Source organism: Vipera berus (assembly GCF_964194415.1).
Source record: "Vipera berus genome assembly, chromosome: 2".
Lineage (NCBI taxonomy): Eukaryota > Metazoa > Chordata > Lepidosauria > Squamata > Viperidae > Vipera > Vipera berus.
Window position 1 is genome coordinate 26,096,543 of NC_138203.1, and position 144,179 is coordinate 26,240,721.

The 144,179-nt window shown below is 39.4% G+C and overlaps 3 protein-coding genes across 6 annotated transcripts in view; 2 read left to right on the forward strand and 1 right to left on the reverse strand.

The window, feature by feature from the left end:
- The first annotated feature begins 2,447 nt into the window (after positions 1-2,447).
- MAP3K1 (mitogen-activated protein kinase kinase kinase 1) lies at positions 2,448-83,099 on the forward strand. The gene is made up of 20 exons (XM_081320815.1): positions 2,448-3,097; positions 43,198-43,354; positions 44,140-44,346; positions 44,807-45,007; positions 45,418-45,534; positions 46,366-46,514; positions 50,386-50,507; positions 51,101-51,182; positions 51,581-51,758; positions 53,015-53,305; positions 60,111-60,232; positions 60,955-61,046; positions 62,910-63,099; positions 63,276-64,527; positions 67,358-67,510; positions 69,394-69,556; positions 75,914-76,045; positions 77,003-77,145; positions 78,425-78,556; positions 79,918-83,099. Exons 1-20 carry the CDS (start codon positions 2,526-2,528, stop codon positions 80,065-80,067), a joined length of 4,605 nt encoding a protein of 1,534 aa, XP_081176941.1. The 5' UTR covers positions 2,448-2,525; the 3' UTR covers positions 80,068-83,099.
- Positions 83,100-86,581: 3,482 nt separating this feature from the next.
- SETD9 (SET domain containing 9) lies at positions 86,582-96,851 on the forward strand. Its single transcript, XM_081317801.1, has 6 exons — positions 86,582-86,710; positions 89,465-89,832; positions 92,744-92,867; positions 94,488-94,603; positions 95,333-95,438; positions 95,611-96,851. The coding sequence occupies exons 1-6, from the start codon at positions 86,625-86,627 to the stop codon at positions 95,696-95,698; spliced, it is 888 nt and encodes a 295-aa protein (XP_081173927.1). The 5' UTR covers positions 86,582-86,624; the 3' UTR covers positions 95,699-96,851.
- A 5,498-nt stretch (positions 96,852-102,349) lies between these two features.
- The window catches only part of MIER3 (MIER family member 3), a 52,020-nt gene continuing 10,190 nt past the window's right edge, over positions 102,350-144,179 (reverse strand). Inside the window, exons 1-14 of one of the 4 annotated variants that reach the window (XM_081318215.1) lie at positions 124,371-124,385; positions 123,455-123,529; positions 121,676-121,742; positions 119,677-119,822; positions 118,972-119,106; positions 117,321-117,441; positions 114,168-114,253; positions 113,772-113,844; positions 111,911-112,062; positions 111,042-111,123; positions 108,893-108,984; positions 106,231-106,358; positions 105,941-106,098; positions 102,350-105,861 (exon numbers count right to left, since the gene is read on the reverse strand). In XM_081318215.1, the coding sequence (XP_081174341.1) occupies positions 105,407-105,861; positions 105,941-106,098; positions 106,231-106,358; positions 108,893-108,984; positions 111,042-111,123; positions 111,911-112,062; positions 113,772-113,844; positions 114,168-114,253; positions 117,321-117,441; positions 118,972-119,106; positions 119,677-119,775 (1,581 nt within the window). In that variant the 5' untranslated portion in view covers positions 119,776-119,822; positions 121,676-121,742; positions 123,455-123,529; positions 124,371-124,385 and the 3' untranslated portion in view covers positions 102,350-105,406. Of the gene's footprint in view, positions 105,862-105,940; positions 106,099-106,230; positions 106,359-108,892; positions 108,985-111,041; positions 111,124-111,910; positions 112,063-113,771; positions 113,845-114,167; positions 114,254-117,320; positions 117,442-118,971; positions 119,107-119,676; positions 119,823-121,675; positions 121,743-123,454; positions 123,640-124,370; positions 124,386-144,179 lie in introns of those variants that run through there. The other 3 variants (XM_081318216.1, XM_081318214.1, XM_081318213.1) reach the window with 3 other exon arrangements.

A 144,179-nucleotide genomic window follows, 5' to 3' on the forward strand; every position in this document is an offset into this window, starting at 1 on the left:
CTTGTCATCTCTCCTCAGACAACTACTCCCTTCTGAACACTGTGATGCATGATTAGGGATGACCTGGTCTGTCATGTGTTAGCCATTTTTTTTCAGTCTTGTGAGGTACCACAAAGGAACTTACTCCTTCGTATTTTTAAAATAAAAATTGCAATAATAAGGAGGAGGATGAAAGAGTCATAGTGGAATGATTGATGTGGTTGGAGTTCAACGAGGAGGGGCTTCATAAAATATAACACAAATATAAGAATTATAACAGAAATAAGATGGATATCCTTCATCTTGCAAAAGTTTAATCCATGCATTTTTCCCCATCCATCCCCTCATAGCCTCTAGACACCAGTTGAAGGCCTTTGCTGCATATCCAGTCTGTTTTCGAGTAGCAATACATATTTCATATCATCAGCACCCAAACATGATTCTATACCCAATGTTATTTAATTATTAAGCTTCATTTAATAATTAAATAACATTGGGTATAGGATCATGTTGTGCAATACTCCTTGCCGCAGCAACCAAAACATGATTGCAGGACTACTGTGTAGAACCATTCACCTAAGTAGGAGCACGATCACCATAGAACACTTCTCCTAATTCTCTAACTCTTGTAGGGAGTCTAAAGGGGCACTTTATTTGGACGGTACAAAACTATGTTGTACCATCCAGATCCCAACAAAGATCACCCAGCAGAGCAAACTGTCTTTCTGTCCTGAAAGACAGTCTAGGCCTGAATCCTGACTAAAAGGCTTCTAGTTAATCTGTTTTGTCCAAGATCCTGTGCAGTTGATTCTCCATGCCCCCAGGTCTACAACCCGCGGCTCCGGAGCCGCATGCGGCTCTTTCAGCCGTCTCCTGTGGCTCCCAGTCCTCTGCCATGTGCAGTCCCCCCCCAAAAAAAAAGTGGGACTAAAAAAGTTCAACCAATCAATTCAAATATGCAGGGTAGGTGCATATCTCGCCTTGTCTCCACTCTTCAGTCAAACCCTGTTCTGCACATGCGCACATGTACGCGCATGCACACACATTTTTTGCGGCTCCTAGTTTTTCGTTTTGTGAAGGAACCAGTTCCGAGTGGCTCTTTTACTGTTTCAGGTTGCTGACCCCTGTCCATGCCCCTTCTGACAAACAAAGGGAAATTTAGCAACTGGATAGAAGTTGTCTAATATAGCTGGATCAAGTCTTTAATTTCTCTGAACCATAAGGCTCATGAAAAATTAATGTACCTCCTCACTGTTTTCTAATTGGATGTGAAAAGGGGCAGAGGAGAGTATCAAATGACATTCCAGGGTAACTAAGAATGGAAATGGCACGCACAGCACTCTAATGTTGCATTACACCACTACTGAGTTGCAGTGTCAGTCTATTCAAGGGTTTATCCAGGAGCTGTCAATGACACTGGTTTACAAGTTCAAGATGCTAATCTGATAATCAAAAAGTATAAACCTGTGAAGTTTGCTAAGAAATTACTGAATTGTAGTAAATACTCAAGACTTCTTTTTTGTTTAAAGTGCCTTTTATGTTACAGAATAAATTGACCAGAGAAAAATGTAAAGCAACTGTGCAATAAAACTAAAACAAACAACCCCCCCCCTCTTATTTACAGCCTATATTTTACACAGCACACACAGCTGGAAGCATTTGAACCTACCACGATGCAAGTTAGTTTGTGGCTGTGTGTTATGAAAAATTAAAAAAAGAACAATTGGTAAAACACTGTTAACTGTAGAATAAGGGGAGGCACGCCAACACCATCATAGGGGGATTTATTAGCTACTCATGTTTAATTTCCCTGGCAGAGTGATCAAACTGATCCCATTTCAAAATTCTTGGGTTTGAATTTTCCATCCCCCAAAACAAACCTGTCTTAAAGCAGACCTTCAGCACTTAAGGCTTCCAGTTTCCGACTTACGGGGAAACGCCACCGTTATTATAAGGGGAGTCCTGAAAAAAATCTCCCCCGTTGCCGCTCAAGATGCTTCTATCCTCGCTAAATGCCTCAGAAGTCCACTAATTGCCTTATTTCTGCAGACCGGACAGATACAACGGCTTTTTCACAGAGCAAATCGGTACGCAATCCTCCCGAAGCGAAGGCAAACGGAAGAATCCGTAGTGAGGAAGGAGTAGGCACTTTCCCCAAGACACTGTTTCTCTGGTGGGAAGCAGGGCAGCTGAGAGAAGACATTTGACTGGGGGAGGGAGGCGAGGAGGAGCGGCCGAGGCGAGCGCAGAGCCAAACGCCAAATGCACCTGGCCGGCCAGAGGAGGCGCTGAGAGAGCCCGGCTGCGCAAAACGAGCCGCGGCGCCCCTCAGGTTACCTATCGCCTCCGCCCTCTTCCTTTCTTTCTCCTTCCCTCCCGCAACCTGGGCCCGCCCATCGGCCCAGTTCCTCTCCGGCTACGCAACCGGCGCAAGCCACGCCGCGGGCGTAGTGGCGGTCCGGGGAATTCGCTCCCTGCCCGCTCAGAGCCGGTGCGCTTGACTGACGGAGGGCGAGTGTGGGTTGGGATGTGACCCGCCAGAGAAAATGGCGGCGGCAGGAGGACCGGAGGCGGCGGCGGCGGCGGCTGGGAATCACATCGCCTCTTCGGGAGGATTATCTTCGGGGAACGAAGCCGCCGCCGCCGAGGTTGCCGCCTCTGTAGCAGCGCCAGCCGCAGGGGCTCGGAGCCCGAAGCCTACGCGGTACAGCAGCGGCGCTGCAGCTGGGCTCGTCGCGGGGCTCCCCACCGGAGACAGCGGCGGCGGCGGCGGCGGCCAGAGGGAGTCGCGCTCAGACTGGAAGCGGAAGCAGCTGCGCAAAGTGCGGAGCGTGGAGCTGGACCAGCTGCCGGAGCCCGCCGAGTGCCCGGAGCTGCCCCTTTCCCTCACCAGGACCGCCGGGGGCGCCACGTCCTCCTCCGCCCCCCAGCCCGTGCTGCCGGCGCCGCACTCCACCCCCGGCAGCCCCGCGTCCTCCCCCAGCCGCGGAGGCTTCCTCAGCGCCGGCTCCCACGACTCGCCGCAGCCGGACGTCGGGAGCCAAGCGGCGGGAGCTGGCGTCGGCCAAAAAATCCCGGCGTTCCTGCCGCCGCCACCCCCCACTTCAGCCGGAGCTGGGTGAGTGGGGCTGTGGGGTAGGCGGGCGGGCGGCTGCGGGTGACACTTGAGAGCGGCGGGATCCTTTCGGCCTGCCGAAGGAAAGGGTGGCTGGACGCGGGGTCGGGGCTGGATGTGGCCGCCGTCTTTCCTCCCCTGCACGGGCAGGTAACGCGGCACTTGGGGAGCCGTGCGGAGAGAGGGCGCGTGTTTGCAAACACTCGGGCGAGCCGCGAGTTGCCTGCCTGCCTGCCTGCCTGCCTGCCAGGGCGCTGGGATTTGTCAGAGAAGCCGGCCAGGGATCGCTTTCGGGGGCAGGTCAGCGTGCGGCGCTGCTTCCCAAGCATTGTTTTGGCAGCAAACTCCCCCTGCCCAGCGCACGCATCCTTTGCTATTTTACCCTCCAAGAAGGGTTTGTTTCTGGCGCTAACAACCCCATTTTGATTTTTTGCTCCACTATGGGAGATGGGTTGCAGAAGGAATGTGCGCGTTCCAAGGGCGCACGGGGCCGAAAGCCATTTCAATACCTGCCCAGCGGCGGTTGCTTGAGAGGCTTTGAAGTTTAAATTGGCCGGAGTGGTGAAAAAAAAGACCGGATGTCCCAGCCTTTCAGTTTATGTGCGGATCAGCCCCGCTAATTCTTCAGGCGAGTCTTTTCTCTGTAGTAGGAGGATCCAGAGTTGGGGAGGGGAGCGGGAATGGGGATGCGGGTAAACATCTCTGTAAAATGCGTCGGAGTGTTTTAGATTGGCTTGCAGTTTAATTGGTGTTCTCGACACTTCAGGGACCGAGAGCGCGTCTGCAGTTCGTTTCTCCCCGAGCTGAAAATAGGGAAATGTGTTTACGGAATGGGAGAAAGCACTTTATCGATGTTCCTCTCTACCCGGTTGTCGCTGAAACAGATATAAAATGAGATTTCAGATGACAGATTTGAAAACAGTGTGCATGGGCTTTCTTAAACTTAACTGACGATGCAGAATTTGCCCTGTTTTCCAGACAGGAAACACACGTTTCAATTGAGGATATTAAATTAAAACGCACTGGTTTAAATTTGTAGGGTTTTTTTTAATATATATATTTGTTAAAGAGCTCCGGGGTCTGTTTTTAGTAAACTTTTGTTCAGATAGAAGGCATATTTTTTCTCTCAAAGCATTTTAATAAGGGTTCATGGAAAAATACCCTTATGGTCAGTAAGAGGGTGCTCTGAGACCTACATTCTACATGAAGGAACCCTGATCCTAAATAGGGATCTCTCTCACCTTGACCTGCGTATGACTCACTTTTAATAAGCATGTTTTTAGGCTTACAGTCTTTGTATACAACTAGTTTTTAAACTACTTGTGCAACCAGATCTAGTCTTAGGCAGCCAATAATCAGTGTTTTTTCTGTATGCTTATAACTTGTGGATTAGCTACTTTTTTAGCAGTTATGTTAACGTGATTATTAAAATATGTAACAGATAAGCTGCTAACTGAAACTGAATTCCAAGCTGGCAAGTGAACTGTGTACCCTGATTATGGAAATGCATTTTTTAGAAGAGCTAGCTTTGAAGTAGATTAATAGTGTTGTATCACTGTGATGTGTCTCTGTTCAGTGTGTGCTCATTATATGCCATAGTGACGTTGGTAATTTTATCTCAGTAAACCTTTGCTGTGACCAAAGAAGAATAAGAGAGAGAGAGAGTGCACTTGTAAATCACATTTGAAAGATGTATTGTAATGTGTTGACTGCAGAAATACAAGCATTTCATGACTATTGTATGTGTTAGAATGCTTGTACATGAGAAATTTCTTTTTTACAAACATGTTATAGACATTTTGCACATTTGGGTGTTGGGGTATTCATTGAAATAAATTAAAATTAATCTCTGAGAAAATATTTAAACATACTGGACAAATCATTTGACTTAAATAGCACGCACAGTACAGATTTAATTGAAATAAATCCAACAAAAATAAAGCTAGTGCAAATTATACTTTCAATATGTTTAAACATTAAATAGTCACTACTCTTGTTAATATTTCAGCTAAATTCTTGAATGTGTGCATATGCATTCAAGTCACTCTTGATTCTTGGTGACTGCATGGACAAGCCCATACAGTTTTCTTGGTGAGATTTTTGGAAGTTATTTGCCATTACCTTTTTTTTCTAGTGCTGAGGGACAGTGGTCCAAAGTCATCAGCTGGCTTTGTGTCTCAGACAGAACTAGAAGTTAGTCATCTGGTATCTAGCATGGTGCCTTAAATTGCTGCACCATACTGGCTCTAAATGGTAAATACTTCAACTAAATTCTTAAAATGTAAATCACATTATTACATTTAATACAGCGAGTGCAGTAACTGACATTAATTCCTTTGATGTGGTCTTCTTGAAATAAGTAGATAGTGCAGCTGCTTTAAGGGCCTCATATGTTTCTCTCTTATCTATGATCCATCAGCCACGAGTTTAAATAGTTCCTACTTTATCACATTTCTGAATTATGAATACTATTTGCAGTATGTCCAATCCTAATTCAAAAATGCTTATTTTGAAGTATGATCATGATGCTAATGAAATAAAGTAAAATAAAATAAAAAAACTAATTCTGGCCTAAACAACTAGCTATGTATAATAATAATATGTTATAGTTTGGAAAAGGAATAAAAATATTCATCCATCCATTCAGGGATTGGATGATTACTAATGCAATGTAACATTTCCATTTGGAGAAGGTTGCAGCTGCATAGAGTTACTTTCCTTACTGAATATGAGCATTGTGTTAGCCATGACAGTTAATACAAAATTAAATAATCTTAAATTATTCAGTTCCCCATATATTTAACTATAATAATACCCTGGCTTTCATGAAGTAAAAAAGTAATATAGCTTTCTTGACAGTGTCTTAATTTTACCATGCTATTGTAGCCATCCATTTATTTTGCCTAGCAAAAACAAAACTAGAGATCCAGATTAGTTTTTTGTGTACTTTAATGTTACTTATTAAGGTGTACTTTTGTTCAGTAAATGTTGCTACAGTTACATAGTATTAATTGTTCACTGTTCTTAAAGAGTATGGAAAAACAGCTTTTATAAAAATAAAGCTGTGGTCTTGAGTGTTTCGAAATACTCATTATGCCCAACGGTAATAATGGAATCTTTTAAAAAATGGAGTTTTAATGATAAAATATTTTTTTTTGAAATTTAGGCTGCAATGCTATATACTGGGATCAAGCTGCATTAAGTTAGGCTTATGTCTGAGTATAAGGATAAAACTGCACTTATATAATTAAGGAGCCTTTTTTGGGTAACTATGGTTTTTCCTATCTACCTATGAGGAAACAGTCTTAATGCTACTATAATAAGCTTTTATAGGTAAAGATTATAACTTGAATTCCAATTTGTCTTTCAAAAGTAGTAAACTTTATATTTTCATTACCAAAGATTTCTGGTTTTTCCTATATATTAATGTGCTTGTTTACATTGAGGCGGTGGAGGAAGAATACAAATAGAAATTGTGCCAGAATGGTCATTGAAAATACATAGCTAGACAATCTTGTTTTATTGGACCTAACTAAAACTTAGATTTTGTATATGTAGAGAGGGTTTGGGGGAAAAAATACCATGGAGTAACAGAATTTCATTCTAGTAGTAGTATGTTATATATACTGTGTGTGTGCATGCGTGTATATGTGTGTGTCTCATTAATACAATCATTATTATAGTTTAACTTATAGACCAGGGCTTTTCAACCAGTGGTATGAGTACCACCTGTGGTACATTGGCATCTGGCAGGAGGTACTCAACCATCCTAGAAAAGTGGTAGCGGGGGAGGGGAATGAGCTGAACCGGTGGCAGCACCGCACAAGCCTGTGCGAGAGATGGCTGGAGCTGCAGGGCTGTCAGGGCTCAATGGAAGCGCTAGGATCATCGCTTCTTCGGGGCTGTCAGGGCTCAGCAGAAGCACCAGGATCAGTGCCAGGCTCCAGCTGGAGCTTGATGCTGATTCGGGCGCTTCTGAGCCCAGAAGAAGCACCGATCAGCTGGAATGTTGCAGCATCTCCAGGGTCTTGTGATTTACATTCAGATGCTTGGCAACTGATTCATATTTATAATGGTCACAGTGTCCCAGGGCCATGTGAAGGGATCAAAACCTGCTTCAACCACCCAGCAGACGGTGGGAATAAAAACCAAACACATCCCCCACCCCACCACTGTTGCCAATCCTCAACAGAAATGCTCACAACAATGAAAACCTCGGACAGGATGAAGAGCGCCGCCGGGTGGGCAGGCAGGTGTCTTGCTCGGCTGTGGCTTGGGGGGCACTTTTTTCAGTGGCACTGTAACTTGGAACAGTCACTAACCGAACTGTTGTAAGTCGAGGACTACCTGTACTTCATCACTTTTTTCCTTTTTTTTTTTTTTGGACATCAGGTTTTTGACACCTTGCTAGGCGACTGGTGGTACTTGGATGTTGCCATATCCTAAAAGTGGTACAATGGGTGAAAAGGTTGAAAAGCCCTGTTATAGACTACTGGACTCAGTCCCAACTGAGTAGCAAAAGCCACACTAATTAAACTTTGAAGCATCAGTGGAGATGGAAGAACATAGAATAGAAGAGGCAAATAGGAAAGGAGAATATTCTATGAAAGACATGTTAAACTTGCAACGTCACTTGACGTTGTGCAACGTATCAGGACGGTTTTGCCATTGCTGGCAATGGGGTGGGTGCTGCTTCCGGATGACACGTCCGGCCCATGGGCCGGCAGTTTGACACCCCTGCTCTATGATCTGTTAGGTCTCGGGCATTTCACAATTGATTTTGAGAACATGTTTAAAAAATCTGATATTTATTTTAAATAACTTTATGCTGCCTGACTTTATAACATCAGAGTGCAATATTCAAATTGCAATATAAAAATTGCATTATAAGTAACAAATCAAATAATTGGTCAGTGACCATATATTTAAACAACAAATATAGATTTTCAGATGCCAATGTGAATGAAAAAGCGGTGTGCACGCACCTAAGGCACTCCAGTGTCATTTTATATCTTATTTCTGGTAAGGGCAGAGAGGCTGAACAGTACAAAATGGAGAGCACTTACCTGAGAATTTGTGTTCAGCAACAAAACAATATACTTTAGCATCTAATAAACTGTGGGTCAGAAAAGCTACTGTGTGAACCTAGAAAGATCCGGGAAGAGGATTAGATTTGTTTGGAAACCTTTGTACTGCACTATTCCCAATGTGACAGAAGGAGAGGTTGGTTATCTGGGGTTATGGAATGAGTTCTTCATTTCAATAACCTTTGGCATCAAAGATGGCTGGGTTAGATAAGTATCTGATCAATATTTGCCTGGTGATTGATTTTATACTGCAGATTGGTATAGCTGCAGATAAACTGAAAGCAGCTCTTCTAATTGGTTATATACTGAAAAGGCCTTTGATAGGGTGCAGACTGAACATTGAAATGCATTTTAAGAAGGTGTGGTTTTTATTATATTTTTGTTCATGGCATTGCGATTTAGTATTTTCATTCTGTAGCTTGAATGATCACCAAGCAGTTTGTTTGTCAGGCCTTTACATTATATTGTGACTCTTTAAATTATAAACAATGTACCTTGCCTCTTTTGATTTTCACTTTGGTTTTTGAACCATTGGTAGATTCCATACAGTCTCAAGATATTAAAGGCAAGGCACTTAACACTGAATATATATTGTTTATATATCAATAATATTATGGCTATTCTTGAAAATTATATAAATTATCAATGTTTGTTGACAAAGCAATATGTTCATAGCATGGCTATACTATTAACTGGAATAAATCTAATTTGCTGCCTTTAGGGTCTATTACCGTATTTTCCGGCGTATAAGACTACTGGGCGTATAAGACGACCCCCTACATTTCCTGTTAAATTATAGGGTTTGGGCTATACTTGCCGTATAAGACTACCCCTCTTCCAACGCACACCAAATAAAAATTAAAAAACATCAGATTTGATTTTAATATGGTAATTTTAATTCAAATGCTTATGACATGCAGGTGCTTAGTAGGAAAACTGTCACTTATAAACATAAGGCTGTTTGTCATCAAACATGTAAACATAAAACAGTGCAAGTGGATTAAACTATAATAATAAGAATAAGAAAAAGAAAAAGAAAAAGAAGAAGTAGTTGGAGGGGACCTTGGAGGTCATCTAGTCCAACCCCCTGCTCAGGCAGGAAACCCTATACCATTTCAGACAAATGGCTGTCCAGTCTCTTCTTAAAAACTTCCAGTGTTGGAGCATTCACCACTTCTGGAGGCAGGTTGTTCCACTGGTTAATTGTTCTAACTGTCAGGAAGTTTCTCCTTAGTTCTAGGCTGCTTCTCTCCTTGATTAGTTTCCATCCATTACTTCTTGTCCTGCTTTCAGGTGCTTTGGAGAATAGCTTGACTCCCTCTTCTTTGTGGCAGCCCCTGATTCCAGCAACCATTCCCTATTTTCCTAATTCACTTTTTCACTTTTCCTAATTCACTCTAAAGCTTTCCCTGCGCAGAGCCTTAAGTAACACAAGCTGCCTGCAATTAGTGCAGGTTCGCATCCCACCAGGCTCAAGGTTGACTCAGCTTTTCATCCTTCCAAGGTAGGTAAAATGAGGACCCAGATTGTTGGGGGCAATAAGCTGACTTTGTAATAATGCTGCTTGGGGAGGGGGTGAAAGCCCTAATAAACAGGCATATACACAGAATGAAGGCTATTGCTAAGCACATTGATTTGTGCTTTAAATTGTAAGCCACCCTGAGTCTTCGGAGAAGGGCAGGATATAAATGGGATTTTTTTTAAAAAAAGACCAAATGGGAGATCCGCTCCAGGTTTTCCAGCCAGCCCGCCCAGTTCCTGAGTCAAATGTGTCCTTAGAGCTAAGCCGCTGCTCTGGCTGCTGCCTTCCCCACCTGCCTTTCAAGTTGGGATATACTACAGCTGGTCTTCAACTTTAGAAGAAACGACGCCCAGAGCCCAGCCTGTAAAAAATCACAGACTGCAGCTTCTTCTCCAATTGGTCCCGCTTTCCCTGCGCAGACTAAATGGGAGATCCGCTCCAGGTTTTCCAGCCAGCCCTGTCCCTAAATTTTCAGCACCCGGCGTATAAGACGACCCCTGACTTTTGAGAAGATTTTCATGGGTTAAAAAGTAGTCTTATACGCCGGAAACTACGGTACATGTGTAGATTGTTTTAGATTAGACTTTACAATTTTAACAGATTTTATACAATACGACTTCACATTTCTTCCAAAAATTATCATGTTGAATTAAATGTATGAATGTATACTTAAACTTCAGTGAATGTAACTTGATAGTCAAATTTCTTAAAAAATCTTTTGAGATAAGATTATATTAAAAATGAATATTACATTGATATACATATTTTAAGAACTATTCCAATGTTAATTTTTAATAATTCATACACTGACAGAAAGACATGTTTATGTTATTTGGCTTCCACTTCCTTCCAGTAAACACTTGCATTATATTTTATTTGTTTAGCTTGTTTTATTTTTCCCCCCTTTAAAATCCTACCTTTATTATTTTTATTAAATAACTCAACATACCTAATACACTTTCCTTCTCCTATTTTGCCTACAACAACAATCCTCTGAGGTGGATGAGGCTGAGAGTGATTGGCGCAAAGTCACCCAGCCAACTTTTATGCCTAAAGTCGGACTAGAACTTACGTCTCCTAGCCTGATGCCTTAACCATTGACCCAAACTGGACCTCCCTGAAATATGTACCAAAAACACGGAATGGATGCTTTAGCATATCTGCATATTTAGCTTCCGTAAGAAATCCTACACTCGAACAGAAACCCACAATTCCATTTTAAGAGACATTAAAATGCAATGAAATCATTAATTATGTATTAGATTTGTAGAAAGAAGGTGTTATAAACTTTAAGCCCATCGTGGCATGAGCAGGATATTTGAGAGACCACCTTTCTTCAGTCATTTCTACCCATCCCATCAAGTTTGCCATAAAATGTAAGGTGCAATGGGGTTTCAAGTAAGAACATTCAATAAACTCTTATTGGTTCAGGCCAACAATCTATATATGGCATCATTTGGTGTTGCATAACAGGCAGCTAGATGCATTCAGAAAGCTCATAAGGGTAATAATTCTCTTTTATTGTTGTTCTCTAGTATCTGTTATTATAGGTAATGTTGCTTATGGTTCAAGAGGTATTAAACAGTCACCCAAAATTAACAATGTTTATTACTTCGTCTTCTGTTAATGTATACATTTTCTTTTAATATGGTGTATATTAGTGGCACCTACCACATCTGACAGCATGATTTTGGATTAGGATAGTGTGTGAATCCAATACTGAGTTAAATATATCTTTTCCTAATATTTGAGAAAAGGGGGGGGCGGGTGAGTCTATTAATGTGTGCATTTTGTTGTTGTTAGTTGCGAAGTCGTGTCCGACCCATCGCGACCCTATGGACAACGTTCCTCCAGGCCTTCCTGTCCTCTACCATCTTCTGGAGTCCATTTAAGCTCACGCCTACTGCTTCAGTGACTCCATCCAGCCACCTCATTCTCTGTCGTCCCCTTTTTCTATTGCCCTCAATCTTTCCCAGCATTAGGCTCTTCTCCAGTGAGTCCTTCCTTCTCATTAGGTGGCCAAAGTATTTGAGTTTCAACTTCAGGATCTGGCCTTCTAAAGAGCAGTCAGGGTTGATCTCCTCTAGGACTGACCGGTTTGATCGCCTTGCAGTCCAAGGGACTCGCAGGAGTCTTCTCCAGCACCATAGTTCAAAGGCTTCAATTCTTTGGCGCTCAGCCTTTCTTATGGTCCAACTTTCACTACCATACATTGCAACTGGGAAGACCATAGCCTTGACTATACGCACTTTTGTTGACAGGGTGATGTCTCTGCTTTTTAGTGTGCTGTCTAGATTTGCCATTGCTTTCCTCCCGAGGAGCAAGCGTCTTTTAATTTCTTGGCTACAGTCCCCATCTGCAGTGATCTTGGAGCCCAGGAAAATAAAATCTGTCACTACCTCCATTTCTTCCCCATCTATTTGCCAGGAATTGAGAGGGCCAGATGCCATGATCTTGGTTTTCTTAATGTTTAGTTTCAACCCAAGTTTTGCACTCTCCTTCTTCACTCGCAACAAGAGGCTCTTTAGTTCCTCTTCACTTTCTGCCATTAGAGTGGTATCATCTGCATATCTTGGGTTGTTGATGTTTCTTCCGGCAATCTTAATTCCAACTTTTGATTCATCTAGCCCTGCCTTTCTCATGATGTGCTCTGCATATAAGTTAAATAGGCAAGGCAGCAGTATACAGCCTTGCCGGACTCCTTTCCCAATTTTGAACCAATCAGTGGTTCCGTGTCCAGTTCTCACTGTTGCTTCTTGGTCCGCATATAGGTTTCTCAAGAGACAAATAAGATGGTCTGGTACGCCCATCTCTTTAAGAACTTGCCACAGTTTGTTGTGATCCACACAATCAAAGGCTTTAGCATAGTCAATGAAGCAGAAGTAGATGTTTTTCTGGAACTCCCTAGCTTTCTCCATGATCCAGCGTATGTTGGCAATTTGATCTCTAGTTCCTCTGCCTCTTCGAAATCCTGCCTGCACTTCTGGTAGTTCTCGATCCACATACTGCTGAAGTCTAGCTTGTAGGATTTTAAGCATGACTTTACTAGCATGAGAAATGAGTGCAATGGTGCGATAGTTTGAACATTCTTTGGCACTGCCTTTCTTTGGAATTGGAATGTAAACTAATCTTTTCCAATCCTGTGGCCACTGTTGAGTTTTCCAAATTTGCTGGCAAATTGAGTGTAGCACTTTTACTGCATCGTCTTTTAAGATTTTGAATAGCTCAGCTGGAATACTGTCACCCCCACTAGCTTTGTTGTTGCTCAGCTTTTCTAAGGCCCACTTCACTTCACATTCTAGGATGTCTGGCTCGAGGTCAGTGACCACCTCATTGTGATTATCAGGGACGTTAAGCTCATTCTTGTATAGTTCTTCTGTGTAATTTTGCCACCTCTTCTTAATCTCTTCTGCTTCTGTTAGGTCCCTGCCATTTTGGTCCTTTATCATGCCCATTTTTGCATGAAACGTTCCTTTCATCTCTCCAATTTTCTTGAAAAGATCTCTGGTCCTCCCTATTCTATTGTTTTATTCTATTTCTTTGCATTGTTCATTTAAGAAGGCATTCTTATCTCTTCTAGCTATTGTTTGGAATTCTGCATTTAATTGGGCATATCTTTCTTTTTCTCCCTTGCCTTTCGCTTCCCTCCTTTTCTCAGCTATTTGCAAAGCTTCCTCAGACAGCCATTTTGCTTTCTTGCATTTCTTTTTCTTTGGGATGATTTTGGTTGCTACCTGTTGTACAATGTTGCAAACCTCTGTCCATAGTTCTTCAGGCACTCTGTCTATCAGATCTAATTCCTTAAATTTATTTGTCACCTCTACTGTATATTGAACAGGGATATGATTTAATTCATACCTAACTGGCCTAGTGCTTTTCCCTAATTTAAGCCTAAACTTTGCAACAAGAAGCTCATGCTCTGAGTCACAGTCAGATCCTGGTCTTGTTTTTACTGACTGTATAGAGCTTCTCCATCTTTGGCTGCAGAGCACATAGTCAATCTGATTTCTGTGTTGACCGTCTGGTGATGTCCATGTGTAGAGCCGTCTCTTGGGTTGTTGGAAAAGAGTGTTTGCTATGACCATCGTATTCTCTTGACAAAATTCTATCAGCCTGTGCCCTGCTTCATTTTGTACTCCAAGGCCAAACTTGCCTGTTATTCCGGTTATCTTTTGGCTTCCTACTTTAGCATTCCAATCCCCCATGATGATAAGGACATCATTTTTTGGTGTTAGTTCTATAAGGTGCTGTAGAGCTTCATAGAACCGGTCAATTTCATCCTCTTCAGCACCGGTGGTTGGGGCATAGACTTGGACTACTGTGATATTGAAAAGTTTGCTTTGGATTCAAACTGAGATCATTCTGTCATTTTGAGGATTGTATCCCAGTATTGCTTTTCCTACTCTTTTATTGACTATGAAGGCTACTCCATTTCTTCTGAGGGATTCTTGCCTGCAGTAGTATACCTGATGGTCATCTGAATTAAATTCACCCATTCCTGTCCATTTTAGTTCGCTGATACCTAAGATGTCGATGTTTAGTCTTGTCATCTCTTGTTTGACCACGTCCAGCTTTCCTTGATTCATGGATCTTACATTCCAGGTTCCTATGGAGAAAAAATCTTTACAGCATCGGACTTTCCTTTCACCACCAGACACATCCACAGCTGAGCGTCCTTTTGGCTTTGGCCCAGTCGCTTCATTCTTTCTGGCGCTACTAGTACTAGCCCTCTGCTCTTCCCCAGTAGCATATTGGACGCCTTCCGACCTGACGCCTTCCAGCGTCATATCGTTTTGCCTTTTGGTACTGTCCATAAGGTTTTCATGGCAAAGATACTGGAGTGGTTTGCCATTTCCTTCTCCAGTGGATCACATTTTGTCAGAACTCTCTGCTATGACCTTTCTGTCTTGGGTGGCCCTGCATGGCATAGCTCATAGCTTCATTGAATTACACAAGCCCCTTCGCCACGACAAGGCAGTAATCCATGAAGGGGGTGTGCATTTTATTGGGCCCCAAATGCTAGCTTATTATTAGAAACATAAAGATCCAAGTAATGCCAAATAGCAATAGCACTTTGACTTTTATACTGCTTCACAGTGCTTTAGAGCAGAGGCCCTTAACCTTTTGGGCACCAGGGACCGGTTCCATGGAGAGAGGTTTTTCTGCGGACCGGAGTGGGTGTGGTTTCATGTGCTGCCTGCATCCCACGGATGGGACTTCGCTTGTTTGCGCAGACCAGTTTCTGGCATGCCATGGACCGGGACCGGTCCACGGACTGGGGGTTGGGGACCCTGCTTTAGAGCTCTCTTTAAGCTTTTTACAAGGTCAGCATATTGCCCCCAAAAATCTGGTTCCTCATTTTACCAACCTCAGAAGATGGAAGGCTGAGTCAACCTTGAGCTGGTGAGATTCGAACTGCCGGCAATCGGCAGTCAGCAGAATTAGCCTGTAATACTGCATTCTAACGACTGCATGACCAGGGCTCTTGTATATCATCTTGTATGTCATTGAACTGTATAGCTTCATCAGCTCTTCTGCCTTTGTATTAATAAGAATATTGATGACTCTGTTCACTTGTAAACAATATTTTATCCTCATTAAATATATTATCCATTAATTACAATTTTGAGCATTTTTACACCCCAGTCTTTGTATATTTGATTAGAAATACAGTTTGTGCCATGGGGCATGCCTGTAGTTTTGCGGTATTAGGTTTCCAGTGTTAATAGAATGTCATGTATTCTTGCCTAATATTCTGTTAATATTAAGATACGTTACATCCATTGCATTACCGCAATCTCAATCCATAGAATAAAGAAATAAAATAATTCTGGCTGTATTTATTCATGATCTCTCATGTTGCCTTCTTTAAAACAATGTTTTGTTATCAGCAGATAAGAGTCCTTTATAAGTTTCTAAACTCTAATATCAAAATCAATTTAAAAATCAAAATCAATTCCAAGATTCTCCTTTTTTCCTTTTTAAAAATTTAAATGATGTTTGTATCTCTTGTGATAGTTTTTCAGTATTCCAAGATTTCTCACACAGACTAACCCTTAAGAGTGCAATGATTTTATTATCAATCCATTCTAAGACTCATCAGGCTTTTCATCAGGAATGACTTAAATGTACATATCACTGAATCAGACATAGTTTTAATGTTGGTCTTGCTCAGTGGTGGGATTTAAATATGTGAACAACTGGTTCTCTGTGCTTCCGGAAGTCCATTCTGTGCCTGGGCAACAAAAAATTAGCTACCAGTTCTACCGAAGTGGTGCGAGCCGGCTGAATCCCACCACTGGTCTTGCTTTATGTGCTTCAGCATTTTAAAAAACCATGAGCTGTTCGAGGTAACTTTCTGTCACCTTAGGAGTTAAAGGAATACATTTAAAAGAGATATTACTGGTTAGGGAGTAGCTAGGAGGCATTATCAGAGAGTGGTAAATTGGACACTAACAGTTTTTGCTATTAGTATGTACAGTTTTGTTTTAAATCACCACACTGGAGATATATTTGGGACGAATGCATTAAGGGGACTACTGAGTAGTTTATTGCTTTAAAAAGAAGTATATTTGTTATTTTGATATTACTTCTTTTCCCCATAACAAAAGTTTCCCCATAATGAAGAGAAGTAGGCATATTTTTACTACATGTCTTAAGCAGTAATGGAGCTTTTAGACTGTGTGGTTGCAGCCTGGTTTTCTGATGTCTTGACATTTTGTCAGCAGCTGTAGCTGCCATCTTTAGACACATGGATATGACAACTGAAGATGGAGTGACTGGACTTTTGTATTTGTACCTGCTTGATTGACCTTAGCCATAAAAGCTCGCACCAGTATACTATATGCCTTAGTTTTTCTTGAGTAATAAGGATGTATGTTTTGGCCTTCGGAAGACACATGTGGGATAAAACAATGTGCATCCATACACAGACAAATCCACACCCGTGTTGTGCATAATTGAGACTTTAGTTGGACAGCAACAATTGTGGTCTTATTGGAGATACTTTTCCCCCCGCAGTTCTGCTGTAATTCTAAAGCCGGGAAGAAAGAATTGCTGCATTCATTTATGAGACCTTGGCAATGATCAGTAACATTTACTTGAAAGTAACTGGATATGACTCCTGTATGTAATAGTGAGCTATAAAGATCACCCTGCTGACTAATATCAGCCTTTCAGGTGCTTCTGGTCTTTATTTTGAGACTGATACTCAAATCCTTGAAAGCTTTAGGATCAGAGGACCATGAGTCTTCATATTCTGGGAGAGGAATCTGGGTAGACTTACATGACTTCTATGTTGGGCAATGAGCTTGTCCCAGGTAATCTTAACTTAGATTCACAAACATGGGTATCCCCTAAACCAGTGATGGCGAACCTTTTAGAGACCGAGTGCCCAAACTGCAACCCAAAACTCATTTATGTATCATCATGTGCCGGATGGGCAGGGCATATTGCGTGGGTGTGGGCAATTGGGTGAATGTCACCCATTGGGTGGGTGTGGCCCATTGGGTGGGTGTGCTGCAGTGGTAATGGCAGGTTGGGTGGGACTAAAAAGTTCAATCAATTCCAACTTTGCGAGATCTTTTTTCCCCAGTGAGAAGTTGAAATTGATTGATTAAACCTTTTTTTTATTTTGCACACCGTGGCAGAGGCCTAAAGGGAAAAGGTTTTATAAAACACACCTGAAGGCTTAGGACTGGGGTGACAGTGCGCATTCCCACAGAGAGGGCTCTGCGTGCCACCTGTGGCACACATGCCACAGCCCTAAACCAAAATATTTAATTGGAGATGATAAGATATGTTCTGAATATGGAAGAAATTCACACTTATTTTTTGCTATGACAGAAAACTTTATGGTCATACTGTAGATTATTGTGCAAGATAAAAGACCCATTAAAATAATCAAAGTTGCTTGTGTGAGGACATTTCCAACTGGCAATGGTTGTTTGTTTCTTAGGAAAGTTATAAGAATTGAAACAAGCAAAAAAGATGCTCAGGGCAATAATAATGTAAGACCAAAGTGAATCTTTCATGATCACAAACAAGAAAGCTATATTCTTACAGACCCTCATTAGTCAGATTTACTGGAGGAAAGGGGATTAGGTTGCAGAATCTTGGAAACTGGACATTTGTACTTTAGCACCTCATTTATCAGTATGTTAAAGTAAGGGCTTTGGTTGCTCTGATCCTCTTTCTGCCTCTTGACAAAGAGGAGAGGTTGTCATTTGTTTTATTGATAAAGGAACGTACAAATTTTAGGTTTGTAAAGCACCATTCCTGTATCTGATCAAACACTGGTATGTACCTGGTGGTGATGAGAGCAGTGAAGCAAATATCCTTTTTTGTTCTTATTGAATCTACAGTTAACAGTTCTGTTTAGTGTGATCTGAAGACCTTCCCTCTATATTAAGCCTTCCTTTTGTCAGAAAGGCACATGGGAAATCAACTTTCAGTCAGAGTTCAAACATAGTGCAGTGGTAATCAAATCAAATCTTTATTATAGACATAGATCAGCATAGATGCATTGTATGTTCAGAGCCTGAGAGAAATTTTTACTTTGGACGTCTGGACATTCCCCTTTTACCAGTCAAGTGAACACCCTTTTTACCAGTTCACTCAGAGGCTGTGGTCAAGAGGCTAAGTTCTCATTTTAACAGGCTGAGACATAAAATGGCTTCTGAAAGTGAAAACAATTTAGTTCTTGAAATTTCTATAATCTCTTTCCTTTTCAACAAATCTTATTAAAGAGGCATGCATGAGAATTTTGCTATTGGATGTTACCTTGATATCTTGTCACAGATAGAAACATGAATGCAATTGTTTTACTGGTGGATGCTCTTTGTTGGGGTCTAAATGGAAAGGGTATGCCCATCATCATGGAAGTCTTCAGTTCCATGGACTATAGTATCTGTCTGGACTGCTTGGATGGGTTGGGATTTGGGAATACTGTCCTGGGTGGTTCTATTGCAACCTTAGCAGTAGTTATAGGATAAGAGCAATCAAATATTTACGGTAGTTTATTTCTCTGTAGCATGCTATCTATTCAAGCTGCTCTGGGCATGTGGAAGGCCACAGGAATCAGTCCTTTTCCCTCTGTCATTTAACTAAAACAGTCATCTACCTAATAATAGTAGTTACACATTGCCACTGGAGGCTAGATTAAAGATGCTGTGGAAGTCTTGAATGAGTATCTGGAATATAAGATTGTGAATGAGGAGAAACAAGCTGGAAGTTTTTTATATCCATAAACATCTTGGCTAATTAAAATTTCAGTTTTATAATAAGGATCACACATTCCATAAAGGAAGAAGCCTGCAGAGTTGTTTGGCAGTAATTTCTAGTTTCACTTTAAGTAGCCTCCAAACAAAAGAAGACCCAATATCATAGCTGTCCCTCCCTCCATTGACAATAATGGGTTACTAACATACTTCTTAAAGCCTTCTTTTTTTCTGCTGTGAGGTTCTTAATCAGTTGTAAAAAGACTATTTTCCATACTACCCTTACATTGCTTCAAAAGCTTATCGTATTAATGAGATGTCTAATTATTTTTGGGATCTTGGTGGTTTCAACAGTTGTGGTTAACAGTTATTGTATAGGTTCATGCAGTATTTTCCCAAACAATTATGGGTATGTACATATCTGAAAATAATCATTTGCAGAAGGCTCAGTGATATAAATGACCATGTTATAAATAAGCCTTTGGCTTTGCTCATTTTTCTGGCTGATTTGAATTTACAAGTCATTTTCATTCGTTTAAAATTTAATTGATCGCTTGATAATTCTAATAATTCCAAATGTTTAAATGATCAACATCAGGTTGTTTGATATACTGTGTTGAGCCCAGAGAAGCTTTGCAGTGTTAGAGATACCTTGACTAGGTACAAGAAGGACCAGTTTGACTAGATTTCCTTTAGATACTTGTGGTTACGGTGATCCGTTGACATCAGAAATGTGAGATTAAATTTCTGAATACTGTTCACAATAAGAAAAGTTATCTGTTTGTTTGTATTCCAACTTTATTACGGTATCTTCCTCCTATTTTTCCCACAACAACCCTCTGAGGTCGGTTGGGCTGAGATAGTGCAACTGGCCCAAAGTCATCCAGCTGGCTTTCATGGTTAAGGCGAGATTTTATGTAATGTGTACACAAATGTGAAGGATTAACACTTCACAAATGGTGTTTAATCTTTTACTCAACTTTTTTTAAAAAAATATTTTTATCATTGTATGAAGCTGCCAATAATATAAGAGGAGACTAAAATTTGTAACCAAATAAGCCCCATGTTTTCTATTGATTGTTATAGCTTTACCTCACAAATCCCTTTTGTGCTTAGGAACATGGATGCTAAGACATGTTGTCACTCACTAAAAATGGTCAGGTAATTCAGTTTTGATAGAGTGGCTATATGGTAGAGGTTAAATGTGCAGCTATCTCCAACGCTTCTGTATCTAGTTGTATAAGAAGGCATGCAAGTGACATTTCATGCCTGCATAACTCCCAATGGCAAAAAGAAGTCATGAGCAGTAGTCATTGCACAATGTAACTCTCTAGCTGTAAGGACTTGTCTTCTAGAAACAGTCGGTACTTGCCTTAAGCCATGTTATAGGGATTGGTGGAATTTTTTTGCCAGAAGCTACTTCCATTCAGACTCTTGCTGCCTCTGCTGCTTGTTCTCTTTTATGGGTACAGATAGGAAAAGTATGTTCTTGGAAGAGGGGCTAACTTTATAAAATGTTTCTCCTCCTTACTCACTTATTGTTCAGTAAACAAGATTAACAAGATTGCAAGGAGGGAATGAATGCACATAAGGGTTTTGTTTTGTTTTGTTTTTGAGAAATAGCTACACTAATTTTGCTTTAACATTTTTGTTCAACACACAAATGTATTTTGCAGTACTGGGTCCTGGATTAAATAAGAACCAGATGTCATATATTTTATGTGTGAACTATCTTTGTGAATTTTGTATTTGCACATATTAGGAAAAAGTTTTGATACAGTATTAGCAAATATAGTGAACTCTAAAATCCTAAAGCTGAACTGTAATAGAAGGAGGTATGCTGGTTTATGAAATACCAATTCTTCAAAACAAAATTTTCAAATTTCTGTGATAATATCAGTTGGATGTACAGAAGCAAAAAAACCCCTTCTAAATTCTATTTAAATAGCATTTTGAAAATGGAATTTGATTTTAATTTATATGCTACTAACTTTAGGGTGATTTCTCATCTTTTAAAAATATCATGGATCTATTAGTGTATAACCATACAGAGGATTTCTTCTCTGTTTCTGTTGTGAATATGCTTAATGATTTAAGATCCATGATTTGAAGCATGCAATATTGAGATATTATGCCTTTTTGTTTCCTTAGTATTACCAGAATGCTGCTTGAAAGACATTCTTTGGGTTGCTTGAAATAGTAATGAATTTAGTACTGATGCAAGTGTACATACTAGTAATTTGATGGTAATTTAACGGTATCATCACTGCATCTCCACTGTTTCCTTCTGTATGTGACTAATGTGTCATCAAAACATCTGGAAATTATTATTATTTATTTAGCATATGAGGAGAATATAACAGAAGAGAAATAAATGTATACACACAAGCCACATAATTATATACAAAACGTCTGCGGAGGAATGGCAGTGGCCTCATAACTGTATGTCAAATTCAGCTATCCAGGCTATCACCTCTGACATTGCTTCTTGTAGATCTTCTAGTGAACTAGAGAACATATGTTCTCTATATTGCATAGAACATATGTTGGCAATCTTGCACATTATTTAATTATTTACATATCAGCACCACAGCTGCAACAAGGGGAATCTTTCCAGTCCCACTGATACAGGGCAGAAGCATTCCTTCCAGTATTACACCTAATTCTGTTCAATTTTGTCCGGATAGAGTGAGTCAAGTCAAAATCAGGTGGATCATTCATCTTTCCAGGCATTTCTGGTGTTAAACTGTGTAGAAGTTAAGTGAATAACTGTTTTCCATGCTGGCCTATGGGATTTCAATCTTGTGATGGATTGTGCATTGTCCTGGTGAATAGGGAGGGCCTTGTTACTCAGCATCCTTGACCATAGCTGAACGAGAGCTTGTTGTCTTTTAATGTGGGGCAATACTGTATGATATTGTTAAGTGCTAGTAACCAGTGCACAGGACTAAGATGCAATATGCCTGAGATGATACACATTATCTGGCAGAGTTGGATGTTGACCATGTGGGTGTGGGCGCTGTTAATATTCAGCTGGCACAATATTCAGCTGTGGAATAAACCAAAGCCAAGGCTGTTATTCATTGGATGTTAACATCAGCACCACAGGATGTTCCAACTAGTCTGCTCAGTAAATTGTTGCAGCTTTTCAATTTTTGAAATTGTTTTTTCCAGGTGTTATAAGGTTAGTGATTTGTCCAGTGTTACCCCCAGGTACTTTGGAGAGTTTTTATATTGTAAAACACAGTTCCTTCACTGAAGGCTGGTAATTGCTGAGGTGAAATGTGGCTACTTCTGTTTTTGGTAGGCTTGGTTGGAGGCACCATTTCTGAAGTAATCATCCAGCTTCTGGATATCTTGAGAAAGGATTTCCTCTTCATCACTGAAGTTGGTTCTCTGGACTCCATATGTCTATGGAGATTCTCAGTCATCCAGGTTATGGTTGTCCCAAAGATGCTTTTTCAAAAGGCAATTGGACTTTGTTTTTCCTTGAAGACATTTCACTACTCATCCAAGAAGCTTCTTCAATCTCATTTGGGTGAGATTCTTATTATTAGTAAAAATATATTTCCAAGAAACAGTTTCAGGCAGTTCATGGATGTACAAGTTTAAAAGAACAAACAATAGCATTGGTCCTTGGGGTAGTCCATTATTCAACTTATGATATGTATTTCTACTGAATTCGGTGAAAACTTGAAATTACCTGTTACTCAGTATGTTACCAATCAAGGCAATGATATTATGACAAGGTATAATCTTAATTAGTTTGAAAAGTTCTTCCCTCCAGACAGTATTATAGGCTGCTGAGATATTTTTCATTTTCCTTTTGTATCTGTTCTCCAGGTAGGAAGTTAGTGCAAGGACTTGGTCACTACAATCACATTTGGGGTGAAATCCAGCTTGTTCTACTTGGATTACAGATTCTACTGATAGGACTGTTCTGCTTAATACAAGTCTTTCTAAAAGTTTGTAGGTGAGACAGAAGAGCAGTTGGCCTGTAAAATTGGGGCAGGTTTGGATACTTTCCTGGTTTCAAAACTGCAATAATTTTGGTCTTCTTGAATATAGGAGGCAGTCATCCTGAGTATAGTATGGAATATAAAAGGAGGCAAGCCAACATTTAGCTACTGGACAACAGTTCTTCAGTAGTTCTGGGTACATGCAATCAAATCCTCCAGCTTCACCATTTTGCAGAGAAACCAGCCCCCTCTGTACTTCTAGTGTAAATGGGCGTGAGTATAAAGCAGGCATGTCAAACTCGCGATGTCTCGGAACTTTTTCCCATTGCCGAAAATGGGATGGGCGCGGTTTCTCCGTGACGCTCCGGCCCGTGGGCTGGCAGTTTGACACCCCTGGTATAAAGCATGTGGTCTAAGTTCAGATCTAATCTGTCTGGCAAATTTCTTGTATCTTATGGTCCTTGAAGTAGAGATGAGATGGTTAGCTATATATTCCACACTGGTGGTAGAATGTTTTATCAATGGTAAAGATAATGAGTCCAATTTTTGGATAAGGGTCCAGGCTTTCCTGCTTGAGTGGGTAAATTTTAAATTTTGTACAGTTCTTGACCATTTCTCTTTTCAGGCTCTGTCTAGTGACTTTAGCAATTCGACTGCTTTCTCCAGATTACCATCCTGTTCAAACCCAGAGCACAAATGACTTGCCTCCTCACTCCATCCAGGGATATAATCTTTATGATAATCTCTGGGGATGATCTTTTTAGCTGCAGATTTAATTAAGCCAACAAACTTGTAGCAGTTCTTAGAGACTGCTTTGTTCCATCTGATATTAGCATCAGTGCACTTGGCATAATAATTCCAATCAGCTTTCTGGAAGTTTCAACAAGGTTTAGGAGTCGACCTAATTACTGGGATCTAGTATTCTGTTGATTATAAGCTTGTATTGACTGTATGGAAAATTGTTCAAAACCTGTCTTTGGATTGGAGATGATGATTTTACTATTCCAGAGGAAACAAAACAAAGGTCTGAGGTATAATCCTGTTGCCAATGAGCAGAATGAATGTGCCTTTATCTTTAGCATCATATATAAAATATGTTTGTTTACTTCCATCCAGTTGAATAATCTATTCCCATTCTCATCACATTGGCTATAGCCCCAAGAGGTTTGATGGCTATTGGAATCACCAAGAGTTATCTCCCACAGGCACTGATAAGACAGAATCTGGCCAACTGTCCATTGGAGGCTTGTAAACATTCATGATAGTAATATTCTATAATTCTATGGACATAGAGAAGATATTCTGATTGGTAGTTGAATTAATAATTGGAGGAATGGCATTATAACTGTCTATATCATCCTTGACGTAAATTGCACTTCTCTATTTAAGGTGGCGCAATGGTGTTATAATTTTATATTTAAATTTTTTAGCCCTAATTGTCAGTTGGAGATCGTCCTCAGTGTGTGTTTCCTGAAATACCAAAACATCAACAGTATAACCCTTAAGGATCTTAGCCAAGTATATACTTTTGGCTCGATTGATACCTACAATGTTAAGCTGGCAGATAATTAAATTGGGCCAGAGTCTGTGTGTGTAATGCTAAGTCCCGAAAAGGGCTATAGGTAATCCTCGACTGTTCAAAGTTACAACAACACTGAATAAAGTGTCTTACAACTGCTTTTCACACTTACAACCATTGAGGCATTCCCATGATCATGCGATCAAAACTCAGATACTTAGCAATTGGTTCATATATAGGACAGTTGCACTGTTCTGGGGAACAGCTTTTTTGATCTTGTGACAAGCAAAGTAAACGAAGCCAGAATCACATAACAACCATGTTACTAACTGAACAGCTGCAATGATTCACTTAACAACTGTGGCAAGAAAGTTGTAAAATGGGGCAAAACTCCCTTAACAATTGTCTCACATAAATTTTGGGCTCAACTGTGGTTATAACCTGTATTTGATTTTATGCACTTCTGTTTGTCATGGCCGTGAGGCCCAAGAGGGCAGTAGGGCTGCATCTGGTCATTTCATCCATTTAGCACCGCCGAGGGAACATGTGTAGCTTAAGGAATGCTACGGACACTGGCGACTATTGCTTCCCTGTTGCTCCCCATATTGTTACCTTCAGTATGTGGCTAATGTGTCATCAAAACATTGGGTAATTATGGTTGTGTGAGTAAGGTTGTGAAAAGCTTGCAGGTTCCATGAAAAAATGGTCTGCAAATTTCTGGACTGCTATGTGCCTTCTCTATACCATGTCAAAACTCCTCCAGACATGCTGTTCTAGACAAAGCATCTTGAACGATTTCTAATGGTACAGGTACAATTTACATTACAGGACTTCCATTGCTAAACAGTGCAGTCGTTAAATGAATTGCACCTGATTTTATAATCTTTTTTGCCATGGTCATTAAGTGAATCCAGCTTCCGCCATTGATTTTGCTTGATGGAAGCTGTCTGATAGGTTGCAAATAGCAATCACGTCATCCTGGGACACTGCAACCATTATAAATACATTCTGGTTTACAAACACCCGAATCATGATCCTGTGATCATGAGAAAAGGACCAGTTGTAAGTCACTTTTTTCAGCAAATAAATGATACATATTGCGCCTATTTCTGAAATATTATTGTGCTTCTCTGCTGCCAGTTGCAAGACAAACCTGAAAATACATTATTCAAGTATCAGTCTATGACAAGTGACCATCTTGCTTGATTGGATTTCATTTATTTAAAACACATCATATTCAATAAGAAAAACTATTAAAAAGCTATTGAATATAAAGCTAGTATAATCCCAAATATTAAGGAGATTTTTTCCCCTCTAATCTGAATTAGAAGGAAGGTTATGCGTCTTTGGTGATTACAATTCATACATTGTTAAAGCATATTTCCATCTATAATAAATGAATCAGTCTGGCATCCTAATTCCAACCCTATTTAAAGCCATTATGTTATGCATTGCAGTTATTCAAAGAGCTGAATATAATTTGAAAATCTTAAAGCAGTAAATGAATAACTTTCAGATGTTTGAGCTATTAACTTTGTGAAGCACACTGATTTAGTTGTGCTTCTACATAAAAATGGGCTACGTTGGATCCTTGTTTATGTGTTCTTAATGAAGAATATTAATATATATTATATTACATTAGTATAATATATTAAACATATGAATTTCTTGGTTTTTTCCCCCTTTAATTGTCTAGTTCAGGGGTAGGCAACCTTGGCTCTTTTATGACTCGTGGATGTCAACTCCCAGAATTCCTGAGCGAGCATGGCTGGCTCAGGAATTCTGTGAGTTGAAGTCCACAAGTCATAAAAGAGCCAAGGTTGCCTACCCCTGGTCTAGTTTGTAAAAAGTCAGTAAGAAAAAAAACCCCTCCAAATGATCATTGCATAAAATTGGAGGCCACTTTTTATAGACTTATTTCTCATTAAAAACTAGGTGATGACAAAATCACAGTTTTGGAGCCAGGTTTGATTTCCAGGTTTATTAAAGTGATTACCCCCATCCAAAAATAAGCTTAATTTAATGCAAGTTGATACAATAGGGTCTTCAAGTAATATATAAGTAAAAAGGTTATTCTCCTGTAAAGGTCTTCAGTTGGAGCAGAGAACCTATTAGGATTGAGGACTGCATTTAGTCTTTGAATATGGGATGCCATACTCAAATAGTTCAGGCCTAAAACAAAACTATGCTTGATTTAATCCAATTTACATTTCCTTTATTCTTTCCAGCATCTTCCTAGTGTAGGAAGCCATAGAAAGCTAGTGAACCTTTTTCTAGCCTTCCGAACAATCATGAAAGCTGGTGCCATTCTTGCCATCATTCAGAAGGTTCTTTTTCATTCTGTAGGTGGGCAGCAATGTTTCCTTTGGAGCATAATGGCTTTCTCCTTGCAATCCTGATATGCATACCATTATTGTTCAGTGCTTTCATGATGGTGGGCTTATGAACATGGCCATTCACCATTGCAAGAGAGGCCTTTAGTTTCTTAGGCATTACCCTGGGATTCCGATTTCCTGGAATATTAATATGTCTTGCTCTTAGTTGTGGGATGTTGTTGGTTAGTTGACCACTCCGTGAAAGAGTAACAGTGGTATTGAATTGTTTCCCTTAGAGTATCAACCTCTGTTTTTCAAAGTTTTTCAGAAATGTCCTTTGTTCATGCCGTAGCACACTTCTGCATACTTGTGTTTGGAAGATCAGACTTCGATAGTGAATACCCAAAATTCTATTCTTTAAGTAAGGCAGGACCTCCCACACTCACCCCTAATTATCATCCTATTAACTGAAACATGAGTCTAATTTCTCTTTAAAATGAACTGATAATCCTAGAAGTTCACGTGACTCTGTTCATGTGACTCTCTCTGTGTGTGTGACATTTTACAATAGCCAGAAATGTTTTTGTTGTTAGTTGCGAAGTCGTGTCCGACCCATCATGACTCCATGGACAACATTCCTCCAGACCTTCCTGTCCTCTACCATCTTCTGGAGTCCATTTAGGCTTACACCTACTGCTTCAGTGACTCCATCCAGCCACCTCATTCTCTGTCGTCCCCTTCTTCTCTTGCCCTCAACCTTTCCCAGCATTAGGCTCTTCTCCAGTGAGTCCTTCCTTCTCATTAGGTGGCCAAAGTATTTGAGTTTCAACTTCAGGATCTGGCCTTCTAAAGAGCAGTCAGGATTGATCTCCTCCAGAAAGGTGTACAGGCCATAAATCACCCTTTCTGAGAACCTTGTCACTTCATTGTTAAATGAGCAGTTGTAAACTGATGACTACTTATAAAAATTTTAAATGGCATTGGCAGTGTGTCTTGAATGCAGTCTTCTCCAGTGTAGCTTTAAGTAGTGCCAAACTGAAAATTAGGATGAGTACTTTCTATATTGTTTTCTCTCTGTGTGTATTTATTTAGGTTTGCAAGATCCAGCTATTTGTGAGTTTCTGTTTTTATTAGGAAGGCAGTTTGCAGGGAACAGAAAATATTGTGCCCAACTCTATTACATTTGCAACGTATCTTTAAAATAATACTGGGAAAAATCAGTGAGTTCAGGTATTGGCAGTTTGTTTTTAAATTGCTACATCAAATATTTAATGAACTCTTTAAAAAGAACTCATGCTTTATTCATGTGAGCACATTCCTAAAGGAAAGCTCTCTTTTGCAAACTTTGCTCTAGATTGTTAAACATTTCTAGGAAGTAATCATATTGTTGATAGCAAAATCAGCCAGGAATCTTGTGGTATCTTAAAAACCTTCATCCTTTCAGGATTGGTCTAGAACGTTATGAAAAAATGAACTCTAGTTTGAAGTGAAGACTTAGTATGGCTACATTCCTAATTGATGGTTGATTAGTTAACTAAGTTAGTGCTTCATAGCAAGGCTGAAAGGGTAAGAGTCAGTGAAGTGAGGTGAAAAGAGGGTGACAAGCTAGAAGAGGTTATTGCCAACCAACCAGAACATTTTTTTAACCTTTTTGTTTTAAGGAAATCATAAGCCAGGGCTTTTCAATCAGTGGTACGGGTACCACCTGTGGAACATTGGCACCTGGCAGGTGGTACACGACCATCCTAGAAAAGTGGTAGTGGAGGAAGGGAATGAGCTGAACTGGTGGCAGCACCGCACAAGCCTGAGTGAGAGACGGCTGGAGCTGCAGGACTGTCAGGGTTCAGTGGAAGCGCCAGGATCAGCGCTGGAGCTCGGTGCTGATCCCGGTGCTTCTGCTGAGCCCAGAAGAAGTGCCGATCAGCTGGAATGTTGCAGCATCTCCAGGGTTTTGTGATTTACATTCAGATGCTTGGCAACTGATTCATATTTATGATGGTCACAGTGTCCCAGGGTCATGTGAAGTGACCAAAACCTGCTGCAACCACCCAGCAGAGGGGTGGAAATAAAAACCAAACACCCCCACCCTACCCCACCCCTCGCTGTCAATTCTCAACAGAAATGCTCACAACAATGAAAACCTCGGACAGGAGGAAGAGTGCCGCTGGGTGGGCAGGCAGGTGTCTTGCTTGGCTGTGGGTTGGGGGGGCATTTTTTTCAGTGGCATTGTAACTTCAAACAGTCACCAAGCGAATTGTTGTAAGTCGAGGACTACCTGTACTTCATCACTTTTTTCCTTTTTGCGGGGGGGTGTCACCAAGTTTTTGACACCTTGCTAGGCGACTGGTGGTACTTGGATGTTGCCATATCCTAAAAGTGGTACAATGAGTGAAAAGGTTGAAAAGCCCTGCCATAAGCCATGAACATTGCCTCAGGAAATTGAGAACTGCTACTATAAAAATAGTGAAAATAACCATTTTGCCCTCCTTTGGAGAGAGGAAGAAAATCTCATGACTTGTAGTTCACTTCAAGCAAAGTTACTTAAAACTGCTTCACTTTGGCTATCAATGGCATGAAAATGAAGTAAATTTGGCCAATATAAGAAACGTGTTGTGTTGCATTTTATATTAAGTATTATGGAAGAGCGATTTTGCATGCATTTCATCCTGTATATATGGTCACCTATGTGTTGAAAACGTGCAGTGCATCTCACGTATCCTTGGACTTCAGAATGTTACTTACTTATAGATTACATTCACTTTACTTGATAATATAAATATAACATAAGTCCTTATGTCTGAATAAATTGGTTTATCTTTAAGATGTTGGAAAACTTATTGTTTTAAATGTATTTGTTTTATATTCCTTGGGAAAAAATTTTCTAATATTAAATTATAATTAAAACTATTAGAAAAGTTTGTTATAAAATGTCTATATTTTCATATCTGTCGTTTTCCTTTGTTTTTTTTTTAAATCTTTTTGTAGTGTACTATTATAGTCTATCTTTGGAAAGATACATAGAATGGTTATTTCATACCTTTTACTAGCACCTATTACAGAAAGTTTCTGTTTCCCAGAAAACTCATAGATGTTATATGCACATTTTGTTACAATGTAGAAAAATTCACTTTTTTTCTTTTTTCTTTTCTTTCTTTCTTTATATAAGGTAATACTAATAGCAGTGTTGAAGCCAGGGAAGTTGTAACATGTCCACTTTTGTTTTTAATTGTATATTCAATAAAATTTGTTTTTTTAAAAAATAAGAGTACATCTCTTGTAACAGTATACAATAATAAACATTTAAGCCAGACATGTCAAACTCACAATGTCACATGACGTTGTGCAACGTATCAGGATGGTTTTTCCATTGCTGGCAATGGGGTGGGTGCGGCTTCCGGATGACACGTCTGGCTCGCAGGCCGGCAGTTTGACACCCCTGATTTAAGCACTTAAATATTTAAGTAACTTGTTGGCAGCTTTTCTGTTGTCTAGGTTACATGCTGTGTTTTATTGTATTAGCTTTGATAAGATTTCATATCCAAGTATGGTCTTGGATTACAAAATCTTATGCAAAGAATGGCTATGATGTAAATACAATTGATGGTTGGCTGGTTTTCTTAGATATTGCTGCTTCATATATGGCCTGTTCCAATTGTATAATCATTCTTAGCTAACTGGGGATATTTGTGATAAATATTTTTTCATGGAAATAGGTATTAGCATGTTGCCTGTTAGCAATCTAGCCATCCATCCATATCTTTTGATAGATATGTGGATCACTTCATGCAAAAGTATCCCTCATTTCTTCCTAATTCTAGGAAGCTTTTTAGAATAGTATTTCATAAGACACAATTGAAAGCAGTATTTCAGATACAAGCAACAGATTAAATGTTGAAAATATTCCTAACCTTTTAGAATTGGCATGATATGGCTGTTACAGGAACATAATATTTTATTTATTGAAGGCTGCCTTTCAGGCAGATATTTATATCTTAGGTAGAACTTGAATCAGGATGTGGCTTAAATCCGGCAGGAATTAGCTTGGGGGGAAAAATGACATTGCTTCTTTGGATTTCACTTACCATTTGTTTTAGCTGCTGCTTCATTAGATACTTTATTTTGTTTATTTTTCAGTGCCTTTAACAAAATCAAAGGCTGTAGCTTAGATTTATCTCAAGCAGCAACTCCATGGAAAATTAAACTTAACTCAATTTTAATTGAACTTTCATTTTTGTAACTTATAATCTATGCAGAGAATTATAACAGTTAATAAGAAACCGCTGTCTTTATAGTCACTGTTAGTTTAAATATAGTCTACGCAAATCATTGTTGTAGGCAAAGTCTCATGCATAATAAATAAAGAAAAAAAGGAGAGAAAGGATTCAAACTTCTAAGTTGGCAGGGTTTCTGAAAATCAGTAGTTTCTGAATTATCTAAAATAAGAATGACAATCAGTTTCTCCAGATAGTGAGTTTAGAATCAAAAGATTAATAGATATCAAAGCAGGCAACTAGATGCATCTAGGAAGCTTACAGGAGAAAATGTTGAAGATTTGAAGCTAACTTGAAATGTGAAATAGGTAATATGTAAACATAAAAATTATTGTCTATTTCTGTTAAACCGTCTTAAGTGAGACCATCACCACATCTGGTATCATCAAATTCTATAATTTGTAGGCTACAGGAGGAACCTCAATGATATATCTAGAGCACGGGTGTCAAACTTGCCACGTCACATGACGTGTCGCGACATATCACGACTCTTTTTGCATTCTGGCAATGGGGTGGGCGCGGCTTCAGTATGATGAAACCAGCCCGTGAGCCAGCAGTTTGACAACCCTGATCTAGAGACTGTGAGAATGAAAAATGTTTGCCCTTTTTTCCAGTATGGGAGGTATGTAAAGTGGGGAATGTAAAGTTTTACTTTGCAGAGGCTTTGAACACTAATCACTATTGTGTTGTTGTTGTTGTTTTGCAACTAGAATCTTACCACTGGGTTTCAGCTGCATCACCTCTTGGCTTAACTGAGAGTTAAAGGGATGGGGAATGTGTGCAGATTGCTTATCCCATCTTATCTTTCAGTTGCTGGGCTTTCTAAAAGGGTCTAGGACAAGTGTAGGCAACCTTGGCTCTTTTATGACTTGTGGACTTCAACTCCCAGAATTCCTGAGCCAGCATGGCTCTGGGAGTTGAAGTCCACGAGTCAAAAAAGAGCCAAGGTTGCCTACCCCTAGACAACTCGCCACAGCCAACTCACCACTGCCAATTTGCCCTGGCCAGCTCACCATGGGATAACTCGCTGTAGGACACTTCAACAATGGATTAATCATTTTATTCAGTTACTTTTATGATTCGTGACCACATTTTCATCAAAATTATTGTAACTCTTGTATTTCTGAATTTATTTTATTATTATTGGCCATGGTTCCTGCTGTAAGTTGGCACATTCCATTCTAAAAAGCTTGGGGCTTTGTAATAGTCATACTAAAATCCCTGCAATGTAAGGGAGACAGGTTTTATACTTGTGGAAGACATTTTTTTCTTTTTTAAGCAAAATCTGTTTTCCTATAACTTGATATCTCAGTCCTTTTTGCCACTTTGCTCAGGACAAATATTAAGATAACTGAGCAGTAATTTTTTTTTGTATTTCTTCTTGAATTTTTTTTAAGAGTTAGATATTACTCCTTGGGGAAAATGCTGATTTTAGAAAATTTAGAAAATACTTTCTTATTAGAAGTGCAGCTCTGCTGATTTATTTATTTTAAATTGGTTAGTAAGCCCTGTATTACAATTTCTATTTCGTATTACCTCTGTTCTCAGTTCTTTTAGATCTTCTCCTGAAAAGGCCAACCTTAACCAACAGTGAAGGTGCAATCTTCCATTTCCCCCCAAAATTTATCAGGCATGATGGTATAGAGTTATTTTTTAAAACCAAGAACAATTGAGTATGCATTCTGTACTGTCTACATTTTGGAGGTTTAAATTGGAAAGAAGGACCAAGGAGTCATTAGCACTGAGAATCATGGAAAGGTATTCAGACATGAGCTACACATTTGGTAGTGAAAACAGATTCTCAAGATGAGCATATCCAAAACAATACCTCGTAATTGCATTCTGTGATTGTGTTTGTATTTTCTTGAATATCTTTCTTGAAATTCATCTCTCTCCTTCTGAATTTTTCTTATGAAAAATAGAAAAGGTAGTCAATGTATCCACTATAATTATCTATAATGACTAATGGGCGGCTTTCAGGATGAAATAGCATCAATTTAAAATAAATAAAATGCATCAATTTATTTTTAGTTTATTGGTTTAACTTTGCTAGCATATATTATTCAACCCTAAAGACTCTGTGGGAGGTTAGGGTTTGTGTGTGGGGGAGAGAAAGAGAGATGGTTTATATTTGTGTTTAAAGAAACAATACAGATAAATTTAGTTTCTAATATGTTCTAGACAACATGTATTATTAAAGTAGTATTCTTGGATAAAGCGGACTGCTCAGGTCCTACTCAGCCATGAAACTGGATAAAGATTGAGACCTTGCCTAGTTTCCATGGTGGTAGTGAACACAGTAATTGGATAGTCCGTGTGTTGTCCTTACTCAGAAAAAAGGTATTGCAGGTGTGATAATGTTAAACTAAATATAGATAAAAATAATTGGTTTCTTGGACTGTACAGTATTGAATATATTTTAAGCACTCTATTCTCACCCTTGTTTTACTTCTATTATTTAGCATTCTTACCGAATTCAGTACCAGCCTTCAACTCCATATTCATTCAAAACCTTCTATAACAACCCTATTTGGTTTATCTTATCCTTTTTCTAATTGTAGAGAATAATATTTCTTTCTCATGTCTATGTAGTTTTCAGTGACTTGCTGAAGAGAAAACAAATGACCCGCATTCCCGTTTGGTATAAAATCGAAATGCATCAGCTGTGTTGCTTATTGTCATCAAGAATTCTGCCCTGTCCCTGGGTATAGAACAAACCCACCTCCCTATATTTTTTTGCATCTACTTCTACTTGTATCGTCAAATAAGAGAATACTCTTTCTTCCAGTTATTAGACACATGTACCATGTCCACACATGCTAAGCAAATCACACAATCTATTATATCTACCATATTTTCCAATATTTCTTCAGTTGCACAGTCTTTGCTTTTAGCCTTCTATTTCAGTGTTCTGGCAAGTTTTATGACTTCCTTTTTCAAAATCTTTTTTCTTCAACACTTAGCATTTATAAGCATTTTCTCATTTTCCTTTCCCTCAGTTTTTCTACTTTCTAGTTTTATGATCATGAGTTTTGAGAGTGTATGAACTTTTCTTTCTCTTAATTCGTTTGTTGTAGTAGACCTAGTAAACTAATTGTTATATTCTCCTGTTAATACAGTAACAGTAGCATAAATAATATTGAGATATTTTTGTTAAAGTGGAAATCAACTGGTAGTAGAAATCCAAATGTCTCCTCTTAAATTTATCCGGATTGGTTACATGTATTGCAAAATTATGTCTCAAACAACTAAGTCCTTGTAGGCAGTCCAGAAGTATATCATATTCAATGATATAAAATATCACTCAGGATCTAATAGGATTAGAAAAGTCATACTCCTTCCTTCCATCTGGTAGAAATTATCAACAACAACAAATGCAGTTTCCATCTCACACAAATCACAGGGTCTCAGGCCTAACAAAAGGGATCAAGATAATTTGCTTCTTTTGTAATCATACCATCATCTCTAAAACCTTTTCTAGAAAAGCATGTTTCAAGACCCAATAGAAATTGTCCAGCATTGAGAAATCCTTTTAGATGGGAGTGCACGTCAAGTCAGAAGATACTGTACAATTCCCCCCAGAACATTAATCACCTTCTGAATTCAACTTATCAACCCACCTCTAGTTATCCAAAGAAGCCTGATAGAACAAGAGTCCATCCTGCATGTGGCACAATTTATATTGCTAGGAACCTTTCCCCGAGATTGAAAGAATCTCAGATAATCTGGGATTCAAAATAGCACCTGGAAAAATATTGCTGTGTCAAATTTTAATATTTAAGAGTATGAGCCAACTATGCAGGTGATACTTCAATGAAGCTTGAATTGTACATTGCAATTAATCTGCACATAAGTTAGTGGCTTCAGTAAGTATCATCCTGACTACAAATGAGTCCTGAGGCAAGGAGCGGATTTTTTTTTTGTTACAACACAGCGCCAACAAAGTGAAGCGTTTATTTAGAAACTGAAACCAGCTTCAGTTTCATGTCTGAAGCAGTATTAACTGGGCTATTTGCACTACTCTCACTGCAAAGTGCAACAAATGAATAAAAATAAATAAAGATGACCCTTGTTTAGCAATTGCCTTAGTAACCAATCATATGCTTTAAGTATCATTAAGCTTGACCAGGTTGCTGGTCCCAATTGTGGTTGCTAAATGAGGACTACCTGTGTATTAATGATTGCAAACTGGTTGCACTTTCAGCTTTAATCTAGATTCCTACCTACCATAAGAATTCAATATTGCTACAATGTTAATAATGCTGATTTTGACTAGTATTCAACACGTATATATTTTATGGCTGTCATTAGTCTATCTTGCAGCTGCTGTCTATTTCAGTTTGCAATACTAAAAATTAAGTTCATTTGCTTTGTAACTTGTATTAGCAAGTAATTTTTTAGCTGTTTCACAAACTAAGAAAATTTTTGTTGCTGTCTTTTGCACATTAGGGTAGATGTAACATGTGTTCTTGTCTATTTAAAAAACTTAAGACTTCTCCATTTCTATGAGAATGTCTGATTTTTGTTTCTGAGGATGTTTAAAAATAGTTTCTAACAGTGAACTGGGAAATGACATATATAAACAATGAGAGTTCATCTTTTCCTTAACATAAATAGTGCTTCTTCCCTCCTATGTAGCAACTTTACTCTGTTACTTTTCTCATCTAGTTTTCTGAGATTCCCCCCTATAAAATACTGTGTAGCCACTGAGCATGCTTAATCCTTATTGTTCTTTTAGGGGAACCACAAAGGGCTATTTCTGCAAGTACTGAATCTGTGCAGTGTGGGTCTTCCAGTATAAGTATAGAAACTTCTGAAAATAAGAAATAAAAGTATAAGATATTTGTGGCATTGGAAGACTGAGGTTTTTCATCTATTGCAGAGCTTCATTCAATATTATGAATATAGACTTTCCAGTCAGCCAGTGAGTGATATGTGCAGAGTTATGCTCCAGGAACATCTACATCACTTACTTTACTGAAATCTAAAACAACCAAGATGTACACTAATTTTTGGCTGAATTAAAGCCCTTGGAAACAGTCTGTCTGAACTTGTGTGAGTCCTATGTATGGAATAGTGTGCATTTTTGCACTGTGCATTCTCCAGCATGATAGATGGAGAATCCACGAATGGGTTAACTCTGTCTTCCTGCCCAATTAGACTAAGTCAGTCAAACTTGCCACGCCTCTCCTGGGCCAGGACACCTCCCAGTCACGACTTAGTCTGTGCCCAGAATAGACGTGGTAATTTTGGCTCCCAGAATCTTGCTGAGTCATCTCTTCTGAATAATTAAGCAGGTCATATATATATATATATATATATATATATATATATATATATATATATATATATATATATATATATATATATATATATATATATATATATATATATATATATATATATATATATATATATATATATATATATATATATATATATATATATATATATATATATATATATATATATATATATATTTCCCCTTCGTGGATTCTTCAATTAGATAGCTTTCGCTGTAGTTCTTTTCAGGATCTTATCTTTCTCTCAGAAGCCCCAGGCTGTTCTTTTGCGGCACGCTAGTTGTGGCTGCCATTTTGAATTCCAGCTTACCAGCAGCTGGCCAAGAGGAGGCTCTTCATCAGAAAGCCTTTTTAAGCTGCATTTTTAAGCGTGCTGATTAGCATCAGAGGCACGCGAAGACTCTCAGAACTGCCTGCTTTCTCTCCTGAATTAAGGGGGAAGGACAGGTTGCTTCTCTTTTTTCACTACCAGCAGTAGCGGCTGCCATTTTGGCCGCCACGATCACATTGCTTTTCCTCTGAAAAGGCTTGTGCAGCCTTCTTTGCTAGCTTCTGAGAAGGGGGGGGAGATTTCAGGGGCCCCGCCAAAAAAAAAAAAACCACAGACACCGTACAGAAGCAATGGGGAACACCTGGCACTTTTCCCTCTCCAGGGGGACGGACAAGAAGCTCTTTAATGTTGACCCGGCCTTGTCGGAAGTGCTAGAGGTTCCTTCTGTGGATGAACCTCTGACTCCACTGTTCTCCACGGTGTCAGGTGATATGGCTGAGACCTTGAAGGCGGAGGACAGGAAATCTGAACTTTCCTTCCGCTGGATCCACCAGGCCTCAGCATGGACGGTGAGGGTGACCACATTCACCTCTTTCTTTGCCAGAACCTCCCTTCTCTGGCTCCACCAACTTCAGGCCAGAGTACCCCCGGAGGAAGTCCAAATACACCAGGACTTAGCCAGATTAGTGGCTGCTTCAGAGTACATGGCAGATGCATCTCTACATGCCGCCAGGTTCTCTTCTAGGGTCATAGCCTCCAATGTTACCGCCCGCAGACTCCTGTGGCTCAAACACTGGCGAGCGGATGTTAAATCCAAGTGGCGCTTGGCGGCTGCCCCTTACCGTGGTGGTCAGCTTTTTGGGGAGGCCTTGACACCTTATTTGGTGGAAAACAAGGACAAGCATAAAGTGATGTCTCATCTTCTTAGACGGGCAGATAGAAGGCCTACCTCAAACGTCCACAGACAATTTTTCCGGTCAGGGTCAGGATCAGAGTTTGCTCAGCCCCCCTGTTCCTTCCCTTCCAGGTCTGACCGTCAATTTGACTGACCGAGAACCAGAGACAGACCCAGGTCACAATTCCAAGCAAAGTGGCCCTTTCGAGGCACGGGGGGCCATCCCTTCAGAAAGTCTAAATGACTTCAGGGCAGTCTCCCCAATTGGTGGCAGACTGACATTGTTTGTTCAAAGATGGGAGACCACCACCACAGATGCTTGGGTCCTCAACACTATCAGGAGCGGTCTGTCCCTAGAATTCATGTCTGTCCCCCCAGAGCACTTCATTGCTTGTCTGGTCTCATGTCAGAGGTTGCCTCATGGACAACGTAGCGGCAAAAGCCCATGTGAACCGGCAAGGGGGTACCTGTTCCAGGTCCTTTATGGCCGAGGCCCAACTGTTGGGCTCTTGGGCAGAGACCAACCTCTCATTACTCAGGGCCAAGCACATCTCGGGGGAGGCAAATCAGCAGGCAGACTTTCTCAGCAGGTCGACAGTGGATCACTCCGAATGGCGCCTGCATCCCAGTCTCTTTGAGGAGATATCAGAGAGGTTAGGTCGGCCAGTACTGGATCTGTTTGCTTCTCTGGCGAATTCCCAGCTCCCGAGGTTTTCCTCCCGGTTCCCTTCTCCAGGGGCAGTGAGGACAGATGCCCTCCGCAGCCTTTGGCCTGGGGGCTTGGTTTATGCCTTTCCGCCTCTCCCTCTGATCCCGGCAGCCATCTGCAAGTTACTGCAAGAGCGGGCAGAGGTGATACTTGTTGCACCACACTGGCCAAGACAGCCGTGGTTTGCCGACTTCGTGAGTCTGTCAATCTCTCCCCCGTGGAGGATTCCTCCGAATTGCGTTCTACTCAGCCAGGGAGCTCTGCATCATCCAGAACCCCAGTGGCTCCAGTTGACCGCCTGGCACTTGAATGGCAGCTCCTGACACATGAGTCTTATTCATCAGAGGTAATTACGATGATTCAGGCCTCCAGATGGCCTACAACAAACAGGATCTATGACTCCACTTGGAAGAGTTTCTGTAGTTGGTGTGATAAGAACCAGTTAGATCTTTTGGCTGTTACTATCCCGAGGATCTTGGACTATTTATTGGAGGGGCTTAACAAAGGCTTGGTGCCCAATACCATCCGCTGACAAGTAGCAGCTCTCTCCACTGTATTTACTTGGGTCAATTCAGAGACATTGGCTCAACATCCTGTGGTACACTCATTTCTCAAAGGAGCGACCAACACCAAACCTCCAGTAGTTCACTGGTATCCCTCTTGGGATTTGTCACGTGTCTTGCAGGGCCTTACCTCTCCTCCATTTGAACTCATCAGGAGCTGTACTCTGTGGTTCTTGACAGTTAAGGTGGCCTTCTTGATAGCTGTCACGTTGGCTAGACGCATTTCTGAACTGGCAGCTTTCTCTGTCAGACAGGACTTATGCGTTTTTCATGCTGACAGGGTGGTCCTTCGATGGGATCCCTCCTTTATTCCTAAGGTCAGTACCTTGTTTCATAGAGCGCAGGAAGTCATTTTGCTGGATTTTTGTCCTCATCCATCTCTTGCCTTGGAACGGCAATGGCACAATCTGGACATCCGCAGGGCTTTGCGCCACTTTATTAAGCGGACAGCATCTTTTCACAAGTTGGAAGCCCTCTTTGTTTCCTTTCAACCCTCTACTATGGTGCAGAAGGCTTCTGCCTCCACTATAGGCAGGTGGATCAGGGCTTGTATTGCAGGGGCATGCCAATCTCATTCCGTGTCAGTTCCCAGGCGTATCACTTCTCACTCCACTCTTAGTGCTGCAACTTCTGCGGCTTGGGCAACACAGGCGTCCATTGAGGACATTTGTACGGCAGTGACATGGTCCTCGCCTTCCCTTTTCGTGAGGCATTATAAACTGGGTAGGTTTGCCTCCACAGATGCCTCATTTGGCTGGAGAGTGCTGCAACAGGTAGTGCCACAGGGTGGGACACAGGCCCAGACTGTTTCCTTCCCATAGGGACAGGGCAGCTTTGGTATGTCCCATTCATGGATTCTCCATCTATCATGCTGGAGAAGGGGTGTTGTCTTACCTGAATGCCTTTTCTCAGCATGATGATGGTGAATCCACACCCACCCCTTAGTGTCCGTCAGATCCTGTGTCAGGGGTATGGGAGCCAACACGTTGGACTGTCGTCATTTGCTTCGCCTTCGTTGTGACTGGGAGGTGTCCTGGCCCAGGAGAGGCGTGGCAAGTTTGACTGACTTAGTCTAATTGGGCAGGAAGACAGAGTTAACCCATTCGTGGATTCTCCATCATCATGCTGAGAAAAGGCGTTCAGGTAAGACAACGCCCCGTTTGCTGCAGATTGAATACTGCAATAGTACTATATGAAACACTTTTGAGATTGCCATCCTCCTGTGCATTTTATCATATTTGAAAATGCTCAGTGGCCAAGATCCACAAAACTACCCAGCCTGCAAAACAGATTGGGCAAGCCTGCTAGATTTTTTCCTGCTCCCTTGTTACCACTTGGCTCTTGTGTATTGTGCAAGCTACTCTAGCGGCTTACTTTGGCTCAAAAGTAGCTTACATTCAACATAAGATGCTACTCTGAAAAATGCTTGCTCAGGCACTTTTGGGAATAGTTTGTTTAGATGCTATGTTTAAGTCCTTCCCAAAGTGGTGCTTTCTAGATGTGTTTAGAATTCCCACCATTTTCAACCAGGATTGATTGTGTTTAATAATCAATTACTACTTATCAATTGTATTAATTATATATTTTATGCACTATTTGTGTGATAGTGATTTCTACACACATTCTTACGTAGAAAGTTCCCACAGATGTTATAATGGTTCCGTTTTTAATCACTGAATATCATGTTAGCTGTAATGCCACCATGACACACATTATTTGGAAATATAATGATATTAACAGAGGTTAACTGAACTATTCCTGTGGGAAATGCAATTTGAAGTTCCAGGCATGTGTGAAAAATCTCGAACATAACATTACTATTACAACCACATTGTAAAGATGGCTTATAATCCTCAATGGATTTTTTGTAGCCTTACAGTTCAGTCTAACAATTCTGTAAATATATAATTAAAAATCTGCAATATTAACCTTTTTAATATTTAAATATTAATATTTAGTTGTTTGTTGAATTGCCTGCCTGTGAATGATAAGCATGATTTGATAAGGGAAAACTGATAATGTTACAGGAGATTGCATCATATTCTTAAAATGGTTGTAAGCTGTTGGGGACATTAAGTGGGTGACCTGACTATTTTATGATCATTTTTATGAAGCAAATCACATGGTTGGTATGTGAATCATATGGTCATTAACAAAGCACATGATCATTCAGCGAATCCATTCTCCGAGATGGGTGTTTTTTGTTATAAACTTCACAAATTGCTGTCATGTGACTGGGATGCTGCAATGATTGTAAATGCAAGCTTGTTGGCATGCACCTGAAATAAGATCACATGACTGCATGGGGTATGTGAGGATTGTAGCTTAGCGGAAGGATCATAAATAACTATTTTTGAGTCTTTTGTGATTTTGGTCATCAAATGTTAGGTGAGACTACCTGTAAATTTTACAATAGATCTGATATACATGGAATTTTGTGAATATGAATGAAATTATGCATAGTTGGATAAGATGGAAAATTAGACCCCAAGATAGCTAGTTGTAAGGAACTAGGTTGCATATTTTCCTGCATAGTTGTACATCCATCTGTTGTAATCAGCAAAAAACCATCAAATAGGCAAATTAGTTATTCACTCATCAGGTTGCTATAATCTGAAGGTTATCAGGCCATGAATAACTAAGGCCATTGCATTTTGTGATCTGTCTATTGGAACCTCAAAACTGTAAATGTCACATTTTGGGGGAAGTACAAATTGATTATCAGCTATGTAGGTGTATGAATCAGACTCTACCAATACCTACATCTTGCCTGGGCTGAATTTTGAAGTATTGAAGTAATAAGTAGGCACACATGTATTTGTAGAGATGGAATAATATAATAGAATAAACTTACCTTGCCATTATATTGAGCTGTAGTTATTTTATCTGATGAATTTATTTAGGAGGTTTCTGTGTATGTGTGTGTAAGCAAATCATGGAAGGCTTTATGCAGTATATAAACATTTTTTCAGTGCCACTTGAAGTAATCTGCTACATAGAGAGAGGCCTGACTAAAAACTTGTTATTTTGTAGTTCATGCTTCAAAGCTTTTACAGATAGGCAGACAGAGTTATTTTTTAAAAAAGCAAGAACAAATTGGTTTTACTCTCACATGACAGGAAGTAACTTGGTTTTTGCTTGAAAGAGTACATGCAATTTAAAGTCTGTTCAAACATTTGGGGAGTGTGTATTTTGGTACAGAAGGAGAAATGGGACTTAATTGTTTTAGCTAGTTAGTATTCTTTATGAAAGCATAATACTACTTTGCAATAAAAACATCAGAGGCAAAATAACAACAGCTTAAGTATAAAACTGAGTGAAATACAAGCTAGTATCATATTTCAGAATGCTTAAATAAATTATTAGTTGATGATGAACCAATAATTGAGGCATGTCAGCAGTTAAATTATAACTAGGAGAATATTTCAAACAAGGTAGATATTCATTCTTCCCAGTATCTGGGGTTTTGAAGAGGTGTGCCAGAGATTGATTTTGGAGCATTCAGTGTATATTCTCTTAAATGTTTGGTGTGTAACTTGCTTTCTCAGCCAGATCCAGTCTCTTAACATTATGAATTTTAATTTGATAATAAAGGGAAATTATTACTTGTACTATTAAATACAAGACAAATAATACAGGTAGTCCTCAGCTTGCAAGCACAACTGGGATTTCTGTCACTAAGCAATGTAATCGTTAAGCAAGTTGTGCCCTATTTTACAAAAAATTTTTAAACCATGGTCTTTAAGCAAATCCAACTTCCCACATATCCTTATTGAAAGCCCCTCACTAGGTTGCAAATGATGGTCACATGACTTCAGGACACTGCAACAGAGATAAATACATGCTGGTTGCCAAGTGCCCAAATTTTGATCACATGAACGTGGTAAAACAGATTTGTTTTATTGTTTTCCTGGTGGCATATGTTTCTTCATAACTAACCTTTTCCTTGGTCTGGGAGTATGGCATTCAATGGCCTCCAGACGGGTTGCATTGAACTGCCTTGTCCAATGGGTGGGCATATCAGAAATATAAATAAGATATGTATCCCCATCCAACCATAATACACCATTATTTAGGGTTAGGGTTTGATTTTTCAAATCTATTATAAACTTATTTTGGAAGCATAAAATATATACCATATCAATAATTCTGCCTCTTTACTTGATGAGCATGTCTTTATCTCCAGTTCTGGTCATGTTAAAGGCTCCTCAAAAGTTTATCAGATGGCATGATTTATGGATCTATTTAAATGTATTTTTAAAGGCAAAGAGCGTTTTCATTTTGTTTAATTAATAAATCTAAGAAGAAGGGCAGGAAATTATTTATGTTGAAGCATTAATGTATTTCTCCTGGTACTGGAAGTCAATGGTTTAGGGGTTTTGATGGAATAAATTATAATTTAGTTTAAAGTCTGCAGCATTTCAGTATGTTTATTGACAATCACATATCTAGCTTTTGCTTTTCATTTCAGCTGTAATCGTGACATGGAGAATAAAGAAACCCTCAGGGGATTGCAGAAAATGGATGATCGCCCAGAGGAGCGAATGATCAGGGAAAAGCTCAAGGCAACATGTATGCCCGCTTGGAAGCATGAATGGCTAGAAAGAAGAAGTAGGAGAGGCCCCGTGGTAAGTAACTCTGAAATCACTTAAAAAGGATAATTGCTGAAAGCACAGAATTTGCTTTCTTATCTTATATTACCATACAGTTGATACTGTAAGGAATTGTAATGAAATTCCTCTTGCTTCATTTTTTTCATGTTGCTGTTTTCACTGGACAGATCTGCAGTGCCTCACCAAAGTCAAACCCAACTTAAATTTCTGTTGCTTAAAATGACACAACACTGCCCTCTGTGGGTAGCATTTTAGTTTCCGCTTTCATTGGTTGAAATAAGGTGTGATGACAAAAACTGGAAAGAATTATATTTGTATTTATTTATTTGTATCCCATATTTATTATTTTTACAATAAAACTATGTGAGTTTTAATACTGCTTGTATAACATGCCTGTGTAACTGATCACTGTACAGTGAAAGAGGCGAGGTTTTCCAAAATGTAAAACCCGAGACAATTTGGGACACAGTTTTGCTTACCAAATATTGAAGAAATCAGTGCTGTTTTCTTGGAATTTAATAAATTATAATACCGGTAATAATTTATTAAACTTGAGTAGAAGAACCATAATAATTATGTGATGCTGCACACTCTATGAGAAAAACTGGATTCATTGTAAATACCATCACTATTAATAGATTTTCATAATGTAGATGTTCTCATAATTTCAACTTAACTAATTAAAAATAGATGCTCATTAGCATTAGGGTGGAAATCCCCTCCCTCCATTTATCTACAGTTTAATGAGAATATTTGCTTTCATTTGGAAAAAAGGAGACATCTTTTCCTATTGTTCCAAGGTGGTAAAACCAATACCGATAAAAGGAGATGGATGTGAAACAAACAAATCGGCAACAGAAGCTCCTCCTGATGGACAAACAAATCCCACTTCACCTACTCAGAAAGGGAGACGGAGCCCTTCTCCTAGTGGACCCTTCTCATCCTCCTCTAGGACAGTTAAATCCGAGTCACCTGGTGTTAGAAGGAAAAGGGTGTCTCCTGTACCTGTAAGTAATTATGGGATAGCCCAAGCTTATGATACAAAATTCATATCTTCTCCCATATCAGTTGGTCCATCTTGAATTGGCAAGGCTTTGGCTTGATGGACATTAGATTGTGTTTTAGTTATGTTTTCTGTAGTGTAAACTCATTTTACCTTACTATATTTTGCTGGTTTTTGCTGTTTTAATTTCTGATTGATTAAACCGCATTGGATTATTGTACTCTAAATTGTATAGGTTTGCATGAGGGATACATATTAGTACTGGCTTTATTTCTGAGAGAAAAAAGCATAGAAGTAGTAATTTTTTATAGTATTTAGTGGAAGAAGTGTTACCATTTCTTATTACCTAATTATTTTGTACTTCTACTAGTTTGGAAAGATATAGCTGAATTTCTTAGAAAGATCGAGGAATGGGAAAATGAAAAGCACAGACAAAACTTACTGAAAATAAAATTATTTTTAAGTTTCAGAGTGGACGTATAACACCCCCACGAAGAGCACCGTCTCCAGATGGCTTCTCACCATATAGTCCTGAGGAAACAAGTCGTCGTGTCAACAAAGTTATGAGAGCTAGATTGTATCTCTTGCAACAGATAGGACCTAATTCTTTCTTGATAGGGGGAGACAGCCCAGATAATAAATACAGAGTGTTCATTGGTCCTCAGGTATGAATTGAAACAGTGTTGACTATTTAATCAATATTAAATAAACTCATTTCAGAAGATTTAATTAAGATCACCTCACTAGGTTTAAGAGAACATGTGAAAATGCTGAAACATTTTCTTGCTTTCCAGAAGTTGCTTGACATATTTTATTTAATTCTTATTTGCATAAATCAGAACATAGGCATTGACAAAGTATCAGTGAAATATAAACAGCTATATGAATGCGATGTTGTTTATATCAGCACAAGAGTAGTTTAGAAAGAATAAAGCCATCATTAATCAGTTATTTCTTATTTTGAAGAAAGTAGAAACATAATCCTCATAAATCTGTAAGAAGTGATTGGGGGGAAGGTTATAAAAACAATATAATATGGCCATAATAACCACAATAAATACATTTCTGTTCACAGACATGTAGCTGTGGGCGTGGAACATTTTGTATTCATCTCCTGTTTGTTATGCTTCGAGTGTTTCAACTTGAATCTTCAGATCCAATGCTGTGGCGAAAAACCTTGAAGAACTTTGAGGTAGTTCCATCGTATTTGTTTTGTCACAAATAGACAGTTGTAGAATTTCTACGGTTTCAAAATTACCAAAATATGATCATCTCATTTCTAAAATTAGTTAATAACAAGTGTTATTCCAATAACAAATAAATGGGTAGAATTCCCTGAATAAATTCTCCATTATTATTTCTCCATTTTAATAACTGGAATTTAACAGGGTTAGCTAAAAAACCTTGTTCTTTACAATAAGCACTACTTTCTCCCTATATTATATAGGCATTTATATTTGCTATTGACTATTTTTCCCCTTAAATATATAGATGCTTAAATGTGGAAAGGTTATCTTAGTTATCCTGGTGATTATTGCTGTAATATATCCATTAACCAAGTGAAAGATCAGGATGATGTCATGTAGCTGTTAATGGTAAAAAGTTGGCCTTATTATTCATGTATTATTTTATTAACATAGTTTATTTTGCTTGTTTGTAAGGGGGTAGTATCATTAGTTTATGTCAAATTGAAAATTAGGAACATTGATCATATTTAGTTCTCACATCTAAAATAGAATTTGGCAAAATTCAGCTTCTGTGTTTGCATTCCCATAAATGAAAGGGAGAGAATGTGTCTCTAATTACAAAATATATCATTTACAGAATTCATCCATACCATAGTTGGTATTGATAGTATGCTGTTATTTTATATATTTTGTAATGTATTTATTTTGTAATAAATAAGTAAATTAATATAATTTTACATTATACTCTGGTTGTAATTATATATTTATTTAAGAGACCTCAAGTTTGAGTAGTTCATATTCTAACCCTGCCTATTAATATTTTCTTCCAATGTTAGGTTGAGAGTTTGTTCCAGAAATACCATAATAGGCGTAGTTCAAGGATCAAAGCACCATCTCGTAACACCATTCAGAAGTTCGTCTCACGCATGTCAAACTCTCATACACTGTCATCTTCTAGTACATCTACATCTAGTTCAGAAAATAGGTTAGTAATTATTCTTAAGAAATTAGTACTGCTGTTCAAAATATTTTTATAAATAGATAACCCTGACTCATTGGGTCATCCTTTGAGAGCGTAGTGTGAAATGACCAGAATGTACATTAAATTTTCCTGAACTGTATTGCCATGAAATGGGTGGGCAAAAAAGAAGTGGGAATGGGAGTGACCTCCTGCTGGCTTCCCTGTTGACTTTGCTTTTTGGAAGCTGACAGGGAGCATAGGAAATAACAATCTCATGACCATAGGGAAACTGCAGTGCCCATAACTTTGCAAATTAAATTGGTCTGAACATCATGGAAATTTCAATTTCACAGGAGTAATGAGTCCCAGATTTTTAATGGTGGCACAGTGGTTAGAATACAGTATTGCTGGCTAATTCTGCCGACTGCCAGCAGTTTGATTCTGACTTTCTCAAGGTTGACTCAGCTTTCCATCCTTCCAAGGTTGGTAAAATGAGGACCCACATTGTTGGGGCCAATATGCTGACTCTGTAAACTGCTTAGAGGGGACTGTAAAGCACTATGAAGCTGTATATATGTCTAAGTGCTATTGCTATTCTTTAAATTAACAGATTTTGAATACCGTATTTTCCGGCGTATAAGACTACTTTTTAACCCATGAAAATCTTCTCAAAAGTCAGGGGTCATCTTATACGCCGGGTGCTGAAAATTTAGGGACAGGGCTGGCTGGAAAACCTGGAGCGGATCTCCCATTTAGTCTGCGCAGGGAAAGTGGGACCAATTGGAGAAGAAGCTGCAGTCTGTGATTTTTTACAGGCTGGGGTCTGGGCGTCTTTCCTTCTAAAGTTGAAGAGCAGCTGTAGTATATCCCAACTTGAAAGGCAGGTGGGGAAGGCAGCAGCCAGAGCAGCGGCTTAGCTCTAAGGACACATTTGACTCAGGAACTGGGCGGGCTGGCTGGAAAACCTGGAGCGGATCTCCCATTTGGTCTTTTTTTTTTAAAATCCCATTTATATCCTGCCCTTCTCCGAAGACTCAGGGTGGCTTACAATTTAAAGCACAAATCAATGTGCTTAGCAATAGCCTTCATTCTGTGTATATGCCTGTTTATTAGGGCTTTCACCCCCCCCAAGCAGCATTATTACAAAGTCAGCTTATTGCCCCCAACAATCTGGGTCCTCATTTTACCTACCTTGGAAGGATGGAAAGCTGAGTCAACCTTGAGCCTGGTGGGATGCGAACCTGCACTAATTGCAGGCAGCTGGTGTTACTTAAGGGAAAGCTTTAGAGTGAATTAGGAAAATAGGGAACGGTTGCTGGAATTGGGTATGTGTAGTTTAACGAAGAGAAGGGTGAGGGGTGACATGATTTATTTATTTATTTATTTATTTATTTATTTATTTAATTTGTATACCGCCCTTCTCCCGAAGGTCTCAGGGCGGTGAACAGGGCAATACATAATAAAAAACAAGGTACAAAAATTAAAAAGTAATTAAACAGCAATGCCCGTAATAAATTAATACAGATTAAAAGGTTAAGATCAATTTATAAAACCCGACCCGATCCCATCAGGCCAGGCCAGCTTGTTCAAAGAGGTAGGTTTTAAGATCGCGCCGGAAGGAGCGGAGATCAGGCGCCATCCGGAGCTCGACCGGAAGATGGTTCCATAAATCCGGCGCGCCCACAGAGAACGCCCACCCCCTGGGGGCCACCAGAAATAGAATAGGTGTAGCTAAATCTGAAACTCAAATGATTTGTGCCTCCAATACTTTTAAATTTCTGTCAAAATATTTATTATTATTGTGATTGTTTTTCATCTGGGCTGTATCATATTCTTCATGTTTTAGCTGTTTTAACCACATATTGGCTTTTGTAAGTTGCTCAGAGTCCACTGGAATGGATGGCAACAACAAAATAAATAAATAAAAATGACTCAAGATACTTTCATAAGGAAAGTTTACAAAATAAAGTTGTAGGATATTGATATGTTTGAAAATAACTTTTGGCTTCTAGGCACATATAGTAGCTCCTAAGGAAACAAAACTTGTCCCTCTCTGAATTTTCTCTACATAAAAATGAGAAGTGATTTACCAGAGCTCTGGCAAGGAATTGTATTTATTTAAGTTTTTAGTATTTAAAATTCTCATGCTCAAATATGAAAAATGAGCATTGATTTCTCAGTTTGTTGGTTTAACTGAAATATTTACATGCTGGTTATGTCTCTTAATTTATTTTCTAAATTATTGTCTTACTCTCAGAATACATTTACCGGTATTTACTGTGTAACATTTGTAGTGTTACAGTAAAACAAAAGATAGAGTTCTACCCCAAGATGCTTCAACTATAAGATATTACCTGTTACTGATTTCTTCAACCATATATTTGGGAGTTGGCATAGCCCAGCTACTAAGGAGATGTCAGTAGATCCTGTGTGAAAGATCTTGCATGCTCTGAAGGACCTTTTCCTTTTAAATCCAAAACTCTGTCAAAACTGGCAATTTAACACTATGCAAAAAAATTCCACTGTCTTCTTTTCCCTGTGTTCCCCAAAATCTTTTTCTGGAGGGTCTGTAATTCCCCTAAGAATAAATATTGAAAGTGTATAGCCATAAGGGAAATCTTTATTCTCCCCATTCCACAGATAGAAGCTGGTCCATCAGTAAAACAAGTTTTTGGAAATGATAGTATCTACTGTATATTAAACAAACTTTTATGAATAGATTAAGCACAATGGCAGTTTGAAAAAAGATGAATGCTGATAACTGGAAATGAATTATGGAACAAAATATTTCTTATATGATTATGATCCCCTAAAAGAATATGTCCATACCAGAAACATTTAATATGTAAAGAATTTGCAAAATATAAAGAATTTACTGCATGTACTTTCAAAATACCTATTTTATAACTTCCATCTGTTTGTAGTAACCAAGTTTTAAAATACATTCTCTCCCTATCGTTAATAGGCTTCTAATTTTAAATTTGGGAGATTATTTCTTCCTAAATAATATTAATATTTTAGTATTACATAATAGGCAGTTCTTAATAGCAGTTCTTAATAGGCAGTTCATAATAGGCAGTTCATGTAAATGTATTTGTTTTTCTTTTCTTTTTTTTACTTTATTGTATACTGCCCATATAGTTTTGACTGCTGGGTGGTTTAAATGTTTAAATAAATATAATGAATTTGACACTTAACCTGCCATTTTGAAGATGTCTTTAAAGTAGCATTATACTGTAGTAAAATATATATAGTATTGATATTCATTCTGGAAGAGTGGGTCCTAGAGGAAGTTTAATGCGGAAAGTCTATATGATGAACTAAAATCTATAAAGAATGTAACACTCAAGGACATATCTGAAATACTGTAGTTATATTTGCCAAAATATAATCTGGGCGACATCAAATAGAAGCGAATATAGGTAGAATTGGGCCCAGAATTTTGGTCGTAAGTTGGAGCAATCATTAATCTGATTTGTTTTTGCAACTATTTCTACCACAGGCATAAAGCAAGTCACCAGACAGCATATTTTTGGTGTTTTCTATTGGAAAACAGCAAAATCCGTTGCAAATTGTGTTCATATGATCATGGGAAGCAGCAATTGCAAACCTGCTACTAAGCACCAAAATAAGTGTTTCATAGATTCCACAATCCTACAGGGGGAAAAAATGAGAATGTACAGTAGGTGGATTGGTGAAAAGACCCTATCCATGGCAAGGTTATGCAGAGTAATTAAAAAACTGCACCAAAAGATTGATACTTGTTGATTTGCAGAATGAAAATATTGTGGGAGCGGTGGTAGTTTTGGACCTGGAACAAAAAATAATATAAAAATAAATGAGATCTGCTAAAATTGATTTTTAATTATTTGTGTATATGTATATATTTTTATAGTATAAAGGATGAAGAGGAACAGATGTGCCCCATTTGTTTGCTAGGCATGTTGGATGAGGAAAGCTTGACTGTCTGTGAAGAAGGCTGCAGAAATAAACTTCACCATCACTGCATGTCAATATGTACGTCACTGATATTATATGTGCACTTGAATCATAAGAATGGATTTAAAGAATAATAGCAAAGAAGGTCCTTGCCCCGAGTGGAGAAACAAAAATAGTTGCAGTCATAATTGGTATTATAATTGCTTGAACATTAATGGAATTCTTTTCATACAAGTTAGTGTCTTAGAGAAGGAATCTATTTTAATGAAATAAACACCTTTATTGGAACAGTTTTAAAATGCAAGGGAGAGTAGAAGTATATAAATCATAATGATAAGTTTTATTTATCTTTTTAAAATAACAAATAGTTACAATAGAGAGCAGGTGCAAAGCCTATGTGGTGCCTATAGAACTGTTAAACATACTTTCTCGTGTTGAATTTTTTTTCTAAAGATCTGATACTGCTAATGCCCATTTATTTATTGCATGTGCCTTTATTGTGTTTTATTCTTTAGACCTGATTAAGTATATAATTAGTTTTCCCTATGTCTGTTTGTTATACAGTAGAAGTTCTTCGCACGTTTCCAAATAATTTCTGTTCTAAACTGTTCTTATGCTATTAACTCAAGAATCCATCTATTTTTCTTTGGGGGATTTTGATACAATTTTAGGGGCAGAGGAATGTAGAAGAAACAAGGAGCCTCTTATATGCCCTCTTTGTAGATCTAAGTGGAGAACACATGATTTCTATAGGTGAGAATTTATTTTATTTGAATTTGTTGTGCTGTCCATTTATGAGCAGAGTTAAACATCTAAACGTTTTAAAAGCCTCATCAGTCTATTTTCAATTCAGGCTGGTTTATTATAAAGCCCTTTCCATCCCAATTCCAAATCAGCTGGTATGTTTTTACAAGCTACAATAAAATATTGCTTTACCTGAATATACTTTTTAACAACAAGATACATGCTCATATTTTTGAGCTGAATTAAATCTTGAAGATATAACCATAGTTTTATTTGCACTTTATTTGGGAAATTGAATAGTGACAAATTGACTAAAATGTAGATCATGTTAAATTCTTTATTTTCCTTAAAGTTTGAAAATATCTACCGGTACTCATTATTTATTTTTTTGTATATTATTTGTTTAGTCATGAATTGCCAAGCCCTGTTGATTCTCCTTCGATAGTTTGTGTGGTCCAGCAACAAACTCAGCAACCTGTAACTTGTTCACCAAGGAGGAATCAGGATAGTAATTTTAACCTCACTCATTATGGGGTTCAGCAAATTCCTTCTGCCTATAAGGACTTAGCTGAACCATGGATTCAGGTATGCTAAAACTATTTTTCTTTTGTCAGCTACAACTTAACACTTTATTCTAGTCTGCACAAATATGTATGATGTTGACTATATCTTTTTCTTTTGTGAATGCTTGAGTAAATGATAGTCGCCCCCTCCCCCCAAGAGCTTGTTTTTCCAGATTGTTTCAAAATGAATACACAGTAAATGTCTATGGAAGATGTCAATACAGTTACAAATAGACCTTGATTTACAATTGCAATTGGGATTGGAAATCCAGGGGTAAATTGTTATTGTCATAAGTTGAGGCATCCATATGACTGGAATTATTTCTTAACATTTTTCACTGCAAACTTGTTAAGTGAACACAGTGGTCATTAAGCATTTTTCTTTGCTAGAAACTGGCAAAAAAACTCACAAATTGCAGTCATGTGACCATGGAATGTTGTGACTGTGAAAAGATGACCAGTTGCCAAACCTGGACATGCCATAAGTCATTGCATCAGTCATAAGTAATTTCTTCTAAGGCTCCCTGCTGAAGTTCTGTCTGGATGTCCTTCATCTAGATGTGACATGAGTAGCTATTGCAGTAGAGCCTTCTATCTTATAACATCAAGAGTTAATAACATTTTATATCTTACATTGTTTGCTTTTAGTTGCCAATTTTAAATTTCTTTGACTGAAATTTCTTGCCTTCTCATTTTATTTTTCTGTTTTATTATTAGTCATGTCTAATTATTCCTAAAACCATGGTGAACTATTGTTAAGGACTTTGGAGATATGTTGCTATTCTAATTTGGTTGATGTGCTACTGTGACCAGATCTTGTGTTACTATAAAATACTTCAAATTGCTTGATAGCAGTGAATTCTTTGTCCAATTCTGGCAGTCTAGAGTCCAAACATATTTTTGAATGGTAGACAGTTGCAATAGCCGTATTAATTGTGCCCAACCTTGGAGAATGGAAATGAAAATATTTGCATTCTAACTGCAATCTATTTAGTATATTCAGAGCATTTTTAATGAACTAAATTTCTTAGTACATTTTATTTCAGCCTGTCACTGCATCTTCTTTTTACCAAATAACATCTGATCTTGTTAATCTGCATTGCTTCACAATACATATTGAAAATGAGAATTCTTAAAAACATGCAGTACATCCCTTTGTAGTCTATGTCACAAGAATTCCAATGGCTTTCTTCAAGTGTACATGTGTATATACGTGTAAATATGTAATTGTAATCAGGATCTCCTTGTAATGTTGATTTTGTAATGTTGATTATTTAGGTATTTGGAATGGAATTAGTAGGTTGCCTGTTTTCTCGAAACTGGAATATACGTGAGATGGCCCTTCGACGTCTCTCCCATGATGTTAGTGGTGCTCTATTATTGGCCAATGGTGAAAGTACTGGAAATTCTGGAAGTAGTAGTGGAAACACCCCAAGTTCTGGAACTCTAGGGGCAGCTAATGGGTCATCCCAGACAAATATCTCCGGAGATGTCGTTGTGGAATCCTGCTGCAGTGTACTTTCTATGGTTTGTGCTGACCCTGTCTACAAAGTGTATGTTGCTGCTTTAGTAAGTAATTTATCCTTTTCTAATCTTCCTTTCTAAATCATATTCAGAATTTAGAAATAGGGCAGCATATTTGAGATATGAATTTTTTACTTGAGACAGAGACCCTCCAAACAAATTGTTAAAAATTAATAGTAATTCTAGAAATACTCCTTTTCCCATTCTCACCTCTGAAATGTATATATTTCCATACAAATCAAGTTCTTCTAGACCAGGGGTGTCAAACTCGCAATGTCACGTGACGTGTCATGACGTATCGTGACTTTTTTCCCATTGCCAGCAATGGGGTAGGTGCAGTTTCGCCCACGGGCCGGCAGTTTGAGACCCCTGTTCTAGATTATTTAACTTGAGGCTCATTGTAAGCTCTTTCAGATAATAAAAGTAAAGGTAAAGGTTTCCCTTTTCCAGTTGTGTCTGACTCTAGGGGGCAGTGCTCATCTGTTTCTTAGCTGAGGGAACCAGCGTTGTCTGAAGACATTTCTGTGGTCATGTGGCCGGCATGACTATATGCTGGGTGCACGGAATGCTGTTTTCTTCCCGCCAAAATGATACCTATTTATCTACTTGCATTTGCATGCTTTCGAACTGCTAGGTGGGCAGAAGCTGGGGCAAGTACTGGAAGCTCATCCTGTCACACAGCGTTCGGATCTCAAACTGGGCTGTCAACTTTCCAGCTGAGAAGCTCAGAGTTTTAACCACTGAGCTATCGCACCCCCTTTTTCCTCAGATAACAAGATAGCCTAAGCTCTGCCTTATAAAGCAGTATAGAAAATAAACATCATTATTTGTTACTTTGCCTATTTCTTGAGCAGCTTGTTTAGAATATTTTTTCCCTGTCCTCCTGGAATGGAAATAGAACTGGTCTGATTCTCAGAAAATTTCTATTTTTTTTTAATTAATCATTCTTTATGGCAAGATTCAGACCACTGCTCAAAGTCATGTAATATTTTGAATGCTACCTGTTAAGGAATTTGCTGTGCAGGATCTCCTTGTGCTACCAAAGAGTTGCACAGACAAGGAAGGGTACTGAGAGCAGTAAAAAGTCACACAAGAAATACACTGAGTTCTAAAAGCAAAAAGTATTTTACTTTGAGGTGGTGTAAAGACAAAAATGCACAGTCAAAAATAAACAGTCCAGGTCATAAACAATAGCAACAGTCCAAAGAGTAATCCAAACTACAAAGTCTTCTTACCGGTCCAGAGGTCAATACACAGTTTAGGTTACAACAGTAGTAAACCAACAGCAGAGCAAAAACAGTAATAGTAGAGATCAGTGAATTCAGAGAGAGAGAGAGAAGCTACGTTCCTAGCTTCCTCTTATGGCCATGAGAACACTTACACACCCATTGGCCAATTAACTTCTTAAAGACATAGCATTATGGTTAATATATTTTCAACCCAACATTGTAGGCTAACACCATATGCCTAACATTCTCCCCTTTGGGTAGAATAATATATAACTCTTACAATCTTATGCACATTCTTTCACAATTAGCATTGTGTTTCACAGCACTTTGTACCTTCGTAAAATGGTCTGCAATATTTACATCAGATGGACAATACTCTAACTGTATTAATTTATCTTTGACACATTGTCTGACATTTAAATAACGAAGATCAGTATGTTTAGATCTTGTTCTTACTGCAGCATTATTAGCCATTTTTATCGCAGCTTGATTGTCCTCATACACAATGAATGGATCATTTACATCTAAACCCATATCTAACAATAATTGTTTGTACACTAGCAGTTCTGTACATAACACTGATAAACATGAAAATTCAGCCTCCATTGTAGATAAGCTTATGTGTTTTTGTCTAATGGACTTCCATCCAATTAAAGAATCACCCAACATTATAGCCAACCCTGAGGTAGATTTACGACTGTTTGAATCAGAGGCAAAACTCGCATCTGCATATGCTGTAAGGATTAACTCACGATTTGGCTCTAAATATAACGAGTAGTGAATAGTTTGCTTCAAATACCTTAATACTCGTTTAGCTGATTGCCAGTGTCTAACAGTTGGATTATTGTTGTACCTAGCCAATTGATTTACACAGTAAGAAATATCAGGTCTAGACCAATTACTCAGATACATAAGACTTCCTATCAAAGATTGGTACATAGTCTTATCAAATACAGGACTCTCAACATTAGTGTCCTTAAAATCCATAGCCATCGGAGTTTTAGCTGGTTTACACATTTCCATATTGTATCTCTTTAATAACTGAGATATTTTACTGGCTTGTGAAATCTTAAAACCCCTATTCGTTTTCACAATATCTAACCCCAAATAGTGGCTTATTTCTCCAAGATTTCTAATTGTGAATTTATTTTGCAATCTTGAAATGATGGTTTGTGCTTCTAACTCAGTTTTTGTTATTATTGCAATATCATCATCATAATGCTCCGTTGTGTTCCCTTCTAAACAAACAAGGATCAGCATTACTGGCTACAAAACCTATTGCACTTAACTCATTTACTATACATTTGTTCCACTCATAGCCTGATTGTTTCAATCCATAGAGGCTTTTCTTTAACTCCCAACAATCATGGTCTCTATCACTGGTCAATCCTGGTGGTATTCTTAAATAAATAGTATGTTGCAATGGAGCATGTAAATATGCAGTTTCAACATCTACATGGTTAACCATATATTGGTTTTTAGCTGCCCATACTAAAGCTGCTCTTAAAGTAGTTGCCCTTAGACTGTGTGCAAACACTTCGTCATAATCCCCAGTAGTTTGGGCAAAACTTTGTGCAACCAAACGTGCCTTATGGGTTACAGTCCCGTCTACACCTTTCTTTATCTTATATATCCATTTACAACCTATAGCTTGCTCACCAGGTGGCAGTTTTGCTTTCTGATAAACCTTAAGATTCTGCAAAGACTTCAACTCCCTGTTCATTGCAGCTTTCCATGATGCTTGTTCTTTTTCAGGATACATCCTGATCTCATCATAGTTAGAAGGCTCTACATTAACTTGACATATACTAGCTTCATAGCGATCAGGTGGATGTCTGATACGCATTGAACGCCAAGGAATTACAGGGCTTTGAATTTCAGTCTCCTTTCCTTCCTCTGATTCCTCTTTTATCTCCCCTATCTCCTCTTCATCTTTTATATTTACAGGAGATGTATTATCATTACTAGTTACGTTATCAGAGGAGTCCTCAAACACTAGAGGATCAGTATTAACAGCTTCTTGCTCTAACCTATCCCAACCTACGTGCTCAAGGAATTTTGCACTAGCACTGTTATATACATTAGTTGTGCCTCGTTCCCAGAAACGATAGGATCTATGGTTAGCTTCGTAACCTACGAAGTATAATTGCCTAGCCCTATGTTGGCCTTTACTCCTGAGTTGTGCAGGAATGTGGACCCAAGCTGGGGTGCCAAATGTGTGCAGGTAATCAAGGTTTGGTCTTCTACCATGCCATATTGTATATGGTATTTTACCAGTAGAAGTATTAGCAACTATATTCAGAACATGGTTTGCACATTTTGCTGCCTCCCCCCACAGTCTATCTGTTAAGCCAGAATCTCTTAACATGGTTCTAATCATGGCTTGTAACGTTTGCCCACGTCTCTCAACAAAAGCATTATGTTGAGGCCTATAGGTGGCTGAATGTTTATGCTCAATGCCAGCTGATTCTAGCATATCAACAAAACGCTTATTTGTAAATTCAGTACCATTATCAGTAATTATGCACTGAACCTTTCTCTTTGTTTTTCTCTCCACGAACTTCAGCCAGTTTGCAAATTGTTGGAAAGTGTCTGCCTTTGACTTAAGCAGATAACAAAAACCATATCTAGAGTAGTGGTCCAATATACTTAAAATATAACATGACCCTCCTAAACTTGGTTTCATGGGTCCAATTAAATCAGCAAACACAACTTCCAAAGGTACAGTTGTTTTGAAGCTGTTTATCCTGTTTGCCGGACTTGCCTTACTCTTTTCCTGATTACAGGCATTGCAATTCAAATACTTACTACATGGCTTCAGTTGAATTCCTTCTACTAACTCAACTGTTTTACGTAGTGAGTTAAAGTTTACATGCCCTAACCGCCTATGCAATAAATGTATACATTCATCATGTGGCTTCTTGTTCTCACATATTGAGTTAGCTTTAACTGTACTAACCTGGTTACTTGTGAGAACGAATAAACCATTTTTCAAATTAGCAGTTACACAGGTTCCATTCCTCTCAATAGTGCATTGCTCCTCTCTGAATGTTACCACAAACCCAACTTTAACCAATTCCCTTACAGATAAAAGGTTAAATCTTAGTTTAGGTATATATAACATAGGTAACTGTTCATTAATGCATGGACAATAGGAATTACCTTCACCAGAGGCCTTCATCCTCCAACCGTTTGCCAGTGAAACATATTGGTTGCTGTTTTTCATATTAATAAACCTCTTTTTCACTTTAGTAATGCATTGTGAAGCCCCACTATCAACAACCCACAATTCATTGTTTCTGGATGTTGATTCATCAGAAATAGCCAAACCAATGCTCTTCTTAGCCTTCCCACTGCTATTTACATTCTGTTTTCTACCCTTTCTACAGAATTTGGCTATATGCCCTTTAGCCCCACAAGAATAACATTTCTTGACGTTGTAAGCAGTGGTAAATAGCTGCTCCTCTTGTAGCTGTGTCTCTCTCAGCTGGTCTCTGTCACGCCTTCTTCTGGACTCTTCCAGCAGTCTCCCAGTAATGTTAGTCAATGTCAGTTCCTCTCTGGTCAGGACTTCCAAAGAAGAAACATACCCATCATAACTCTCATCCAAAGATGACAGAATAATGTAGACCTGATGCAACTCTGAAAAAATCAGCTCCTTTTCATGAAGCTCTTGAAAAGTTGCCTTCATGTAATTTAAATGGGTCAGCATATCTCCATTCTTCTGCAGACGAGCCCTAAACAGCTTACGTGTAAGGTGTATATGTGCACCCACACTGTCACGAACATAAAGCCTTCGCAAAACGCCCCAACACCTAGCAGCAGACTCCTCACCACGAATATGGACAAGCTGCTGGTCATTCAGTGTTAGTCCAATAATGCAAAGAGCTTTCTCGTTGCTTCGTTTAAAGTTGTCTAACTTCTTTACATCCTCTTCGTCATCTGGATCCCAAGCAGTAGTATCTGGTGGGTTATTTACAACAGCCCATAGTCCTTCCTTGCGCAAAAGCAAGCAGCATTTAGTGGACCAGGAAACATAGTTTGTCCCATCCAACCGGGTTATCCAGGAGATGCCTGACAACAGTTCTTGTGCCATTTTACACCAAATAACTAACACAAACTCAGCTAGGAATACTGTGTGTACTTACTCTCAGTACAGGCCTGGGCCCATAACCAGTGTTAAGGAATTTGCTGTGCAGGATCTCCTTGTGCTACCAAAGAGTTGCACAGACAAGGAAGGGTACTGAGAGCAGTAAAAAGTCACACAAGAAATACACTGAGTTCTAAAAGCAAAAAGTATTTTACTTTGAGGTGGTGTAAAGACAAAAATGCACAGTCAAAAATAAACAGTCCAGGTCATAAACAATAGCAACAGTCCAAAGAGTAATCCAAACTACAAAGTCTTCTTACCGGTCCAGAGGTCAATACACAGTTTAGGTTACAACAGTAGTAAACCAACAGCAGAGCAAAAACAGTAATAGTAGAGATCAGTGAATTCAGAGAGAGAGAGAGAAGCTACGTTCCTAGCTTCCTCTTATGGCCATGAGAACACTTACACACCCATTGGCCAATTAACTTCTTAAAGACATAGCATTATGGTTAATATATTTTCAACCCAACATTGTAGGCTAACACCATATGCCTAACACTACCCATACTAACTATTATATACTGTATTTGTAGAGTGACCAGAGGAGTCCTGTAATATGTTTGCATGTTTATTGTTTTGCTTTTTCTGTGTAAAACAGTAAGCAATAAGAATTGCTACTATAATCATCAAAGACTCACAGTGGAACCAACTTTTCTATTTCCAAATTCTTAGCACAATATTTGAAGTATTCTTGCTTTGCAGTATTGCTGAAATCAGTTCCTTAAATAAGTTGATTATCAATGTTAAGCTGCACGTATATTTATTTATTTATTTATTTTATTACATTTATATACCGCCCTTTCCCGGAGGACTCAGGGCGGTTTACAGGGAATTAAAAACCAAAAATACAAAAGTTAAAAACCAAGTTTAAAAAAGATTAAATTTATCCCTGTACAAGTAAAACCCCAATTAATATATATGATTAATATATAATTAATATATATTTATATATATATATATATATATATATATATATATATATATATATATATATATATATATATATATATATATATATATATATATATATATATATATATATATATATATATATATATATATAATATATAATTAATATATATGAAAGATAAATGTCACTACTTTCTTTTTACTTTAAATGTTATTCAGTTCTTGAATCTATCTTTAATTCATCCATTTGGGAGCAGATTTCTCTAAAAAGTCTGGAAGCTGATAATTGGGTTTGTCTTTTCCTAGTGGGCTCTTGTAACTTCCCCTTAAACTATTCCTTTTGGTTTAGCAGACAATGTCAATATTTGTTTGGAATCTTTAAATGACAAAGAGGTGTATTGTTTTACACTTGACAGATTTGTAGGCAGAAGCAATTTGTTTATAAAATGATGTTTGTACAGGTTGGTGTATTTTGTGTTCATCTTTTGATTGCAGAAATGTATGCAGGGTTTTAAGAAGTAGTGTTTTTTTAAAAAAAAATATCTTCCTTTTCCCCCCCCAGAAAACATTGAGAGCCATGCTGGTATATACTCCCTGCCATAGCCTAACGGAGAGGACAAAACTGCAACAGCTTTTAAAACCAGTTGTGGAATCCATATTGGTGAAATGTGCAGATCCTAACAGGTATAGGCTTTAATCTATTTAAATATTTTAGATTACTATCTTCAGGATTGTCTGTATTAGTTTTATAGTATAGGGACAAATTCAAGTTGAAATTAGAAATTGATTGTTCTCCAGCATGATAGATGGAGAATCCACGAATGGGTTAACTCTGTCTTCCTGCCCAATTAGACTAAGTCTGTCAAACGTGCCATGCCTCTCCTGGGCCAGGATACCTCCCAGTCACGATTTAGTCTGTGCCCAGAAAGGACGTGATAATTTTGGCTCCCAGACTGAATTCAGAGCAGATTGATTTGCATGCAGTTCTTTTATGAATGCATATTTGTGCTGAAAAAGTGAAAACTGTTATAAAAACAAACAAACTAGAAAGAAGTAATATGTTAACATAATATTGCTACATAGTACAGTACTGATATATTACATTAAATTTTTATGTAGGAATTACTACCAATAAATAATAAACCAGGATTAAAAGATTCATGTAGTCTCATTGTATGACCACAGTTGGGACAGAATCACCATTGTTGAGCAAAACAGTTATTAAGTGAAATGTCACGTGACTGCTTTGTTCAGTGACTGCAATCCTGGCATGGTCTGGTGTGATTGTTCAGCAATCTTATGAATTACTTTGTTAAGAGAACAGTGACAATTACTTATAATGTATTCATTCAGCTTTATTCATCCTTTTATCTTAAAAAACAGAGACTTCTTTCTTCTTTTTACAGCCGCACAAGCCAACTGTCAGTTTCAACATTAATGGAAATGTGTAAAGGTCAAGCAGGAGAGTTGGCAATTGGTCGAGAAATACTTAAGTCTGGTAAACTTCATTTTCTTCTTACTTAAGCAACATTACCAATATAGTGTAGTAGTTAATGGCACTGGACTAGAAACTATGACAATGAGTTCTAGTCCCACCTTAGGTATGAAGCCAATTGGGTGTCTTTGGTTAGTCAATTTCTTTCAGTTCTACAAAGAAGGCTAGAACAAACTGCTTCAGAAAATATCGCCAATAAAACTTTGTGAACTTATACATGTAGTCACCAAGTGTCAAGATGGATTTAAGGAATACATGCACTCTATAGGTACTGCTTCCTAGAGATGTATGAGTTAGCCTAGAACAATTTGAGATTTGGTTTGAATTTTTAGTTTAAAAGATATGTACACATATAAATCTGCCAAATCTATTTGAAAATGCAATTTATTTGAACACATAAAATCAATTTGGCAGTTTAATATGGTGTTGTGATATTTCTACAGCTCTGTTATTATTTTCCAGCTAAATCAAATTTCACTTAGGCTTTTAAAATTTACAATAAATAGAGTGAATGCAATAGATACTTAAACTCTAATTGGAATTTGAAAATCTGGCAGTAAGAAGGGCTGGACATAATTTTTATATCAATTAAAGAATAAACATCTATATTAATTTTTCAAAATGCTGTTTATAAAAATCTCAATGTAATAGAGATTTGTATTTGACTGGCTCAGATATTTGCAAGATACCGGTATATTAAGAAATAAAATAAAGCATAGGGGATGTTTTGTCATTAAAGAGGAATTCATAGTAGGAATAGATAGAAATGAAGAAAAAAGTAAAAGAGAATAGAGTTGCTTTTAAAGGGAGGAAAGAAGAAAAATGTATAAGAAGCATTCTCTACATATGCATAATAAGGATTTTAGGAACTAGCATGTTGGTAATTGCAAACAAAACAAACTAGTTTGTAATGGAAGATGTAATAGGCTATAAATATTATGCAGGGAAAAAAACTACAAAAGGAGAGCCATCCTTAGCCATGAAGTATTTACTCTGACCCTACTTCCTTCGCCAGATTGTTGCTGTATAAGAAAACAGGAGGAGGGAGAAACAGAAAAAAGTGGGATAAAAATCTAACAAATAAGTGATGTACTGATTTTGAATACAATAAAAGAATAATTGATGTGAAAATAAAATCTTGTTGGAATGGATACTGCTCAAAGAATAATAGTAGATGGGCAGAAGAATTTGGAATAAGAGTAAGAAAATGAAAGAAAAATAAGTATAAACAAATTTGGTGGCATGGTAATTGGGGAACTTAATATGCATGTGTATGTAACCTTGTGTGAGTTTTAAAGGACGGCAATATTAAAATTCTGTGATTATATCTGGATTTATTGAATTTTATACAGAATGAACAGCTTTTCTTTAATGTTTGCATCTCTTTAATATGTGATGGATCATAGCATTAATCCTTCTAATGGCATTTGCACCTTTGGAATAGTTTTGCAATGAGTAACTTTATATGCAAGTTTCCATCAGAAGGAATGGCAATAGGGATACATTCAAGTACATCCAATATCTTTTATTTTGAGAATGAGAAATCTGCTCATTACACTTTTTTAACAAATGATGAGTTTAGAAACTTAGAATTAGTTCACAACAACAGTAATTGAAACAACTTTATGTGTAGGAAACTGGCTTATTAGAGACTCCAACTGCCAGTTCAAATAATATAATTCCATTAATTCTTTATTTAGTGTTTTTAGTTTTTAGGGGTTTTTAGTGTACAGGGTGAATTTAATACTTTTTAACTGGTTTTAACTTTTGTATGTTTTGATTTTTAATTCCCTGTAAACCGCCCTGAGTCCTCAGGGAAAGGGCGGTATACAAATGCAACTAAATAAATTTAATCTTTTCTTGCAGGGTCCATTGGCATTGGAGGTATTGATTTTGTCTTAAATTGCATCCTTGGGACACAATCGGAATCAAACAACTGGCAAGCATTACTTGGACGTCTTTGTCTTATAGATAGATTGCTGTTAGAATTTCCTGGTGAATTTTATCCCCACATTGTCAGTGGAGATATTTTACAAGTTGATGCTATCATTGACAGGTAATAATTTAGAAAAACGTGCTTTTAAAAAATTGCTCTTTAGTATCAAACTGCTAGCTGGTTTAGAAAGTCATGTTAAAATCTGCCTTTAAACTATTTTCTCTTGAAATGCTGATTATTTAAAAAGATATTTCAGAAAAATAAGTAGAAATTAACAGCTTTGTATTCATTTTTAGGTATAAGAAGCTGTTATCTCTACTGAGCTTTGCGCTGCAGTCAATTGACAACTCCCATTCGATGGTGGGCAAATTGTCCCGGAGAATATTTTTAAGTGCTGCCAGAATGGTTGCAAGAGTACCCCAAGTATTTGTAAAACTGTTAGAAATGTTGAGCATGACAAGCTCAATACATCATACAAGAATGCGTCGGCGATTGATGGCTATAGCAGATGAAATGGAAATTGCAGAAGCCATCCAGTTAGGCATGGAGCAAAGGCATTCTGGGGAATGCAGGCATGAATTTGCACAGCCTCCAGTTCCTGATAATTCTCCAGAGACGACGGAGAATACTACTCCAAATAACACAATTCAGTTCCCAGGTAAAAGTGGGAAAGGACTAGATAATAAAAAGCGAAGTGCTACACCGGAGGACATTTCTGACACAATGGCTGGTATTTCATTGGGGCTTCCTGTTTCATCAGGAACAACAGAACAACTAAAGCCAGCCATTCAGACAAAAAGCAGATCCCCTGGTCAATGCTTGAACTCTTCTCTCTCACCCGGTCATTCCCAAAATATATTCCCTATTTTGCCTTCCCCCTCTACCCCATCTGTACCTGCAGGAACTGATATTCCTAAACTCAGATCTCAGGGATTTGTTCCCTGTAAAATACCTTCAGCTTCTCCTCAAATGCAGCGGAAGCTCTCTCTCCAGATTCAAAGAAATTGTGCTGAACAAAAAGAATTGGAAAAGCTTTCCCCTGTTTTTACCCAGGCCAGGCCAGGCCTCTGTCATATACATAGGCCAAAGCCATCTCGACCTACACCGTGTGATGTGAATAAACAGGGGGGAACCTCCAAAAATAGCATGTCGCTTAATTTAAATGACATATCACCGTGTGATAGTAGTATTAGTACAGCTATACCAAGTGAAGAGACTGTTTTCACCCCGGTGGAAGAAAAACGTAGCCAACTGGATATTAATGCAGAACTCAGTTCTAGTATGGAAGACTTGCTTGAAGCTCCAGCCAGTGACGGAACTGTCACATTCAAGTCTGAAGTAGCTGTCTTGTCTCCTGAGCGTGCAGAAAATGATAACACATATAAAGATGATGTGAATCACAATCAGAAATGCAAGGAAAAGATGGAAGCTGAAGAAGAGGAAGCTTTAGCTATTGCCATGGCCATGTCAGCATCTCAGGATGCTCTCCCAATAGTTCCTCAGCTTCAAGTTGCAAATGGTGAAGATATCATAATTATTCAACAGGATGTGAGTATTTGGGGTTTTGCTATTTCTTATAGTTACTATTGCACAATGCATTTCTGATAGTATTTTAAAGGTAAATTGATTTTGTCTCTAGATAAAGTGTTGTTTGTAGTGACAGAGTAATCACGATGTGAGTGCAAGCCTTTGTGGAAATCACTGAGAGACTGCAGTAGAAAATGCAAAAAAAGTGGGAACATAGCTTTTTTACTTGCTTAGGATTGTTGCACTTTGGGACTGATTGTTGCACTTGATTGGGAGTAAAAAAGTAAATAAATGAATAAATAAATACCATTTATCTTTTATTTATATATAAATAAAAGATAAAAAAGGTAAAGGTAAAGGTTCCCCCGCACATGCGTGCTAGTCGTTTCCAACTCTAGGGGCTGGTGCTCATCTCTGTTTCAAAGTCGAAGAGCCAGCACTTGTCTAAGGACGTCTCCGTGGTCATGTGGCCGGCATGACTAGACGCCAAAGGCGCACGGAACGCTGTTATCTTCCCACTGTAGTGGTCCCTATTTTTCTACTTGCATTTTTATGTGCTTTCGAACTGCTCGGTTGGCAGAAGTTGGGACGAGTAACAGGCGCTCACTCTGTTATGCGGCACTTGGGATTTGACCTGCCAAACTGCCGACCTTCTGATCGACAGGCTCAGCATCCTAACCCACTGAGCCACCACATCCCTTCCAAATAAAAGATAGATGGTATTTATTTATTTATTTACTTTTTTACTCCCAATCAAGTGCAACAATCAGTCTCAAAGTACAACAATCCTAAGCAAGTAAAGCATCTGTAATAATAAATTATTCATATAACATAAATTCATAAATTATTCATAAATTATTCACAGTAAAAATTCCAAATAAATTAGTGTACAGAACCAACAGTAAAGGTCCTAATGTTCTTATTAAATTAGACTATATTTAAAATTGATCCTTTGTGATTAGATGGACAAAAATGTCAAATTCAGACTAAACATTTGGCTGACTGTGGGACCAACCATAATATTATACAATTTGTATGCCATCCAACTCTCAGCAACTCTAATTGTTCCACAAAACAAAACAAAATCTAGAGCAGACATGTCAAACACAAGGCCCGGGGGCCGGATCTGGCCCGTGAAGTGGTTTCATGTGGCCCACGAAGCCATCCTGGAAACAGTGAGGGAACGGCCCCCACTGCCTTGGCCCTGGCCCAGAGACCCTCCTTTTGCCAGAGACCCTCAGATCTGTCCCACTCCTGCCCAGGCCCCCATAGGCACCCTTGATGCCAACGATGTAGAGCTGGCCATGCCCACCCAGTAGGCCATACACACTCTAGCCACGCCCACCCAGTAGGCCACGCCCACCCTGTCCATACCTACCCGGCCCCTTGAGGGCAACCGCAATGCTGATGCGGCCCTCAATGAAATTGAGTTTGACACCCCTGATGTAGAGGAATTGTGGTGTGATTTTACAGCAAGTAGGACAAGGCAACTGCAAAGAATTGCCTCCTCTCCCCTGCCCCTCTGCCTGGCTTCAGTACTGGCCAACATGCCTCCTAATGAACATATTTCCTTCTCTTCCCTCCTTTGACTTCTCAGTCCTAGTGCAGCATATCCCATTCCTTGATCATCCCAGTATCGTCTCCTCTCAGCTGCAGCTCTTATCTATACCCCTATGTCAATCAGTACATAGTCCAAAATGCCCTAAATGTGCATGTTTTGGTTTGGGTTCACACCAAGCCAAAATAAACGTGTTATTCTGTGCAAAAATGAGTTGCACACTCCTACTATTTAACAGCCAAAAGTCAACGTATTTTCTATTAATTTGGCTACTTAAATAGTGCAGTCACTAAATCTGGGATTTATTTTTGGAGAGAATGAGAATCTTATGTCTATTTTGTTCATGTTACAGTGAAGCAGTATTTAATTTCTTGGCTATTATGATCTCTAGTCATTTTAAGGCACCCTGGCCCCAGTTAATAGAATGCAGATGTTTATGACCGAATGTATTATATTTTGTGAGAGAGACGAATGGTGTGAATTCTAAAATGTAGGATGATCATCTCATTTATCATAGATACTTATTGTGTTCCATTTTACCTGAAAGATGACTGCATATGTCAGGAAGGATAATGTTTTTAGCCCCTGGGGCACAGAACATTAGAGGCTGCCAGAGTTTATTTATAACCTTATTTATATCCACATATGTGTTTTTATAGGTGTATCCAACCAATCACAAATCACATCAGTTTTTAAATCACTGTATGGTTATCACCTTTATAGCCTTATAGCAGACTACTAGAATATAAATAGGCAACACTTCACCAGAACTTGCTGTCTGTTCAACTTGCTCACCCAGAGTCCCCTTTCTGAAAATATTCTCTAGGTGTGAAAGGCAGTGAATTAGAAGTTGTCCTTCATGTTAGCCCCAATCTTTGTACATTCAATAGCTATTCTGTAAATAAACAATTCAGAGCTGTTTTATTTCAATGTGGTTTTGTCCCCAGTGAATGATAATGCCTAGTATAATGAATTTACTTAGAGTTTTGTATTGCTGTTTATAGTTTGGCTTTGAATGCCTGCCATTGTACTTTGGGAATGGGGCAGGTTATAAAAAAATTAAGTATATATGTGAGAAAATCTGTAAACAGATCCTAAAATTTGGTTATTTTTTTCCTTTAAATTGTTGGGTATGGCAGGTCTCATTTGGACAACCTGTGAGCTTAGAGAAATGCTCGTGCTGTTTGTGTATTCTAAATAGAGGCTTCATATCTTTGTGTTAAGAATACATTAATCTTTTTTCCACCTGAATTTCAAAGGATTACATTGTTATATCTTTTATTTAATTTGCAGACACCAGAAACCCTGCCTGGGCATACCAAAGCGAAGCACCATTATAGGGAAGACGCTGAATGGCTTAAAGGTCAACAGATAGGCCTTGGAGCTTTTTCTTCTTGCTATCAAGCTCAGGATGTTGGCACTGGGACATTAATGGCCGTGAAACAGGTAAAAAAAATACTGTTGAATTTTTCCAAGCATTTGCTGAATGAATATTTGGAAAATAAAGTTAAGATGTGCAGAACAGGCACAAAAATACATAGAGGTATTTTATCATTAAAAGATAATTCTTTTCCTTCTGTGGATTTGTGAAATTCCTTTTCAAAAGTAATCATTCTAATTAAAAAAGATTGCATAATATAGTTTCTCCTTGGTCTTTTAAGATCATGGATAGTATCTGTTCTTTTTAGTACTGTTGAGGCATTTGAATATTAAAAATTAGGCTGGAAACTATTAGCTGAAAGACCAGAAAATATTGGATTTTGAGAAGAACTGAATAAAAGCCAACTTATTTCTGTGCTGTTTTACAAATTGTTGGATTTGGTGTTTACTTCACTAACAGGACCATCTCATGAGAAGCATACTGCCAGAATGCAGGCAGTCCTTAATGACTGCCATAATGTTTAATGGCTATTTGGAGTTAAGACTATCAAAAAAAATTTACAACCCATCCTCAAAATCAAGACTGCTACAACACCCTCCACCCCCACTGCAATCATGTAAATTGCATTTTGTGATGTTGCAACTGCCATGTATTGATGACTGGTTGTAGTGTCCCATGGTTACATGACCTAATTTGTGATCCTTTTTTGCCATTTTCTAAAAGAAAATGGCAAAAAACCACTCATTGGATGTGCTGGATTTGCTTAATGATTATACAAATTCCTTAACAAGTGCTGTGATTCATGTAATAACTATTGTAAAAATAATAATAAAATCAAATTAGATCACATGTTGATCCACTTAATGACTGCAATGATGTATAGCCAAAATTCCAGGCTCAGTTTTGGTCATAAGTCAAGGGCTACCTGTATTCTCATATCATAGTGCTACAAGAATTATTTTGATTCATTTTTCTCTTCCCTTCCCTTGCAGATCCCAGAAATATTTCTCCATTGTTCTTGATGTTCCCCTAATTATCAAAGTCTATACCAGTGTATTCTCCTCCTATCTAATTGTTGCACATGGGGGGGGAGAACCATAAGTAGGATATAGAATTGATTAATATTATCATCTTTTTGATTTGTTGGAAGCATGTGTTGAATTGAGTACTATATTTTTATGACTTTAAAATGGGATGCATAGCATGTTCAATGCCACTGCAATCAGTAATACTTAAGTTGGTTGGGCTTGAAGTCCCATTGATTTCAGTGGGTCTACTAAGTATGGATTCTATATACTTTTAGTATCACAATATACATTTTTTTCATTACATTCACCAAGAAGTGGTTTACCTAAGTACTGTGTATGGAATGTTTCTCTGTATGTAAAGAGCTACTTGGAGTTTCTCTAGGGAAAGAAGTATATACAATTTATTTGAATTTTGTCGCAATAAAATATTAATAACATCAGCAAAAATAGCAAGTATTCAGGATTGTCATATACATTTACAGTTGTACAACTTTTTCTAGTCCAAAAGTGGTATTCATTCTTTCAGTGACATTCAAAAAGTGATGAGTGGGACCAGGATAAAATTAAATATAATTTTAAAAAATTCCTTCAAATGATTGGAAACACCCGCGTTGTCATGTGACGTCGCGCAATGTATCGGGACTTTTTCCCCATTGCTGGCAATGGGGCAGGCGCGGTTTTGCCGTGATGCATCCAGCCTGCAGGCCGGCAGTTTGACATGCCTGCTCTAGGGGGACTTCATGTAATCCCCGGCTGCACATTCTGCATTCTGACCTAGTGATATCATACAGGATATCATTCTTTGAATCTTTTCCTTCAAATAGTTCAACATGGAATCTGATCTATTTACAACATGACAGTTGCTATTTTTCCTGCTTATAGAGCTGTTGAATCAAAAGCTGACATTTTTTATGAAACAGGTAACCTATGTCAGGAATACATCATCTGAGCAGGAAGAAGTGGTAGAAGCCCTGAGAGAAGAGATAAGAATGATGAGTCATTTGAATCACCCTAATATCATTCGAATGATGGGTGCTACATGTGAGAAAAGCAACTACAATCTCTTTATAGAATGGATGGCAGGTATGTATGCCAAAATGTATCTCTTAATAAATACCTACCACTCACAATTCTGTGGCACTAGAGTTACGTTTAGGGTTTGATCATTGAATTCTGAGTCTGTGTCAGCCCAATCAGATAGACCAGAGCAAGAATCAACTCTACAGGAAGGATAAAACTACTTTTATTGGGCGTGGCTACAATAATAGAATCTTGCAAATCTGATTGTGCTGTATCTCCTATTCTTATAAACGTGTGATATATGTGTGTTTGTCTGAGCCTCTTCCACATACTTTCTGGCTGCAAGCAAAATTAACCCCTTACATCAAAATTTACTGAAGCCATTTGTGGATAAAGCTTACACAGATGTATCAGAATGCTTCTACTTTTAGAGAAATAGATGTGTCCTAGTTGTCTAACAAATAATGCAAGTAAAAAATTATTGGAGTGCCCTGGAAATTTAATTAAAAAGGAGGTAATCATATGGTGGCAAATGTCCCTGTAGAACTGTCAATGGGCTGTGATTTCTTTGGCACCCATGTCACAATGCCAGTATCACATTTCATAGAGAATTTTTCTATATTTCTCTTCCAAAATAGCTCTGGGGAGAACATTAAATCAGGGTAAAGATAAGGCTGTTCTGAATTTGGGGACTGTGATATAAAAATGAAGTGAGCTTAGGTGCTAAAAATTAGCTATTTACAATTATATTATGAGAAGAAGCAGCATCTAAGATCTTTTACCTTAAAACTGATCTAGCTTGATCTGGTTCTAAAGTTAGGATGGAATCACTGGAAAAACCTTTCTGGCTCACTTTCTTTTGAGTAGCTGTTTTGCAAGAGGTTTTGAAGTTGTCTACCAATATTAATATGGCTCAGTCCACTCAGATTGTGGTGTAGTTTTAGCTTGTAAGTAAATATATTTATCCACAGATTGGATTCAAATTACTGCTTCCCTTTGAAGTTCTGCATCTGAAACATAGCAGGTCACTTCGAAAATGCCTCTTAGAAACTTTGTTTGAATTCTTTCTAATTATATGGTCCCAGCTATTGAATAGTAGTTGTGATCAGGCTTTAGCTACAAACTGTTTAATTCTAGGAGGGATAAACTCCTCTCTGGAAAAATATTAAGTCTGGATAGTTGATGCAGATCTCTGTTCATTATGGGATACATAATCCAGGTGGGATATAGTATCATTTGGAGAGAACAACAACCAGCTCATTATGCTATCCATGGAGATAAAAACAGACACCCAATTCCTCCATCACTCTTACTCGGGATCTGGGGGAAGAGCCTATTTCTAATTTATTCAATTTTTGTAGCCACCCATGTCAGTCCAATTGAGTAATCCTCATTTGAAGGTCTTTAAAATGGGGAATCATTCTTAAGGGGAAGCTATTTAGGAGGGCAGATGCTGTAAGAGAGAAGGCCCACTTCCTGTAACATTGATTGAAAGGGCCAGGAGCAAGCTGACTCGTACAGAATGGACAGAAATTAAGGCACCTCAAAATCTTGATGAGAATTTCTTAGTTTAATATTTACAACAAGAAACTATTTTATTTCCTTGCTTATAATGTTATACATTATTAAGTATACCTTAAATGAAAATTTATTTTTTGTTCTTATTTCTTTTAGGCTGGGTAAAACTATTACATGATTACTTTCCGCAATTGTTTGCCTCCCCTCTCAGGCCTTTAGTTATAATGCTCGTAATTCAGCATTTCTCAGTCTCAGTAGAATGACTTTTGGGGTTTAGGGAGTGGCAACCAGAGGAGAGGGAAGTAATTGTTACTGTAGACATATATGTTGATCCATCATTAAATAATTAACGTATATGAGCAGCAATGTGATGAATATTGAGTGTTGCAATCTGGAACAGTAAACATACAAGATGCATATATTTATTGAAGAAGAAGGCAATGTGCAAGAGAAATAGGCATCTTTAAAACCTCCAGGCTGACAAATGGGCAAAACAGTGCAGGTTAGGGCTATGTAGAGACTATCCCAGAAACACTGAGCACTAATATTAAACCAAGCACATGTTCAGGATATTTTGATGTAGCTATTTCAAAGGCTTTTTGTGTATATACATGTATAGATGCTTTTCATTATTATCAGTACTGGGGAGAGTTGTCTATGAATAGATACTCAAACAGGGGCAGTTGGGTAAAACTTTCGTAACAGTTGTGCCGAGAGTTTTTTTTTTTATTGAAAAGTTTTAACATACAGTTTATCTTTAACAATCCCCCCCTCCCCTCTCCCTCCCTCCCTACCCCTCCCCCCCCCGACTTCCCAGAGCTAAATACAAGGTATAGAAAAGAAAAACAATCATAAACAAGCATATGCTAACAACCATAAACTCTAAAATCCATCACTCTCTAGCTTATACAGGATAATACAAATCTTAATAATATTAAATATATATAGAAAAGGAAAAAAAAAGGAAATAAAGAAAGAGAAAGCGAAGGAAGACTTATTCAAATGCAACATGAAACTTCTTAACCCTATATTTGTTCTGGATGTACTCAACCCATTTTCGCCATTCCATAATATAACGTTCTTGCGAGTGATCTTTCAGATAAGCCGAGATCTTTGCCATCTCTGCCAGGTCGGAAACCTTTAAAGTCCATTCTTCTATAGTCGGCAGTTCCTGTTTCTTCCAATACTGACCTATTAAAAGTCTTGCTGCCGTGATTAAATTCAACATCAACTTAGTGTCCACAACCGTAGCATCCGTAATTATTCCCAGCAAGAAGAGTTGCGGACAGAACTTTATCCTTTGCTTGAAAATCTTCTGCATATTCCACCAAATTTTTATCCAAAAGGCCTTAACCTTTTTACAAGTCCACCATACATGAAAATATGTTGCATCTTCATCACCACACCTCCAACATTTTGGTTGATAGTTCGGATACATACTTGCAAGCTTTTTAGGATCTAAATGCCATCTATAAAACATTTTATAAAAGTTCTCTCTTAGATTTTGAGCTTGTGTAAATTTTACATTCCTCATCCAAATCTTTTCCCACGTGTCTATTGTAATAACTTCTTGAATATTTTGGGCCCATTTTATCATACAGTCCTTAACAAGCTCTGTTTCTGAATCAATCTCTATCAATGCAAGATATATCCGTTTAATATGTGCTGGACCCTGATTTCTGATTTGCTTTATCAGATTTTCATCAGTCATTGTAAAACCATTTTTCTGATCTTCTTTCCACCTGGCCCGTAGCTGAGTATATTGAAACCAATTCTGAACAATCTTCTCATCTCGCAAGACACTATATGGTTTCAAACACCAGATATTTCTTTCCAAGTTTAGAATCTCCTTATACGTAGTCACATCATGTTTGAAACCAGCATGTATATTTTCTATTGCGTGTTTTGGAATTGCCCACAATGGTATCTTGCAGTCTAGTTTATGTCTGTACTTCCTCCAAACTCTCAGCAATGCCTGTCTTAAAATATGCACTCTAAACACATTATCTACCTTCTTATCATACAACAAATATGCATGCCAACCAAACAACAAGTCGTGGCCCTCAAGATTTAATAATCTCTCTTGTGTCAAATTGATCCAATCACTTATACCTACTAACGCAGCAGCTTCATAATATAATTTAAAATTAGGCATTTTAAGACCACCTCTTTCACAAGTATCCTGCATAATCTTAAGTTTGACTCGTGGTCTTTTCCCTGCCCAAACAAATTTATTGATACCTCTCTGCCATTCCTCCAAATTAGAATCTTTCTTAAGAATCGGTATCATTTGAAATAGAAACAAGAATTTAGGCAGGACATTCATTTTCACTGCTGCAATTCTTCCCAGTAAAGACAATTGCAATTTTTCCCAACTCTCCATTTCTTTTTGGATTTTTCCCCATAATTTTTCATAATTATTTTTATATAATTTTGTATTAGAGGGCGACAAAAGCACCCCCAGATATTTGACCCTTTTGACAATCTCAAATCCAGTTAACCCTTCTAGAAGGGCCTTTTGCGATACTGTCATGTTTTTGGCCAAAATTTTAGTTTTTTGTACATTAACTTTAAATCCGGAAACCTTCCCATATTGCATTATTATCTCCATCAGGTCCACAACAGAGCTCTCAGGCTGGGTCACTGTAACAACCAGATCATCTGCAAACGCTCTCAATCTATAATCCTGATCTCTAATCCGTATACCCTTAATTCTTTCCGAATTTCGTATTTTTATCAATAATATCTCCAATGTTAACACAAATAACAAAGGCGATAGCGGGCACCCTTGCCTTGTACCCTTCTCAATACTACAAGCTTCAGTCAAGCTATTGTTAACTATTATTCGGGCAGTTTGTTTTTGATATAATGTTTATCTAAAACTTTTATCAAAAATTGCCAATTCAATTGATCAAAGGCTTTTTCAGCATCTAAAAAAATTAGCGCCACAGGGATCTGGTTGTTCCTTTCCAAAAATTCCAACACATCAACTATATGCCTCACGTTATTTTTCATTTGCCTACCACTAATAAACCCAGTTTGATCCCCATAAATCACCCGTTGCAGAACCCTCATCAATCTATTAGCCAACACCTTAGCAAATATCTTATAGTCTGTATTTAGTAGTGATATCGGTCTATAGTTTTTTACTTGAGTAGCATCTTGGTCTTCCTTCGGAATCAAAGAGATAAAAGCAGTTCTCCAAGATGGAGGCACCTTTCCCCCTCTCTGGATTGTCTGGAACAATTCCTTTAATGGTTTAACCATCTCTAATTGTAAATTTTTGTAGTAGGCCGCAGTCAGGCCATCTGTACCTGGCGCTTTGTCAACCTTCAACTCCTTAATTGCTGTAAATATTTCTTCTTCTGTAATCAATTGATTAATCTCCTCTTTTTGTACTTGCGTAAGAACCGGGATGCTAGCATTCTCCAAATACTCATCAATATCTTTTTCATTAATCTTCTCCTTAGCATATAATTTAGAATAAAAATCCACAAAGGCTTCCTTAATAAAGTCCTGTTGAAACACTACCTTCCCCTTATGTTCAATTTTGTCTATGTTAGAAGCCCTCTGCTTTTTCCTTAGTCTATAAGCTAGCCATCTACCTGGCTTATTAGCGTTGCAAAAAGTATTATGCCTGGCAAACCTCAAGTTGGTTGCCACTTGATCAGCCATTAATTTATCAAATTGCCCTCTTAATAGCTTGATAGCCTCCTTAGTCTTCACATCCACTGGATTCAAAGTCAAGGCCTTCTCTTTTTCCTTAATTTCAGTCTCCAATTCTTTCCTTCTAGCTTCCAAAGTACGTCTGCATTTATTATTCATATATATCAGCACCCCTCTCATATATGCCTTGCTAGCATCCCAAACCATGTCCATAGACGTATCCTTATTCATATTAATTTCAAAAAAATCCTTCATCCGTTGTTTACATTCTTCCACATTTTTCTGGTTTCTAAACAAGTTCTCATTTACGCGCCACGAGCGCCTATCTCTATTGTCCTTATTGATCTCTAACCATACTGGACTATGGTCAGAAATAGCTCTTGCACAGATCTTTACCTTCTTAATCCTAGAAAAAAAGTCATTAGTCAGCAAAATGAAGTCAATCCTAGAAAAAGATTGATGTCTATCAGAAAAAAAGGTATAATCCTTTTCATGCGGGTGTGTGTCACGCCAGATGTCTCGCAGTTCCAAATCATCCTTCATTTCAAAAAAAGACTTAGGCAGTCTGGCATGGCACGGAATACGCTTAAAAAAACCAGCTTTATCCATCTGTACGTCCAAAACGCCATTCCAATCCCCCATAAAAATAAACGATTTGTAATCCAACTGGGTAAGCTTTGTATGAAGTGAGCTAAAAAAATCAGCCTGTTGTTGTTGTTGATTAGGAGCATACAATCCAACTAAAAGCGTTTTTTTACCTTCTAACAACAAATCTATCATTACGTATCTTCCATGCTTATCTGCTTCAATTAAGTCCGCTGTTATAGCACTTTTAACATAAACAACCACTCCGTTTTTCTTGTTCATTGCAGAGGCAACAAATTGCGTACCCAATCTTGAATTCAGTAAAAACTTTTGGTCCATAGCCCTAATATGCGAGTTGTGCCGAGAGTTTTGAAGATTCTGCATCTATAATATTTCAAGGAAGGGTTTTTTGTGAAGATTAAAGGTTTATTGCCCCATTCTTAATAAGAAAATTGTTAATAACATATAAAGTATGTATACATTCTAACATTTCTCTTTCTCTGCATGTTAAAACAATCACATATAGATACAAGGAGCCAAAGAGAATTCATTAAAATTGCTAGAATTCCTTTCCTGCCCTTAGATCAAATTTTGTAACTGCTGTTTTCAAATAGTCAACCTAATTGGATAAAATATACTCCTATTTTTCAGGAGGATCTGTTGCTCATTTGTTGGGTAAATATGGACCCTTTAAAGAGTCTGTAGTTGCAAACTACACAGAACAATTGCTTCGTGGCCTGGCTTACCTTCATGAAAATCAGATCATTCACCGAGATGTCAAAGGTAAGGTCAATGTTACTATAGCTGTACATTTATACAATGGCCAGTCAGTGAGCCATCTAATGGGAATAATTATTTTTAATTCACTCATCACTGTCTAATTTCATTTTTTAAAATGTTGGTAAATGTTAACTTTCTACAATGTGTTTAGCTGTGTTGGTATCCTTGCTTGTGTAATGGTCAGTGCTTGTTTCTCTTCATCTTGGATTATGTTAAAAGCACTGGTTTTTGGAATATTTACATGATAATGAAGATATCCCAGTAGTTCTCAGGAGGAATTATGATTATCTTCAAAAATATTCTGTGATGTAGTACTGAAAGCACAAGATAAGTACGATTGTATGCTACCAGGGACAGTGCTAACTTCGCTTAGGCTTCTTCAAGCCTAATTGTTATATATTATTGTATGCATAATCATCTATAAGATAAATATTTATATATAAAAGACAAAAACAGAGCACTGATTTGCCATTCACAAATAGAGAGCTTGCTTAGAACTGAAAAAAAAGATTCATGTCATATTTTTAATATTTCAAGAGCTATTGGATACCTTTTTTAGTTTTAATGTTCTGTTTGTGTTCTGAAAACCATAAACCACTGATATATATATATATATTGTATTTAGTTGTTGCTTTCTTGTTATTTATTTTAATTCAAAAATCATAATAAAATTTGGGAACATCTTAGACATATGCAACAGCAATTTAAAAAGCCTCAAGTCTATAGCTATTCAAGTATCCAGATTCTTATTCTGTCCTTTGATTCTAATTTATTGTATAGTCCATTATTATTATGCTACATTTTATAGATATAATTCAATGTAGACTGCAGCATATACTTAAATTTACCCCAGAGTTTACTTTATTGAATAAAGAAAACTAGTTCATTTTTTTCATTTTCTACCACAAGTGTATTTGCATTTCTTTCATTACTTAATTGCATTTCTAATAATGCCAACAGGTGCCAACTTATTAATTGATAGCACAGGTCATAGGCTAAGAATTGCTGATTTTGGAGCTGCAGCTAGATTGGCATCAAAAGGAACTGGTGCTGGAGAATTTCAAGGACAGTTATTGGGGACTATTGCATTTATGGCACCAGAGGTAAGATTTCATCTTGGGAAAAGGGATATTAATACCTTTTAACTTAACCTTTAGTTGCTGTACTACTATAAAATGGCGTCCTATGCAATACTGTTGAAAAATGCTTATACCTTTACTCTGTTTTACTTTAAAAGTTTATTTAATACCATAAAACACTAATTAGGGATGACACATGAATATGAGAAGAGCCCTACTTGATCAAGCCAAAAGTTTGTCAAATCCAATTGCATGATTCTCATAGAGGCCAACCAACCACCTATTTCAAAGAAACTCACAAGAACAGATTGAAATAGTTCCCATTTTTGGCCTCTCAATATTCAGAGTTTGATTGACTTTGAATAATATAATGTCTATTCATCACCTAAGGCAGAGGTGGAGAATATAGCTGGCTCAGGAACTCTGGGAATTGAAGTCCACAATCATAAAAGGGCCATAGTTCCCACCCTTGACCTAAGCATCAGGACATCATCTAAAGACATATGCATAATTTGTAGGGCAATCAGCCATAATCATACCCTTCCTCAGTTTTTTTCTTAACTGGAAATAGTTAATGAGCTTGTCACCATAGTAATAGGAAATGGTGACCCAAATCACGAGATTACATCTACATTTTCAGTCATTTATATGATACCTTCTATGTAGGTAGAAGGTTCTTTCATTGTTAATTTGAAAAGCATCTTCCCTATTTACAATATTAGTGGACCAGCTTGATTTGTGATGATATGTGAACTATCCTTTAAGTCAGCAGTGCTGTCATGTTTTAAGAAACTTTGTTCTGGAAATAGATAGCAAAATACCTTGACTTGTCTGTCCTAATAGCACTGGCATTTTGCTTCTTCGCTGTCAAGCAGAGTTCATGTCAGACAGCTGCTCTTAACAAAGAATTGCTAAAAATACATAAATGATTAATGCACTTTGGGAACCACGTCTTCCATTTCCATGTTCTCTTCAAAGAAAGCTAATGGGGCCACTGGTCTTACAGGAACAAGTATTTAATTTTCATGGGATTTCCAAAGTATAGCAAAAGATGAAGACAGACTATAAAGTTGACATTTATACTCTGATCTAGAATTTGCAAGTGCTAATTGTAAAAGTAATATTTTCAGGAACAGTGTTTTATGGATACTGAAATAAAGCAATTTCTTGTGACGTTTTATGATGGCATCCTACTGCTATTTTAGGTTAATCTCATAATAAAGTATTTTACACTGTTGTTGTTTTAAAAAAGGTGCCCTGTTGATGAATCAAAGTAATCTCATTTGTTTTTTTTCCTCTTAAGGTGTTGAGAGGCCAACAGTATGGCAGGAGCTGCGATGTGTGGAGTGTTGGCTGTGCTGTTATAGAAATGGCTTGCGCTAAGCCTCCCTGGAACGCAGAGAAACATTCCAATCATCTTGCTTTGATATTTAAGGTAAAATGATCCATAAGAGAAAATGTGTAAAGCCTGTATTTGAGGAAATGCACTGAGAACTTCTTCCATTCAAAGGCCACTGACATTCCCAAGAGTGCAGTGTAAATTTGTCATTAGAACTTGAGAGGAAAAGAATTTGCAGTAGATAGCTGGATTAGGCTAAATGATAATCATGCACATAAACTAAAAGATGTGAACAACATATATCTCTTGTATTTTGAAAGCACTCTCTCAGTTTGAGAAATATTTTCTGTATTAGCCATATTATATGCAATATATCCCAATTTGTTATTTCATTTTCAAAGGGATATAAATAAATTCCAGTGGTTTAAAAATAGCAGTTAAAAAAACAGAGCAAATACGTTTTCCTTCTTTCTTGCCTATTGTGTCTTAGGGATTAATTACTGAACAGTTGCAAAATATGCATATATATCCTTTACCATGGACACATATATTTATAGTGTCAATATATAGTCTATTCTCATTATTCTCAGTGTTGTTGTTAGCTGCGAAGTCGTGTCCAACCCATCGCGACCCTATGGACAACGTTCCTCCAGGCCTTCCTGTCCTCTACCATCTTCTGGAGTCCATTTAAGCTCACGCCTACTGCTTCAGTGACTCCATCCAGCCACCTCATACTCTGTCGTCCCCTTCTTCTATTGCCCTCAATCTTTCCCAGCATTAGGTTCTTCTCCAGTGAGTCCTTCCTTCTCATTAGGTGGCCAAAGTATTTGAGTTTTAGCTTCAGGATCTGGCCTTCTAAAGAGCAGTCAGGGTTGATCTCCTCTAGGACTGACCGGTTTGATCACCTTGCAGTCCAAGGGACTCGCAGGAGTCTTCTCCAGCACCATAGTTCAAAGGCCTCAATTCTTTGGCGCTCAGCCTTTTTTATGTTCCAACTTTCACTGCCATACATTGCAACTGGGAAGACCATAGCCTTGTCTATACGCACTTTTGTTGACAGGGTGATGTCTCTGCTTTTTAGTGTACTGTTATTCTCAGTAGTTCTGTTCTATAAATTGCTGCAGACACTGAAGTTGTGAATACTGAAACCTCAGCTGGGAATGTGTGTGTAGAGTGACTTAATTTTTACTGTTTTGCATGTCCACAAATGATTGCAAAAGACTATAACTATTGATTTTGTGGTTACAAATAAATTTTAGCAAGTAGGTGAATTCATAAATATGGAATCTGCAAATAATGAGAATCACCTGTAATAAACTTAATGTGTGCATTGTCAGCAGTGCAAATACTAAAATAAAATAAATAAATTTATTTATTTAAATACTAAGATGCTTTGCAGTATATAATCTGTTGTTTTGGGCTTTTTGTGTAATTATTATTTTCTGTTTTAATTATAGATTGCTAGTGCAACTACAGCTCCAACAATCCCATTGCATTTGTCTCCAGGCTTAAGGGATGTGGCACTTCGATGTTTGGAGTTACAACCTCAGGACAGACCTCCAGCAAGGGAGTTGTTAAAACACCCTGTCTTTCGCACTATGTGGTAGTTGTAGAAAACTGGGGGTACATTGAACTTAATGCTACTGAAAATATAAAGTGCTGATCTTCCTGTGCAGGTTTGCATAGCAATGTGTATTAATTGCTCTGCTGGCCTTAATTATATGTTTTGAGGACTTGAGGTCAGTAGAGGACCTATACGTATGTGACTGACAAATCGAGATCTTGACATAAGTTCAATCTGTAACATTTCACAAATTGTGCAGAAATATGTAAACTGTGCCTTTCTCAAAGATATGCCTGTTCACGAACAGAGAAGCAATTCCTCCTTTAGATCTGCATGATTATTTAGTGGAAAATGTGATTTTTTTACAAAAACTTTATTTTAAAACATTTTTTCAGTGATATAAGCAGTTGAGTGGTTAAAGAGCCATTTTAAAATGCATCACTATTTTTTTTCAGAACATGCAAATTTCAACAATCCATTTTAAAGAAAGTTCATGTCTGCATTATGGTGAAGCTTGTTCTTTACGTGGAAAAAGAAAATTGGATAGTTTTAAACATCACTTTTGCCTACTTTAGAATCACTAAGTATGGCAGTTGTGGTTGTCCTTTGGAAGTTACCACTCTGTACTTTCATTTTATATTTTCTTCACATTCAGGGAAAAATGTTTTTAAAAGAAACACAAATAACTAGAATTAAATTCAAGCTAAATATTGCTGGACAACTTACTGTAAAAGACTATGGTTAAAATTGGTTTGAAATCTGCAATAAAATGCTACTCTTGAGTCAGTGTTTTTAACAAGATGTGTTATTGAGGTAGGAGTGCACAGGTTTTTTGAATAACAGAACTTCATAGCCAAGGATCAAGTGAATGTTCTGTTTTGAAGCCCTTTTTAATATCACAGCTCATGGTAAAATTGTGGTAGAAAGGAGTACTGTGTCATACTGCCTTCTGATACTCAACTTCTAGTATAGTCAGCTGAAGCTTTAAATTCAGCCTTACTCTTAGCATTGCATTATGTTTGCTGTTTTTCCTGCTATTTTCCTTATGCCATTTGTCATCTTTTTACTGAGGCTGTGCTCTGATTTGGCATGAACCAATTCAGATAAGGAGAAATATTTTTTTATTTATTTTTATTACATTTATATCCCGCCCTTCTCCGAAGACTCAGGGCGGCTTACAAGCTTAGCAGTAGCCTTCATTCTATGTATATGCCTGCTTGTTAGGGCTTTTGCCCCCCCCAAGCGGCATTATTACAAAGTCAGCTTATTGCCCCCAACAATCTGGGTCCTCATTTTACCTACCTTGGAAGGATGGAAGGCTGAGTCAACCTTGAGCCTGGTGGGATGCGAACCTGCAATAATTGCAGGCAGCTGGTGTTACTTAAGGAGGCATTAGCCCACTGCTCCACCAAGGCTCTATACCTCATGGGTACTTGAAACCCCAGAAGCAATTTCTGTGAATTGTGACTTTATCCCCACATTAACAGCCTTTCCTGAAAATAGCATCCTATTTTGATTTTTTAAAAAAAAAAAACAACGAAAAACAGGAGAAGACACTGTTGCTTTATTTAGGTGTTTTCCCTTAATAACAAATGGAGAGATTGGGAATGAGTCAGTGGGCATGACATCAGAGCAATACAGGAGACAACTTGTCTCACAACAAGCTGACCGTGTGGCCTTGATGCATGATCCTTGCACAGCCCCATCATTTACAATTTGGATTATGGCAGGGTAGAAGTACGAAAAATAGTTGATAATTAAGTTATTGGGAACTATTTTTTAAAATGGAAAATAGCCATTTAAAAATTTGTGTTTCAATTTTTACAGAATGAAATAGCCTTGAAGAAATATTTTGCACCAAGGATGCAGAGCATTTTTTTTAACAATGTGTCGTTGATGATTTCAATGGCAGTTTTTAAAATTCTGATGAATGGGATATTGAAGGAAAATGGCAGCTCTTTTACTTTCTGGCAATTTTTTTTTGAAGTAAAGTTTTGATTGTGTTTAATCAACTTTTGTTATAATAACTGTTCCAATTTTAACTCTTCAGAAGCCAGTTGAAATATTGATCAGAAATTGGTTATGATCAAAGGCTCAGGACAAACTTGATAAGCTATAATACTGTACAATTTAGGCAATGTACAATTTTTAAAAATTGGAAACAAAGGTAATGGAGGTTTACACAATGACCATGCTAAAGTTAATCAAGAGCAATGTCATTAAAGGTGGATGTGTATTTCTTCTTGAAATGTTACATTCCTTTGCTTTTTTTGTTGTTAATGGGAGATTTTGAAGAGTTAAAAAAAATCTAAATGTGAAGTTTTGTAGCTTTGTTTGTATTTGACTTGTTTCTTGACAATGTAGAATTTGTCATTATTCCAATCATATTGTTTTTAAGTCTCTTCTGTGCAAGCTTTAAAGGATGCACTCTTGCCAATTCATGTACTGGAAGATTGCTTGTCAGATAAATACCACTTTGTCAATTATATAAACTGACGAACCTCAGCTAATCAGTATTATCCTTGTAGATCATCATGTCTTTCACATATCAAACTTGGACTGCCTCTTCTTTGAGTTTGTTTGCATTTTCCTCTGCTTGCTGGTAATTGTGTTTTTAAATGCAGATGTGATGTAATCTTATTTTCTTTGGATCAAAGCTGGACTGAAAATTGTATTATGTAATTATTTTTGTGCTCTTAATGTTATTTGGTACCTAAGTTGTAAATAACGTCTACTGCTGTTTATTCCAGTTTCTACTACCTCAGGTATCCTATAGATTTTCTTCTACCAAAGTTCACTTTCACATTGAAATTATATTTGCTATGTGACTGATTCCTAAGAGTTCCAGGGCTTAAGGGCTAACTTCTTAGCACCTTACTGTGCAAGTAAATTTTAAAGATCTCTGGGTTAAGAAAATTTGGCTTCATTATATTCTTTGTTATTTTAAATATATCAAGATATTTTAATTAAAAGTTTTTACCCCTTTGAACCAATTTTATAGTATAATTTGTACCTATTTTGGTGTTTTTGTCTTTATAGTAAATAAAAGATTTTGGACAAAACTTGTCCTTTTTTGATGGCAAAACTTGACTTCATTACTTCCTGGAATTACTATATTACATGTATTTTCCTTTAAGCGAACAAGATCTTGTCAACTATTACATGGTCTGAAAACTGCCTGCAAGTAAGGATATCATTGTTTCTGTTTCTTGGGTTTAGAAACAGTTTGTATTTGGAATTAGGTAAAGCCAAAAATCTATAACTGCTTTATCTACATATTCCTGTAGGGTAAGAGTAAGAGTTCTTAAAGCTTTCAGTGCCATGATTGCCCAAACCCATCAATGAATGTGACACCCCGTCCCCATGAATTAAAACCAAACTGATTTCATTGGGGTTGCAGCAATAGAAACTTACAACTTTATAAAATTATATTTTTAATGGGAACCTTGAACTTGCTTTAGTTTTTCATAATTCTTGGAATTTGGATTTTATTTTTTTAAGACTGCCACACTCATTCTTGTTCCATATTTATTTTGGTTTGAAATTTGGTCTTTATAGAACTGCAGAAAATTCACTCATCCTGGCAGCTTGGGAGCAAATTCTAAGATCAATTTAGCTTTGAGTATACATCTGATGGAACTGTGGGATCCCACCTACGGCTGTAGGTTCTGGACAAATAAACTGTCCTATAAGATTGAATTCAACCTTTCCTTCCCTCTCTACCTGCACAAGTTCTAAATAGAACAGGTCTTGTTTAGTGTTTTCCATTTCAGTCATGTTAATATGGCCTTGAAGCCGAAAGCCTTAACCCCCTATGTCTATAGCAGAATCTCCAAGCATTGAGAAGAGGAGAAACATGCAGCATTTGCTGTTTCTCATATGGATGTCTCAAAGATGCTTTTTCATGAGACAACTAGACTTTTTTCTCTTTGAAAACGTTTCGCTTTTCACCCAAGAAGCTTCTTGAGCTCTAACTGGATGGTGGGGTATAAAAGAGAAAAAGAGAAAAAAGAAAGTCCACTTGCCTCATGAAAAAGCACCTTTGGGACAACCATAACCTGAGAACCTCCACACACATTCTCACATAGATGGCAGCAGATTAGTTAAGAGGTCTTGGCAGCAACATTCTGTCAGAAGGCACCCAATGCCAGGTACTATTTTACACATTGCTGATCTCTATTGCACGGCCAGCCTGTGGAATAGCATCCTTCAGACCTATATGGCTCCCATCGCAATGATATTCAGAAAGTCATTGAAAACCTGGCTATTATTCTCCAAGGGACTGGAGTAGTGATTGTTGAGTCTTTATGCAAAATTTTCTTACATATAGTTTGTCTTCTGGATGCATGATTTGTACCTGTTTTTATTGTTTGGTGGTTTGTAACTGTAAACTGACCAGAGCTGTTTAAGTGTTGTGTGGCCTTTAATTTGAAAATGGGTAGTCCTTGGCTTACAATCACATTTGGGACAGAAATTTCAGTTGTAAATCAGTGCAATCAAGTCGAGTCAAATGTGACTGGACCGGCTTTACAATCATTTTTATGGTTCTTATAAAATGAATCACTGTGGTTGTTAAGCAAACTCTGTGGTCATTAAGCAAATCTGGCTACCTAAATGAATGCTTTTTTCAGAAACCAGTAATCAAGGATTACTTGTATATAAATAAAGCTCCTGAAGGCAAACAGGGTTTGGCCACCTAGTGAGATGATAAGACTGCCACACTATCAGCTCCAGCTGATTGGAGGGTGACCAAGGGGCAAGGAAAGCACAGCAGTGTTGAGGAGGAATGTTTCCGTGGCTCCTGGTTTCTTGAAGGAGTGTGCAGAAGGTGAAGCACTGCTGTTGTGATTCTTCAGCAAAAGGAACCTCTTTGTCACCAGTCATCTTTCTCTCAACTTTGTCCAAAGGCTGCTTGAATCCTACTGATGACAGGCAACCTCTTCCTGAACACATGGTACCTGTCAAGTGAGATTGAGACATCCTTTGGATACAACACAGTCCAAAGCATCAGGGAGGGGACAATTAAAGTCAACAAATGCAGAAAGCAGGATCTGCTGTGCAGCAACCAACTAATTGCTCTACTCGAGGATCTGGGAAACCAAATAGGATGTGTCTATCACTCTTCAGCATCCTTCCAGATATGTGACTTCTGGCTCTGAAGGATTTTTTACGCCAAAGGAAAGCAAGAGTGCAGCTTGGCAGTGTTTTGGCTTTTATGAATATCTCAGATTTGTGACTCATACTATATGACATAATTTGCCAAGCATTTTCTTTATTTATTGAATTGGATTTCCACAAAACATACTTGTGCCCACAATCATTACCATGCTAACTAATAGAAAAGCTGGAAGGCAGCAGCATAGGAGATCAATTCAGTAGGCATTGACTGGTTATGTGCCCTCGAGTCATTGTCAATTCTTAACAACTACATAGATTTTTCTTCAATATCTGCCCCAACGTGGTCTTTCTAGTTTCCCAATGCCTGTACCAACCACCACCAATTCATCCACCTTGCCATTCTCTTTCCTTCCCCCTTTCCCTGTTTGCTTGCTTTTCTGCTAAAATATGGGAGAAACTATCCCTTTATTATTTATTTATGAGTATTCATTCAATTTTTTATCTTCAATTGACAGATGCAGAGGGTTACCATCTCAACAAAAATGTACATGTTAAAAATACTGTAACAAAAAAATCAAAACGAACCAAAAAAATAGAAGGCAATATTTCTGAAACACTTTAATTTTTTTAAAAAAGTTTCATGAAGACAAATGGTGGAAAGCTGGGAGGCTATATAAATGTTTTAAATAAATAATAAAATAGTTAATTGGTTGATTAAATGATTACAGTAAAAAGTTGATCGAATTTCAAGGGGCAGGAAGTTTCATACCGTAGTACCTGCTCCACCACAAAAAGGAAAAGGAAAAGTTTGTGAGTCTTCATTCTCTTATTCGACCGAAAAGGGGAACTACAAAAAGGTTCTCCTTATTCATCTAACATTCGAAAAATCAGGATTTTAACTCATCAATTTTCGTGCGAGCCGCAGCTGGCTGTTGCTACAAGCACTCTTAATCGCTACGATCACCTCTCAAAAACCACTGCTCACAGGAGGCCTTGCAGCACAAGCCTTTAACGCGAAACCAATATTCCGCTCCTACCGTAAGTAAGCCTGGAAATAATATACAATTGTTGCCCACCATTTTCATCTGCCCAGATTTTTCCCAGAGAGGCACAAAAGAGTGCAAACTTGCTACCGAGATGTCCAGCATCCCCTCCTTCAAACATGTCCGGAGAAACTTTGCCCGCGTCGTTAGGTTCCGGAACTTTTTTACTGCGAATTGGGGAGGCACAGATCTGGAGGGTTTTCGACGAGGGGCAAGTTGGGATTAAGCGCCCTTATTTGAGGTTATGTCCCCCATCAAGGCGAAATATATTGGCGAAAGGCAGATTAGCTTCCCCTAAAAAACTGAGAGCCGCCTTCGAGATTTGCGGGAGCAAGTTCACACACGCACACACACACACACTCCCTGGTTTTATTCGCCCGCTGCAGTGTGCCTTCTCCTGCTTTCGGGCGGCGGGGCGGTTTACCGGCACGGCCCCGCCATGCTAGGAGGATTGCGGAGGCGCTGGGAGGCCTACAAGTACCGCTTCGTGCCCTGGATCGCGCTCAATCTCCGCCACAAGCGCAGGTGAGGACGAGGGCGCGCGGCCGCCTTTCCCTCCCGGGCCGCGGAAGGAAGAGTCTCTCTTGGGGGAGAGCGATACAGAGAGACCGAGAATATCCTTTGCGGATTGGTCGCGGGCGCTGTTGGTAAGCTGCGGGATCTGGGCTGCGGGATTCCGAAGGATTGATTGCATTGCTGCCATCTCCTCCTCGCCGGAATTTTGCAGCCGAACCGAAGCTTACTAAATCACTTTCTCTTTGTTTCTTTCTCCCTATCACTAAACCCCTTCCTTCCCCAATATTTCCACTTTTGTTTAACAGCCTGCACTCATCTCTCCATATATGATGGATTAAAAAAATGGCACACATTCTCTTCATAAGTACAATGAAGTAACTTTTACTTAGAAGAATAATTAAAAGTCAAAAGGAAGTATTTCTGAATGTGCTATATGAAGACAATTCTATAGTGACAGTGGCCCACATTTGATTTAAGTGGGCTTTCTCACCAACCTGTATCTGTGATTTCTGAATTAACAAACAGGTGTCTGTAATAAGTTTGAACTGATTCTAGGTTCCCTTGCAAATTACTAAATATAGCAAGATGAAAATTTCACTGAGTGAAATTGTAGGGAATTACAGTTATATATTTTCATACACAAATATTTATTGTGTAAAGGTAAAGGTTCCCCCGCACATGTGTGCTAGTAGTTTCCGACTCTAGGGGCTGTTGCTCATCTCCGTTTCAAAGCCAAAGAGCCAGCGCTTGAAGGCGCACGGAACACTGTTACCTTCCCACCGTAGTGGTCCCTATTTTTCTACTTGCACTTTTACGTGCTTTCGAACTGCTAGGTTGGCAGAAGCTGGGACGAGTAACAGGCACTCACTCTGTTACGCGGTACTCGGGATTCGACCCGCCAAACTGCCGACCTTCTGATCGACAAGCTAAGCGTCTTAACCCACTGAGCCACAGCATCCCTATTTATTGTCTACTAGGATATTAATACTTGCAACTGAGATTTATGAATATATATATATATATATATATATATATATATATATATATATATATATATATATATATATATATATATATATATATATATATATATATATATATATATATATATATATATATATATATATATATATATATATATATATATATATATATATATATATATATATATATATATATATATATATATATATATATATATATATATATATATATATATATATAAAATTTCTGTTGGATGCTGATCACAATAATCAGTTTTAAGTTGGGGGGTTGCCCTGCAACATCCAACTCTTCATCCAGTCATCAGAAGTATAGTAGATTTTAGTGAGTATTTAAGTCTCTTCTTTGTTTGAAATATGTTGCCATTAGAACTGATTCTTGTCCCTACCTTTCCTCAGTAGAAGGCAAAAGTGATATTTATTAAATACAAATTAATCATAATCTGCCAACTGAAGGAGTTGAAACACAGGGAGAATGGTGTGAATGTTTGTATAGCGACAAATTTATACTACCATATGGATTGTGGGCATTTCGCTCTCATCAATATCTGGAGTGGGCTAACAGAACTGCTCATGCATCCTAAGGGGACCAAATGTAATTTCACATTTGTGAACTCTAGTCACTATGTGGACATAGTCACTTGCAGATAATGGGAAGTTGTAACTGCTTTACTAGCTACATTGACAGGGGTAGGCAACCTCGGCTCTTTTATGACTCATGGACTTCAACTCCCAGAATTCCTGAGTCAGCTATGCTATGCTGACTCAGGAATTCTGGGAGTTGGAGTCCATGAGTCATAAAAGAGCCGAGGCTGCCTACCCCTAACTTAGGGTATGATTTTCCCATAGTATCTGTCTGAATGGTTCACTCTGGCAGTGAAACAGTGTCACCTATTGGGACCTTGGGGTGTGCTTCCTTTGTAGCAGTGCCTGCCCTCTGGAATGTGCTTCCCCTGAAATTTAAACTGCTCCCCATGTACTGGGATTTTGAAGGGCCTGGCTGTTTGTCCAAGCCTTTGGACAGGATGATTGATGCCTCTTTCTTCCTTTTTGTTCACTCAGCTATCATTGTCCCTTTGATTTATGTTGTTTTCATGTTTTCAATATTATTCTTTGGGTCTTAAAAAATGTTTTAACGATTGTAAGCTGCCCAGAATCACCAGGAGTTGGGTAGCATATAGATTGAATAAATATATCATCATCATTGAGTAACGTTGTTAACATCTGAAATTTAGAGAAACTGCTGTGGGCCACATATCACACTTTAGCTATTTGGAAATTGTACAACTGTAAATGCATCTATTTTATTCTAAAACAAGCACTAAAGCATATATTTTGTTTTCCCCTGTGATGAGAGAAACACAAACCATTGAGAGAGCAAGTCAATCACTGACCTAGGAATCTCAGCACAAAACAGACATGATTATGAAATATTTTTCTAGACCAACCATTATAGGGTTTTTTTTAAGGCAGGGTTGGGAGGAACACAGGACCTTTGCAGGCATTAACAGGTGCTAAGGAGCATGCAGTTAAGGTTTCTGGCCTGGATAAGGTTTAGGAATGAACAACCTGTCTGTCTATCTGTCTGTTTGATATCACAGTAGCCATGTTTTGGAAATTATAGTCATTATTAATAATTTAACACACTTTCTTATGAAAAGAAAAAATATTTTTGTATGCTCCCTTCTCCTACAAATTTATGGAATTTTAAATCATGACAATTCTTATACTTACAGTGCCTTTTGCTCCTATCTTACTTCAGGACTGTCCGATTTGTGCCAGAAGAATCTAAAGACAAAATTGTTTCCGATGAAGATGTCCTTCAAACATTATTGAAAACGTTTAGATCTTTATTTGTAAATGACTTGAACAGACAAATGTTCCTTTTGAATGTAATTCCAGAAATTAAATCAAAATATCCAGAAATACATTCAGTGCAATCTAAAACACTATCCAAAACAATATACGATGATCAAGAACATCAAAGAGCCCTTAATCCAGAAGAAGTTCTGTTCAGTACATTAGGATTCAGCATTATTCGACAACCCAGTTCACTGAAGTCAGCTGGAATAGGAGTTTTTGTAGCAAAAGGGTTTGTTCCAGAAGGAACAGTCGTATCAATGTATCCTGGTATGTAAATATTATTTATAAGTTCATATACAAACAGCATTACATTGGATTCATCAGGTGGTGCAGCAGATATAACTTTAGGTTTAATCCTTATGTGGAGGACACTTTAGAAGGATGGGTAGGTGGATGGATGGATGATTAATGCTTTCATATTTTAACAAATTAACCCAGCTGTTTGCAAGCCAGGAATTCAACACTTTTTGAATTGAGTCCTGGATTCCGGCCTCCAAGTTCTGTCCACTAGGTTGTAATGGATCCATTTTCCTCAGTATCAACACTGAAGTCAAAAGTCTCTTAAGACCTTTGGAGCTGGCAGAGTTTGAACTAGGATCTAATATGTTTAAATGCTCCCTAAACAACAGCTCTTCTCCTTGATATGAATTAATGGTCCGATACCTTTATTTAGTCTTCTGGGCAGTACCAACTTGAAGTAAGCGAAGGTTGTTATGTTTTGTAACTTTGTTAACAGATGCCCTGCAAACTAATCAACATCCCTTGCTTAAGTGTTTCCCAATTGTTTTTCAAAACAGTTTGATTCTGTTTTCTAGGATTGTCAATACTATTGACCGGGGCCAAATTTACTATGATATGTACTTTTTTAAAATAGCACACTTTTCCCCCCTGTTATTATACAGCCATTACCAGCTCAGTAGTCCTGGGCTGGGAGGTGGGGAGAGATGGCCAATATCACTCTTTCATATTGATATTAGCATTATGCATTACTATCATACTAATCAGTATTATAAATTAGTAAAATAAAACCAGTGTGACATGGCAGATCTAGGTAATCCTCAACATATGACCACAATTGAACAGCATTCTGTCCCACTTCATGATCTTTTTGCCACTATTAAGTGAATCACTACAGCTGTTAACTTACTGACACAGTTGTTAAGTGAATCTAGCTTCCCCACTGACTTTGCTTGTAGAAGGTTGCAAAAGGAGACTGCAGCCTTCATAAATATGAGTCAGTTGCCAAGCATCCAGATTTTAAGCACATGACTTTGCTTGTCAGAAGGTCAAAAAAAGGGTGGGAATGCTGCAATGGTCATAAGTGTCAAAAACAATCATAAATCACTTTTTTCAGTACCATTGTAACTTTGAACAGTCACTAAATAAACTGTTGTAAGTTGAGGACTACCTGTACACATAATACTCAAGATTTCAACTACATGAACCTGTATTCAAATTCTCATTCAACTGTTTCTTGAACTGTTGTTACCATTCAGCCTACCGTGTCTCACAAATCATGTACAAAACCCCTTGGAAATAAGTGTAATTCAGCAGTTGCAATAAAGTAAAATGGTATTTAATCCATGTCAAAGTTTTAAGAATACTAGGCTATCGAGACAAAAGGGTAAGATTTTGCTATATATATATATACAGCTAACATACATACAGGGGTTGTTCCTCTGTCCTAGTCCTATTAGACCTCTCAGCGGCTTTTTTTTTTAATTCCATTTATATCCCGCCCTTCTCCGAAGACTCAGGGCGGCTTACAAGCTTAGCAGTAGCCTTCATTCTATGTATATGCCTGCTTATTAGGGCTTTCACACACACACACCCCAAGGGGCATTTTTTGATACCATTGACCATGGTATCCTACTGCGGCGTCTCAGGGGGTTGGGAGTGGGGGGCACTCTTTTACAGTGGTTCTCCTCCTACCTCCTGGGCCGCTCGCAGTCGGTGTTGACAGGAGGGCAGAGGTCCGCCCCGAGGCCTCTCGTTTGTGGAGTTCCTCGGGGGTCGGTCCTCTCTCCCCTCTTGTTCAACATCTATATGAAGCCGCTGGGTGAGCTTATTCGTGGTTTCGGGGTGGGGTATCATCAGTATGCTGATGATACCCAGCTTTTTCTTTCCACCCCGAACCAACCCAGTGATGCCCTCGACGTGATGTCCCGTTGCCTGGAGGCGGTCCGGGTTTGGATGGGGAGAAACAGGCTTTGTCTTAATCCTGCCAAAACCGAGTGGCTGTGCATACCGGCATCTCAGACTAACCAATCTTTTCCATCGTTAACTATGTGGGGTGAAGTGTTACCCCCCGTTGATAGGGCCCGCAACTTGGGCTACGCCTGGATTCACGGCTCAGTTTGGAAGATCATATAGGAGCCGTGGCCAGGGGGACTTTTGCCCAGGTTCGCCTGGTGCGCCAGTTACGGCCCTATCTGGACCGAGATGCCCTACGCACAGTCACCCATGCGCTCGTGACCTCCCGGCTAGACTACTGTAATGCTCTCCACATGGGGCTGCCCCTGAGGACCACTCGGAGGCTTCAGCTGGTGCAGAATGCAGCCGTGCGAGTTGTGATGGGAGTCTCCTGATACTCCCATGTAACACCTCCGCGAGCTGCATTGGCTTCCAGTTGCCCTCCGGGTGAGATTCAAGGTGCTGGTGATGACCTATAAAGCCCTAAATGGCATGGGCCTGGATTATCTAAGGGAGCACCTGCTGCCAGCGTCAATTTCCCATCGTCCTGTGCGCTCCCACAGGGAGGGCCTCCTCAGGGTACCGCCGGTCAAGGATTGCCGACGGGCGATCCCCAGGGGGAGGGCGTTCTCTGTGGGTGCGCCTGCCCTATGGAATCAACTGCCAACGGAACTCCGGACTGCCCCCGACCTTCGTTCATTTCCCCGGGACCTAAAAACCTGGCTATTTGAGCTATCTGGTCTGGACTGAGGGGTTTAATGTTTTTAAATTGTGATTTTAATTTTTTGCGGTTAGACTTAATTTAATTTTATTTTAATTTTATATTGGATTGTTTTTAAATTTTGCCTTGTAAACCGCCCTGAGTCCTTTGGGAGTAGGGCGGTATATAAACCGAATTAATAAATAATAAATAAATTTTATATATACAGGGCACGAAGCGGTACACACATAAAGATCTAAAATAATTGCTTTTTTAAAAAAACAGGCACAGTCTATGAAAATCACGAACCCATATTTTTTCAATCCATTGGCAATCCATTTATATTTAGGTGTATTGATGGTGTACTTATTGATGGAAATAATAGGGGAATCTCAAAGGCTATATACAGGTAAGGCATGATAACATTAATTAAATATTGATATAAATAAAGAGCAATTGATAATTATTCCTAATGTTTATGCCATATAAAACTTCACCTTATCTAAGAGTATAATCAAGAGGTCTCAAGCAGATTTATGTGAGTTTTGAGAGATGGTTTAGCTTGTGTGTCCGGAGATCTTCCAGAACTATCCACCAATCAGATTTTTTTTTCTTTTCAGGTGTGAGGAGAGTCATGTGATTTCATTTATTACTTTATGTCTTTATAAGGGAGAGGGTCATCTTTTGAAGGGCTGCTTCACTTGAATCTTCATTAAAGCAGAGTGTCCTTTCAAAAAGTTAGGCTTCCCTAGTAGTTAGTTTTTTTCCCCCCAGCATTTTGAAATGCTGATTTTTGTTGATGGAGACTCTTGCCACACAGTTCCTGAATTCAGTGCAAACAACACTCACCAACCAACAGGTTTTTGACCTCCTTTCATGGATGCTCCTTATTGGAAATAAGGATTCTATGTAATAGAGGAAATGGAGCTATACTTTAGATATGGCCTCATCAATATATATTTTAGTAATAATGTGCTCTTGAAGGATGCATTTTGGATAGATTATTGGTATTGGATAAATAGCCAATACTCAACCACAGTTCTGTCATCCTGTCACTCCTCAAATATGAATTGTTTATATTGTCTTTCCTCTGAAACTAGTAGATAAACATTAGTATTACCTTGCCAAAAGTATAGAATCTTACCGTAAAATGCTGTTTGTGTTGATTTCTACAGGATATACTAAAATTACAGAATGACAGGACTCTTATAGGTTATTTTCTTTCCTTTTTGATGGAGAAGGATCATAGTAGCAGTTCAGAGTATTAACTGAATGCAGTTTCTTGCACTCTCTTTATTTAAAGGACAGGCTGATTGACTCATGCTATGTTTTGCCTGTACTCAGCATTTTGAGGCCAGCAAAAAGATAGTTGCAGTTGGCTTCAATACAGGTTTTGAGGATTTGAGGAATAAAAGCAATGGTGGCAGAGAAGTGCTCTGAGCTGCTTTATGTGTAAGACCATGTTTTAAATTTGTGTTCAGTTTTCTGCTTATCAGACCTCTGATATAGTCTTTGATGTTAAGAACATTTAAAATTTTGAGAGCCTGCTGTATTTGCTCTGCAGAACTAGTCAATTCATAAAATAGATGCAAAATCTATACAATAAAGCATAGTAGCTAATTTCCTTCAGGCTATCAGGATGGTGTCTGATTTTTTACTGAGTAACTCATCTTTCTAAACAAAATACTAAACTGTGCTCACTTTCCATGTTTTATTTTCTAATACTACTAGGTAATTTATTATGGGGTCTCAGAGATATTCTTGAACAAATAGGGATTCTAGTGTCTTGGTATGCAGATTTACAGAATTACAAATTCTCATTGTTTTAATTTAAAAGAATCTTTAAAAAGTCATTAGTATCATACTAACTCTTACTATAGTTTGCTGAAACAGATATTTAGCTCCACCACTGAACAGGATATAGGGCTGTTGAGTACAGTAATTCAGCTCTAGCAAGTGAATGCAATTTTTAACTGCCCAAGAAGCAATCAAAATAGAATGTTGTGGCTAATGTTATAATATCATTTAGGTCATGCAGCAAAAGAGATCAGATTGGTCCTTTAAAAATGTGTGATGCCTTTTGGCTTACAACTGCTATGCAAAATCCATTGGCTGTGGGACAATATGTTAATAATTGTTCAACAGGTAAGACCATTTTTCCCTTTGGTTAGATTTTAAAATTGAAGTTGCTATGCATGTTGTCAGTCTGCCTAAATATTAATTCGTCGGTGGCTTTATATTTATAATTTCTGCAAATAGTGGAGGTTTATTCTACATCAGAGAATAGTCTGTAGGTTTTATTTATATTCTGCTTTTATTATTTTTAAACAACTCAAGACAGTGAACATATCTACTGCTCCTTCCTCTTCCTGTTTTCTCCACAATAACAACCCAGTGCGATGAGTTGGGCTGAGAGAGAGTGACTAGGTCAAAGTCACCCAGCTGACTTTCATGGCTAAGATGGGGATTAGAAGTCACGGTTTCCTGGTTTCTATCTTGATGCCTTATCCACTAGAACAAACTGGCTATAGCTGTGTTCATAGAAGGTGTCAAGCACAGAAAATCAGGAGTCCAGGCAGTTCAAATGAATACATAGGTTTATTGTATGCTAAAGCTCCCTACAAGAATCCAGTGGTCAAAGAAAATTAGCTGTAGAAAAGAGTCAAGAGAATTCAAGGTGGGCTGGACTTGGATCTCTTTTGGGCACAAAGGAACTCAAGACTTATTACGCGTTTGATCCCTCCCTCGGGCTCAGCCTGCTGATTTCCTGCAGAAGGGCTTAGAAAAGGGATTGTTTTGCTTGAATAAATTCAGACGTATATTAATGTACAGGCATCTCTTTTTCATTTAAGATATTTCTCTTTTCTCCATCAGAAAAAGAAGCAAATGTTTGCTATCAGGAACTGAACATACCTAAATGTTTTCCTACAGAATTTAAACAATATCTTCCAAACATAAACTACAGCCATGAAATAGAAAGGTGAGAAATTTGTATTTTTGAATATTTCTGGAATAATTTAAATAGTTAAGCATTGTCAAATATTTGAAGTAGGATATATCAGGACTGGAACAGAGGAAAAATTGCTTGTGTTGTTAAAAATATCAATGCACAATCGAGACCAACTTATTTTCCTGCAATATTCAATTTGCAGGTCCTTGAGATGTGTGGTTTTGGTAGCTCTCCGAGACATTGGCCCAGGAGAAGAACTGCTTTCAAACTATTACACAGTTATTTCTTGATGGTCAACTATGGACTTTTACAGTATTTAAACCAAATGTGGTATCCTTTAACAAAGAATTATTGAAGATACATTTTGGTACAAAAATTTTATTGAGGGCTTTGCCTTCAACTATATATTTACTTAGTCAACCTTGTTGGGTTTTTTTAATAGCAATAGCCTATCTGAAAGCTTTGACTGAAATTTAAACTTTGTGGATTATTATGGGACATAACTTATTTGGGAAATGCTTACTCCACAAACACCAGAGTTGAAATAAACAAAGAGTTCCCCAGTGTACCTGGGTCCAGCACAGAGACTTCAAGTTATTCATTGTCTCCCTCTGTTGTTCTTTAAATGTATTGGATTTAATACACTCATATTTTGGATTTTGAATGGCTTTATCATTTCTTTTACTATTGTTAAAATAATTTTGTCCAGTCCTTTTTTTGTAAAACAAAAAGGTGCCGGAACTCACACATGTCATACAACCCGCCTTGCCTACCCTACAAGGTTCCATCCAAAAAAGGTGCCAGAACTCCGTTCTAAGCGTTCTATGAGAAAAAAAGCCCTGATTTTGTCCATTTAGTTAACTTTAAAAATCTATAAACCAAAGAAGTGCTTATACTTTAGTTGTTATACATTTTATAGATGATATGTAATATATATGGTAATATACATGCCAGGTTACTACCTTTTTATGAAGAATTATGTTATGTCTGACACTCAGACAGAAATAACAAATCCATGTGCAGTCTGCACCTGCAAGTCTTTGAAAACAGGAACTCTCGCCCCACCCTCCTCTAGAGTAATATCTTCAGCAACTAATTATAGTTGAATCCTTATTTTCATCAATAGTTCTTGGAATTCTGTACGGAAAAGATTTAGATGAGTTTTATTTGCTTTCAAATAAATGAGTCTTGAGATTGATTTTGATACATTAATTTCATTAAAAAGAAATTGTTAAAAGTAGATATGCTTGTGTCCATTTTTAACTATATTTAAAGCTATGGAATTTAGGTAGATTTCTGAGAACTTTTTTCCAGTGTAACAAATACTACATTAATACCTCCCTTGTAATGAATTAATATTGTTGATAGCTGTTGATATATCTAGATCTATTTTCTGTAGAATGTTTTTGATAGAATAATACCTATCACACATTTACCAAATTGCATTGCAAATGTATCATTATAGACTATGATTTTGAAGTTTCATAGCTCAAAAATAAATTGCTTAGTGCATATATATGTGAAGTCATTTCAATATATTTAATTATAATCTTATTAGATTTTTTCTTGATGTTATCAGCTTACCTCTTAGCGGATACACAAGAACACCCAATATATTTGTTCAGCTTTTTTTTAAAAAAATAATAATCATGTATATAATAGTGTAAGACAGGGATTTATCACATTTTGGGGGTTCAGATATATGATTACATCCCATTTACTGTATTTAATAATATTCCTTCCATCACATTAGAAATTACAATTCAGTGGACACTTTTAGAGAATCTATAGAGACAATAGCTTGTCAAACACATCTATGCCATGCAAAGAAAAAAAAGTGGAATGTTTACGTGATGACTGCGCCGGACGCTTCCCCAGATACCTCTGCAGATGTCAGCTCAGAGGATGAACCAGTTCCAGGCATGTTTGGAGGGGAACTGGTCAATGGCTCCAAGCAGCATTCAGAAAGGGATTTGACTAAAGCATAGCTGCAGCTTGTCAGTGATGAAGAAGAGGAACTGCCTTCTGCACCTGATCCAAGAACAGGTAGGGCAGAGATAAGGCAGGAGCAGAGAAGGCAGCCACACCACTCTTGATGGGCTGCACCATAAACTGGCTATTTAGCACAGCAGACAGACACGAGCGATGTTGGAAAGTTTGCTTGCTGTGTGTTCTTGCCTTGAACTTCAGATGCCTCTTCAGCTGTTGCCTTTAACTGTGGATTTTTCTTTGAACTTACTTTTTGCCTAGTGGTCTGGACTTGCCTTGAGGATGAGTGTTGGCTTCATTTGAGTAGCCTGTGAAACTCATTGGGGTTGAACTGGAGCCAGCACACGAATTGCTGGGGAATAGAATTCAGTCTCAGAAGCCTTAATAAAGACTCCTTATACCATGGTGTGTGTGCGCGCATGTGTGTGCATGAGTGGGACAGCACAATTTACAGGGGGTGCTGCTCCTATTGTTCAGAAATTTCATTACAGCAAATTAAGCTTTGGGCAGGTAGTATTGCAACTCATTAGTAGTTATGAATGCTTTAACCTGTTAAGATGCTTAACAAAAAGCCCCCCAAAAGTTACCAGACTGGTGTCAAGGATTATCATGTTTATAACATTGTAAGAGATATAACATGGTTCTACTGGTATGCCTAACTGCTATGACACAGAAAGGTCCTCTGTAAAATGTGATAAAATAAAAATGTAAACAGCGGTCTTGGATTGATCATCAACCGCCCAACTGGTGTGAGAGACCAGGTGGGGTAGGTTTACCCCGGGATCCTTTACTCTATCCATGATAGACTGGATTCCTCAGCCGTAGTGAGAGGACGGCTGGGGTTTCTTTTCTTGAGTTCCACCTCAGGTAAGAGCTGATCTGGACTAATGGACTGTGTTACATCTACCGGATTTTATGTTATTAATATCATCTATCCACCCATTATTAACCATTATTAACATCAGCAGGATTCGACCTGCCGCCCTTTCCTGCATTCCCCTTAAAGACGGGCCCAACTGTTGGGACCCCGAGAGGTGGCTGGGCTTAAATAGGGGCCTCGAGCGGAGACGTATCAAGAGGCCTCTGATCTACTTTTTAGCCGGTTATTTTAAAAGGTTAGGGAGGGTGAGGGAGGGGAGGGGATTACTAACCGGCACTCAGTCCGGGCCGGTTTGGGGTCCCGGCGGGTCGGGGCTTGGGTTAGAGGCGGCTGGTTCTGGATGTGTTGGGGTGGGGCTTCAAATCCCCACGACGATAGGGAATGGCAGTAGGTGTGTGCACGGAGGGCCGTATCGACATCCGGGATCGCGCCCCCGCTGCTTGTGAGCGGTGACGCGCTCCGACCATCCGGTTAGCACCCTTTTGCCCGGGGGTGAGGGTGATCAGGCCCCTGAGCTCAGGCTGGTTTACCTTAATGCCAGATCCGTTGTTAATAAGGCTCCCCTCGTTCGAGATTTGATCGAGGAGGAACGCGCGGATCTGACATGCATTACGGAAACCTGGTTGGGCTCGGAGGGAGGGGTCCCTCTGATTGAGTTATGCCCCCCAGGTTTCTGTGTGCTACACCAGCCACGGGCTCAGGGTAGGGGCGGTGGGGTGGCGGTGGTTATCAGGGAGACTTTATGTCCGTGGGAGACCACCATTGTCCAGATTGGCGGGAGTGAGTCCCTCCTCCTGAGATGTGGTTCTCGGGTTCAGATGAGCTTGTTGCTTACATACCTGGCGCCCAGCTGTGTGGCAACAACTCTGCCCGAGCTGCTCGGGTTGGCGGTGGAGTTCCCCAGGCTTATAGTGCTGGGAGACTTCAACCTGCCCTCCCTGGGAGGGTCATCGGAGCTGGCCCGAAAGTTCATGGCCTCCATGACGGCCATGGACCTGACCCAGGTAATTCAAGGCCCGACCCATGTGGGGGGTCACACTCTCGACCTGGTGTTCCTGTCTGGGCAGTGGTTGGATGATTTGGGAGGGGGTTTACCGGTTGTTACTCCCCTGTCATGGTCCGATCATCATCTCCTGCGGCTGGTCTTCCGTTATGCCACCCCCCCGCTGCTGGGCGGCGGAACCAACTAGATGGTTCCGCCCCAGGCGCCTAATGGACCCTGAACGGTTCCAGATGGCACTTGGGTCTATACCTATCGCCCTCACTCACAGCCCAGCTGATGCCTTGGTGGATGCCTGGGAAAGGGCGGCCACTGAGGCACTTGACTGTGTTGTACCCTTGCGACCTCTGACCCGGTGCAGATCCCGTTGGGCTCCATGGTTTTCTGCGGAGCTCCGGGAGATGAAGCGTCGGAGATGGGGTCTAGAGAGCGGTTGGAGGTCCAGCCGTTCTGAATCTGACTGATTGCAGTTAAGAACCTTTATAAGGTCTTATCTTGCTGCGATGAGGACGGCGAGGGCTAATTACTTCGCTGCCCTCATCGCGTCTGCAGATAATCGCCCGGCCGCCCTGTTTAGGGTGACTCGCTCCCTTCTTAACCAGGAGGTGAGGGAGGATCCCTTGCAGGGACGGGCCGAGGAGTTTAGTCATCATCTGACGGACAAAATCGCTCAGATCCGGGCCGGTTTGGACTCTGACTGGGCGGAGTCTGACGTGGAGGAATCGGACGGTCTTGAGCATGTTATCTGGACTGAGTTCGATCCTGTTTCCCCTGATGATGTGGACAGGATCATGGGGAGGCTGAGCTCCACCACCTGTTTGTTGGATCCGTGCCCCTCCTGGCTGGTTTATGCGGCCCGGGAGGGGACACGAGGGTGGTTCCAGGCAGTAATAACTGCTTCTTTGAAGGAGGGTGTCTTCCCCGCCGCCTTGAAGGAGGCGGTGGTGAGACCCCTCCTCAAAAAGCCTGTCCTGGACCCGGCTGTTTTAAATAACTATCGTCCAGTCTCCAACCTTTGCTTTCTGGCGAAGGTTGTCGAGAGCGTGGTGGCGCATCAGCTTCCTCTGTTCCTGGAGGAAACTGATTATCTGGACCCGTACCAATCGGGTTTCAGGCCCGGGCACAGCACGGAGACGGCATTGGTCGCGCTGGTGAATGATCTCTGGTGGGCTCGGGACAGGGGTTGCTCCTCTGTCCTAGTCCTATTAGATCTCTCAGCGGCTTTCGATACCATCGACCATTGTATCCTACTGCGACGCCTCAGGGGGCTGGGAGGCACCGTTTTACGGTGGTTCTCCTATCTCCTGGGTCGTTCGCAGTCAGTGTTGACAGGAGGGCAGAGATCCGCCCCGAGGCCTCTCGTTTGTGGAGTTCCTCAGGGGTCGGTTCTCTCTCCCCTCCTGTTCAACATCTATATGAAGCCACTGGGTGAGGTCATTCGTGGTTTCGGGGTGGGGTATCATCAGTACGCTGATGATACATAACTCTTTCCACCCCGAACCAACCCAGCGATGCCCTCACCGTGATGTCCCGTTGCCTGGAGGCGGTCCAGGTCTGGATGGGGAGAAACAGGCTTCGTCTCAATCCTGCCAAGGGGGTTGGGAGGGTTTTTTTTGTCTTTTTAAAAAAATGTATTGTAAAACTTTCAATTAAAAAAAAAATCCTGCCAAGACTGAGTGGCTGTGCATATCGGCATCTCGGACAAACCAGTTCATTCCACCTTTAACGATGGGGGGGGTGAGGTGTTACACCCCGTTGATAGGGCTCGCAACTTGGGCGTCCTCCTGGATTCACGGCTCAATTTTGAAGACCATATAGGTGCCGGCGGATAACACCCAGGGGGAGGGCCTTCTCTGTGGGTGCACCTGCCCTCTGGAACCAGCTGCCCGTGGAGCTTAGGACCGCCCCTGACCTTCGTTCATTCCGCCGGGACCTGAAGACCTGGCTCTTTGAGCTCTCCGGCCCAGGCTGAGAATTTTTAACTGAGGTCTTTTGCCCAGGTTCACCTGGTGCACCAGTTGTGACCCTACCTAGACCGAGATGCCCTACGCACAGTCACTCATGCGCTCGTGACCTCCTGTTTAGACTACTGCAACGCTCTCTACATGGGGCTGCCCTTGAGGACCACCCGGAGGCTTCAACTAGTGCAGAATGCGGCCGCGCGAGTTGTGATGGGGGCCTCCCGATACTCCCATGTAATACCCATGTAATACCTCAACTCCACGAGCTGCATTGGCTTCCGGTTGCCCTTTGGGTGAGATTCAAGGTGCTGGTGATGACCTATAAAGCCCTAAATGGCTTGGGTCCGGGTTATTTGAGGGAACACCTCCTGCCAGCATCAAACTCCCTTCGTCCAGTGCGCTCACACAGGGAGGGTCTTCTCAGGGTGCCGCCGGTAAGATTGCCGGCGGATAACACCCAGGGGGAGGGCCTTCTCTGTGGGTGCACCTGCCCTCTGGAACCAGCTGCCCGTGGAGCTTAGGACCGCCCCTGACCTTCGTTCATTCCGCCGGGACCTGAAGACCTGGCTCTTTGAGCTCTCCGGCCCAGGCTGAGAATTTTTAACTGAGGTCTTTAGTTAAGGAATAATTTAATCTTTTTTAATTGTTTTTTGACTTTTGTATTTTGTACTGTTTGATTTTAAATACCCTGTAAACCTCCCTGAGTCCTTCGGGAAAGGGCGGTATATAAATTTAATAAAATTAAAAATTAAATTAAATAGAACTATCTTGATCAATAAGGAATGTTCCTTTGTATATGGAGATCTGTTGAAATACTGTTTTTAGTTTCCTCTCGACAACAGGTCATATTGATCCTTTTTGCAGGTGGCACATTCTTTTTTCCATATTTTTTTCAATAGTAATAATATAGATTTTGTCATTCCGTTTCCATTTCTTGTCAGTTGCAAATGGAATATTTGATAACTCATTTTAAAAATCTTCTGTCTGTCCAAGCATACTAAAGGAACAAATAATATTGCAGAAGGAGGAAGACTTTCATAGGAGAAAAAAGGTTTCCAGACATTTATTTCTGGAACTGTACACCAGGTATTAAAGTACAACAAATACAAAATAATGTTAAAAAAAATCAGTGTTTATGTACAAATATTAAAACCAATGTGACAATAGCAACTTCCGCTTAAGCATCAGATATTAAAACTGGTTGCGATTGTCACTAATTTATGCACAGGGTGAAGCAATTTGAATCTTGTAATGGACATGACTGATTTCTTAAGAGGTGGACTGCAATCCTCAACAGCCCTGAAGCAATAACTATAATACTCCACCTCCATGGACATCATAATTATTTGCACATTTACTTTCCCATTTATAGACACTGTGCTTGTAACACTGGGCAGTCTTCTAGTGGTTAAGCTATCCACTAATTTACATTCAGTTTGTTTCAATTAAATAGTATCACTAATGCACTACTGGATGTGAACTTAACATGGATCTGATTATTGGTTTACAAAGAAAAGCTGCACAAAAATCTAACAGTACAGAGTTCAATACTTCAGAGAATATAATGCAGTCTGTAAGATTGGTCTGTATATAAAGAAGAAAAATAAAGACTTAAGAAAAATAAAGACTTAAAAAGCTATCAGTGAGAGGATGAAATGGCTAACAAAAGTTGAAGTATTGCTCTATTGCAGCACCAGCTGCACATCCAAGTGAATCAAATGTGCTTTTGGAGTTCCTGTAAGCGATACCTCTACAAACTGCAGATATCCACCATGGATTTTTGGTTTATACAAATGGATTGAGAGTAGGGGAGAACAGAGAATATACTTAGCAATGAATAAAGAAGTCATCACGGTTTGTTAGAAGAATTGTGCTTTACCTATAATGAATCAACCCAATGTAGTTTTCACATGGCTGCAATTTAGCCAGTTTTCTTCTGATTCAAACGCAATTCTTTTAATAAACAGTAACAATTTCTCCATTAAAATGTTTAAAATAGAGAGAAACAGTCCAGCTTTTAAAAGAAAAATTCAATAAATAGCTATTTTACATGAATAAAGTCATAGTGGTACAAATTTATGAATGTCACATCAAGCATGCACAAAATGTTACTATACACAGAAGTAGTCAGAAAATATTGAAATAGATATCTAAAAAGATATGCAGAATGTACATATTTACATAATCTTGCAAATTATTGCCTCATTTTAACAAGGAATTAAAAGTAAACATTACCAGCTAGCTAGCCAATAGGCTAAATTAGATCAGCAATTAAAAATCTATTAAAACTAGCCAGAATTCATTGTTCTCTCATACCATTTTTAGAATTTTGGTCAAAAGTCTTTATTAAATAACTAAAGTGTCCATTTAACTTGCTGACAATCAAAACTTTAGACGAGAAACTAGACTGTCTCGGTCTTCATTAAGACCCCAGCAATGCATAGATAAACTGAACATAGTACTGCATCAGCTGATGAGAATGGGTGTGTTCTTTTAAGTGCAACTGGTATCAGCATTCATTTTATGTGATGATTTTTATACACACCAGCCACTGGAAAAACCCATAAACGTGAATGTATAACAAAAGGAAAAGTATGGCCAGTATTTTACAAAATTAAATAAGATATGTTGATTCAAACAGGAAAACCCCCCCACAAGATACAGTATTCAGCACAAATTACAGCAACAGGAAGCTGATAATTTGACTGAAAGTATGACCCTGGGCCAAGGCTACCCATTATTGACCGTGTACTGTATTAGACTGACAAGTTTCAGATGTATACTTTACAACAGATCACCATTAACATATATACCGGTATGTGGTAATTAAATTCCTAGAATGGTTAAAAATGTGCTACGTAAGAAACTCAAAACTTCTGTTAATTTCATAGTGACTCCTAGCACTCTGCTGTTGTTCAAACTCAAGATGCTAATACAGGCTGTAGAAATGTAAAATACACTCCTTTTGAATTATTAACTAAGGTGTCTTTTTGATATACAACCATGAAGCAATTTACTATCAATACTGAAAAAATACCTTAAAATCACTTTTAACAAAATTAAATATATGTGTCAGTGTAAAATTGGCAAGTTTTATAATTGATAACCAAAGTTTTAGTGAACTTTCACAAATCCTTCAACACAGAACAATCTTGTCAAAGATTTCTCTCTGGAATATTAATAAACTTAAATCTGAATAAATCCAGGAATAAAACTACACTAATGGCTGAAAATGATTCAGAGATCCATTGCATCATCACCATCTATTAATCTAGAATTTTTCATGCTATTTTGAACTGCCATGTTATGATGTAAAGACAAACCCCAAGATGTAATTCATTAGTGGAGTGAGCAAATTTTATCATTCTTAGTGGCTTTAAACAGTGTTAGATAATACTTGATGTTTTCAAATTCTATTCCTTAGAAATATAGATATCTCCCACCCCAGCTCCAATAACACACATTTTTTCAGCCAATACGTTAAAGTACACAAAACCTTTGGACAGTATTAACTATTTTTGTATAAGGTAGCCGTGGCCTGTAATTTTATAAGAGCATCTAAGGTTGTCCTTAGACTTTGTTCTTACTGTCTTTTGTGCTAATAATATCCACCAAGATGAATCTGTTGTTTTGTAAACTGAAGTGCTCTGGTTTAATATCAGATGACAGAAGCTTCCATTTAATAATATCCTTGTGTAGTTGTGCAGTTTAAATTAAAGAAATGTTTCCCTGCTTTTGATTTTTTTTTAAATGCTACATTAAGCAAGGATCAGAACTGGTACCTGTAAACAAACATTATTCCACTGCATCCATTAGGACAGAAGCAACCTAAAACAAAAACCCACTCTATTAAGTTCAGAACTTCTGTGCTGGTTTTGAGACAGCAGTCTCTCTACAGGTTTAAAAAGAAAGGAAGCAGAGCTTAAAGCTGCACCACATAGTTCTCTTAGTCCCAAACTCTGCTAGATATTATATGAAGTTTCCACATTTATGGATTGGAAAAAAGTGAAATTATTCTTGATAAATCAAGATATAGTTCTGTACATAAAGACATCACTGATGTCATAGAGTTCAAACTTCCAGTGAAAGACTAAGCAAACCTGATCAATTAATCAGGTTTACCACAAACTGCCAACAGTGTTCACTGTATTTAATTTGCTGCTTGAATTCATTCTGAATGGAGGGCAGTGTGCTGGTGTAACGCATGGGCACTGATAAAGCCATTTGTCTCATTTGCAGATAGACTGCTGAAGTCAGCTACCGAGACTGCCATTTTGGCACTGGTAATATGATGTGTATGATTCTCAAAATCAACAGCCAAGTTGTTCACTGAAACTTCATTCATGAAGGATTCTGGGACTGCAATTCCCATTTTCAATCTCTTGGCAGGCCTTTCAGATTCTTCACCGCACATGTTCATAGTGTTTAATTCAGAATGATAAAATCCAGTCTCAAATAAATTAAAACAATCACTTTCACCGTTACTAGGCAAGTTAAGCAAATCTTCTGTTACGACAGGCACATGATTAACTGCTGTTCGAGGCAAACTGTCCAGAGGTGGGAAGGCGTCTTCTGAGTTCACATCTGTAGAATGGCAGACTGTAGCTACACTATTGGTCAGTGCTAGAAGACAGAAAAAGATGTTATACAAGATGTAACCATTTCCCCTGACCTATAGTTGTACTAAGCTCTTCTAATTTACCTTTTAATTTACCTGTCAAATCATTGGCAGTGATTGAATTCAGGATGCTTAGTTGCTGTTGATCAGGAATGGGCTCTAGTCTATTATTTGACATTATAGCTGAAGAAACTGCACCACCTAAAGCTTCTGCTTCATCTACCAACCGATCCATATAGTCCCTGAAAGAAAATGATCGTAGAGAGGTTATTTAACAAATTCCATTTTGAAAGTATAATGATGAACTACTATTAATTGTGGGAAATTCTATGAGACATTAAGCACACATGGTCTTCCAAGGTCTTTCAACTTACGTGACTCCAGGATGGTGGTTGTACCTCTTTTTTCCAAATCTTGTTTGTTGAGCAAAGTAATCATATCGTTCAGATTTCTTCCACATGTAATAAAATGCTACACATTCAGCAACTGTCCTGGTTCTCACCTAGAGACAGAAAGCATTAGTCTTAATACTTGTGGTAAATTCTTATAGGAAAGAAGTACAAATGATAAAATGCTTGGCAAATTGTCAATACTTGAAAGACTATGAATTACTGGTTTGATTCCAGCTTAACAGTATGATACCTCTCCAAATACTGTATCAGCTGTTAGCAGAAGCAGAGAATGAATTTAATACAGGTGGTCCTCCACTTATGACCATTTGTTCAGCAGCCGTTCAAAATTCAACAACAGTGTTGGAACAAAAGGACTTGTAACAGTGCAGCACACTCCAGATTTCATGTGCAGTATGCATGGGCCTTCTCCAATGCACCCCCATGGTCCTTACCTTAGACTCTACCAACTTAAGTCCCACAAAGTCACTTAAGAACTGCAACTGGGAGAGCCAGGGTTGCAGTTGTTGTGCAGAGCAATCAAATGATGTGTCACCTAATGACTGCTTGCTCAAGCACTGAGATTTTGGTCTCAATTGTGGTCATAAATTGAGGACTACCTGTAACTTAAAATGGTGCAAGTATTTTAAATTTGTTACAGCATGTTCTAATACAATTTTACATGTTCTAATACAATGCATTACTTCATTTTCTTCTTTATATGATGTTATACACTGACCTTTTTTGGATGCTCAAAAGGTCAATATATTATGTCATATAAAGAAGAAAAGAATAGAGACATTAATGAACCATATTTTAAACTATGAAGTTTTATTAAGAAAAGTGTTTTTAAGAGAGGGAGAGAATTATCTTTATGTAGATAACATGGGGAGAGCATCCAATTCCAAGGAATTCTACATTAGTACTCCAGGGATTCAAACTCTGCCCCACCATGACCTGCAACTGGAACTGCTCATGTAGCTAGGAATGAAATGACCAAAGAATAGTTAATTCCCAACTCTTGGAGACAGTCCAGAAGAATACAATAGTAAAAGGATTGAATGTTACCAGAATCTAACTGGATCAACAGTTTTCCATGACAAAGATAATTACCAGAGCAATCAATCCCAGTTCTGTCCCAAGATCAAACTTAATAATGACAGAAAAGGATCCAGATAATCCATTTCCTCTAAGAACCCTCTATGTTTGATTTGCCAAAACCTTTTCAACAACTCTCTAAAAAGGGAAGGTTGGAAATATAACAAAATTTATCAAACAAATGATGGATCCAAGAAAGAATCCCAGACTATAACAAAGGTCATCAATTAACACAGTGGAATCTACCCAACTGATGACCTACCCAGACTGGATGTAAGTGACTATAGTCACAAACAAATAAAGAAGCCCTCCAATATGCCTGAAGGCATTTGCCTATCTTCAAAGGCTGGCTGTTATTCAGTATGGACCACCAATCAGGAGTCTGTAGCTGTATAAATCACCGAAATGAACTGACACTTCCTCGCTACTACCACAATCACGTGGGCTTCAGGGCATTTTGTTTCTGGGCTTACACTACTGTTGCTCTAAAGGTCTTTTCATTCCCTTATTTTCCCTTTTCTCAGAAAACCAGATAATTTTTTGGTTCAGAGACTGTGCAAGAGTATTCTCATCCAGCACTTGGGCTGCCTCTGTATTCCAAATTGACCAAGTGCAAGACTGGACTGTCAAATTATCATGGAAATCCCCCAAAAGCTCTGCAAACTCTTTGGATCCATTAGGAGCTTACATGGACAAATCTAATGGATCCACTGCTCTTGCAAAACCCAGAATGTTCACAATCCACAGGTGACAAGGTAGTGATCTAACCATAGCAAAAGACAATTTCATCAATATAATCAAAGTTTTTGGAGTTGGTCTATTTATATCATTAATTTTCAAGGTCCTTTTAAAATGGCTATATTTTAAATGATACACTATTCATAATATACTTTCATTTTGTTAATTAGTTCTCCATAATAAAATTATTTTCAAAAAGCCTCAAGTGATAATGTAATGCTTAGTAATGAAATAGTAAAATATGCTTATAGGTAGAACAACTAGTTAAAATAGTTTAGACAAAGGCATGCTCATTTACTAGAGGCGTAATTCACATGCAAATGACCAATTAATGATATACCTGAAAATTATAATCTCTATAAAATTTGTAAATCTCTTGTTTACTCATTTATATCCTACTCTTTTATCCCCTTTTTTCCTTTTTCCTTCTGTTTATATATTTCTCTAATATGTCTAATACATTTTAATTAAAAAAACCATTTTAATTAAGAAGAGTGTTTTTAAGAGAGGGAGAGAATTATCTTTATGTAGATAACATGGGGAGAGCATCCAGTTCCAAGGAATTCTACATTAGTACTCCAGGGATTCAAACTCTGCCCCACCATGACCTGCAACTGGAACTGCTCATGTAGCTAGGAATGAAATGACCAAAGAATAGTACTCTTAATTCCCAACTCTTGGAGACAGTCCAGAAGAATACAAAAATATGCTGTTGACAAAAATATGCTGTTTATGTTGTTTTACATATTTTATCCAACTACTCAAATGTTAACAACTTTATCATTTATAAATTATTTCTATACTTGCTCACCTTATTTTTTTGTATAAGATGAAAATCTTTCCCATATATCAGAAGTGCATGTTCAAAGTTTCTACATTCTTCTTCTGTCCAAGCTGTCATATCTTAAGAGAAAGAAGAGGGAAACTAATAAGCATTAGATATTTTAATAAATCAGCAAACATTTGGTCTCAACATTTGAAAAATAAAGAAAACCTTTTCAACAAACTTGCCTGGTTCATACAGCAAACTAAACCATAACATGGTTTACTTGATTTTTGCTTACCTTGTGGTTGGAAGGTACTATGATTTGTAAGCTGTAGTTTATATCTTAGGCTGAAGTGTGAACTTAGCCAATAATAGTAAGGCATACTGTATTTTTCGCACCATAAGACGCACTTTTCCCCCCCAAAAGTGTGTGGGGGGAAACGAGGGTGCGTCTTATGGTCCGAAGGTGATCTGTATGGCCAGCCCCAACCTCCGCAAGTGGAAAGCAAGGGAGATTGCAAGGAGCACGAATCGGCACGTGCTGAGAAATGCCGATCTCACGCTCCTGCACTCTCCCTCGCTCGGTTTCAGCTTCCCTTGCTACAAGAGAAAGCAGGCTGAAACAGAGTGAGAGAGATTGCCAGGAATGCGAATCGGCTGATCTCGCGCTGCTGTAATCTCCCTCGTTTCAGCCTGCTTTCTCTTGTAGCAAGGGAAGCTGAAACCGAGCGAGGGAGTTTGCAGGAGCGCGAGATCGGCCGATTCGCATTTCTGGCAATCTCCCTCACTCCGTTTCAGCCTGCTTTCTCTTGTAGCAAGGGAAGCTGAAACCGAGCGAAGGAGATTGCAGGAGCGCGAGATCAGCCGATTCGCATTTCTGGCAATCTCCCTCGCTCCGTTTCAGCTTGCTTTCTACAAGAGAAAGCCGGGCTGCAGGGCTGCCTCCGCGGGTACTGCTCTAATGCAGAGAGGGAAGGACAAAGAGGGAGGGAAGGAAGGAAGGAAGGAAGGAAGGAAGGAAGGAAGGGAGGGAGGGACAATGGGAGAGGGAGGGAAAGAGAGAGAGAGAGAAAGAGAGGGAGAGAGAGAGAAGGAGAAAGATATTTTTTTTCTTGTTTGCCTGCTCTAAAAACTGGGTGCGTCTTATGGTCAGGTGCGTCTTATGGTCCGAAAAATACGGTAAGTGGAAATGGTATTCCATCAATTGCAGCAGGAGTCCAATAGGCAGGGAAGAACACTTACGGCTAATAATGAGGTCATGCACACGTATTTCACACAATTTCATTGTTTCAAGCATTCCTTCTTGTTACCTGACTAGTATTGCAACAGTGATAAAGATTGATGAATGTTTGACTATAAAAGTGTAACTGACTCAAGTTATACAGATCAGAACTTCAATCTTATGCAACAGAATCTTCCAAGAGACTGTCTTCTTTAGTTATCTGAATATATGGAATATCCCAGCTGTTACTGTTGCATCACTCTGATTGCTTTGCCGCAATTTAAGACCTATCCTGAAAATAAGCTCTAGCTTGAAATTTCCATGGGCGTCTAATATAAACCCTATCCCCAAAATAAGCCCTAGTTTTGGAGTGAGGCGCATGTGTAAAAATCAAGCTAGGGTGGGCAGGGTGGAGCCGCCCCACTCCTGCTTATCTTAGGACCGCTGCAGCCAGGCCTCCCATGCCCCGACATCTGTTGTAATGCTGCCTGAGTTCTTCTGCAGCTGCTTGCGGCCGCACGCCACGTGGCACATTGTGCTGTTGCTGTTACTCGTAGCAGGAAGCCCTGTGGATCGTCACACCGATCGTGCCACTGCTCGCTGCAGGATGGTGCCATGAGTGGTGGCGTGATTGGCACAATGAGCCACGCAGCCTCCTGCTGTGAGTTGTGGCAGCAGCGTGGTGCGCCATGTGGCATGCAGCTGCAGAACTCAGATAGCGCTGCAACAGGTGTCAGGGCGTGGGAGGCCTGGCTGCGGCAGCCCTTAGGTAAGTGGGTAAGACATCCCCCCAAAATAAGACCTGGTGCCTCTTTTGGAGGCAAAAAAAAAAGTCCGGGTCTTATTTTTGGGAAAACACGGTATTACAAAAATATGAGGAACTGTATGGAACAACACAGTCACCACAGTCCATGTCTGCACTTTATGATTTAACATTATTTAACATATAAACGCTCTTGATAGAGAACTTACCCTGTGATGTCTTTCCATTTGAACAGTATTTCTCAATAGCTTCCTTTAAATTGTGGTTACACTTGAAGAGTTCATAGAGTGCCTAGTAGAGATTGCAATATTTCTTGTTTAACCAGTCAAAAGGAACATACACAACCCAGCAGCTGCAATCTCATGTCAGTCAAATGCTTCTATTACAAGGTTATGTATCCATTTCTAATAAAACATTGTACAGCGTTAACAGATAATAGGCTGGATCAAAACCTCTCCCAACTAAATGCTGTGATCTAGCAAAGATCCTGCTGGTAAAACACTGTGGAAGAAGCAAGTGAACGCTACTTTCTGTGCTGTTTTGGAGGGTCCTTTGAGTCTCCAGAAGAGACTGCCAGACTACTAAGAGGAGGTACCTCCATGTAAATGGAGTGAAGTGGGGGCAGCAAAGGACAAAATATTATTTAGAACACTGAGAGATGCCCCATAGGGAAAAGGTAAACCAATGAACATTGCTTCCCCTTCATCCCTCCTCTGGTCTGAATCTCCTTGAATCTCCATTTTTTCGAAAAAACAGCAACAGCAATAGCACTTATATATCGCTTCATAGCGCTTTACAGCACTCTCTAAGCAGTTTACAAAGTCAACATGTTGCCCCCAACAATCATCTGGGTAGCAAAAATGAACTAAATCCTTCTATTAAAGAAGTAGCTTTGACCCTTTATATACACTGTATATGGAAAATGTTTTAAAGCCATAGAATAGGATGTGATATAGTTATGAAATACTAACTAGCTTAAAAAGTAGAAAATAGAAAAAAAAACTTATTTGTTTTGCAAACTTAAGTATAAAAAATGAGTTAGACTGGCAAACTGTACAGAAATAAAATTAAAACATACTTGTTCATTGTCCCGGGTATGCACTCCATCAGGAATTCTGCCAATTATTTTTTCATTTCCAGTTCTTACAGAAGTTTCAAAAAGGTACTCTTTAACTTTGTTTTCCGAAATAATATCAGGTTGCCAAAGTAGCTGGTCCTCATTTTCATATGCTATTAAGAAATATCAAAACATGGATGAGACCAACTGCCTAGTAATCCAGCAATCCCCAGTAATCTGGAGAGTAATGCATGCAAAGAAATATACAATTTATAAGAATCTGTTTTAAAAATAACATTTTATGACCTACACTCTGGTATGATAAAGATCTAGTTGTGACTTTTCTCTGGGGATATCTGTTGTCATATCTTTTCAGTGTTCTTAAGGATACACATATTCATTTTCCACAGTGTTTCTGTGGAGCTATATTGTTACACTCCTGCTATATAGTGTATGTATAATACCACAAATTATTAAGATGTGTTTTTCAAAAATATCAACTGTAGCATTTTTAAGTTTAATAGTAACATAAAATGTTCAATAACATTTTTAAAATAATATTTAAAAAAACCATATATATGTTTCTATGCAAATGTTTAAGCAACTCATTTTGTTGTAACCTGCATCTTTATTTTATCTTGCAAACTTTCTATTGGCAACTTAATATTACATTATTATAATGAATAATTACAAAATACTTATTTGCCAGTAGAAAGTCTGCCCCAGGATTATCTAAAATAAGAGAGCAATGCAAATACAAAAAGTTGATTATGTAGGAAGAAAAATTCTATGTAATTATTTTCCTATTCTGAAAAAAGAACGTAGTCAAGTAAGAAACCCTGCTTGTATCTTTTGGAAATTCTAGCATGCATCAAACTGAATACTAAAATAATCGAAGGTATTTTTCTACATCTTGATCAAGTATAAAATAAAATAAACATATGTGAAAATAATCATTTTTGGAATTTTATTTTTTATTTATTTGTACCCTGCCTTTATTATTTTTATTATTTTTACAAATAACTCAAGGTGTTCTTTCAAAAGGCAACTGGACTGTTTTTTTCCTTGAGGAAGATCAAGAAGTTTCGCTTCTCATCCAAGAAGTTTCATCGGTTCTGGCAGGATAGGGGTGGTGGTGGTGATTGAATGATTAGTTCTCACAGGATTGGGGGTGGTAGTGTTGGAAGGATATTTCTTTGTCCCCATCCCCCATCCATGCAACCTCCCTGAAGGCCTCACTGCCCCAGTGCCTTGCCTTTCCAGCCATTCACACACCCTCTCCCATTTAGCAGCAACTCCCAAGTTTGGATTCGTTGAATGAGTTTACCAAAAATGTAAATATGCTACATGCTACATAACTAAGCTCCATTTCATGCTGAATAAACTAAATTATTAACGTATCTTAAATAGAAAACTATATCTAGATATTTTTATTCCAAAAGCATTTTATTAAAATAAATTTGATAATAAAAATCCAATTTAAATAAAAAAATCCATTTTTTAAAAAAAGAATCGATTATTATCCACCCTGGATGACAAACACAATAACATCCTTTCACATTTAATAGATATTTGGAAGTAACAGGTACCCCTCTCCTCAACAGGCCTGTTAAAATGTGGTGTCATTGTACTTCTTAGCAATTTTTGAATATGTATAGTACTCTGTAGCGTACTTCATTTAAACACTCAAACCCAATTCATAAATTAAGTTCAAGATAAGTCAACCAAATATGGCTATGCCTCGTGATCCTGAAATCAAATATGTAATATCCAAGTGCACAGAACAAGTTTGTTGATGTTTAATTTTTTTTTACTTTAATTGCTAATATATTTTAAACAATTATTTTCAAATCTAACCATTTAATTTAAAAATATTAATTACCTTTTTCATCATTGCAACTTTTGCATAAGAAAGGTGGTATTTCGGCTTGGTATTGTGAACCAATCATTATTTCCTGAAAAAAATTAGAACATGTAGCATTATAACCATACATTTCTCAACATCCAAACCACAAATATTTTCAGGCTCATACTGGGATCATAACAAAATTCACCTTTAGAAACAATACACTAAATACAGATCTCCTACCTTTTAGATTACAGTTGAAATGGGGAAGTAAAATACTTTCAAAAGCAAATCCAAGTTTGGAGATTTGAGGCCAACAATAAATGTAATTCTAAGACATTTGATACATCTTGATTTCAGTCTTTACATACGTTAAGTATATAGAACACATACAAAAAATTGTATATTACTACAGAGCATTTTAAGAATTACCTTTCGCAAATCTTCAGATGAATTACCAGTATCTACTTCCACGTCTTCACCATCAGACTCTTTATCACCATCACAGGTAGTGTTTGCTTTTTACAATAAAAAAGGAATGTTAACAGGCAATTATTTAATAACTTTAACGTAATATTGAAATATAACAAAGTCTCCCTCAAATCACATCCAACTTCTGAACATGTTCCCGTGTTCAACGTCCACGTCCACAGCTAAGAGCTATATTTAGTAACTACATATTTGTATCAGACCAATCAGATGACTGTGGATGATGGAAGCATAGAAGAGGCCCTGTTTGAGCTCAAAACATCTGTTTATATCTTTAAAAAGGTAAAGGTTCCCCCGCACATGCGTGCTAGTCGTTTCCGACTCTAGGGGCCGGTGCTCATCTCCGTTTCATAGCCGAAGAGCCAGCGTTTGTCCGAGGACGTCTCCGTGGTCATGTGGCCGGCATGACTAGACGCCAAAGGCGCACGGAACGCTGTTACCTTCCCACCGTAGTGGTCCCTATTTTTCTACTTGCATTTTTACGTGCTTTCGAACTGCTAGGTGGGCAGAAGCTGGGACGAGTAACAGGCGCTCACTCTGTTACGCGGCACTCGGGATTCGACCCGCCAAACTGCCGACCTTCTGATCGACAAGCTCAGCATCCTAACCCACTGAGCCACCGCGTCCCTATGTTTATATCTTTACACACTTCCAAAATAGCTTGAAAAGCATCAAAACACTTTTAAGGTAGTGAGAAGCCTTTTGGAAATGGAAACATTTTGAAATTGCAAACCCTGCCCACCCTAATCTTGTACTGTATATGTTTTGTCTTTAGCATATCAATACCTAAAAATAACAAATCACAAACATTCATCCTGGTTACATATCTATCAATCAAGTTATATAGTCACCCAACTTGCAAAATGTTAACTCCAGGAAGTAAAAACAAAATCACAGCATTCCAATCCCAAATTATTTGGGGCATACCAACATGCACTCCACCTATCCTATCAGAATGAATTCATGTAATATCCTGGCCCTGACGTTCTGGCTAAATAATAGCTTTTATGGCAAACTTACATTTCAAAATTACATTTACTTAAAGAGTTCATCACATTTCTAAGATTTGTTTCTTTGCAGGTACAATTGCTTATTTTTGCCCAAGTCTCGATAGGCAGAACCACATGAGATGAATGGGGTTACGTGAGACAATGTGATCTGGGATTGTAGAATCCAAGGAAATGGATTGGCTGTACCATCTGCAGACTGCACCCATGTTGTTTTTAATTCCTCTCTGTGACTAAGCAAGATAAGTATGGCTGGACTAGAAAGTGATCAATGTACCCAGAGAGAAGCCGTGATGCTGCCTGCTCTTAAGGAATATGTTGGCCGTATTAGACAAATTGTGTCTAACTATGTCCAATCTTTCTTAAGGAAGGTTGTTGAGAACATGAAATGGACTCAGTTAGAAAAAATCCTAAATAAAGCTAACTATCTACTTCTTTTAAACAGGATTCAAACTCAGTCAGAGGATGGAAATAGCATTGATTGCTTTGTTAGTTGGATTTCATTGAGATTGGTAAGGGAAATGCAGACCTACTGGCTGCATTCAATATTGCCAAGCATGGTATCTGAGATTTGAAGGCACAATTCGGACAAGACGGAGTGGCTGTACGTGCCAGCATCTCAGGAAACTCAGATCATTCCATCTCTCACTATGGGAGGTGAGTTATTACCTCCCGTAGATAGAGCTCGCAACTTGGGAGTTCTCCTAGATTCACAGCTTTCTTTAGAAGATCATATATTAACTGTGACTAGGGGAGCCTTCGCCCAGTTGCGCCTGGTGCGCCAGTTACGGCCCTATCTAGACCGTGATGCCTTGCGTACAGTCACTCATGCGCTCGTGACCTCTCGGTTAGACTACTGCAACGCTCTCTACATGGGGCTGCCCTTGAGGACCACTCGGAGGCTCCAACTGGTGCAGAATGCAGCTGCGCGAGTTGTGTTGGGGGTCTCCCGATACTCCCATATTACACCTCTGCTCCGTGAGCTGCATTGGCTTCCGGTTGCCTTCCGGGTGAGATTCAAGGTACTGGTTATGACCTACCAAGCCCTACATGGCATGGGTCCAGAGTACCTTAGGGAGCACCTGCGACCAGCATCAACTTCCCTCCGCCCAGTGCGCTCCCACAGGGAGGGCCTCCTCAGGGTGCCGCCGTTTGGAGAATGCCGTCTGGTGACCCCTAGGGGGAGGGTGTTCTCTGTGGGTGCGACTGACCTGAGGAACCGGTTGAGCTCCGGATGGCTCCCGACCTTCGCTCCTTCTGACGTGACCTAAAAACCTATTTGTTTGTACAAGCCGGCCTGATCTGATGGGTTTTGTTTTAATTATTGTTTTAATGTAATTTATTTTCTGCATTTGGGCACTAGGGTTTAATTTGTTTTTAATTTCTGTATTTTGGGTATTTTGATATTTATGTCCCTGTTCACCGCCCTGAGTCCTTCGGGAGAAGGGCGGTATACAAATAAAATAAAATAAAATAAATAAATAAAATAAATTCTACAGTAATTCCATTTCTGATTGGGCAATTCTAGTCAATAGTTATGAGACAAAGCAACTGAGCCTCTAGTTACTGAGGGTGGAATATCAGAGCTCAATTCTCACCCCCTATGTTTTTTAAGATCCATATGAAATAACTCTTTTGCTTTAGGGTGAGGTATCATTAATACATTAATACTCAAATTATACACTGTTAATCCAGACCATGTAAAAGATGCTCTGGGTGTCTTGAACCAGAATATTGAGATCGTAAGGGGCTGAATTTGGAGGAAAAAGTTCAGATGAAACCAAAGAAAAGTTCAGTTGATATTCATTTATAAACAGCACTGTTTTCTAGTCACAAAACTATAGATAGGATCATAATTCTCTGAAGGAAAAGTTCTCTCCTTTTGCATAGCTTTACTCTGGCACCATGTTAGTACCCTATCAATGACATTCTTTTATTTTTACAACAACTTAGTACAACAAAATGGAATAAAATAACATTTTGAAAATGCACCAAGTCCAGCAGAATTAGTTCTTCAAACCAAGATAGATGACTAACAGTCTCACAATTTTAATATAGCTAATTTGGGATACTGATTATATTTCCTTACATCTTAAAGGTCGAGGAAAAAAATCTGTTGTTTCATGTGAAGTAACCGATGGTGTCAAATCATCAGCAGAAGACTGTGTTTCTTCATCATCTCCTGACAAAAGGTCTTTGGCTATTTCCTCCTACAATCAAAAGAATCAATCACTAGTATCATTTATGTCTTGAAGAATTAACTAATAAAGCCGAGTTCTGATTCAACAAGAATCCAGAGCTGGCAGGAGGGAGCAATTCAGTGTGATTTTTCACCTCAAGGTGTTATATTGAAATTAACCAAGGCGGGGCAGAAGAGCCTAATATGCCTTATCCTTCATTCAAAATCCTCAAACAAACTCTGTCTCTGCATGAAAAAGAGGGGAAAATATTTGTAATGCTGTTTGATTACAGTAGTGCGCTAATGTACATTAGTGCACTAAATGGACAGGGACAGATGGACTGGATTCAGTGACTAATATATCTGTTCTCTAATCATGGAATCACTACAATCAGATTACATTGGTTTTCTCAATCTGTGAAGAAAAAACTTGAAAGAGAATCTTAGTTCAACTACTTATTTTTTCCTGTCTCTTTTTAGAAACTGCAAATTTTTATGGTTATTCTTATCTATCTGGCTGGTTTAAGGACTATATTTTTTATGAAAATAAAAATATCAGTGAATTTTTTCCTACATCTTACATAACAATCAGCTCTGAGCCAACATTGTCAATTTTTGTCATTACTCTTTTCCTTTGGGCAAAATCCAGTTTTGAGTAAAATGTCATATAACTACCTCACTCTAGAATCCTTTTCACTGGCAATGTTGTTACCTTCTGCTTCAAAACAAAATAAATATGGGTATTTTTATAAAGTTAGAAAGTAAAGCTTAGTTTGAAATCCTTTTCTTTAATCTATAATAAATTTGTTATTCTTTATCTCTTTATAGCTATCTAACTTTCTTGTGAATTTCATCCTGTTCTAGTAATATTTTAAAAAGATTTTTAAGAAATCATTCAAAACCTTCTGCATTAATTTCTATGAAATACCTGCTTCCAACATATAGAATACTTTAATTTCCCTGCAAATTTTACTCCTCTCTTTCTCTGAATACGTATGTGTCCAGGTAGATGGTAAGTAGGTAGGATAGGTATGTGGATAGATGGATAGACAAAAGACAAGAGTTTGAATGCATTTATATACATATGTACATTTTTGTTAGCTAACAGACAATTGGAACACCAGTTTCCCAAACAATATTTAAAAACCTGCTTTTTAAAAAAATTGATGGTTTACAAAAAGAAAAAAAGACCCTTATACAAAATAGCACTTGATGTAGTCACATTGTATCCTAGTGTAAATTTACATTAAAGCTGTAATATCTTACTGTGCACTGATAATCTATTTTTTTAAAACTGTACAATACTACAGATATGTCCACTCTTCATTCTGAATTCTGCTATTCTACTGAAAGCTAGTGTTGCTCACATATCCATCCCACTGCTTTCATAGAAATGGCTTCCAAATTAAATATGCCTAGAACTACAACCTGCTGAAATGTAAAGAATAATTAATTTCAGGTTCATAGTCGGGTAATAAAAGAATGTAATCTCTCAATGGAATGAATAATAATAAAACCTAGGAATCACCTGCATTTTAGGATAACAGCTAAAAGTACTTACTTTATCCAAAGTCATATCTGGAAGTTCATCTGCAAGTTCGCTTGGGGAACTATCTGCACTGGAACTTGCTATAACAGGAATTGTAGGTTCATAACCATAGAATGCTAGTAAATCTTCTAATGGCATGCTTCCTTCCTGAATTGTTTTTTTTAATAAAGAGAAAATAAATTGACATTTGTAGAAGATCATATGCTTTTGCACATGTGTTGAGGAACAAAGTAACTTAAATAATTAAACAGAAATTATGCTATTGGTAAAAATATGTATTAATACCTCATTATGTATTGAAACAGATAATCCCCTTAACAATTTGAACTATTAGTTTACAATCTAGCATGCATAAATAAAATTGAAATATAAATAAAAGTATTTTCTTAACAAACAAGAACCCCACACAGTGCCACAAAAGAACCTATGTTTTATTACATGCAAATTATATAATAATTACATTTATCTTTGGAGCTAAAAAGAAGTTGCACTAACATTGCTTTCCCTCATTTATATTGGTAATGTAAATAGGTTTTCCAGTTATTTTTTAAATAGCTGTTCCCAGAAATTATTTATTGGCCTGTAGTGTGTAAATAGTAGTGGTAATGCAGTGGTGTAAATAGTTGCCTCAAAAGTTGCAGAATGCAGCATTCTCAAATGATGTTTAAGAACAAACCTCTAGAATAGATGCATTCTTTCTAGGAAAAGAAGTCTTACCTTTTCTAAGTCTTCAATCTCAGAACTGAATTTTTTTCCTTCATCCATCATTTCTTCCTCTTCCAGAGTTCTTTCATCATCATAATCATGTACCAACATTTCAGCTGTAGGGTCAAAGTCATGATCCTCAGAAGACAGAGAGCCAACTAAAAAAAAGACAATGTGAATTTCTTTAGCAAACGGTACTAATATCTTAAATGTTATATTACCAAAATTCAAGAATTAAATGCCTCAAACATGCATGTATCAACCATGGCATAGATTTTAAGTACAGCTGTACATTCTGCAGAGTAAATCGAAGAGAATATTAGATTAATGCTTCTTATTTTAAAACAATTCTATAGGAGTAGTGAAGGGACTTCCCTGGAGCAAACACGTTCAACTGACATAATAGAATAATTTAATTATAGGTTTTGTCAAAAGCACTAAAATTGAACCAATCATATTTCCACATACTGTACTAGTATTAGCTACATCAGTCCTAACTCCACTGTAGCTATGCAATGCAGCTATAATTTTCCTAGATACTCGATTTTGACTTCATGAATTACTGAATGTGCTGAAACCGATGCAAGCACAATAGTTTGTATGTAGAAGCTCATAGAATCTGTATCAGGAAAATAGCGCTATTTCAGAATGTTAAAAAATTACCAACTTATCTGAACAACTTTTGGAAGGACTAAAGCTATCTAAAAATGTTAGAAATGGTTTCCACTGTGTTTATAGAACCAGTTCAGTGCAAAACACTATTACTTAGACCTTGAAATGCTAGGAATTCTGGAAGATATTGCCCCAATGGTTTCAGGATATCCCTTTGGGAAGGTGGTTATACAGTGCTGTTTTGCAGATTTAGAAAAAGATATTTGACAATGAATGGCCATTTTTTAAAATCATAAATCTGGGCAGGTGGAAACACCTAGCTGATTATGACAATAATAAGCATGGTTTATGGTTTATACTTGGATGGGAGACCACCAAGAAAGCTCAAGGCTGTAAGGTACATAGGAAGGTTGAAAAATATCAGGTAAGAAGCCAATAGCAACCCAATTCTATCCTGTTGCCAAGAGTATACCATGTATGTCAAACTCAACTCAGGTGAAACTTTATGATTTTTCTTTTTAATAAGCTGTAAGTTAACAGAATGCCTTCAAATTGTACATTTCCTATTAAACAAAAGTATTTGCACTTGTACATAAAAGTTGTATGAAGTAAATCCAATTTCCTGAAACTGTCAAAACTAACCATGTCTAAACAAGCTGTAATTTTCAATAATGTACATAAAATACAAAACAGCTTATTTTATTTTTTTAGTATTTTTTTTCTTTGAAAATGATTATGTATGGCACTTAACAGAGCCCTGTATATTTAAACTAATAAAAGTGTGTTCAATCATGATAGAAATGATTACGACAAATATGTGACATTTAATAATCTAATTTCAAGACCTTAAAATGTATAACATTCTAGCCAAATTTAAGCATTAAGTGCCTTTATTCTTGATGGAAAACATAAAATTGATGTGATCAATAATGGTTAACTTCAGCTGATTTTGCTCATGTTATTTTTTTAATTAAATGATTCTTAGAATGAATATTGATCTTAAATTTGTGCTGTACTACTGTAAGATGAAAAATCTTAAGTAACAATACATTTGCATCATCATTTTAAAGTTAATACAAACCTGTGCCCACCTTTATCAGAGTAAGCCATAATGATTTAATGGAACTTACTCCTAAAAATGTGCATAAAGTATTACAGCTGTACAGATGAATTTTAAAGGGATGCGAGTAAACTGGGGTATCATGTGCCACTTCCTCAGTCTGCTAGATGGATGATAACAAGGCAACCCTCAGGCACATGTAGCTGATGAGACTGATCTACCGAGCTATTTGGCGAAATAAAAAAGCTTTGGATTCAGAGAATCCAAGACTGATTTTAGACAAATGGCCAACATTTGGAACACAGCAACAGATCTATCACATTGTTTTTGTAGGCATACCAAGGGCTGTGCTTACTGTCGTGAGCCATCTTGGGGACCTTATCAGTCCAATCAGGTGGATTTACTTCTGAAAAACATGGTGATCCAAGTTAAAAAAAAACTGGAATTTTCAACTCATTTCCAATAAAGTAAGTCCTAGTGTACCACTGCACTATAATTTCATTAGATAGATGTTTTAACAATTCTTCAGAAAAATGTATTTGAAGTGCCTTTGAAACTGTTTTATATTTACATATACATGTATTATTAAATGGGTATATTTAATGATGAATACCTCGATAGCATAGAACTACTCGTCTAATCAGAATGTATCCTGAATTCAAAGGGGCTAATTCCAAAATTATACCCAGAAATATTAAGTCAAATTAGTTAACATTTTAAAATATAATGTACTGTCTAACAAGTTGATCAAAGACATGTTATAAGACTGTTCATACATTTATGTTTCTTTTAATCCCATTTATATCCCGCCCTTCTCCGAAGACTCAGGGTGGCTTACAATTTAAGAAGCACAAATCAATGCGCTTAGCAATAGCCTTCATTCTATGTATATGCCTGCTTATTAGGGCTTTCGCCCCCCCCCCCCGCCAAGTGGCATTATTACAAAGTCAGCTTATTGCCCCCAACAATCTGGGTCCTCATTTTACCTACCTCGGAAGGATGGAAGGCTGAGTCAACCTTGAGCCTGGTAGGACTCGAACCTGCACTTATTGCAGGCAGCTGGCATTACTTAAGGAGGCATTAGCCCACTGCTCCACCAAGGCAGTTATTTATAAAATATCTGTATTTTTTATTTTGATTTTATTATAAGACAAATAAATTACACTTGAACTTCACTGACAAAAGTAACTTTGCTTCTATTTCCATTCATAAAATTACATTTCTATTTAGTTCATTAACATCCTGTAAAAAAGAAATTAAGATTATTTTTTAAAACTAAAGAAGCATTAACATCAATGCTTCACAATGCGACTTTCCTGAAGTCAATATTTATAGGTACAAACACAGCTTATTCTAGCCAGGGATTTTGGGGTCCCATTATTGTCAATGAAAGTTACTTCAAATATGTTTACATTTGCTTTTATTTTCCTTTGAAGGAACAGCATCTATTAGCTGAGCATCCACCCTGCAACTTTAGTCCAAAGAGTTGACAAAAATTCTAGAAGAGGATTGGGGAGGTATATAAGGTTGAAGGACACACACACACAAAAATGGCAAATTTTCACTAAGTGAACTGAAAGCTTCTAATCTGACCTCATTTCCTACTTTTATTGTATTATTTTTCTTTGTACAAATAAAATAGTGCATTGTTACAGGGTCTAAGGCCCACATTAACAACTTTATAGTAAGTCCAACTTACTTCTGCAAATATGGTAATCAAGACTGTGATTTTAACTCATGTTGCAAAATACAAAGTAATGAAAATGGCTTACTTCCAAGTAAGTATGCTTTATATCATGCTTAATAAAGGAGCAGGAGGTCTGCAGATCACTGAAGCAGCAGACAATTTTATCCGTTATTTTAAATTGAAGCTTCTTGCATATTCAAACATTCCAATAAATGTTTGGAAAATCAAACAGAATAATTTGAAACTGATAGGGCAGAATGCCTCCGCAAAGAGCTTCATACTTTCAGTAAGAACCAAACAGGTGATTTTAGGATAAAACAACTGAGCATCAACTACAGACAATGAAGGAGCAAGTAATCATTTTAACATAATCAAGAAAACACATAAAATATCTTTGATAGATGTGCCTGTACCCTGGCCCTCAGCCGTACCCAAAAGCTTCCCACTGCTGGAATCACAGAAGGAACTGAACAGGACAAACCTGGGCTGGAACTCCCAAAGGAAGCCTGGAACAAGCAATGGGAGAGGGAGGAAAAAACAGGTTACAAATAGGCTGGCCAGAGAGACTTGGAAAAAAGTGGTCTTACAAAAGGAAAATGTTAAGGTAACCCCTCCTAATTACTCAATCTCTCTCTCACACACACACTTTCCCATTTTCCCCCCTTTTCTCCCTCCAACTTCTTTCTTTCCCCTTCTTCGGCTATTTAGCATCCCTTCATCGCTTTCCCCCACCCCCCACCCCCACCGGTCCTCTGGACCCTCGTCTAGGCTCCCTTTTCCTCCGCATTCAGCAGCCCGAGTTGCCTCTCTCCCTCCAACCTTCCTCTTTTTCAACTCCTCCGCCTCGTCCCCGACGCGAGACCCGGGCCTTGACACCAGTTCCATCCCGGCCGGGCCCGCCCGAGAGGTGACAGGGGCAGCTTAAGGAGGAGCGACCAAAAGATGCGGGCTGCCCGTCGGAGAATCTCACCGCTCCGCCGCCTCTTTCGTCTCCCTCCTCATCTCACCCCAGCCAACCCATCTCCATCCCGGATTCCGACCCCCGCAGAACCGGAGAAAGGAGACCTCTCCGCTCCCGGGACTGTGGGTGGAGACCGGCAGAGCGCTCAGCAGACAGCTAGAGGCGGACGGACCGACGGACGGACGGAGGCAGCCGCGGCCTAGTCGCGCAGGCTGCGCTTCTCCGCTGCAAGTAGCTTGAGCAGCCCCCAGCCGCCCCTTGCTGGGGCTCCGACCACCGGGAGGGAGTTATGGGGGTGTCGGAGCGGCCTGAAGGGGCCGCCCCACCGCGGAACTCGCCCAGGAACCGGCCGGACCCCAGCGCCCCTACCCGCTTTCCCCGCTCACCTCCGCCATATTGGGAGCGCTCGGGCTGAGCAGCAGCGATGCGCCAAATGCCCGGATGGGGCCGCTAAGCCAATGGCAGCCCGGCCGGGACTGGGACTACCGCCGGGGTGGGCAAGGAGCGGGGAAGAAAGCCGCCTCCCTGCCTTGCCGGGCGGCGGGCTGAGGCGGAGAAAGGGACGCCGCTCCTCCGTCCATCCTTTCGGAGACTGCCTAGCTGCAGCTCCGAAGGAACGCCGGCAACAAGGGAAGGGGCAGGTAGACAGGCACTCCCCACTCGCAGCCCGGCCACGGGGACGAACCCCTCGCTCTCCTCATTCGCGAAGTTTGATGGGACTTCTCCTACGCCCCGGGATAAAAGAACCGCGGCAGCCGGGGACACAGCGCAACACGGGGGGGGGGGGGAGGGAAATCCCCAAGGGACTAGTCCACCTGGTCGGGCCGGCACGGTAGTTCGTGCACCGCGCTGAAACGCCTAACCGCGATTTGCTAGATAATAGCACCCAGTAGCTGCAGTTCCTGAAGCTAAAACTCAAAATACTTTGGCCACCTAATGAGAAGGAAGGACTCACTGGAGAAGAGCCTAATGCTGGGAAAGGTTGAGGGCAAGAGAAGAACGGGACGACAGAGAATGAGGTGGCTGGATGGAGTCACTGAAGCAGGATGTGTGAGCTTAAATGGACTCCAGAAGATGGTAGAGGACAGGAAGGCCTGGAGGAACGTTGTCCATAGGGTCGGGCAGCTGAGAAAGCTGCAGTTGGAAGGAGCCATTTAGGCCGTCGCCTCTAGTCTCCTGGCCACTGTGGGGCTCCCCATTACAGGTCCCCGACAGATGCCTGCCTCTAGTTGAGCCGAACATCCCCGGGGAAACTGGTTCTTCTACTCCAATGTTTTCCAAGCATCTCGCGTTCATCCATCCAAGAGTAGTAGTAAACAAATCACACCATGGCCGAGGATGATGCAAGACGCTCAGCCATTAATTTCTGGCTACAGACTTAGAGAAAGAGAGGGTTTGGCCACAGGTATCCCTGGGCTCACCAATCTAACAAGTTTTTAAAAGTTAATTTCCAGCTATATTGTGTAATTGCTTCACTGATGGGCGTTTACCAGAAAAGTAGGGGGTCATCATTTTCCACTTAGAACCCACTTTGTATTTTCCCCACCCATATTTTCTTTCCACAAAAAATAATTAAGAATAGAATGAATGCACACAATATATTCTGATAGATTGGGTTAATTGGCTCTTCAGCAGGTGCCAATAGAAATAGTGAGAAATATTACATAAATTGATTTGTATGTACAGTATATGCTTCCAAACAACTTTGACCAAATAAGAATTCAGATAGGGATTGCTGGTAAAAACTGTTTAAATACATAATGAAAGTGTTGTCCAGAAATATCTGAAATTCTGCTGCATTGAGCAATACGTGCTGCCAAATGATATAGTTATGTTATAGCAAGATGCATAAATTATTTTCAAATAAATATGCATGACAGCTAACTTATTTCCATATTCAACATACTTCATTTTCTCATATGAAATATATGCATACATACATACCCATCACACTACTTCATTTCAGGGTAAGCAACATATATAGAGTGTAGGAAGAGTGAAAAGGAATGAAAATGTAGCTAATACTACTTTACACAAACATCATTCATTGTATTTCTCCATACATTTCAATACTTGCAAGTTATCATTGCTTTTACCTCATCCATATATTGCTTCATACACTGCGTTTTGTTTTTTACACTTCAAATCTCCTGGTTTTTTGTGCCTTTGAGTCAGTATTGACTCCAGACATAAATCCTGAGACTAATCCTTTCAGTTTTCTTCGCAAGAAGTGATTTGCCATTGCCTCCTTCTAGGGCTAAGAGAGAATGCCTGGCCCACAGTCACCCCAAAAGGCCTTAATTTCCACATCATCCTGACTTTCTCAAAGCTCTTTCTCTCTCTTTCTCTTTTGAAGATTTCATCAAATCCATCAAAGGATCACTTGCTCACTATTCTTAACTCATTTACTGTTCCTTCATGTATTTGTTCTACACTTCAGTCCTCATTCATTCTCTGTAGTACCATACCACTTCAGTGTACTTCTTTCATACTGGTCATTCACGTCCTTCTGTACTAATCCACATTCAATTCAGAGCACTTAGTCATTTTTGACCCTTCTCTTTTTGTTTGCCTACTTAGATTTAAGTATCCTATTCCACTGAAATCAACGGATTGTTATGATTCTCTTAACATAGCCATCTAATTTCCATTTAACGATTGAAGCCTACTCTTATATGAAGTTATTTTTGCTTCTTTCAACAAATATTCCTTCCAACAGGCTGCATATTAACTACTATCATTCTTCCAGAATTTACACATTCAACACTTCTTCTTCCATTTCCTATTTTTTGTCAATATTTTCCCAAGATACATGAATTCATCTATTTCTTCTAGTTGTTTCACCATTTATATATAACTTGTAATAATGCTATTTTCCCTGTCAGACACAGCTATCTATATTTTTGGCAGTCACTTTCAGATCCTATTCCTTGTTGTATAATACATTTCCTCTAATATTTACTGCAAGTCTTTCAAGTTCTCAGTCAACAATTCAGCACTATCTGTTCACAAAAGCATATGTGTATACCTGTTCTCAACCAATACACTTCTAACATCACCACAAATATTCCTTATACATTTAACCATTACTGTGTTAAGCAACCAAAGGGACATCACATATCCTTGTAGTCCTGCTCACTGAGTATTCTGTTTATTCCCCTACATTTTTATTTCCACCATAGAGTATAGTAATAGTAATGTAAAGTTGGAAGGGAACTTGGAGGTCATCTAGTCCAACCCCCTGCTCAGGCAGGAAACCCTATACCATTTCAGACAAATGGCTGTCCAGTCTCTTCTTAAAAACTTCCAGTGTTGGAGCATTCACCACTTCTGGAGGCAGGTTGTTCCACTGGTTAATTGTTCTAACTGTCAGGAAGTTTCTCCTTAGTTCTAGGTTGCTTCTCTCCTTGACTAGTTTCCATCCATTGCTTCTTGTCCTGCTTTCAGATGCTTTGGAGAATAGCTTGACTCCCTCTTCTTTGTGGCAACCCCTGAGATATTGGAACACTGCTATCATGTCACCCCTAGTCCTTCTCTTTATTAAACTAGACATACCCAATTCCAGCAGCTGTTCCTTATATGTTTTACCCTCCAGACCTCTAAACGTCTTTGTTGTTCTTCTCTGTACTCTTTCCAGAGTCTCAACATCTTTTTTACATCGTGGTGACCAAAACTGGATACAGTATTCCAAGTGTAGCCTTACCAAGTATTGTAAAGTGATATTAATACTTCACGTGATCTTGATTGTATCCCTCTGTTAATGCAGCCTAGCACTGTTGGCTTTTTTGGCAGCTGCAGCACACTGCTGGCTCATATTTAAGTGATTGTCCACTAGGACTCTGAGATCCCTCTCACAGTTACTACTATTGAGCAAGGTACCACCTATACTATACCTGTACATTTGGTTTTTCTTGCCTAAATGTAGAACCTTACTTTTTTCACCACTGGATTTCTTTTGTTATATAGCACCCAGTGTTCAAGTCTGTCCAGATCCTCATGTATCTTAAGCCTGTCCTCTGGAGTGTTGGCTATTGCTGGCAGCTTGGTGTCGTCTGCAAATTTGATGAGTTCCCCATCTATCACTTCGTCCAAATTGTTGATGAAGATGTGGAAGAGCACTGGGCCCAGAACAGAGCCCTGGGGCATCCCACTACACTTTCCTCCATGTAAATGCAGTTCCATTGAGGACCACACGCAGAGTACTGCTGGTCAGCCAGCTATGAATCCACCTGGTGGTGATTCTGTCTAACCCACATTTTTCTATCTTATCAAGTAGGAGGTTGTGATCCACTTTATCAAATGCCTTACTGAAGTCCAAGTAAAATTTTATCCACAGCATTCCTCTGGTCCACTACTTTTTTCACTTGGTTAAAGAATGCAATAAGATTTGTCTGGCATGATCTGTTTTTGACAAACCCATGTTGGCTTTTAGTAATGACTTTGTTTGCCTCTAGATGTTATTTGATTATCTTACGCAGAATCTTCCCAGGTATTGAGGTCAGGCTGATAGGTCTGTAATTTCCTGGATCCATTTTTTTTCTTTTTTGAAGATGGGAACTACAGTCTCTGAGCATGCCCAAGATGGCGGACGTGCTAGGCTGAGGTCCGCGAGCTCCAGCTGTTAGGCGTCCCTCAGGAGCCCCACAGAGGCGCTTTTTGCCCTCTGTGTTGGTGGGTTAGGAGCGGAAAGACAACAGGAGTGCCAGTTTGCCATTCTCGGCAGTGGCAGTGGCCGTTTTCAGCAGTGGCAGCAGCGTTTTCCGGTGTTTTTGGGCGGCGGCAGCGTTTCCGGCGGCGTCCCGGTCCTCCGTGTGCTCCGTGAGTCTCGGCGTCCTTGGTGACCCTTGGAGGGGCCTCGGGTGAGCCGGTGAGGCCCGGTGAAGCCCGGAGTGTCAGTTTGCCGTTCTCGGCGGCGGCGGCTGCGTTTTCGGCATTGGCAGCGGCGGCGTTCTTTGGCGGTGGTGTCTTCCGGCGGCGGCAGCATTTTCGGCGGCATCGCGGTCCTCCATGTACTCCGTGAGTTTCGGCGTCCTCGGCGTCCTCGGCGACCCTCGGAAGGGCCTCGGGTGAGCCGGTGAAGTCCAGTGAAGCCCGGTGAAGCCTAGCAGGGCCTGGTCGGACCGGAGGAGCCCGGAAGAGCTGTGCTCTGTGTGGCACCTATCATCAGCTTATTGGTGCCGATGGAGCCTGTCGGAACCTGGAAGACCCTAGAAGGCCCGGAGGAGCCGCGCTCTGGAAGGCCGCGCTCTGGAAGGCCCCAATCTGTTGATGTTTGGGTCCCATGGAGTTGCAGCTGGGAACAACACCTGGAATGGTGGAGCGGCGGAAGAATTGCGGTGGCGTCTGGAGTGGCTGGTGTGGAGGTGAGCCAGAGGGCTGTGGCCGCTCAGACATGGAGACCTGCGGCCCAGTGGCGGAGTGTGGCCGGCTTATGTCGCGGACGGTTGGGCGATATAGATTATTTTTATGCCGCTCATGCCCTGGGAGACCGGTTGGATGGAGTTTGCGGCCTAGCGGAAGATCAGCGGGGATCTTGGTTTCCTCCCCTGCTTGCCCACTTATCGCCTGACCCTCTCCTCCCACGGAGAAGAACATTAGCAGCCGGGATTTTGCTACCTTATGATCCATCAGGCTTTTTGCTTCGGACGAACAGCTGCTTAACTCTTTTGTCTGCTGTGCCCCCAAAGGATTCAGAAGGACCCGGGTATAAAGCCACGGTGAGAGAGTGGCTTAGACTTACATCTGCTGTCCCCCTAGAGGTGAGAGATCTATGGGGTATGCCTTACCCTGGGCGTGTGCTCCAGGCTACTCCCTGGATCAGAGCTGCGACCGTTGTGAGAGGATGGTGGTTGCCCTGTTCTAGAGGTTCACCCAGCTTGAGTGGCAGTGGAGCTGGGTTGGTGGTCTGGACACCCACTTACCCTCTCTTTTAGATCCTCCTATTTAATTAATTAATTATGGGACTGCCTTCTGCTGGACTTGCTTGGACAATTATGACTCGCCTTTGCTACACCGGCACGGACTTGTTCGCCCTCAGGGGTGCCCCCCCTTCCTGGGTGCGACCCGCCTTTCTCTCCACTTCTCATCTTGATGAAGGGCCCGATTGTTGGGACCCTGAGAGATGGCTGGGCAGGGACAGGGGCCTCCGGTACAAATTTAATAAGAGGCCCCTGGTTAGTTTTTTAGTCAAATTTTTTGTGGGGTTAGGGAGGGGGGTGGGAATTTTTCGTGGTTGGTTGGAAATGGGGGGGAGTCCACCAACCGTTGTTCAGGCCAGGTCCGGGATTGATCGCGTGGGGGGGAGTGGGGGTCGGTTGCCTCCGGAGCTCTGGAGCGGGTCGTGGGATTACCTATTCCCACGACGTTAGGGAATGGCAGCAGGTGTACGAACAGAGAGCCGTATCGACATCTGGGAGGGCATCTCCGCTATTTACAAGCGGTGAGGCGCTCCGCCCTCTGCTTTTGCCCCGAGGTCCCGAGAGCGAGGATGTGCAGCCACCTGAGCTCCAGCTGGTGTACTTGAATGCCAGGTCCGTTGTCAATAAGGCTCCTCTCATCCGGGATCTGGTTGAGGGTGAGCATGCGGACCTGGCTTGCATCACGGAGACTTGGTTGGGCCCAGAGGGTGGTATCCCTCTGGTTGATCTTTGCCCACCAGGTTTCCGGGTGCTACACCGGCCTCGGGCTCAGGGTAGGGGCGGGGGAGTGGCGGTTGTTATGAGGGAGACCTTGTGTCCGCGGGAGGCCACCGTTCTCCAGATAGTCGGGTGTGAGTCTCTCCTCCTGAGATGTGGTCCTAGGGCGCAGTTGGGCTTGCTGCTGGTGTACCTTTCGCCTAGTCGCACAGCAGCAGCCCTGCCTGAGCTTCTCAATATCCTCTCGGGGTTGGTGATTGAGTTCCCCAAACTTATGGTTTTGGGTGACTTCAATCTACCATCCCTGGGAGGATCATCTGAGTTAGCTCGGGAGTTCATGGCTTCCATGATGGCCATGGACCTGACGCAAGTAATTCATGGACCGACTCATGTGGGAGGCCACACCCTTGATTTGGTTTTTCTATCTGGACAGTGGTTAGATGATCTTGGTGGGGGCTCCCCAATTGTCATGCCCCTGTCATGGACCGATCATCATCTCCTGCGGCTGGTCTTCCGTTTTGCCATTCCCTGCCGTGGGCATGTGGAACCAACTAGATGGTTCTGCCCCAGGCACTTAATGGACCCTGAGAGGTTCCAGGCAGCGCTGGGGTCCCCACCTGCCTCCTTTGCTCACAGCTCGGCAGATGCCTTAGTGGAAGCCTGGGAAAGGGCAGCCACGGAGGCACTTGACCGAGTTGTACCCTTGCGGTTCCTGACCCGGTGCAGATCCCAGCGGGCTCCATGGTTTTCCGCGGAGCTCCAGGAGATGAAGCGTCGGAGACGGGGCCTAGAGAGCTGTTGGAGATCCAGCCGATCTGAATCCGACCGATTGCGACTAAGAACCTGTATTAGGTCTTATCTCGCAGCGATAAGGGCAGCGAGGTCTAATCACTTCGCTACCCTTATCGTGTCCGCAGATAATCGCCCGGCCGCCCTGTTCAGGGTGACCCGCTCCCTCCTTAATCAGGAGGTGAGAGAGGAACCCTTGCAGGGTCGTGCCGAGGAGTTTAGTCAACATCTGTCGGACAAAATCGCTCGGATTCGGACTGGTTTGGACTCCGACTGGGCAAAGTCTGACGATCAGGACACGGGTGGTCTTGTCGATGTTATCTGGGAGGAGTTCGATCCTGTGACTCCGGAGGAAGTGGACAGGATTATGGGGAGGTTGAGCTCCACATGTTTATTGGACCCGTGCCCTTCCTGGCTGGTGTATGCGGCTCGGGAGGGGACACGAGGCTGGTTCCAGGCGGTTATATCTGCATCTTTGAGTGAGGGTAGTTTCCCCGTCGTCTTGAAGGAGGCGGTGGTGAGACCTCTCCTCAAGAAGCCTGCCTTGGACCCAGCTGTGTTAAATAACTTTCGTCCGGTCTCCAACCTTCGCTTTCTTGCGAAGGTTGTTGAGAGTGTGGTGGCGCATCAGCTCCCTCTGGTTCTGGATGAAGCGGATTATCTAGACCAGTGTTTTTCAACCACTGTTCTGCGGCACACTAGTGTGCCGCGAGATGTTGCCTGGTGTGCCGTGGGAAAAATTGAAAAAACACTGACCTAGGAGACAGCGGTGAGAGGAGGAGGAGGGGGAGGAGGGGGAGGAGGAGGAACAGCCACGGGCGGAGCGGCGCTGCAAGACTCTCTGGCGGGGAGCCTTGGCTAAGCTGACGGCCCTACTTTGCTGGAAGAAAAAGCCCGGGAAAAGAAGTGGGCTCGACCTCTCTAGGCACCAGGGCTCCACGGCAGCGTAGCTCCGCCCCCTTCTCTGGCTTCGGAGGGTCTCTTGCTGAAGAGAAAGAAGCTGGGGAGAGGCGACCGGCTCGCTTATCGGAAGAGGACGGACGGGCGGCCAGCCCGGCTCACCTGAGCTGTCGCGTGGTTTGTTGCCTGCAACGTTCGAAAAAGCTCTTCTTCCCCAGCACGCGCCGCTTACTCCTTACTCCCCGCGCGGCTGAGGATGCGAGACTCCCGCCTGGTCGGCTGCCTGGCTCCGCTTTCTTTGCTCGCCGCGACCCCTCGCCCCAGCCCGAAATAGAGGGATCCGACCGCTTCGCTCTTGGAGGCTTCGCTTGCGTCTGAAAAATTACATGGCTGATTTTTTTTTAACCTGTCCTTTTGATACGTTGCATAATAAAACCTTTGGGGTTCCCCCCCCCCTGGAGTGAAGTGCTTTTGATGGTAAAGGTGAGAAAGAAAGAAAAAAGGAAGGGAAAAAAGGAGAAAGGGGGAAGGGGAAAAGGGCGGGGGAAAGAAAAAAAAGGAGAATAGAAAAGAAAGAGAGAGAGAGAGAGGAAGGGAGGAAGGAAAAAAAGCAGGAAGAAAAATTAAAAAGAAATGCAAGTAGCTTCCAGTTTCCACAACAAGTAGAAAGCAAGAAATTGAGAGAGGGAGGGAAAGAAAGTGGGAGAGAGAAAGGCAGGAAAGAAAGGAAGGACGATAGAAAGAAAGAAAGAGAAAAGAAAGAAAGAAAGAAAGAAAGGAAGAAAGAAAAATGAAGGAGAAAAATGCAGAAAGAAAAATTAAAAAGAAATGCAAGTAGCTTCCAATTTCCACAACAAGTAGAAAGCAAGAAATTGAGAGAGGGAGGGAAAGAAAGTGGGAGAGAGAAAGGAAGGAAGGAAGATAAAGAAAGAAAAGAGAGGGAGGGAAGAGAGGGAAGGAAGGAAGGAAGAAAGAAGAGAAAAAAGAAAATACAGAAAGATAAATTAAAAAGAAATGCAAGCTTTCCTTTTCCTTCACAGCAAAAACAAACAAACAAAAGCCCCAAAATAAAATAAAATAAAATAAAGAGGCTAATAATAATAATAATAATAATAATAATAATAATAATAATAATAATAATAAGAAGAAGAAGAAGAAGAAGAAGAAGAAGAAGAAGAAGAAGAAGAAGAAGAAGAAGAAGAAGTAGTAGTTGGAAGGGACCTTGGAGGTCATCTAGTCCAACCCCTTGAGAACACAGGCCATCCTCAACTTACGACCGTTCGTGTAGCGACCGTGGGGAGGTCCAATGGTGCGGAAAACGGTGGAGTGCCTCGTGATTTTTTTCATGAAACAAGTGTGCCTTTGCCCAAAAAAGGTTGAAAAACACTGATCTAGACCTGTACCAATCGGGTTTCAGGCCCGGGTACAGCACGGAGACGGCATTGGTCGCTCTGGTGAATGATCTCTGGAGGGCTCGGGACAGGGGATATTCCTCTGTCCTAGTCCTATTAGACCTCTCAGTGGCTTTCGATACCATCAACCATGGTATCCTGCTGTGGCGTCTCAGGGGACTGGGAGTGGGAGGCACAGTTCTTCAGTGGTTCTCCTCCTATCTCCTGGGACGTTCGCAGTCGGTGTTGGCTGGGGGCAGAGGTCGACCTCTAGGCCTCTCGTTTGTGGAGTCCCTCAGGGGTCGGTCCTCTCGCCTCTCCTGTTCAACATCTACATGAAACCGCTGGGTGAGATCATTTGTGGTTTTGGAGTTGGGTATCATCAGTATGCTGATGACACCCAGCTTTTTATTTCGACCCCAAACCACCCCAGTGATGCCCTCGACGTGATGTCCCGTTGCCTGGAGGCGGTTCGGGTCTGGATGGGGAGGAACAGGCTCCGACTCAACCCTGACAAGACTGAGTGGCTGTGCGTACCGGCATCTCGGGATATTCAGAATATTCCATCTCTTTCTATGAGGGGTGAGTATCTGAGATTTGAAGGCACAATTCGGACAAGACGGAGTGGCTGTACGTGCCAGCATCTCAGGAAACTCAGATCATTCCATCTCTCACTATGGGAGGTGAGTTATTACCCCCCGTAGATAGGGCTCACAACTTGGGAGTCCTCCTAGATTCACAGCTTTCTTTGGAAGACCATATAGTAATGGTGACTAGGGGGGCCTTCGCCCAGGTTCGCCTGGTGCGCCAGTTGCGGCCCTATCTAGACCGGGATGCCCTGTGTACGGTCACCCATGCGCTCGTGACCTCTTGTTTAGACTATTGTAACGCTCTCTACATGGGGCTGCCCTTGAGGACCACTCGGAGGCTCCAACTGGTGCAGAATGCAACCGCGAGAGTTGTGTTGGGAGTCTCCCGATACTCCCATGTTACACCTCTGCTCCATGAGCTGCATTGGCTCCCAGTTGTCTTCCGGGTGAGATTCAAGGTGCTGGTAATGGTCTTTAAAGCCCTACATGGCATGGGTCCGGAGTACCTCAAGGATCACCTGCTGCCGGCATCAACTTCCCTCCGCCCTGTGCGTTCCCACAGAGAGGGCCTCCTCAGGGTGCCACCGGTCAGAGAATGTAGTCTGGTGGCCCCCAGGGGGAGGTCCTTCTCTGTGGGCGCGCCGGATTTATGGAATCATTTACCGGTCAAGCTCCGGATGGCGCTTGACCTCAGATCCTTCCGACGGGACCTTAAGACCTACTTGTTCGAACAAGCTGGCCTGGCCTGATGGGTGAGGGGTTTGGGCTTTATTATTGTTTTAATTCCCCTTCATGGATTACTGCCTTGTCGTGGCGAAGGGGCTTGCGTAATTCAATGAAGCTATGAGCTATGCCGTGCAGGGCCACCCAAGACGGACAGGTCATAGCAGAGAGTTCTGACAAAACGTGATCCACTGGAGAAGGAAATGGCAAACCACTCCAGTATCTTTGCCATGAAAACCCTATGGACAGTACCAAAAGGCAAAACGATATGACGCTGGAAGATGAGCCCCTCAGGTCGGAAGGCGTCCAATATGCTACTGGGGAAGAGCAGAGGGCTAGTACTAGTAGCGCCAGAAAGAATGAAGCGACTGGGCCAAAGCCGAAAGTACGCTCAGCTGTGGATATGTCTGGTGGTGAAAGGAAAGTCCGATGCTGTAAAGATTTTTTCTCCATAGGAACCTGGAATGTAAGATCCATGAATCAAGGAAAACTGGACGTGGTCAAACAAGAGATGACAAGACTGAACATTGACATCTTAGGTATCAGCGAACTAAAATGGACAGGAATGGGTGAATTTAATTCAGATGACCATCAGGTATACTACTGTGGGCAAGAATCCTTCAGAAGAAATGGAGTAGCCTTCATAGTCAATAAAAGAGTAGGAAAAGCAATACTGGGATACAATCCTCAAAATGACAGAATGATCTCAGTTCGAATCCAAGGCAAACCATTCAATATCACAGTAGTCCAGGTCTATGCCCCAACCACCAGTGCTGAAGAGGATGAAATTGACCAGTTCTATGAAGCACTACAGCACCTTATAGAACTAACACCAAAAAATGATGTTCTTATCATCATGGGGGATTGGAATGCTAAAGTAGGAAGCCAAAAGATAACTGGAATAACAGGCAAGTTTGGCCTTGGAGTGCAAAATGAAGCAGGGCACAGGCTGATAGAATTCTGTCAAGAGAATACAATGGTCATAGCAAACACTCTTTTCCAACAACCCAAGAGACGGCTCTACACATGGACATCACCAGATGGTCAACACAGAAATCAGATTGACTATATGCTCTGCAGCCAAAGATGGAGAAGCTCTATACAGTCAGTAAAAACAAGACCAGGAGCTGACTGTGGCTCAGACCATGAGCTTCTCCTTGCAAAGTTTAGGCTTAAACTGAAGAAAGTAGGGAAAAGCACTAGGCCACTCAGGTATGAATTAAATCATATCCCTGTTGAATATACAGTAGAGGTGACAAATAGATTTAAGGAATTAGATCTGATAGACAGAGTGCCTGAAGAACTATGGACAGAGGTTCGCGACATTGTACAACAGGTAGCAACCAAAACCATCCCAAAGAAAAAGAAATGCAAGAAAGCAAAATGGCTGTCTGAGGAAGCTTTGCAAATAGCTGAGGAAAGGAGGGAAGCGAAAGGCAAGGGAGAAAAAGAAAGATACACCCAATTGAATGCAGAATTCCAGAGAATAGCTAGAAGAGATAAGAATGCCTTCTTAAATGAACAGTGCAAAGAAATAGAAGAAAATAATAGAATAGGGAGGACCAGAGATCTTTTCAAGAAAATTGGAGAAATGAAGGGAACGTTTAATGCAAAAATGGGCATGATAAAGGACCAAAATGGCAGGGACCTAACAGAGGCAGAAGAGATTAAGAAGAGGTGGCAAAATTACACAGAAGAACTATACAAGAATGAGCTTAACGTCCCTGATAATCACAATGAGGTGGTCACTGACCTCGAGCCAGACATCCTAGAATGTGAAGTGAAGTGGGCCTTAGAAAAGCTGAGCAACAACAAAGCTAGTGGAAGTGACAGTATTCCAGCTGAGCTATTCAAAATCTTAAAAGACAATGCAGTAAAAGTGCTACACTCAATTTGCCAGCAAATTTGGAAAACTCAACAATGGCCACAGGATTGGAAAAGATCAGTTTACATTCCAATTCCAAAGAAAGGCAGTGCCAAAGAATGTTCAAACTATCGCACCATTGCACTCATTTCTCATGCTAGTAAAGTCATGCTTAAAATCCTACAAGCTAGACTTCAGCAGTATGTGGATCGAGAACTACCAGAAGTGCAGGCAGGATTTCGAAGAGGCAGAGGAACTAGAGATCAAATTGCCAACATACGCTGGATCATGGAGAAAGCTAGGGAGTTCCAGAAAAACATCTACTTCTGCTTCATTGACTATGCTAAAGCCTTTGATTGTGTGGATCATAACAAACTGTGGCAAGTTCTTAAAGAGATGGGAGTACCAGACCATCTTATTTGTCTCTTGAGAAACCTATATGCGGGTCAAGAAGCAACAGTGAGAACTGGACACGGAACCACTGATTGGTTCAAAATTGGGAAAGGAGTCCGGCAAGGCTGTATACTGTCGCCCTGCCTATTTAACTTATATGCAGAGCACATCATGAGAAAGGCAGGGCTAGATGAATCAAAAGTTGGAATTAAGATTGCCGGAAGAAATATCAACAACCTAAGATACGCAGATGATACCACTCTAATGGCAGAAAGTGAAGAAGAACTAAAGAGCCTCTTGTTGCAGGTGAAGAAGGAGAGTGCAAAACTTGGGTTGAAACTTAACATTAAGAAAACCAAGATCATGGCATCTGGCCCTCTCAATTCCTGGCAAATAGATGGGGAAGAAATGGAGGTAGTGACAGATTTTATTTTCCTGGGCTCCAAGATCACTGCAGATGGGGACTGTAGCCAAGAAATTAAAAGACGCTTGCTCCTAGGGAGGAAAGCCATGGCAAATCTAGACAGCACACTAAAAAGCAGAGACATCACCCTGTCAACAAAAGTGCGTATAGTCAAGGCTATGGTCTTCCCAGTTGCAACGTATGGCAGTGAAAGTTGGACCATAAGAAAGGCTGAGCGCCAAAGAATTGAGGCCTTTGAACTGTGGTGCTGGAGAAGACTCCTGCGAGTCCCTTGGACCGCAAGGCGATCAAACCGGTCAGTCCTAGAGGAGATCAACCCTGACTGCTCTTTAGAAGGCCAGATCCTGAAGCTAAAACTCAAGTACTTTGGCCACCTAATGAGAAGGAAGGACTCACTGGAGAAGAGCCTAATGCTGGGAAAGATCGAGGGCAATAGAAGAAGGGGACGACAGAGAATGAGGTGGCTGGATGGAGTCACTGAAGCAGTAGGCGTGAGCTTAAATGGACTCCAGAAGATGGTAGAGGACAGGAAGGCCTGGAGGAATGTTGTCCATAGGGTCGCGATGGGTCGGACACGACTTCGCAGCTAACAACAACAACAACAACAAGTTGTTTTAATGTATTTTAACTTACTGTTGTAATCTTTCGGGCATCTTGTTTAATCTCTTTTAATTTTTGTATTTTTGTATTTTTATGCTTGCCCTGTTCACCGCCCTGAGTCCTTCGGGAGAAGGGCGGTATACAAATAAAATTATTATTATTATTATCAGCTCTTTTCCAGTCCTCTGGTAGTTCCCGAGTGCTCCAGGATCTTTGAAAAATATAGTTCAGTGGTTCTGAGATCACATCTGCCAGTTCCTTGAGAACCTTGGGATGTAATCCATCTGGTCCTGGTGATCTGAACTCGTCTAGGCTGGACAGGTGCTCACTTACCATTTTCTTGCCTATCTTAACTTGTGTTTCTAATCTATTTTTTGTGGTACTGTTTTTTATAGGTTGGACTGTTTTTTCCCTTTGTGTAAGACAGATGTAAAAAATGAGTTAAATAGTTCTGCTTTCTCCCTGTTGCTTGTCATCTTCTTGCCACTTTCCCCCACTAATGGACCAATCATTTCCTTCACTTTTTTTTTACATGTTGAAAGAAGCTCTTTGTTATTTTTGGCTTTGGTCACAAGCCTTAGTTCATTTTGAGCCTTAGCTTTCCTCACTTCGTCTTTGCAGGCTCGGGCTATTTGCTGATATTCTGCCTTAGTTATGTGCCCCTCTTTCCACTTTTTATACTTGTCCTTTTTATCTTTTCAGTTTATGAGAGTTCTTTATTCAGCCATGCTGGTTTCTTTTGAGAGCTATTATTTTTCCTCTTTGTTGGTATTGTGCTAGACTGGGCTTTTATTATCTCACTTTTCAAAATTTCCCAAACTTCTTGAGTTCTTTTCCCCTTGAGGATTCTTATCCATGGAATCCTTTGCAAGCTGTCTCTAAGTTTATTGAAATTAGCTCTCTTAAAGTCCAAGATTCTAGTTTGACTGTGTTCTATTGCTTGTGTTTTCATAATGTTAAATTCCAATATTGCATGATCACTTCCTCCAAAGGTTCCAATGGCTTCATACCTTCTATCATTTTATCTCTGTTAGTGAGAATTAGATCCAAAATGGCTAATCCCCTAGTTCCCTTCTCTACTTTTTGGGTGACAAAGTTGTCTACTAGGTTTGTCAGGAATCTGTTTGATCTTCCACCTGGTGCAGAGTTTGTCTCCCAGTTAATGTCAGGGTAAAGTCCCCCATTGCTATTGTGATGTGCTTCCTACAAGCCTTAGTTAACTGACTAGCAAAAAGTTCGTCTATTTCCTCTGTTTGGTTGGGTGGCCTATAGTATCCCCCTATGGCAATGTCATTTTTTCTCCCTTTTATATTGACCCAAATGCATTCAAGTTTACAGTTTTCATCATTGTTGTGCTCTATTTATGTAGAGATGTAGTTATTTCTTATATAGAGAGCAACTCCACCTCTTTTATTTGGTCTGTTTCTTTTGAATAATTTAAATCCCTCTAGCTGTGTATTCCATTTGTGGGTTTCATCCCACCAAGTTTCCGTAATGGCGACAATATCATATCTGCCCTCATTAACCTGAATTTCTAGTTCACCCTGTTTATTGCTCATACTCTGTGCATTGGTGTATAGACATTTGAGTCCTTTATGACTGACCCTGTGTTTACTTTCTCATCCATGGAATCCTTTCAAAGCTCTAATTTTATTGAAATTAGCTCTCTTAAAGTCCAAGGCTCGCTTGTGCTTCCATAATGTTGAATTCCAATATTGCATGATCACTTTGCCCCAAGGTTCTTGTGGCTTCAACACTTCCTATCATTTTGTCTCTGTTAGTGAGGATTATATCCAATATGGCTAATCCCCTAGTTCCCTTGCTCATACTCTGTGCATTGGTGTATAGACATTTGAGTCCTTTATGACTGACCCTGTGTTTACTTTCTACACAAACTGTGTGGTGCCTGAGTTCCCCTAATTTATTACCACCTGTTTGGTTAGTGCACTTTGTGTGGCACTCAGTATAAGAAGCTTAATTTTGCTTGACAGCAAGGTTGATATTCTTGTCCACACTCACATCTGTTACATGCACTGATAACCCTATAATTTTTACATTGTCGGGGACAGGGATGTTCTGTATCAATTAACTCACTGTCCCCATTGTTTATTTTAAATATTCCACCAGAAAATCTGTGAATTTATTACCAAGTAACTCAGTTCCTTTCTTTGATGTATGCAAATCATCTCTTTTGTACATTTTTTCATTGGACCAGCTACAGACATCGTGACTAATATAACCAAAGCCTTCCCCTTTACACTACTCCTTTAGCCACATATTGAATTGTGCTATACGCTGGCCTTTTTCATTTTGCTCCTTATACACTGGTAAAACCTCTGAAAAAGTAAGCCTACAGCCTATTCTGCTAAGTTCCTGCACCAAACTCTGGAAATCATTCTGCATAGAGAGTACATCTTTTTGGGTTTTATTCTTTCCACAAAAATTGAGGAAGAAAAGACAGAATGGCTGCATAATGTATTTTCACAGGTACTCCTGGAACCCCCAGTCTAGAAGCACCTATGGAAGAATGGTGGGAAATTATAGATTTTGGATCTCTAAAATAAACGTATTTAACTTATTAAACAGAATACAATACAATTGTGTACGTAAACAATTTTGAACAATTTATTTTGTTATTTATTAAATTTTTATGTTGCTCATATCCCCTGTAAGGTGACAATTAAAGCACTAGCTAATTAGAAGGCAAGGTAGTACTGTTCCCAGACACAGTGACTTTCCCTATGCACTATTCAAAATCATCAGATAATTTGGAAGCCTCTTTAAAATCTTTATTCAATCTTGAGTGCTTCACTGAGATCCTGGTTTGGTTGGAGTACAGAATGATACAATATAGTTCCGGTGGCGACGCGACACCGAAGACAGCCGTTTTCGGGCTGCCCGCTCCGCAGCTGTGTTTTTCCATCGTAAACAGCGCCGATCAGCTGTTTAGATGGATTTGAAGCCCCCTCCTCGGGAGAAGAGGAGGGGGTGAGGCCCCAGGTAGGGGTTGAGCTCTCCGGGGCCGCCTGAGCTGAGAGTTTGGGCGGCTGAAGGATTGAGCCCCCCCGAAGCCTGGGTTGCTCCGAGCTGCGCAGCGCCCCTGCTCCGGGATTTATGGAGCAGAGCCAGGCGTTAGCAACCACCCCTGCCAAAAGGAAATACTTTTGATTATCAAGATGCAGGCAGAGCGGTACAGGAGGTCAAGGTGATGTGGACTCTTATCTTTACTCTCTAGCTCAATGGATTTTATAGCTTTAAAGTGAAAGTGCGCAATAAGTGAAAGTGGGGGAAGATGGCGGCTAAAACTTCTAAAGCTCTTCGGAGTGCGGGGTCTTCCCTGGTGCAACAGACCTCATTGCAAGCTTTGCTTCCTCCTGCACCTCCTCCGGCATTGACGCTTAAGGATTTACAAGACGCTCTTGGAAAGCATTCACAATTGATGTCTGACATGATGGATGAAAAGCTGAAAAAGTTGGAGGAGAAACTGGAGAAGAAGATGGAAGAGAAGTTTAGAGCAATGAGGGTGGACATGTTGTCTATGATTGAATCTGTAGCTGAATGTGTGCAACAGCTGGATGAAAAAGTGAAGGATCTCAGTCAAAAGAACTCTATATTAGAAGCAAAAGTATTAGAAAATGAAAATATAAGGGATAAAATGGACGGAGAATTGAGCCTTGCTCAGTATCATCAGATGCAGTATGCTATTAGAATCAGGGGTTTAAAGGAGAACTGTAAAGAAGATTTAAAGCAGCTGATTTCTGAGGCTCTGGAAGGGGTATTGGGCCAGCCAGCATCTGAAATTGAGGGAAATATGGACAAAATTTTTCGTGTAAATTCATGGATTGCAAGACAAAGGAAGTTACCCAGAGATGTGGTGGTCTATTTTACAAAGAGAGTAATTAGAGATGAAGTTATTCAAGCTGCTTATGATACTAAACTGGTAGTGGCTGAGCAAGAAGTCTTGGTTTTAAAAGAGATTCCTCCGAAGATTTTAAGGAGAAGGAAAGATTTTGCATTTTTAGTACAGGAACTTAAGAAATGTGATATTAAGTTTAGATGGGAGATTCCAGTTGGACTGGTGGTGACGCATGAAGGTAAAAGACATCGTCTGGTTACTGTGGCCCAGGCACGTGATTTTTATAGCAATGTGTTAAAAGCAACCCCCCTATCATTTTTGGAAGCTGTTAAGGGATACGGCGAGGGAAAGCTTCAAGATGTTGCAGACAGACAGATAGAGGAAAATGGTGTTGGAGGGGATCAAGATACAGTTTCATTGGATGTTGCAGGAGGCCAGAGGAAGACGCGTGCCGCCCTAAGAAGAGTGAGACGAGAGCAAGAGCAAGACCAGCAGATAGTTATGGAATCTCCAAAGTGTATTTACAGTGAAGATGTGGGAGGGGTGCGGTCCAAAGAAGTTTTGGGGGTCATGACAGACGTGCTCCAAAAGTTTTGGGGCGTTAAGATTGCTGATTAAATTTTTAAATTAGTATCTTAATGGATTAAATTTATCAGAGGAGAAAGAAAGTTTTTTTTTAATATTTAACACAATTTAAGATGGATGTTATTTGCTTGTTAGAAAAGTATATTAGGGTTATGGACTAAAAGTACGTGTTGAACTAAGAATGGGTATGCAAGCTCCTAATTAACAACAAGTTGTCTTACAGACTGCTTAAACCTTTTTTTTTTTACTCTTTTTATTTGAACTCAAGGATGACTTGGAACTGCGAGACATTTGGTGCGATACATGCAAGAATTATTTTTGATTATGGTTTAGTTTGGTTGGAGATTATTAAGGCTAATAGATAGGCGCTTTTGGCGCGTAACTGAGAATTTGTTTTTTTTTTCTTTGAAATTAATATGAATAAGGACTGGGATTAAGAAAATCTATTCTGAGTAAAGCTCCTTTCTGTTTTTCTCTTTTTCTTTTTTACTTTATTTGTAATAATTTTTAGGCAGTTGTAGGAGAGATTTTTTTCCCTTAGTCTTTCAGATTTTGTCTTGACTTTGACAATTCCATTTAACTTCCATTTCTTCTTTTTCACAATAGAAATTGCTAGCTGAAATTGTTTATGCATTTTAAAGTTTCCCTGCTAAAAGGCTAAAAAGATTATTTAGCCAATAAACCTGCAAATAAGAAGAAATGAGTATCATTTGATACTCAATGAGTAGCCAAGAGAAGAGAGACAGCCAGATTTGGCCTCTTTGCCAAGGAGATACTTGGATGCTTTCCAGGGAAGGTGTAGCTACTTAAGAATAATAAAATCATAATGGAATAATTACTTTCAATCAATAAAAGGGAAAAAAGGATGAGTTGGCAAATTGCAATTGTCCATCAGGTTAATAGATGGATGGCAGACCAAGCCTGCTAACAGGCCACCTCAAAACATTTTCATCCATCTTGGTAAGATGTACTTTGCTTCTGAGTAAATAATAGTCATTATATTTAAATGTGTATATACATATATATTAGTATAAACAAATACAGTATGTGTGTGTGTATATATGTTTGTGTGTGTGTGTTTTCTGAGGTTTTCATGGGTGTTTGTATGTAGATCTTTGGTCATTCGGGTTTTTCCCCACGTAAAATTGGAGGTATTGGCAACGTTTCGACGAAATCTCATCTGTCATCCTCAGGCTGGTGACTTCAGCTTCGTTTTTCTGGGAGAAGTGTGTGATAGTGGCTGTTTTTTCTTTTTTAAACAGCCACTATCACACACTTCTCCCAGAAGAACAAAGCTGAAGTCACCAGCCTGAGGATGACAGATGAGATTTCGTCGAAATTTTGCCCTGATACCTCCAATTTTATGTGGGAAAAAACCTGAATGACCAAAGATCTACATATATCTGAGAAAGGTTATAATTCATTTTCTCCATAGCGATGGAGGC

Excerpts from the sequence above, each read along its gene's own strand:
- MAP3K1 (XM_081320815.1), top strand. The coding sequence starts at position 2,526 with ATGGCGGCGGCAGGAGGACCGGAGGCGGCGGCGGCGGCGGCTGGGAAT. Across the intron at positions 61,047-62,909 it reads TCGAGAAATACTTAAGTCTG|GGTCCATTGGCATTGGAGGT; the intron begins GTAAACTTCATT and ends CTTTTCTTGCAG. Across the intron at positions 69,557-75,913 it reads CTTTATAGAATGGATGGCAG|GAGGATCTGTTGCTCATTTG; the intron begins GTATGTATGCCA and ends CCTATTTTTCAG.
- SETD9 (XM_081317801.1), top strand. The coding sequence starts at position 86,625 with ATGCTAGGAGGATTGCGGAGGCGCTGGGAGGCCTACAAGTACCGCTTC. Across the intron at positions 86,711-89,464 it reads AATCTCCGCCACAAGCGCAG|GACTGTCCGATTTGTGCCAG; the intron begins GTGAGGACGAGG and ends ATCTTACTTCAG. Across the intron at positions 95,439-95,610 it reads TACAGCCATGAAATAGAAAG|GTCCTTGAGATGTGTGGTTT; the intron begins GTGAGAAATTTG and ends TTCAATTTGCAG.